Source organism: Lissotriton helveticus, chromosome 4_1 (assembly GCF_964261635.1).
Source record: "Lissotriton helveticus chromosome 4_1, aLisHel1.1, whole genome shotgun sequence".
Taxonomy (NCBI): domain Eukaryota; kingdom Metazoa; phylum Chordata; class Amphibia; order Caudata; family Salamandridae; genus Lissotriton; species Lissotriton helveticus.
In genome coordinates this window covers 1,480,839,448-1,480,983,626 of record NC_136063.1, presented here as the reverse complement: position 1 = coordinate 1,480,983,626, position 144,179 = coordinate 1,480,839,448, and positions in this window count along the sequence as shown.

Sequence of the window (144,179 nt, the reverse complement as noted above, 5' to 3'; positions counted from 1 at the left end):
ATGGAGTTTTGGCAGCGCAAATCACGAACAGCTTGGATCCGTGTGCTGTTTTGTGTTTACACAGGCGCTCCTCGCATTGTGATGCTTTACAATTTCAGCTTGGCAAACCGGTGCAGACTAGAGCGCCTCGCAGTTCGGTGCTTCTGCTGCCGCTGCCCTGCGCGTGCCCATTACCCAGTGCGGATGGGCTCGGGGGCCATACGGGAGCACAGCGGCGCTGCTGCTGCCACTTGCACGTCCCCATAAACTGCAGAGAGCACCGCAGCACATCTACTGCTCCTGGCACGTGCCCATAAACTACACACTAAATCAGGCGGGGAGACGGGGGGTGAGCCAGAGAGCGGCAGAGCAGCTCCCCGGGCCGGCAGGAAGGAGCCGCGCACGGCGTCTATGCCTGTGTGCACGTGAGGAGGACTCGCGCCAGACAAACACACTGCTAGATGGTGAACGCGCGCACACCATCTGGAATGCATTACACGGCCACCCTGACAGCTCCTAATTATAATTAATGTACTTCTTTGCGCGAGCACGAACGAAATATGCCCAAGATGGCGGAACAAAACTACATTTACCCTATCACTCCAAGCCTATTAAAACGACAACACAACGAAGACGAATCACTGGCCAGATGACAGAACACGCAAAGGAATGTGTGGAATTTTTCTCGGCCAAAGCCCTAGGAGATACTTCTTTTTTTTCTTCTTTAACATTAGTTCTCGAAGCTCCTCCCACTTTCAGTGGGGAGGAGTCCGAGCCCTAAAAAGGGTGGGATAAACGAGGCGCTCCAAGAACATCTTCATCCGCCGCTAGCTGTCTATTTTTATCAAGTGTTACATTCATATTATTTATGCTTCAATGGCCTCTTCATGGTTTGTTAGAGATATTATATTAGTTTCAAGTAAGCTTTATTCGGCTTTTGAATTTAAAACCATAAAAGCAACAGTGAAAAGATACAAACATACAAAGAACTAGTCCAGCAAATCAAAACATAATTAAAAGAAAAACAGACTGTTTAGGACAAGCTAAAACAGTTTGACGAATCAACTATTCAAGATCCTAATCCAAAATACACAGAATCCTCCTTTATCATCAGGTATGATAGTAATTTGGTACACCGGGGCCAGGATAAAAGTCATGCAGATCCCAGATACGGATGGAGCCATCTCCAACTTTGTGTTGGGTAGAACGTAAAAAGGGGGCAGTGTTTCTGTCTTTAAACTTAATTAAAATCAGATCTCCTGGAACATTTTTGGGCAGAGAACCAAGCCACCCCACCCTCCTGACGCTCAATATCCCGCCGTCTAAAACAGATGGTAAATGTCTATGGTTTTTAAGCCAGAAAATGGCTTTATTCATTAGGTCCTGCTGTAGTTCACGTTTACCCGGGGTGAGTTCAGGGACCCCAGAAAGCACGGTAACGTATGGCGCGGCTTCCGGGGGTAGGTCCATTTGATGCCTTCTTTCCAGGAGTCTGTGAGAGGTATGTTTTGGATTAAGAGGAGCGTTGCGACCACTTAGAGTGGGTGGTATAGGAGGGGGGTCACAAGTGGGAAGTATGCTGGAAGCATTGTTCATAGGCCTTTCATGGATGTTAGTAAGGGTAGAGCATGTGGATATCATGGTGTTGGCATTTGGTGGGAGGGACCTTATTACAGTGTTTTCAATCCTGGTCAGCCTCTCCCCCAGATCATTAATTTTTAGGACCAGTGGTGATAGAGCACTGTTTAACATTCGTTCAATTTGGGCCAGCAGGGTCAAATGAAGGGGGGATACGGGGTCATTTGATCGAGTCTCCGCTTTATCCGAAGTTAGTGAGACAGAGTTTGGGGCGGATAAATGGGGGCTGCAGAAAGTTGGTTCGGGGGATGCGGGAGGTGTGAGATTTACTTGTTCATTGTCTCTGACCACTATAGAGGGAGTTAATAAATCCTGGGCATAGTTTGTACCGCACATGGCATTCAATTCTTCCCAGATTGACATCGTGGTTGGGAGACAGGATACCGAGGGCAACAATGTACAGATCAAAGCAATATAGGGGGAGAGGTTAGCATCTGACTGTACCTCCTCCTGTAGTAAAACCAAGTGTAGGGGCCCGTCCCGTCCTCCTCTGGCCTCTGAGGGCCACAGAGGGCCCGCCCTTTGCCCGGGCTTCGCTCGGCGTCCTGCTCGCGTCCCGCGAAGCGAAGCAGAGCGCTGTTTGTAGGCGCCTCCTGGCGCTTGCGGTGCGTGGCCAATCAGCGCCGCCGCTAAGGCAGCCGGGATTTGCAGTCCCGGGGCGGCGGCGCTGTCTCAAGACTGTGGTGACTCCTGGCGGTGGCGGCAGCGGAAAGGGACTCCCCTCGTCCCCCCAGCACAGGTAAGGGATGCCCCCCTGCTCCGCCAAGCAGAGCGCTGTTTGTAGGCGCCTCCTGGCGCTTGCGGTGCGTGGCCAATCAGCGCCGCCGCTAAGGCAGCCGGGATTTGCAGTCCCGGGGCGGCGGCGCTGTCTCAAGACTGTGGTGACTCCTGGCGGTGGCGGCAGCGGAAAGGGACTCCCCTCGTCCCCCCAGCACAGGTAAGTGATGCCCCCCTGCTCCGCCAAGCAGAGCGCTGTTTGTAGGCGCCTCCTGGCGCTTGCGGTGCGTGGCCAATCAGCGCCGCCGCTAAGGCAGCCGGGATTTGCAGTCCCGGGGCGGCGGCGCTGTCTCAAGACTGTGGTGACTCCTGGCGGTGGCGGCAGCGGAAAGGGACTCCCCTCGTCCCCCCAGCACAGGTAAGTGATGCCCCCCTGCTTCGCCAAGCAGAGCGCTGTTTGTAGGCGCCTCCTGGCGCTTGCGGTGCGTGGCCAATCAGCGCCGCCGCTAAGGCAGGCGGGATTTGCAGTCCCGGGGCGGCGGCGCTGTCTCAAGACTGTGGTGACTCCTGGCGGTGGCGGCAGCGGAAAGGGACTCCCCTCGTCCCCCCAGCACAGGTAAGGATATTATATTCCTATCATGAAGCATAGTTTATTCTACACACTGCTCTAGTCTCTCTGCTTCAACCATCTACAAGAAAGGCCTGTAGTGAGAATGTCTGATTGCTGACATCATTTCACTCTCTCATAAGAGGGATAACGGCATTCACTGTGCAAATGCTTCATGTGAGCATAACAATAAGACCAGTGGGGTGTCCAGAAGTGATTTTACTGAAAAAACAAAGGTTAAAGTAACATTATAGTTATGTGAAATATTCAGAAACAACACGTTTTAACTCTAAAACCACTGAAATTCACCACCAGTTATAGTTATCTCAAGTAACTATAACTTGTGCCCTAAGGTAACTATAATGCATGCCCCACCATGCACATTGATATTATTTATGATGAAAAGGAGACGTCATGAGTGGTGTATTATGTAGTTTATTTAGCAGTACATGATGAGGGAGCGAGTTATAGTTACCTTAGGGCATGAGTGACCATGTCATGAGTGATGTAAAATGTGAGGTCATAAGCAGTGCATTGCAGGGGCATAAGTTATAGTTAGCTCAGGTAACTATAACTGCTGAATTTCTATGGTTTTGTATGATTGTAAGATGAGCCTAACGATAACGTCCTTGTAGCCTTTTGTTCCTACATGAGGAAGGTAGTAAGATTTTAACTTGAGATAAAAAAAACTACTGAAAACGCATTAGCATTTAAAAATAAACAAACTGAAATTCATCAGGTATATATAATTAAAATAGGTATCACTTGCACAGTCATAGATTTCAGATATTATCAATGATGTAATAAGTGAGGACATAAGCAGTGTTTTACAGCGGTGCAAGCTATACTTATGCCATCATGCCTTCCTATCGAGACACCAATGAATTAGTCACCACCTCCAATAAGACAGTGACAGGTAATGTATTTGTATAGTGCCCTATATCGAGAATGTTGATGTGGTGTATCCCAACTGACACTGTGATTGTACATTTAGGCAGTTAAAGATATGTGAGCTCTTTAAATGTTCTCTCTTTGTAAGTAAAGGAGAAATCATTAATTCATTTATAAACAGATTTAGTTGATGGTTTTCTGCATAATAAAATCACCAGCCCAAAACTATTGTAACATCAATATTTCAAAATTAAACCAAGCTAAAGAACTGCAGTTGGGGCGTGGCTGGTTGGCCAAGATGGTGGACATCCCTCCATGAGCTCTCAGCTCCCCGAATGTGACTCCATCCCAATCCTGCTCCTGGCAATGCATAGCTGTCTTTCCATGGAGCTAGCCTGTCTCACATTGAGCCCCGGGACCTAATTGTGCCTTTTTGACTCCCTGGTAACTGCATCAAAAGGCGGGTGGCATGAGGCCTAGTCCACAGCGACCACCAGGCCGAGCCTTGTGGTGCTGGTACTGCAGCTCACACCATCTCTTGGACTCCTGGGTGGCAGCGGAGCCTTGGGGTCGCCTCATTGTGGTCCGCATCAAGGGATTCCCAGTGGCAGGGTAACCCTACATGGTGTGTGGCATCTGAACTACAGGATGGGTTTGGTCAATCTAACCCTACTTGTTACGGCTCTAGCCACGGATGGCTGTAGAGCCCCACTCTGCAGGGGCAACTGGATTGAGGTGCCGGGTCATGGGCCCTTCACTGTGTGTTTTTCCCCGGGTTGTGGTGGCAATGTGAGGCTCGCAGCGTCTGGACTGCGGGCTGGGAATGCACTGCCGCACCCCATGCATTGTGGATCTGGCCCTGACGGACATGGAGCATTGCTCTGGAAATTGTGTCTGCTGCATCCCCTCACTTTGCTGTGGGGAATAGATGAGGTCAGCGGAGATTGGCTCGAGTTCCCCCACTGGTGGGTCCCCTTCTTTCCACACCTCATCTTTGCTCTACTCCCTGGGGCTCTACGGCAGCTGCCATGGGGCCCTCCAGGTGAGCTGATTTTTGCCTTCTACACCTTTGGGGAGAGGGGACCATGAGCCACCCTCCAACAACCACCCAGGATTGCACCTGGGGGGGTCCATTCCCATGATGATCTCAGGGCTCGTTTGGTGGTCGGCAAGGGGGGTCAAACTGCTTGTGGTGCACAGGGAATAGCTCCCTTATCACAGCAGGATGGGCCCCATGCCCCCTTCCACTTACTCGCCCCCCACTGTCTCCAGAGAACTGACTTGGCGCTTTATCTCTTCCACTGCACAGACATTGTCTCTTCAGAGACCAGATTGGTGGACTTTTGCTCTGCTCATTGAGCATTTGATCTGTGTCTCAACCTCATCATGTGGCGGGGAAACCACCCTGCACAGGTGCCGTCAAAAATGGATACCTTTAAAGCCCCCTGAATTTAAGCTGAACAGTGCCAGTGGTGGACCAGTCCAACGCATCACACATCATTCTCACCATTCAGACTTGGAGACCAGGTTTGGGGAGGTTGGTGTGGATGTTGCGCTTTTATGCCAAGATCTCTGCAATGTCACAAACCATGTTGCTGGTATAGAGGGGCGTGTCTTGGAATTGGAGGACTCCATGTTGACACTGAAGGCCGAGCTGAGCCGTCTGACCGTGGTGTCCCATAACCTGGAGATGCAAGCCGAAGTTATGGAGAACTGGGGATGGTGGAACAATCTTAGGTTTGTGGGCTTCCCCGAGGGGGCCAAGGGATCATCTCCTGAGAGTTTCATAGGGAAATGAATCCTATTGTGGGTTCCTGCAGGGCACTTGTCCTCATGCATCATGGTGGAACAAGCCCACAGATTGTTGATGGCGGCCCCTCTGTCGGGGCTTTCCCTCGTTCAATGATAGAAAAGATTTTGAATTACAAGACAGAGATGTGGTTCTCCGTTTGCCCGCGAACTGGCCTCCACAAACTTTGAGTCTGTTCAGATCCTGGTTTTCCCTGACTGCACTCAGAATTGGTAAGGCTGGCCTGTCGACACCCAGAACAAACCTCTTCGCAGAAACATTATGAGGAGCATGGAAATAGCCCTATACAAGACGCTCATCATAGAATACAGAATAACCATCAAGAAAGAAAAAGCATGCTACAGTACAAATAACATAACGTCTATTAACTCCTCAAGAGAACTTTTTTAAGTTATTCACTAGATTGCAGCTCCTCCAGCTCCATCTTAAACAGAGGTCTCACAAAAGTTTGGCAGTAAGTTAGCTAAATTCTTTCTTCCTCAAGGGGTCACCATCAAGGGAGGGGATCTCATTATGATGATGTCCTCCTTAGCTGACAGTTTAAGGACCTGGGTTGGCTTCCCACCAGCGGCTTCCCACCTTGCAGACCTGGCATCTTGCCTTGGCCTTTGTGATGTCTGGTGTACCGGAAACACTCTCACGCATGCATACACTCATATCTCTTCAGCACATAAGACCAGTTCATGTATCAAATATATCTTCATGTCCACAACAGATTTGCTCCTCACGAAGGGATTAGGGCTCGGAATGAGGCCTATCTTCAATTCCTCCTTGACCTCTCGTCAGCTTTTGCTATGGTCAAACATGACAACCCACTTGACTTACAAGAACAAAGGATGGGACTATCATGTTCAGTATTAAACTAGTTTGCCTCCTTTCTTCACAATAGCCTGCAAAGAATTAGAGTTAATCAATCCCTCTCCACCTTTAGTCCTACCACACTTGGGGTCCACAGGGGTACACGCCCTCTCCCACACTCTTCAACCTGTACATGGAGCCTCTATCAGAAATGCTCAAATCATCTAACATTAACTATCACATGTATGTGGATGACACCCAGCTGTATCTGAAAATCTCCTCCCCTGAAGATATCAGGTCACTCCACACAACCCTACTCAAAACCCAACACTGGCTGACTTCCAACCCTCTCAAGCTAAACTCCATCCAAAAGGAATTCCTCTTTACTTCTCCACTAAAACAGGCTCTCATTATTGTTGAATATATGAAACACCTAATGGCTCTCAACTATATACTACACATCATTGACTCCACAAGATCTCTGGGAATAACAATTGAAAACACCTTGAACATGCAGGAGCACATCAGTTCAGCCACCACAGCAATAAACTTCCAAATGAGCATCCTAAGAAAGATAAAACCCTTTCTCCTGCCGGATGACTTTAAGTCTTCTGTTCAGGCGCTACTCATTCCAAGTTTGAAGTACAGTAATGCAACTCTCTGGGGTCTACAAGCTACAAGTTGACACCTCTTAGGGCCACTCTGAATTCAGCTGCAAGGGTCATCACAGGATCCAAAAGAAATAACCACATCACACACACCGGATCTAAACTCCCTAAACTGGCATCCATTTGAGGCTAGGATACATCTTAAAATTGCTTCCATGACCCACATGGCCTTCATCTTAGCACTCCTTTGTACGAACATAGCCCGAACACTGGAACTCTCGGGTGGTTGCAGATCTTCTAGGAGTTTCAGCACCTTGCTGCTGAAACCACAAAAATTCCAACGAAAGACAATCTATAACCGAGCCTTCTGTGGTATTGCCCCAAGAATCTGGAACTCCTTGCCTCCAGAAACCAGACTGAATTCCTCAACTGTGTCTTTCCAAAAAAAAGGGAAAGCACAACTGATGAATATTTTTATGAAATTGAAATGTACATACTCCGCCCTTAGGACCATGTTATGATGATTTTTCCTCACACTTGTATTTCCTCCTTTACTGACTTCCTCTCCCAGATAGGCACTGCTACACCTGGTTTCATTGATGAACTTATTGTTGTATTCAACACCCTTATATGTTATTGCTTTTACATGTTCTTGTATATATTCTTTGCGGTGTTGCAATATATCGGTCCTCCTGTGTATCTTGCATACTCTTGATGTTGTTCTGACCTATTCGTCTCCCTCTCTGTTGTCCCTGAACATTTGTAAAGTGCACTTATACCCCCTTGGGTCATGTTCATGCTGCATAAAACTCTATAAATAAAAACATAAATAAATCCTACCCAGGGAATTCCAGACCATGCCCCAGTTACCACCTACCTGTGCCATGAGGCCCAGAGGGAATGTCCGGTTTGGTTCCTTAATGTGTGTCGCCTTGTAGACAGCGCTGCAGTGGACGACCTGTCACAGGAGCTAGATTACTTCTAGGAGCTAAACCTGATTCGATGGATTCCCCATGGATACTTTCAGCCTACCGTAATGCATTCATGAGGGGAGACCACCCATACATACTTCCATAATCACGAATTGTCACAGATCGAGGGCATGGAAGCCCGCATAGCGCATGTGGAAACTCAGTCTGCTGCAGATGCTCTTGAACCACGTCAGCTTATGTTGGATAGACTCTTGTTGCAGCAGTTATGCCTTGAAGAGGCCAGGTGGTGCTGGATGGCCTTCCAGAGCAGGATTTAAGGCTGTGGTGATCGGTCTGGCAAGCTCCTATACTCGCTGCCATCACATGACCCAGCTGACAGGGGCGTTCCTAGTATCTGGGTTCCTGAGCAGGTCACTACAGGATATTACAGGTCACTGAGACCTGTAATATCACTGCAGAGAGCATTCGCTGACTATTACTACGCATTAGGAGATCACCCCCTGGGATCACCACATGAGTACTATTCACCTTTGATTGCAGATTTGCCACTCACTCGCTTTTGTTGGCTGACGCAGCTGACGTGGATAAACCATACACCCTCGAGGAAGTTGATGCAGTGCTTTCAGGCATGAACTCCAGAGGGTCGTGGTCAATTGCTTTGTTTTGCCTGTCCAGTGCTCCTTAGGTGTGGCCTCTGCTTTGAAAATCCAATAAACATATTGTATCCCCCCCAAAAAAGAATCAGAGGTAAAATTAACCTCCAGATACAAGCAACAGACTTTCTGTGCATAATAGCAGCACGAACACATTTTAATATGGCAAAACATTAAATTGGGGATCATAGTATTTAAGGTGCCATGAGGGCAGGTTCACAACATTATGCCAATATAGACTGCACACAAACATAAAATACCTACTATTTTAAACAGAAACATTATAGCAGTTTCCAAAGAAATATTATGTCACTTTCCCCCCCAAAAAAATTTTTTTTTGCTATCCACTCTAAGGAGAATTTGAAAGAGCAAAGCATTATTGCTATAAAGAAACACCACAAACCAGTCTAAGTAGGGTGAACGAAAATCAACGGTTACAATGGAGACATAAGAACACACTGAAGATTTCTTAATTGCAATATTTTCTTAACCTGGTGTTCTATGGCTGACACAGCCTCAAGAAACCCAAAAAATGTCCTTATGACCTAATCATTTTCGAGGTATAAAGGGTAATTTGCACACCTATATTACTACATCGACGACTTAGGTTTGCTAGAAACTGGAAAAGACACTTGTGCAGGGGTACAATAAGGCTGAGCTTGATTGTTTATTCAAGGAATTTTGTCTTGTGTTTCAGGTTGGATTGCATATGTCAGGGAAATAGAGTGTTTTTTCACATTATTAATACAAAGGGGAAATATTTTGCAGAACGTGTTTTAAAGTCATCAATTGAAACATTTACCTCCCTTGGTGTTAGGGGAACATTTACATCTACATAGTGGTAGTTCCCCATTCCAGAGGACAATAAAAATGTCAAATTCAAATGTTATTAAGCGTTCAGCCACAGGGCCCTTTCTATAAAAATGAAGATATTTTGATGTTTTAAAGGCGAACCAAGTGTGAAGGGTGGTGAGATATATATTAAACAATTCCATCTCTGTGAACCTGCACAATACTCCCAGGCCACAGCATCTCACTTAGATCTGATAATCAACACACTCCACTGTGACCATGAACCAAAAATTGCCTGTGAAGTCTTTGTGCCATGCATAAATCATCAATAATCTTTGTTCCATGCATAAGATGCTGATGGAGACCACTGGGTTTAGCAGAAGATGATAGTCTAAATTCCAAACTACACTGAGCAAATAAGATATTTGATTGATATATCGCTAGCAATCATGGGCATATAAAACAAATGTAATATTCCTCAATACAGCAGTCCTCTTCCTCCAAAAAAGAAGTCTATCCTCCTTGACCAAACAAACCTCTCTGCACTCTTGGTATAGAAAGATCCTCCAAGATGTGACACTTCTGCCAAAATCTGAAACAGGCTATCCGGTATAGCTCATCCTTCTGCCAAATGCCTCCTCACAGCTAGCTCCGGCTGCCTTCATCACTTCATCATAGTCCACAATGTCCACTCCTGTCAACTCAGATGAAGCACCATTCCTTCCACCAGACACCATACCAAAATCTAACCTGTTAGCAAATCCAGCACTCCCTGTTCAGTATTCAAGCTTTGCGGCCACAAAACAAGCACAACACATTACGTCAGAGATGCATTCCCAGTCAAGCAAGTCACTTATCGTGATGTGTCTGCATCCTTCACAAAAAGCAACCAGCCAGCCCCAATGTATGTCATGGGCGCACCACTTTTTGGTTCACTACCTGACTTAAGAAATTGTATGGAAAATACACTGAGCAGTAATCTTCTGTATCTTTTGTGTGTGAGGGCATAATGCGTGTACAACTTTGACACAGATGATTGCTCAAACGTATGTCATGTAATACGCATGCTTTTCATGAAAATTGCATGTATTTCTCATGGAAATCTTACAATATCTCCCACAATCCAGTGACAGGGGTGAATTGATCAAGGATTTCTTTACTTTGATCAGGAAGGGAAATTTGATTATAGTGTACATCTATCTACGAAGATTGAATTCTTACCTGTAATTTAATTCTTCTTCACATAAATAAAAAGTCCTGCCTCTCATTGCAATAGTATGTGCCCATTGGATGACCTAATAATTAGTAAGGGTTTTAGGGTGCTCAGAAAAAGTTACACTCGTGCATTAAACTGTGGCTAAATTATTTGCCATAGGAGAGACTACCTACTTGGCCTTAGTAATGGCCCTTACTCCTTTCTGCTGGGCACTGCCCGGAGGCAGAACATTTGACCGTGACTTAAATGCCTTTGATCTCACTAATCACCACATGCTAATATTAAACTCGTGTTGAATGCAGGGTTATAGCTTCGCCTGTTAAAGTTAGTGGAATGCCAGCACCACACCATCAGTTCTGAGGAATTTAAACCCTTCAAAACCTGTTTGGCCTATATAGTCCAACATGCACATTCAGATCACATTGGCTTCTAAAACAATTGTGGATGCCCTGCTAGGTTGTTGTATTAATAAGCCTGTAAATTAAAGTCACCTACTACAAGAATGGCCACATTGTGATGTACTTGTTCCCCTAAATTTGGAGGAAATGCGTTCAAAAAAATTTGAGGAAATGCGTTCAAAAAAGCACTGTTATGGTTTGTCAAGCATCTCGATAGGTTTGCACTCTGAGGTATGAAAAAAATGCACCTTTATCCACCATTTGCTTTTCTATAGTCTTATAAACAGACAAGTAACATGTGAGTATCATTTTATCAAAAATCTTAAAGCATGCTGACCTAAATATTGTTTCTGTAAAAGGCACTGAACTTAGGCCCTGATGTACAAATATTTTTACAGTGCCAAAAAGTGCGATCCATAAATTCACAGACTTTGTCACAGAAACAAATCCAATTCACAATCTTCAATGGGTAAATTGTGATTTGGAGATGTGTCTCGGGCTAAAAAAGAACACGTTTCGATCACCACGTGTTTAAAAGTAAATGTAATATATAAGGGACACTCACTCTTCTTTCTGATTTAATAAACTATGTACCAATGGTTTGTAAGCCCAATTGCAGTTGCAAACCATTACCATCTTGCGAAAGGGAGGGGTAAATCATTAGCAAACTAGAAGGTGAACTTGAAGGACAGCTTTCATCTTTTGAATGGTGATTGCTGGATCCACAGCGCAAAATGAAGGTGCAGTTGGAAAACAGTAAGTGTGCAAGAAAGATTGACTGGGCTTCAATCTGACCTAAGTATTTCAAGCATCTGTGCATGAAGGGTGAAAATGTTGGGTGCTAATTCTGCACCGTCCTTTTATGACATATATGTCATATTGGAATGCAACCTATGTACTATTGGGTCAGATCACAAAAAGGTCAAATCACAGATGAATGATCATCTAATAAATATAAATTAGGCAGATCACCAATTCTGAACCCCTCCAATGTCCTAGGATCACAGGGATGGTAGCCTATAAGGGACAGCAGACATCCACCTCTCCATTCGCATTGCAAAATTGAAAACTTACTTTTCATAAAGCATAAATCTTAAATGGTGAGGTCCTTAAAAAAAGTTTTCTTTATGGATGGACATCGCTCATGCATTGTTCCACTGCCTACTTCCTGACACAAATCACAAAGGGTAAGCAGTCTCACCTGGTCACATTCTCCTTTGCAAATCAGATACCACCCCAACTCTGGTGTTGCTATCTGATCCATGGTTTGTAATCACAAATAATGTTACAAGTGATTTTACACAAATATTTGTGAATTGCAATTAGGAAGGGCCTTCGTTTTACTCTCTTTTCTAAATTGTTACTCAGAATGAGTCACAGAATCCTTTGTGCCGGGTGAAAAGACATTAGTAACTCACAAAATGGGGGTTGTACCCTGAACATTGATTTTGCAAATCACAGTATTTATGACCACCTAAGTTCTCTAGTTCTTTGTTTCACTATATACCCTGAATACAAATGTAGTTTTAGTTTGTTCCTAACCTAGGGGCCGATTATGATGGCGGACGGACCTGAGTCCATCCGCCACCATAGAGTAGGAGGGACCGTCCGCAGGGGCAGCGGCGGTCCCTGGTGGTCACATCCTGTATTTTTAACATTGCGGTGGGTGCAGCTTCAAGCTGCACCCACCGCAATGTTAAAAATGCATGCACCGCATTTGCGTGCACAAAGCGGCAGGCACTGCGCGGTGCCTGCTGCTTTGTTCACGCAAATGCTGGGGTGTACCATAGGTACCCCCCATGTGCACACCCCACCCCACTTCACCCAGGGGGCCCGCAACGGGACCCCGAAGTGAAGGTCCGTATGCTTTTCCACGGCGGAAAAGCCGCTGTGGAAAAGCATACATTCTACTACATCATAATATGGCTGGCGGTGTCTATCAGACACCGCCAGCCATATTATGATGTAGTAGAATGTATGCTTTTCCACAGCGGCTTTTCCGCCGTGGAAAAGCATACATTCTACTACATCATAATATGGCTGGCGGTGTCTGATAGACACCGCCAGCCATGTTATAGCTTTTCCGCCGTGGTCGGAAGACGACCGTGGCGGAAAAGCTGCGGACTGAAAAACGATCCCCCAGCCATCCTAATCTGGCGGGGGGTCTTTTTCAGTCCGCAGCGGTTTTCCCGCATCCTCCGGGCCGGCGGTGGCTTACGCCGGCCCGGAGGATGCGGGAAAACCGCCATCATAATCGGCCCCTTAGTATTAACATATTGTACAATAAGAGTCACATGCCTGGAGGGGCTAATCATTTCTTGCCAGATAGTGCTAATTAGCAGGAATGAAGGTTGAGGTAGCCCTTGTGGCTAATCCTTGGAAGTGTAACAGTAGCTCAGGACCTGATATGTTACATGAGAACAGCTTTTTAGTATTAGCCTCAGATGACTGCTTGTTATGATATGGTGTATGCATCCTGCAGAGAAATATTGTATTATTGTAGTTTTACAAACAAAGTTTCAATGTTAGTGGCATTCGGTGGGTTTGCTGTGACTAGGAACACATGTGTACTTATATTTTACCTGAATTAATTGGGAGGTCATCTTACAGTGTGTGGTACAGTTGGGCTGATAGGTGTAGGGGACCATCCTGGTAATGATGATGGTTCAATGGGAAAAATACCAGATAATTGGGTGCAGGACTAGTCCCTGAACCATTCTGTAGTAGAGGAAGGGTGTGTTCCACTGAAAACAGGAACACTCCATTGCTGAAGGCCAAAACGGGCTTGAGCAGAACTGGCCATATGTCCAACGGTGCAAAGACACCGATCACAATCTAACGTACTCAATTAGCAAAACTGGCACAATTAAAAGAAAACTGCAATAAAAATCTAAATCAAATCGGAGCATTAGCAATCAGGCAACATATTAATGGTGATAGTCACTTCTTTCACATCTCCACGTTTGTGATACAACATTACTTATGGCTTGTCATTTAAGCCACATATGAGAATGAATGGGACTCCATGAAGTAAATGAAATGCCTGCACTTTCTCTTTGCTGCTTGGTCTGTCATCAAAGTGCAAGATATAAGAATTGCAGGTCAGATTTATTGGCCACCAAAATATGGTCACAATTTTTCCAGCAGTTTTTATCTGACCTGTAAAGAATTTTACTAACTGACTTATGCCCTCACAGGTCGATTCATAAAATGTTGATTCTGTCTCATTAGAGGCCATCACAAGGAGGGTCAGCTGACCACCATGCGTGGGATTGCCTTTAACTTAACAAATCAAAAATCCTGAAAGGAAACTGGAATATTTGAGATTTTACAGTTGTTCCTGGACCACTGATTACTCTCCTTCAATTTTATTTTTACATTCATAAAAGGGAATCGGTCCCAGGAGAATGCTTGCCTTTTGTGAATGGGTAGCTGCTCTAACTCGGTAGGCAATAATGTTTCAATGTTTTACAACATGATTTTGGTTGCAAAACATTCATGCAACATAACATAATGACTTGTTATTTGGAATGGACACCCAAAACAAATACGAATTAGGCCTCCATTCTCAATCCCATTTTAGGAGTCAGTGAAAGTTTACTACGGGATACTCTGTGGCTACTCTGCTTTAGTCAGCTTGCCTTGTAAGAAGGTATGCCACCTCACAAGCACACCAGTTTAGGAGCAGGTACCCAGTAATAACTTCAGTTTTTTTTGTCATTTGGGCAGCTAGGTATATTTCCTCCATGCTTAAGTTGGTGCCCTTCTTCTTGTAGCCTTTGTTTGTGGTTGACATCCCTGGTTCACTGTTTATCAACTCCATTCACCATGCCTGTTATTGTATACCCTGTTTGTCCACTTCAGTCTGCCAGTTCCCTAAGTGACATTGTGCAATGAACATTGGTTTGTGTACAATACTATCATGACGTGAATAAATAGTTTTTAGGAATTCACAGTGGCCAGGTGATTCTGACTGACACACCGATCATGTTTACATGTCTCCCTGTGCTGCTTGTGGATATGGGCGTCTATCTGGGCCTTTAATTGTGGCGAATCTCGGTGGTTCTGGAGTATTTTCTTATCACTAACTTGAATGGATGAATTGTATCCTTCCATTACAACATAAGTTTATTTTTGCATGTTTCTATAACATTGGGATTTTACCACATAAAGGAAGTGCATGATCCTGTCTCCCTCCCCAACTGGCCTTGCTCCTCTCACCATCCTTCCCAAACACTGTTTTATGTTATTTGCCCAGAGCCCACTCATCTCTCATATTCAACAGAACGGTTAGAAAGCTGTTCCTTTAGAACAAGCATTACAGATGCACAGTTATTTTGTACATAAAAGTGTCTGATACTAAGCATCAATATTAGGGTGATATCTTAAAACCACACAGGAGATGTGCTCAAAGTTTCAATAATGACTTTTGCCATCACAAATAGAGAATGGGATATTTATATCATGGAAAACAAGCAAAAATCCTTAAACTTGATAAAGTGAGTATGTCGGCATTATATGTTGCCTTGACACCCTGCTGCCTGCTCAAAATATAAGCAGCATTACGTTTTTCTGCCATTTTTCCTTTTAACAAAACGAGATTGTCAAGGGCATCTGATGTATTCATATTTTATGTTATCCTGAGATTGGCAGTGGTTGCAATTTATTGGAGATTTGTTTCTCTGCTCCTGACAGAAAAACATCTCTAGTAAGAGTTTAGTTCAAGAAAATTTTATTGATGATAATAAAAGAGAAAACCAGGTGTCAAAACAGAGTACAATATGATGTTAAGATAAAAACTCTGAGCAAAATAAAACGACCAGACAAAAACAAGCAGTATAATAAAAGTAATCGAAGTACAAAATGGAAGAGGGAAAAAGGCATTGAAATAACACATGAACATGAAATATGACAAGCATGAAAACAAGATAAAGAATCGAACAAAATGATACAATGGAGAATAAGTGGAATGCATCGGGGCGAAGGTGGTTTAGAAACTTCCTGCTGTGAGGGCAGAGGGTGAAACAAGCGTGCACTACATGAGTCCAAATAAAGCGTAACGGGAGTCCATAAGAGCATACGTTTAGTCGCCATACAAGTCGGGTAAACATAAGCAGTGTCGAGTCTGTGGTTGTGGCAGACATTAAACCACCACGCCTTGAAGGAAATCTTGGAGAAGTCTTTCCAATTAACTGTTATTTGTTGGAAGGCAGCGGCAAGTAATAGATCAACAATCTGAGGCTGTAGATCAACATCATCCCAACAAGGGGAAAGGCTTCCCATAAAAACATGTGTGTGGGAGAAAGGGATAGTAGTGTGGAAAATTAAGTTAATTTGAGCCCAAACTTGTAGCCAAAAAGTACGAACATGGGTGCATGAAAATAACATGTGAAATAAGTCAGCTTGTGGTGACAAACAAGACCAGCATGTGTGGGGAGTGCTAGAAAAACGTTTGTGAAGGTCATAGGGTGTGAAGAGGAGTCTATTGTAAATAAAAAATAGAGTCTGAATGAGTGTTGCTGCTCTGGAGGATTTGCGAAGTTTGGTCCAGAGTTTGTCCCAGAAGGAAACCGACCAAGAGACGGATAAATCATGCTCCCAGGACTCCTCCACTTTAGATTTAGGTCTCGGAATCTCACCAGCGTGAAGGTATCTGTAAATAGCAGCAGCTCTTGGTGAAGTACGTAAGAAGGAATGGAGAGTGGAAGTGGGAGTGGAAGAAGGAGGAGGAGGGCAAGGCCGGGAGAGGGCAGTGTATTTCATGAGGACAGCATCTTTAAGCAACTGGTAATTGCGTGCAAAGGAAGTGGGTAGGTCATAGAGGGAGCGAAGGGTGTCGAAAGACAAGAAAGAGGAGTGAGAAAAAAGTTGGGAGATCCACCGAAGACCTCGAGAGTGCCAAGATTTCCAAAAAAAGGGTCTGGCACGTATGAGTAAAGACGTGTTATGCCATATGGGGGAGGAGAGGAAAGCAGCAAAGGTAGGAGGAGGTAAGTGCGTGGAAGAGAGGAGTAGTTTAGTGGTAAATCTATTAATCGGAGTGGAGATAGAAGTGGGTTTACGGGAGAAGGAAAGGTATTCAGCAAAGGAGAAGGGAGAAAGAAGGAGGCGTTCAAATTTGGTCCATAGAGGGCACGAGGTCGCAGGATCTTGTAGCCACAGAGAAGCTTGCCTCAATTGGAACGCCTTGTGGTAGGCTGGGAAGTCAGGAAAATTAACCCCACCTTCAGTTTTAGGACGAATCAGGCGTACTAGAGACATTCTTGGTTTCTTTTTACTCCAGACAAAGGACACTAGGATAGAATTGATCTTTTTGAAAAATTTGGAGGGGATAGGGACCGGAATGTTGGATAGGGTGTAGAGAACAATGGGAGACAACATCATTTTTATAGTGTCAAGGCGACCCCACCAGGATAGGTAAAGGGGATGCCACTTAGAAGTGAGATCTGTTAATTTCTGAATGCAGTTAGACATGCACAGAGAGACAGTGTCTGAGATGACGGGGGTGATATGCATTCCCAAGTACTTAATATTGGAAGGTTTCCACGCGAAATTAGAGGCAGCAAAATCGGGTTTAAAAGTGAATTTAGTTAAGGGAAGGATCTCGCATTTGTCATGATTAAGTTTATAGCCAGATATTTGTGAATAAGCACGGACTTCACTGAGAAAAGCAGGAATGGAAACGGAAGGGTTGGAAACAAAGAGCAAAATATCATCTGCATAAGCAGCTAACTTGACGTGGGAATCTGACAGTTGGAAACCGTGGATGGAGGGATGTTGACGGAGCTTGGAGAGGAAGGGTTCTAAGGCCAGGTTAAAGAGAAAGGGAGATAGGGGGCAACCTTGGCGGACGCCTCTGTTTAAATCAAAAAAGGAGGATATTTGGCCATTAGCACAAACCGCTGCTCGTGGATGAGAATAAAGTAGTGAAATTAAGGAGATAAAAATAGGACCAAAACCAAACCAGCGTAGGGTGTGAAAGAGATAGGTCCATTCTACCCTGTCAAACGCCTTTTCGGCATCCAGGGCAATGGCCGCTAGGGAATGGGGCAGAAGGCGGGATTGAGAAAGAATGTTGAAGAGGAGTCTGGTGATGTCAGTGATGTAACGACCCTTGACAAAGCCCGACTGTTCCTCGCCCAAGAGGTCTGGAAGAAGAAGGTCGAGACGTGCTGCAAGAGATTTTGCAAAAATTTTATAATCAATATTGACCAGAGAAATGGGCCTGTAATTCTTGCAGTGTTGAGGATTTTTCCCCTCCTTGGGTATGAGGCAGATGTGGGCATCTGAGAAAGAACCTGAGGAGGAACCCAGGGAGAGGAAAGTGCCAATAAGGGAATGAAGTCTAGGAATAAGGAGTTTGGAAAAATGAAGAAAAAATTCTACTGTGAAGCCGTCCGGCCCAGGGGCCTTGTCTTTCTGGAGGGTGTGAAGTGCTTTAAGAAGTTCCTGTTGGGAAATATCAAGTTCTAAGTGAGAAAGGTCAAGTGGAAAGTGAGAAGGTTTTTGAATGGAGGAAAAAAATGTGTCTAGAGAGTGGGAAGAGGGCTGAGTTTCAGAAGAATACAGTGTCTGGTAGAAGGTAGAGAATTCAGTAAGGATGTCGGCATCAGTGTGTTTAAGATTCAAATTGGCATCGTAGATAGATTCAATATTCAATTTATTGTGTTTCACCTTGAGATAGTTAGCTAAGATCTTGCCTGCTTTATTTTTGCCGCCATAGAACTTGGCACTAGATTTTAGTAAGTACAAGGATGCATCTTCCGTAGATTGTTTGTTAAATTTCATCTTAGCATTAACCAGGGCGGTTAAAGTTTGTTGTGAGCGAGAAGTAAAATAAGAATGCTCCAATTTCTTAATATCCAAAAGGATAGCCTTGGTAAAATCGCGAGCAGCCCTACGCTTTTTAGAAACAAAGCGGATAATGAAATCTCTTGCTGCTGCTTTATAGGCATCCCAAATGGTGTGTTTGGGGACAGGGGAGGTATCATTAATGGAGAAAAACTCGTTGGAAAAGGAGGTGAAGGAGGTAGTGAACTTAGGGTCCAAGAGGAGGGAGTTGTTGAAACGCCAGCGTTTGGGACCTGTTGATTTGGGTAAAATGTCCAATTGAACTAATGTGGGGGCATGGTCAGAGAGTAAAATCGGACCAATTTCCGCTTGAGTGAGAGTTTGGGCAATGTTGTGGGTAACAAAAACATAATCAATTCGGGATTGTGAATGGTGGCATGGAGAATAGAAAGTAAATTCCTGAAGGTCAGGATTGCAAAGGCGCCAAGCATCCGTGAGTTTGTGTTGGGAAATAACTTGAGAAAAGGATTTATGAGATTTGTTAGGGATGAAATGCGTTTTGGAGTTCCTATCTAGAAATGGATCTATGGGCTGATTACAATCTCCCGCTAGTATAAAATTATCATCAATGAATCTGGTGATGTGCTGGGAAAACGATTGCCAGAAAGTGGGATCACCTGTGGTAGGGGCATAAACATTAAGGAGAGAAATTGGAACATTCTTGACAGAGAGTTTAGCATAGATCCATCGGCCCTCAGCATCTGACTCTTGAGCAAGCAAGGAGTGAGAAAGAGCCTTGTGACATAAAATAGCAACACCATTACGTTTGCCATCTCCAGGAGAGTAATAAACATCGCCCACCCAACTTCTTTTCAATTTAACAGATTCTTCAGCAGATAAGTGAGTTTCTTGCAAAAAAGCGATATCCACATTCAGACGAGCAAGGTGAGACAAAATTCTCTGCCGTTTGATGGGGGAATTAACGCCCCTTACATTCCATGTAATAACTTTCAGAGACATAGCAAATAAGGAAGGAAAGAAAGGTCATGAGAAGGAAAGAAGATGCAATAAGAACCCAGAAAAAGAAGAAAACCAGAGAAAATGAGAAAGTCAATGAAAGGCAATACAGTAGGATGATAGAGAAAAGGGTGATGGAGAATACAAGAGAGCAAAAGAAAGAGAGAAAAAAGCAATTGAAAAGAGAAACATGGGAAGGTAGACCATAAAGTAGCGAGAATGACAATGAGGAGATAGTAGAAGAAGAGTTGTTGAGAAAGAGGAGAGAGAGACACCCGTGGAAGAAAGGAAATTATTGAACTGGAAGGAGAAAAAGTCAAAAGAAGGAAAGTGAACATTCGGGAGAAAGGGGAAAACATACTTACGTAGGGTAGAGGCGGGGAGGAATGATCACCAGGGAAAGGAGACGAGAAGAAGGAGTGGGAGGGGAGGGGAGCGCCAGGCAAAGGAAGCAAGCGTCCAATGCAAGCGAGCCAACAAGTCGAGGGGAAGACGCCACATATATGATAAACCTGCGAGAAAGAGGAAGGAAAAACATAAATGAGGGAGACTACTGAAGAAAGAAGAAAACAGCACAGCGTTAGAGATAAAGAGGAGTAAAGGAATAACGGGAAGAAGAGATAAAAGAGATAAAACAGCGATGCAAAATAAGACATCATAGAAAAACAGTAGGGAAGGTTACCGTTCTATCCAATAAGGATGCATGAGAGGGAAAAAAGAGTTAGAGGGGAACATAGAGATGGAAGGCAACAAAGTGCCTAGAAAAGGCAAACTATGAAACAGCAAACATCAACCATAAAACATGTGGAGTAAGTAAGACAATGAAGTCATAGTAACAGGGTTCACGGAGGAAAAGCAGATGAGGTGCCAGAGAGATCCATGTCAAACGACTGTGCAGCATTCAAAAAACTTCTGAGACGAACAGGATCCTCATAGGTCGTGGTCTTGTTGTTGTGGGTAACTCTGAACAGGCAAGGATGAAAAAGGCCGTATCTGGCACCAATCGCACGCAACTCTGGACGCATATCTAAAAAGGCTTTGCGACGACTGGCTGTGGCTTTGGCATAATCCTGTGCAAAGAAGAGGTTGGATCCTGACCATTGGAGTCGAGGTAGAGCACGGGCCGCTGAGATGACTTTGAGAAGATCAGTGTATTCGAGGAAGTACAAGATGACGCCCCTCGGTCGTGAAGAAGGAGAAGGGTTGGAGGGGAGACGGCCTAGGCGATGTGCTCGCTGGATGTTGAGCATGGTACCCTCAGGCAGGTGAAGAAGTTTGGGCAAAAATGACTTGAAGAAAGCGATGGGATCGGTCCCTTCGCAATTTTCTGCCAGGCCGTAGAGACGGAGATTGTTGCGTCTGTTTCGGTTCTCCAACTCTTCAACTTGCTTCTGAAGAGAAGAAATTTGAGACTGCATATGAGAGACTTTGGAAGAAGATTCCTGGAGAGATGTCAGAGAATGTTCTACCGTGGTCACCCTGGCATCCATCTGAGACCAACTATCGGTAAGAACCTGCAATTTTGAGTTAGTGTCTTCCATAAAAGGTTTAAGGGCACGGATTTCCTCCAACAGGAGTTCCATGGAGACAGAAGAGGCTCATCCAGGTGGTGACGGAGGAGTGTTTTTAAGGTGCTTCACCGCAGCTTTCCCTGAAGGTTGAGCGGGTCGCTCCATGCTAGACTGCGACATCTCGTCGAACACTTGAGAATTGTCGAGGCGCGCCAGGGCTGAGAAAACTTTGGAGTTTTTGATGAAGACGTGTCTTGGAGTTTTGGGAGTGCGAGAACTTGCCTTTCTTTCCATGAAAAGGAGGTATTGGGAAAGAGAAAGTAAGGGCAAGAACAATCACTGTGCACCCATATACAGGCGGAGATGCACGTTGGAGCTGCTGACCAAAAGATGGAAGGCAGGTTCAGAAGGGAAAGAAGCTGTTCGTGCGTAAGCCAGGAATGTCCAGGAATGAAGCAGCTGAATGGGACAAGAAGCAAGTCACTGGAAAAAATTAGCACAACAATAAAGGAAGAAGAAAATCACCTCAGCTTGTAAATAAGGAAGTGCGGCACATTGTAGAGCTAAAAAAGTCCTTCAGGAGAGGAGCCTCATAGATGACGAAGAGCACGGTGGAAAAAGGTGCAAAGAAAGTGAGACTAAAAGCTCAGAGTTGCATCCATCCATAAAAAGGAAAACGCTCTTGACAGAGAGGAGGCTGCGCAGATATGTGCGTGCAGGTCGAATGAAGGAAAGAAGCACCAGTCCTCTAAGATGGCCGCCTGGATTGAAGAGATGTGAGGGAAGCTTGGTAGGAGCTGATGCCAAAAAGAAACAATGAAAAGAGAAAAAAAAATTCGGCATCCTAGTGCTGAAATACAAAAGTCATCTCACCAGGTGGGGCGCTGTGGCTGAGGAGCTCCACGGTGCATTCGCCAGGCCATGAACTCAGGCGCCGCAGTGCGCGGTAGCCGGAGACAAAATGGCGGACGCGACTTCCAGTCAGCCGCGTCCGCTACAAAGTAGCGAAATGAAGCATTGCGGCGGTCGGGAAAGCCGTCTTCAAAAACCCGCTGATGCCTGAAGTCTCCGATGCAGGTTGAGCCGCGTAGCAGGTGACAAGAAGGCGGAAAGCAAGGCGAAAACCCCTGCGGACCCGGAGCGCTCACATAAGAGCCGCCGTCCTCGCCGGGCGCTAAGCCACGCCCCTCTAGTAAGAGTTTAAATCACTTCAGATAACAAGCAATTGTGTCTGGTTCAAAAGACCTTTAGTAATAGCTTAAGGTCCTGCAGCCAGCTACAGCAAGCATTTGTGTCTGAACTAAGGGATCTCTACACATGGCTTCTAGATTAATTAGGAATGTACCCGATTGTAGCTTTTTAACGATATTTGGATGCCTGCGTCATGGGGGGATTGTTTTTGTGCAGGAAGGGGCACCTTCCTGCAAAAAACAATCACTACAGGCATTTTCCTCTTTCAATGTGAGCTGTGGAATGCAGCACGCATTGAAAGAGGAAAAACGAGTAGAAATAAAAACATTTCTCCTCGTGTCTCGCTATGCCACCTCTAGGATGATGTATCATTCAGACGCATCTCCAGATTTACGATTTCTCGCAAATCTGGAGATGTGTCTTGTTCGATGGGTGTTGCGTGGGAACACCTACAGCAACAAACATGGAACGCCCCTGCAACGCTAAGTGCTGCGTGTGAAGGGGCCGTATTTACAAGAAGAGAAAAAGTCACGCAGGGTGGTTTTTCCTGTCCTTGTAAATATGGAGGAGCCCCTGCTCCACCAGTATGTCACAAAAAGTGGCGTACTGGTGGCGCAGAGGGCTTGTAAATCTGCCCCTTTGTGACTTCACTGACAATAATCCCTTATTCATGGCTCAGATATAGTATTAGCTTGGAAGATTAAGCTAGTTACCTCCACATGTCCCTTCAGGATGAAGCAGTTCCTAACAAATGCCAAACTCCTCTTTCATACATTATTCCAACAAATATAGCCTATTTATATCATGATATGTTTTTGCCTAATCCTGAAAAAGAAATCCTGTTTCAAGGAGCCATAATTTAATGTGTATTGTTATGCAACTTGCAGGACCAAATCTACTTCCTTACAACGATCAGATACCTGAAATGGAAACTAGGAGCACATCAAAAGCTTGACTCGAGGCATGTTGGAATCCTCAATGGCATTGATTCACTCCTTGCCCAGGCCTTTCTGTGTTCTTTCCATTATTAAACAGATTTATATTTCAAAGCTCTTTGGCACCTCTGAAAAGCCTTTCAGTGGCATGTTGGCTGCATGATCGATCTCACAATAGATAGACCTAATCTCAGTGGCACACTCCCATGAGAGACGTCACACATGTATTTGTGACATCATAGGTAAATGCCAGTAGGCTGTGTTCAGCGTTCTTATAGGTCATCGTTCGTTTTGGGTGTAGAAATAATACGATTCGTTCAGGTTTTACATAAATACAGAAGGGTTTTATGGTGGTTATAGGTCTAAGTCAGGGCTGTCTAAATGTACATCCTAGATACATGTTCAATGCTCAGCGTATCCAGATAAAATGAAATAAAACTAGCAATCAAGTAATCTAAATGGAACTCATTTACATGGTCCCTCGTTGTACCAAAAATAGGGCATGGATCCATCTATCCTTGTAATGCTGGGCACTGCTGACGTAGGGCCTCAGATGAAGTTCTATTCTGGCATTTGAAAAGTAAAAGCATTATGGTACATTTAAAAGGACTTGGGTTGCTTGAAGCTTCACATTTGAAATATTTGTAAAGAAGGTGTCCTTTCGCATCATTCACTAACAATGTACAGAACAGAAATACCTCATAATTATCCTTCAATGCCAAGGAATCACTTATATTTTATCTGTACATGTCGGTCAGATAAAATATTTATTGTAAATTTTTGTCGCAGATTTGATAGTACTATGTTCACCTTGACCTCGTTACCTAGTGTATGCTCGCAAAACAAGCAGTGAATGAAAGTCAACAACACAACGCCCAGAAATCTGTGATATTGAAGAAACATACAAAGTTGAGTGACTTTGAACAGTAGATACAATTGCAGGAAAATACTGCACTCCAAGAAGTGATCCTCTTGACCATTGCAAGATTATCTTAAAAATGCAAAAAGATAGGCATTCAGTGCTGAAAATGGTCCTTGCTAACTCTGCTGTACGTTTTCCTGGCTCTGCATTTGACCTTGATGACTGTCACCTTCAATTGCCTAGATGTCTTTTGTTTTTATCAAAAACAATTTCGTCCCATATCAGTTACTATACTTTTTCTGAGTACTTTTGTATTATGCCTGCGCAAAACACACATCATTCCCTTTGTGGAAATTAGACAAAATGTGCAAAACGTATTTGAAAGGATGTTAAATGTTGGTCCTGCATTCTGCACTGAAATCTGTCCCCGTGTCCATTGAGGACCCGAGGATACATTTAACACTAAAAGAATAATGCAAATTCATCATTACCTGAACAACAGCCATTCGTGATCACTGCTTCTTTGATAAGATATTTACCAGAACAAAATCTCAAGTATGTGGCGTCGCGTAATACCATAATCTCAGGTATCAATTACCAAGCATATTGCGAAGTACTAAAAATTACACAACTTTACGTCAGCCTAAATTATATATGTAACAAGAATACAATACTGTAATGAAATCTAGGGACTGTCTTGATTTGTGATCTCATACACATCAAACCAGTTTTGCCCTTTGATTTGCCACCACCAACAACACAACTCCCATGAGTTATTGATGTTCAGCCATGTACAGAATGGGAGAATTAAGGTAAAGACTTTTAATCATGTATTGATACAGTCAGAACATTGAAGATCTTTGTTGTGTTTTTTCCATAAAAAATAATTGCATTGTATAGTATTGCAGCATTTATATAGCGTAAGATGCCCCCTTCTAAAGTTTATAGCAAGGATTGGGAGAGTGGGAGGGGTGGGGCTTAGCGCAAGGTGAGAAGCGTATGACATCATTTCAGAGGTACTTTTTCTGTAGCTCATATTCTCGTTTAATTGTGAGGCTTTTAAAAGAGCAAATACATCAAATAAAAACAGAAGTTGCCCCCAAAATACTGCTCCCATAATTGGTGTGTTGTGAGTCCCTCAGACCTCTGTGCCCCAATGCATCTGGCCCTTCTGCACTAATGGTAGCTGCATCCCTGAGTAGTAGGCTATACCCTATGCCTCTTTCATGCCTCCCATCTCCCCTGACCCCCACTCCAATCTTTAAACAGCTCACAGTCCAGTTAAAAAAATGAGGTCCCACATGTTGTCTCTGTTTTTGCATCAAGGGTGTACTGTACCCTAATCATAACAAGGAAAATAAGCCCTGATGCCCAATTTTCAAAGTAAAGACGCCATACTTGTGATACTGTGACCCCTCCGACTCCTGCTCCTGGGTGGCACTGCCCCTGCTTCACAAGTGATAGGGACTAGGAGGAGGCGATAATGGGCTGCCATCAACAACCTTTCACAGTTACACCTACTCAAGGGTGATTGCCAACCCTCCTGTTAACTTTCAGTTTTGTGACAATCTGTCAAAGAAGAGAGCTAGGGGCAGGACATGCAAGGTAGTGTGGGTGAGGGCCTGAAGGGCTTCTTTTCTGTTTCATCTGAGTATCTACGATTCTTTGATCTGCGACCATATTTATGTTATTTGCTTGAAAGTGGGAACTAAGGGGTATAGTTACAAAAAATCGCGCTCTGCTATTTTCATGCAGCCAAGCGAACATTTTTTAAGGCTGCTGTACGACAATTCCTAATGCCATGCTAGCTCCGTATTTACAATACAACGCAACATGACGTTAGGAAAAGATAGCGGACCAAAAAAAGGATGCTAACATGAGCGTTAAATCATCAAAAAAATGCACGCTGCAGTGAAAAAAGTGGTACAAAAGGGGGTGGTGATGGACGGAGCATCTGAACCAATCAAACACTCACACCCAGTCAAAAGATCTGTGTTTGATCCATCACGTTCTTTAGCCCACTCTGCCACCCCAGTTCAGACATGGCTATATGCAAATCAATCTGACCCTGTGCCTCATGGGAACAGTCCAGCCCGAACTGCCAAGCCATGCCTTCCCTGGACCGGAAACAAGCTTCCGAGGACTGGTTTCTGGCATTACAGCCGTCTTCAGCCCGGCTTGCTTGAATCCAGAGGCAAAGTGAGCAATGGACTCACGTCTGAGCATACCCTGCCACACTTATAGCGGCCAAAAGCGGTGCAAAAGGGGGTGGTGATGGACGGAGCATCTGAACCAATCAAACACTCACACCCAGTCAAAAGATCTGGGTTTGATCCATCACCGTTCTTTAGCCCACTCTGCCACCCCAGTTCAGAAATGGCTATATGCAAATCAGTCTGACCCTGTGCCTCATGGGAACAGTCCAGCCCGAACTGCCAAGCCATGCCTTCCCTGGACCAGAAACAAGCTTCCGAGGACCGGTTTCTGGCATTACAGCCGTCTTCAGCCCGGCTTGCTTGAATCCAGTGGCAAAGTGAGCAAGGGACTCACGTCTGAGCATACCCTGCCACACTTATAGCGGCCAAAAGCGGAACAAAAAGGGGGTGGTGATGGACGGAGCATCTGAACCAATCAAACATTCACACCCAGTCAAAAGATCTGTGTTTGATCCATCACCGTTCTTTAGCCCACTCTGCCACCCCAGTTCAGACATGGCTATATGCAAATCAGTCTGTCCCTGTGCCTCATGGGAACAGTCCAGCCCGAACTGCCAAGCCATGCCTTCCCTGGACCGGAAACAAGCTTCCGAGGACCGGTTTCTGGCATTACAGCCGTCTTCAGCCCGGCTTGCTTGAATCTAGTGGCAAAGTGAGCAAGGTACTCACGTCTGAGCATACCCTGCCACACTTATAGCGGTCAAAAGTGGTACAAAAGGGGGTGGTGATGGACGGAGCATCTGAACCAATCAAACACTCACACCCAGTCAAAAGATCTGTGTTTGATCCATCACCGTTCTTTAGCCCACTCTGCCACCCCAGTTCAGACATGGCTATATGCAAATCAGTCTGACCCTGTGCCTCATGGGAACAGTCCAGCCCGAACTGCCAAGCCATGCCTTCCCTGGACCGGAAACAAGCTTCCGAGGACTGGTTTCTGGCATTACAGCCGTCTTCAGCCCGGCTTGCTTGAATCCAGAGGCAAAGTGAGCAATGGACTCACGTCTGAGCATACCCTGCCACACTTATAGCAGCCAAAAGCGGTGCAAAAGGGGGTGGTGATGGACGGAGCATCTGAACCAATCAAACACTCACACCCAGTCAAAAGATCTGGGTTTGATCCATCACCGTTCTTTAGCCCACTCTGCCACCCCAGTTCAGAAATGGCTATATGCAAATCAGTCTGACCCTGTGCCTCATGGGAACAGTCCAGCCCGAACTGCCAAGCCATGCCTTCCCTGGACCAGAAACAAGCTTCCGAGGACCGGTTTCTGGCATTACAGCCGTCTTCAGCCCGGCTTGCTTGAATCCAGTGGCAAAGTGAGCAAGGGACTCACGTCTGAGCATACCCTGCCACACTTATAGCGGCCAAAAGCGGAACAAAAAGGGGGTGGTGATGGACGGAGCATCTGAACCAATCAAACACTCACACCCAGTCAAAAGATCTGTGTTTGATCCATCACCGTTCTTTAGCCCACTCTGCCACCCCAGTTCAGACATGGCTATATGCAAATCAGTCTGTCCCTGTGCCTCATGGGAACAGTCCAGCCCGAACTGCCAAGCCATGCCTTCCCTGGACCGGAAACAAGCTTCCGAGGACCGGTTTCTGGCATTACAGCCGTCTTCAGCCCGGCTTGCTTGAATCCAGTGGCAAAGTGAGCAAGGTACTCACGTCTGAGCATACCCTGCCACACTTATAGCGGTCAAAAGCGGTACAAAAGGGGGTGGTGATGGACGGAGCATCTGAACCAATCAAACACTCACACCCAGTCAAAAGATCTGTGTTTGATCCATCACCGTTCTTTAGCCCACTCTGCCACCCCAGTTCAGACATGGCTATATGCAAATCAGTCTGACCCTGTGCCTCATGGGAACAGTCCAGCCCGAACTGCCAAGCCATGCCTTCCCTGAACCAGAAACAAGCTTCCGAGGACCGTTTTCTGGCATTACAGCCGTCTTCAGCCCGGCTTGCTTGAATCCAGTGGCAAAGTGAGCAATGGACTCACATCTGAGCATACCCTGCCACACTTATAGCGGCCAAAAGTGGTACAAAAGGGGGTGGTGATGGACGGAGCATCTGAACCAATCAAACACTCACACCCAGTCAAAAGATCTGGGTTTGGACTGTTCCCATGAGGCACAGGGTCAGACTGATTTGCATATAGCCATGTCTGAACTGGGGTGGCAGAATGGGCTAAAGAACGGTGATGGATCAAACCCAGATCTTTCGACTGGGTGTGAGTGTTTGATTGGTTCAGATGCTCCGTCCATCACCACCCCCTTTTGTACCGCTTTTGGCCGCTATAAGTGGGGCAGGGTATGCTCAGATGTGAGTCCCTTGCTCACTTTACCTCTATTCGGGGCATCACCCCGGTTCCCCAGATATGCGGACATAGGTGAGGGTTAAGATCTATGTGTGAACCCTGTCATATGCAATGTTGTGCAACACACAACAGGCTACAATAATCTTGCTCTGCTCGCAATGTCAGACAGACATGGAGCAGACAAGCAACCCCTGTAAACTCATGGTATCTGAATTGTAACTTGAGGACCCCAAAAGTGCATTCAATATTGGGCTGCATATTGTACGCATGTGTGCCTTTTTCTACCTCCACTGAAATTCTACAGTTGGATGAAGGAAGCGCGTGAGGAGATGGGGAGACAGAGCATAATCAACATCACCTGAAGGGGAAAAAATAAATAAAGGGCACACTATTCTGGTAGACATCAGTGCTTAGTTTGTGAAAAAGAGTGCTGGTGCCTGAAACTCTGCTCAGATGACTGCAGGTTGTACACATAAACTTCCGCACAAGGAATGCCAAGGCTCCTAGTTTTAGAACCACCTAATACTGCTTTAATCCTCCATCAGACACTCTCTCCCCCTTTATCTCACTCCTACAGGATCCTGCTGTCTCCTTTTGTGACGGTGTTGCTGTGATTCTCCTCCTCTGTCTTTCTGATCTGTGTAATTTCCCCCTTTTGCGCTTGGTAAATAAATGATGCGATAAACTACGTGCTTCCCCCCAAAAATAAGTGCTGGTGCCCCCCACACGCTACCACCGGCTCAAATTAAGCACTGGTAGAAGTACATCATGCAAGCCTAACTGCATGCAGTGTGTGTCAGATGCAGGTGACTTTGTTGCATTTGATTTAATCAGGATTACTGTTTAAAAGCCATCCAATATTACTATTTTGCCAGCCCTGTCTGAGGATGTTACCGACCAAGAAGCCAAGGTTCACCACAATCATCAGCAACCATGCAACGTGCAAGTGGTGACTCACAGAAAACACAGCTGTCATGTGAGCTTCCAGGAAAGGCTGCATACACATCTGCGAGGCAGCCCTTGCCATCTCAAACAGCCTGCATGTTGATAAAGTGCCAGGGGTGTGTGTTGTGGGGTTAGGTGGCTGAAGTGCCACTTGGGTGCAGCGAATGGCACCTATCACACAACGGAATTATGAAATGAAATAAAATTGCCAAGCCAACCTTTGCCTTTCTGCCAGTGACTGTGGCATGGCGATAAACTGGCGCACTATTCTGTCGATGAATCTCAGGACCAGATGCAAGCATTAGGACTGGCTTGACTTTCCTCTGGAAACATCTAGTGGCAAAAAAATGTAGTGTAGCCACTACTTTTACATAGGCTGAGATAGCTGGGAAGTGACCTGTAGGTGAATCCAGCTCCTGTTCTCACAACCATGTCTAAAATTACATCAAGTGTGAAGTAGTACCTGGAAATAACAGCTTCCCTGGACATACCAGAGATGTGTATCCTTTGCCTGTAAACCCTCTCTGTTTTTCTCCTCAAATTATTCTCCCTCAAAAGAAGAGACACCCCCTCAAATATGTTTCATTCTATAAATTTATTTCGGTCCCATGGAACATAAAAGTACATAAACAGACCAAAAAATGTTTTCCTCCCAAAGGAGTATACACAAGTGAAGCCATAGATAATACATAAACATAAAACTAGATCTTATAAAAAAGTACATGCTAAAAAGTGTCCCAGTGAATAACTGTACAGTATGACAAATTTAACAATAATAAAGTGCATTTTAGAATTTTCCAGGGAAGAAGCCTAGACAAGTCAAAACTCAACCCTTTCAAATCAAACTGCCTGGGAATCACTTAAAACAAAAACTTGTGTAATGCAATACAATCAAATGATAAAAACTTATTTCATCATAGGGTGTTATCATACATTTTTTAAAAGGAATGAATAAGTACAAAGAGTGATTTAAAAACTACAAACAATAGCAGTTTCTAAGGCAGTGGTAACTTGTTTAAGAAAGTCCAACGAACATGCCACATAAGAGATAAAAACGTGATTCAGCAAAAACAATAGGGGTATGAGTATCGTACATTAGGACAATAAATACCTCTGCACAATGTACGAAACCTAGATTCCAGCAGAGTTGAATGAGCCAGCGCTGCCTGGGTAGTTTATAACCAGGACAGAAAAAAAGACGTGTAACTCTGTCTCTTCCTCGTAGTTACAGTCAGGGCGCCCTCCATGTTAAGTTTTGGACTATTTATTCAAGAAGGCACGGAGCAGTAGAGTCCCAAATCTAAACTGTGCATATAATTTCCTTGCCAGGGTTGGTTGAATGTCATCCAGGAAGGGTTCCATAATGTACTCGTCTTTGATTTTTAAAAAATCGACTGTCAAAGGACTGGAGGATGAGCTTTCCTGGTTGTCGGCAAGTTTATGTCTCCTATAAGATTTTACCAATTCTGGCCGGGAAAGTAAAGGGTATGATTCTTCAGGGTTGCTCCATAAGCCTGCTTTGTTCAACCTTTGGCAGACATTCCTTATGTATACAAACCAAGGTATTTTACTAATACCCGGCAAACTCAATAGCTCTTAAAGCTCAGACTGATAAACAGCCAATTCCGGGATCACCCAAAATCTTTGCCAGAAAGTTATGGGTCTAAGGCCAATCTCTTCCCCTATGGGCCTAATGCAAAGATCCAGGCATAGAGGGGTGAGGGGAGTACGACGGGGGAGGCCTAACAACTGCCTCATGAAGTTATTCCCTACTAGCAGTACAATGCCCCCATAATTCTGCCCCGTATAATGTAGCACCGCTGGCTTGTACTTTATAAATCCCAGCTATTGGGCTGGCTGGTTTGTGGGTGGAGGTTCTATACATTTTTGCAATTCCTCCTACAATTTGCACAAGCTTATGGCTTGCTTTGGCCATTGCGGCCCCCACTCCAGGTTTTCGGTCAGCGTTACACCTAAATAGTCAAAAAACACACTCTTTGAAGCATGGTGCCATTCAAACAGGGGTTAGAGCGGGACTTGTTGGAAGGATTGAAGACCATACATTTGGCCTTCTCTGTATTTATCTCCAACCCCCTGGTTCTACAGTTTATCCTTTGCCTGTAAACCCTCTCTGTTCCTCTCCTCAATGTATTCTCCCTCAAAAGAAGAGGCACCCCCTCAAACATGCTCCACAAAATAGTGAAGGCAGGAAAGAGTATGGTTGTGTGGGATCCTTTTTTATTTCTTCAGCCTGTCAGTGAAGAGTTGTTTGTGTACTGTGAATTTGGTGTATATGGGTGGTGTAGTTGGGAGCAAACACTAATTACATTACCAGGTATGAGTTGCAAGTGTTGAAAAACTGTCCCCGACATATGGCTTCAAGATTTTTTAATATACTTTTCAAGAAGATACACATAAAAAAATGTAACATGCAATTTATAAAATAGATTAGCACTATGCGTTTAAAATGTTGTTCAGTGAGTTTAAAATGGAATTTAAGAACTGTCTATTGGCTTTAAAATTACATTCGAAGCTCAACTAAATAAAATGATTTTATGTTTTTAAATCAATTCAAAATTGATATAAGAATGATTTAAATCAGTTTTTATAATATTTGTATTTTTTGTTTGAAAAGATGATTCATTGTTTCCTATGGAAGGTTGTTGCAGTACCAGGGATTGACCATTTGAGGTGCTTGAGTTATTACTGTTGTGTATCTTCCTGTAGTAGCTATAGAAGTGCAGTATCTGAACCTCAACAGCCTTAATCTTGGGAGAGAGTGACAATTCTCTATAAAGCCCTCTCTGTGACTCTGTAAACTTCTCCTTACTTCTCCCTATTCCTGTCACCTTTAGTATAAGTATATAAGTATGCCCCTTTTTCATTCCAATTCTTTGTCCCTCCCACATGTACTACTAAAAACTATATTTACTTGTGCGGAGCCTCCACAGTCGGCCCGAGCATTCTACACACATAAAAAATAGGACAGACAGAGGAGTGCCCGTCGCACGAAGTTTGTGAATAGCAATTTGTAGTACGTTTTGTAGTATTGTAAAACGTATTGCAAAGTGACATTTGAAAATCAGGCAGTCAGAGTCTAACTTTTTACCAAAGACATTTGTTTAACACATTATATAATATATAGAAAACAGGCTTAAAATGCACCGCTGGAAAATCACTCGCCAAATAAAACTACTATATTGTCACCTACTAAATTGTGGAACACCCACTACATCTCTCACTACTTTTGTCAACCTAATTCAACATTTCCAATCAGTGATTTATTTTAATCTACAATTTCACACTTTTATAATGCACTGCTTAACCAGGAAAGTTATCAGCACACTACCTGACAATAACATTGGGAGCCAAACCATCAGGTTATCATTGTGAGTAAATGGCATAAAACATTATTACTGGTTTTCAACATTCTCGGCAGAGGGGACAAAGGGACGGAATTCAGAGAATAATGTGATAAAGGCGGCCTCTAAACCACTGAGCGAAGAGTTGAAAACATGGAAAGGTAGTGGGAGAAAGACTAGAAGGTTGCTGATTGGTAAGTCAAAGCAACTACAGATTGAGGTTTGTGAATAGAAAGAGGTGGGAAAGGGGGCGTGGTTTGGACGCCGAGGAGAGATGGCGGCTCCGTAATGCTCTCTGCCCGTGCGTAGCTCTTAAAACGATCTTGGAGCAAGTATTATCACCCCAATACCGCCGCAAACCGAAGAATCGGCAACCGGAGTGAAAGAGGAACAGAAAGAGAGCATGCCCAAGGAATTCTGAGAAAGGGAAGTGGAGTTTTGGCTGTTTGAAGATTCCGCCCCGGTAGCTGAGGCGAGTCGGGGCAGACGGAGGACCGCGTGGTCAAACAGGACGTCGGCGGACGCTATGTGAGGACCCAGCACGGTACCAGGACGGATCACTGAGGGCTCCGGTGGAGGACCGGGTCTGGAAAGGCTCCGCGAAGGGAAGCGTGAGTACTGCACCCGCTTCGGGAATAGAACTTGTGAAGTAAGGTAAACGCTGCTAGCGCTTACACAAGATGGCGGCCTCATTTATTTGTGTGACGGCTCATCGTGCTTTACCGTAAGGAGAACGGCTCAGGCGCTATTGTCACCGGCGCGCATTAGGGAAGGAAGGATAGGCAGACAACCGACCCATCGGATCGGCAGTGACTAAGGCATGTGGGTTTTTAGCGAATTTTGGCGGATTCTGAAAATTTTAAATCCTGATTGGACTGGAGGTGTGACAGGAATATGTCCTCAAAACCAGAAATGACACTGCTGGAATAATTGTGTCTGCTGGGGCTTGTACAATACAGGACCCATGTGCTGGATGACTGACTTGGAGAAGAGGTTGTGAGGTTTTTGGTCTGCGAAGGAGCCCTGTACTATCTCATGTGTCTGCAAAGGGAAATTCTGTGTGTGCCTGAATCTAAGTTCTGGGGCAAACACCTGTCACGCAGTTAACCCTCCTAGGCCTCCATTGAAGGTATAAACAGCATCTGATCTTCCAATTATCTCTACCAGTACAAAGGTTACATACACGTGGTGGCTTCTGAAATGGCGACGCAGCTCTCCGGACTCATCTGAAATGCGCACATCACCTCACGGTGTCTGAACAAGGGCAGGAAGCAAACGGATAGCACGCCTGTCTTATCGGAACCTAGGTGGCCCCGGCTGGCTGCTGTGCGGCTACTGGTGTCAGGCTAGGAAAAGGAACTGAAACACTAGCAACTAAGCGAACTCCATAAGGACTTCCACAACGCTTAAGAAGTCTGCGCCATAACCAACCATGGCAGAGAATAAAGAGCTAATGAAAAGCTTGAAGAGGCTCAAATATGACCAATCGAATCCGAATTCGCCCAACAAAGGGGGGAAGAGCAACCCTGATCCGATCGATCTGATACTTAGTAGACTGGATGAAGTAAGGGATCTGGCGAAGGCGACCAAAGAAGAAGTGGCCGCGATCAGACAGGATAACCGCGATACCAACGCAAAACTGCTGGAGGCAGAGTCAAGAATCAGCAAACTCGAGGATATGGAGGTCAAGTCATGTGATGCCATCAAGCGTCTGTGCATAGCTGCGGATCAAACGACTCGTAAACTCGCGGAATTGGAGGACAGGATCAGAAGGGGGAACCTACGTATTTTTGGGGTTCCGGAAGGTTCGGAAGATCAACATGGGAACTGCATGGCCTTCTTAGAGTCCTGGTTCACCCAAGCTACTAACTTGACCTTCCACCATCCGTTGGAATTTGACAGGGCGCACAGAGTGCCGGGCAGGATCAATAAGAATCAAAAAGGCCCTAGAGCTATTGTGTGCAAGCCGTTACACTACCAACATGTTGAACAAATCCTAGACTTCATGCGAAAAAATAACCATATCCTGTGGAAGTCTGCTAAAATTTACATCTCGCAGGATTTTAGTAAAGAGACGTTAGATGTAAGAAAAGCGTTCTTGGCACTTCGTCCACTGTTGAAGAAAAGGGGCTTTCAGTATGGTTTTATGGGCCCTGCAAAGTACCGTGTGATTATCCAAGGCTCTCCACACATCTTTTCGGATCCTTTGAAATTGAAACGAATGTTAGATGGCCCTGAAGACCTGGAGATGGAAACGAGCAAACCTGAAGGTTCAGGAGAACAGGCTTCGGCCTCAGGCTATAAGTGGCCGATCTATGCTGACGCTTTCCCAGCAGCTTTCACATGTGTCCCCTTCCCTTGGTTGGAGGGGTTTTTGATAACATTGAACTCTGCTTCAAGCCCTCATGCATCTGAGTGGTTTTGCTTAGATGTCTGCAATCGTTAATATGTTATAGATAATGTTTATGTCTTTATTATCGCCTACTAGCGTCACGAATGTTAGGTAGGGTACACCTGACTACAAGTTGGTGTGCTTACCTGTTCTACTTGGAAGGGCTAAGACAGTTGATGTTGTTGTTGGTGTCTTCGTAAATCCGCCATGTGCTCAGCAGATACCCTGATATTCTCACTTCTTGTTCACTTCTTGCTCAGGGGGCTTATAAATGTTGGTTCCGCTAACGTGCTTTACCAAGGTTGCTTTAGTTATCAGTAGACAACTGATTTATTGTAAGAATTTACTTGTTCCAAACTTACCTGAAATGTACACGCACGGAGAGGTTACGCAGTAATCTCTCTTCAGTCACCATGCCTACTACATACAGGTGGGGTGGGGTGGGCGGGGGGTTGTCGGGGTTAGGGGTTGGGATGTGTGTTCTGTATTTTTTGCTTTTGCTTCTTTGTGCTTGCATGTTCATCATTGTTTTGATGCTTGGTGGTGAGGAAGGTTGGAGGCTCTACTGTCACATCTTCGTACACACGGGTCTTTTAGCTCTTTTGGAAATATCGATACCATGTGAGATGTGTATTAATACCATGAGGATGGGACCTTTCGATGTCACTTAGTACAATTAATACTCCGTTGGGGGTATGCAATGTAGACAAAATGAAGATATTATCCTTTAATGTTAAAGGGCTGAATCAACCTATTAAGAGACAAAAGGTTTTAGATTATGTACGGAGGTTGAAAGGTGACATTGTTTTACTTCAGGAGACGAAATTGGAATCTAAACAATTCCACCACCTGAGAAATAAGTTCTATAACGAAGTTGTGGGGGCAGAGGCTGTGAACAAAAAAAGTGGAGTCTTGATACTTGTGGCTAGGAAAGCTAAGGTAGAGATTTTGTCCTTCGAAGCAAGTGAAGATGGGAGATGGGTCACGGCCAAACTGAGTAGGGATACTACAGAATTTTATGTCACGAACGTATATGCACCTAATACTAGCGACATTACATTTTGGGAGAACCTGAATAAACATATTGAAAATATCCCGGATAATGCTGTTCACGTAATGGCCGGGGACTTCAACCTTCCAATGGATGTAATATTGGATAGAGATTCCCACTGTCCCTTCAAAATAAACAAATCACACAAAGCATTCCTTAATTTATGTCAACGCTTTCACTTAGTAGATACGTGGAGGCTTCAAAATCCCACAGGGAGAGATTACACTTTTCACTCTGCACCACATGATTCATACTCTAGAATAGATTACATCCTCATTACGCAAAACGGAGTTCCCAGAATAGAATCCACTACCATAGAACCGCGAGTGATGTCTGACCATTCGTGCATCTCCTTATCCATAGCTAATGCTAAACCCTCCTCTTGTCAAACGTCTTGGCGCTTAAACGATGAAATTTTAAACAATGGCCAACATAGGGCCACAATACAAGCTGCGATCTCCTCCTATCTGCAGGATAACAGGATGGGGGACACATCTGACCTCACTAGATGGGAGGCACTGAAAAGTACTATAAGGGGGGTGTGTATTAAGATCAGGTCAGCGATGAACAAAAATTATAATGCGGATCTGGAGTCCTTAGAGAGTGAAATTGCAAACCTAGAGATTATACATCTGAAAGATAGGGATGATATGTCTTTACATACCTTGGCAAATAAAAAATATGAATACAATAAGCTAGTCAGTGAGAGGGCGGGAGTTTGGCTGGATAAAACAAAGAGATTTAAGATTTGTGACTCTAATAAAGCTGGCAAGAGTCTAGCCTCGTACTTGAAGTTTAAAGTCCAAAAGAATTCGATCAATGTCATTAAAGACGCCTTAGGATCCTTACACTCGGACCCTGACAAAATAACGGAGGTGTTCAAAGATTTCTATGAAGATCTTTATGCAAAGAACAAAATGGTTGAGGAAGACAAGATTAAGAGTTACTTAGATAACTGTGAACTTCCACGACTCTCTGCTGAAGACCAAATAAGTCTTAATGGCCCGGTTAGTGCTCTAGAAATAGGGAATGCAATTAAAAATCTGAAAGTGGGGAAGGCACCAGGCCCTGATGGCTTCACGGCTAAATTTTATAAAACCTTCCCCTCCCTACTGGTAGAGCCCCTTCTACATCTATTCCATGAAATAAGTAGCTCAGATGAGGTCAGAGGCACACTGGCAGAAGCGATAATTGCTGTACTCCCCAAAGATGGGAAGGACCCGTCCCTCCCAAAAAATTATAGGCCAATTTCACTGATTAATATAGACTGCAAGCTCCTGGCTATGATACTGTCCGCCCGCCTCCAGAAGGTCCTCCCCCAGCTGATCCATCCCTCTCAAGCAGGCTTCCTTAAAAATAGGTTGTCCAGTGATAACACGAGGATTCTGGCGCACGTACTAGAAAAGGCAAAACTACTAGGCACACCCACAGCGGCAATAACACTTGATGCTGAGAAAGCCTTTGACAAGGTTGATTGGTCCTTCCTTAAAGCAGTCCTTCACAAGTTTAACTTAGGGGAAACTTTCACAAAACTAGTAATGTCCCTATATTGTTGTCCCTCAGCGAGAGTTAGAGCTGGTGGCTCTTTCTCTTCTGCCTTCTGTCTAAAGCAGGGAACAAGACAAGGATGTCCCCTGTCTCCCTCACTCTTCTTACTGGCAATCGAACCATTTTTGTATCATATAAGGGAGGATCCAAAAATTGTGGGCATTCCATTTGGGGACTGCACGGTTAAATTAACTGCGTATGCAGATGATGTACTAGTTATGTCTGAGAGAGCTGAAGAGGCTATACCGGCACTCATGACTGACATTGAGGAGTTTTCCAGAGTATCTGGGTACAAACTTAACAAGGACAAAACAGAGGTCAAACTCCTGAACAATATTGGTGGTAAAGGAATTATTGGGGACTCAGGCCTTACATGGCAGCCTAAGTGTTTTAAATATCTGGGCTTAGACTTTGCTAAAGATTTGGTAACCACCCTGAAAATAAATGAAGACCTGATTCTTAAAAAGATTTCCACGCTACTCGAAGGTTGGTCACCAAAATTCCTCTCCTGGTGGGGCAGAGCGGAGACACTCAAAATGATGTCTACCCCGTTGGTTAACTATCTGGCCAGTATGCTCCCAATGACATTCTCGAACAACTTTGTTACTAAGGTAGATCAACTGTTTGGTACTTTCCTATGGCGAGGTAAAAAAGCTAGAATTTCATTAAAAAAGCTGCAATTAGCCAAAGATAGAGGAGGCCTGGGTCTGCCTTCATTCCGGAACTACCAGACAGCCTTTCTTTGCAAACAAGGAGCTCAATGGTTGATGAAATCACCACTCTACACACCAATTTGGATTAATATAGAGGAATCTCTACTGAACCATGCCCCTCTTGAAACCCTACTCACTATGGACCTATCGCACTTACCACATTCCAAATATATACTATTGAATACTAGGAGGGCTCTGCTTAGGCTCGATCAGTCACATAAAACTAAGTTGGTCTTCGCTAAGTCATCTTTTATGTCCCTTTGGAGAAATCCATATCTCAAACACAAGGGCAATACACTCTCCTGGGACTCATGGTCCAAGAAGGGTATTAACTTGGTGGGAGATCTATATGAGGGGAGGGCACCACTCCCGTTCTCGACCTTGCAGCAGAAGCATGATCTTACTCCGATGGACTTCTATGATTTCCTGAAAATCAAAGCGATACTAAGTGCACGTAATTTCTCTCCCTATACACCATGGTTAATTACTCATATCCCGCGTCTCATATCCGCGGGCCATTTCGTGTCTAGGGTGTATAAACTATTATTGCCCCTACCAAAGAAAACTCACAGAATGGTGGAACTGAAGTGGGAAGCTGAACCGAACCTTACAGGCATAGATTTTGATTGGGAATTGATTCATAAGACGGCTCTTACCCACAAAGTCTCACCCATTCTATTCCAAACAAAGTACATGCTAATAAATAGGGCATTTTGGACCCCGGATAGGCTCTTCAAGTGCAAGTTAAGGGATTCGCCTACATGCTAGAACTGCCACTCAGGGTCGGGGGACCTTGCACACATGCTATTTAACTGTCCTTCTCTAAGTATATACTGGGGGAAAATATTTGAATGCATTCACCACGTATTCAAGATAAGACCTGTACAGGACTTTGCCTATGTTATTCTGGGGGCACTGGATCCGCAACTGCCAAATGACCAAGACCGCCTGCTTTTGGACTTAATGTTAACATTGGCGTGCAAAGTAGTGCTATGCAAGTGGAAAAGTGCAAAGGAGGTAAACTTCAAAATTTGGCAGGAGTGGCTGTCATTCCTGAGAGGAGCCAATAACCCGGCGCTACAGGCAGCTACATGGAAACCGTCTAATAGGAAGCTTTGGAGAGCGCTAGATGCATCCTCATTCCACTATGAGCCACCTTGAAGAGACATATGTAATTCTGTTAATTGTCCTGTGGTACTGAAGAGCATATCTTCTGTAATCTATTAGAGCCCATACAGCCACCTTTGCCTACTGAGTGTTAGGTATGTATCTGTACCGCGAAGATGCAAGCTGAGTTGATTTATTCTAAGTTGCTGTCATTTTATTTTTCTTTCTGTGATCGTCCATCTACAACTGACTTGATAATGTCTGTAACGGAAGAATTATTGTAATGTCTTTTTTCTTTGTTTATTACTTCAATAAAAATGACTTGAAATAAAAAAAGAAAAAAAAAGAAAGAGGTGGGAAAGCCTTACAGAGAGAGACAGCTTGAGATGCATAGGGGATGGAAGGAGCCCCATGAAGAAAATGACTGCAGTCCAAAGGGTTGAAGTGACAAGAGAAAAATGTAAACGCTCGTAGCAGGAGAAAGTACAAACATGTTAGTGGAAGATACCTGAAATAGAAAAGGGACAAAAAGAAAGTTTCGATAGAATGAGAAGACTAAGGAAGAGGCAGAGACTGAAATCAGAAAAAGTTGTAAGGATGGGAGAGTCAGGAAAGAAAGAGGAGTGGGTCAGATTGGAGTTTAGAGGTTATCAGAGAAAAGATATTGGTGCCAAGCAGAGGTTTCTGAGAAAGGAGGGAGTTGGTGGGGTAAAAGGAGGTTGGTAGGAGAAGATAAAAGTAAATGAGTAAAGAGGAATTATTATTCACAAAATAGGTATTAAAAGATACAAATTACAAAGGTTAACCCTGATGAAAACGTGGCAGATTATTTATTACATTTTACGCATTAGTGCTTAGTCACTAACAGGCACTCAGTGGATTTATGAGTTGGTCAGTGTTGTAATGCAGGACCCAAGGTGTGCAATTGGTTTTTAAATGCGTTGAAACGAAGGCGTGAGATGTCGAAATATATTTTGTGCTGATTACACAAGGAACTATTTTAAGGAGTGTAGCATATTTTAGAAAAAGTGTACTCCGTGACCTCTCAGAATAGTCCAGCAACCTCTCTTTTCACACCCCAATTTGGGAACGCCCTAATGTCACCGCTGACGAAACTCTGATGCAGTCAAGACAGGACACTTTTCACAAAAAACTCGTTCTTCAGCCACAGATGTTCAAGACAGCTTATTAAGACTGAAAGCTTTCTAGACCACACCCCTTTTTCACAAACCAAAAGCTAGAACAGGCGATACTTCACCGAACCAGTCATGAGGCAATCGGCTTCATGGCACCATGTACCCGCGAAACTGGTTCTACACACCCAGGTGAAACATGACAGCTTTGTATTGAAAGCTGCCTCGCCACAAAGACAAGAAGAAGCGTCCTGCACGCCCAAACGTGTCTCTTTCAAAATACCCGTGCTGCCAGTATGGCACGGAAATCAGCAGACATGATCCGACCTTCATAAAGCTTTCTGCGAAGTAGTCCGTAATGTTTACAGTTAAACATGTCACAGGTGGTAGCTCAGCGTTCTAGTGTTTAAATGTTAATAACCTGCCTGCTGCACAACTGTCTGTTTTGTTTGCTCATTCTAAGAAAAGCAGTCAGGCAAAGGGCGGTAGGTAGGTTTTTTCAAGAATGGGGTTGCCAAATGTGGCATGTGGCCTGCGCAATTTGCCTTGATGAAAAGAAGACAGCTGCTTCGTTTCTGGAATATGAGGAATCAATATTTTTTTATTTCTGCTTTCTGTTGCATTTTAGGGCACTGCAGGGAATAAGGCACCCATTTCGAACCCAATACAAATTTGGGGCCATATTATAGATAGGGCGCACTTTTCCTGTTTGCGCCACGGCGCACCTTGATACAGGTGATTCTGGCGCAAACAGATAAAGTGCACTCTATTACATTGAATGCATTGCCCGCAGGGCAGTCACAAACTCACCCTGTCCTAGGGACAGCGTATTCAAATGAAATACGGAGCAGCTTTAAAGCAGCCTCTCCGTGGGGCATATTTACAAGGTCATTGCATCACAGGAGCGTCACTTTTTTTGACACTCCGGTGGCGCTGTGCCCTGCTCCATATTCACAAGGCTTGGTAGTTTGGTCTGCCCTGTTCCCATGATGCACTGGGCCAGGGACAGACTAATTTGCATATAGCCAGGTTCTGAGCTGGGATGGGGCAGTGAGATAAATAACGGTGATGGATCAAGCCCTGATCTTTGGACTGGGTAAGAGTGGTCTGCTTAATTCAGACACTCTGTTCATCACCACCCCCTTTTCTGTACCATATTCACAAGGCAGCACTAAGCCATTTTATGTGCCTTAACGCCGCCTTGTAAATATGGTCCTCTTCAACGCAGTTTTATGTGGCAAAGAGGCGTTCCTACGCAAAACCCATTGCTTTTTGACACGGCTCCAGATTTACAAGGATCTGTAAAGCTGAGACAGCAACAAAAACGTACGCCTTTTCAGGGGAGGCATAAGAGTGGCGCAACAAGAAGAATTACTTTTATTTCTCATTGTTTTTTGCTCTTTCTATGTGGGAAGCAAAATGTCATTGCTGATTGTTTTTGTGCAGGAAGGTGTATCTTCCTTCACAACAACAATCCTCCCTGCAATGCAGGCACCAGTGCACCATGGGGCAACGTTGCCTGCACCAGTGTTATGCTGCTTTTTTGTGCAGGCTCAGTGTCGAGTACAGGAATGCACCGTATTGATGTAAATATGCCGCATTTCAGCACTTAAAAAAGATGCAGCTCAGCAAAATTGCTTGGGTCTCCGCGCTGCACCATTTTCTTGTAAATGTGCCACTGTGTTTCTCTTTGCTGGTGGCAACCCACCTGCAAATCTAAAAGTGGAGAGAGATCTCCATGCAGGTGGGTGCAGTTTGTGAGCAAGGGGATGTCTGGGGGTCTAAAGGATGCCCTTTCCCCTCTCCAGACTGATGCCATCAGGGGGCACACTTTCAGTGAGCCTCCTGACAGCTTCTTTGCCTCTGTGTCCCTGACCATAATATGGCATAGGTGCAGAGGCAAAAGGATTCCCTCATTTTCATGGGGCCACACCTCCATGCAGATGAGAGAATGCCCTCTAGTGATAGCGCTGGTGCTATATATGCTCCAGCGCTATCTGTATTACAGAAGGGGCCACACCAGCGTCTGCCGCCACTTGTGCAAAACCAAAGTTCCCCGGGGGCATACAAAGCAGGGGCTAACTCCCGTTGTGCCTCCTTGGGCACTTCCATAATACCACCCTGGGTGTGGTAATAACACACGCCCAACTTGGGGTGTAGAATGTCGGGTGCGCAGTTATTGCACCAGTTGGAGATACTGGCCTTGGAATGGGGGATAATTCGGAAAAGCATGCCTTTTAAGGTTCCTAAAATCCAAATGTGTGGGCTTTGGCCAAACAGTGTGTGCCTGGAAATCATGTGATCAAAAATTCATGCAGTGCGCAACTAACGATCTAGTTTCAATCTCAATTCAGAAACATAGGACTCACATTGAACACTACAGCGGAAATGTTCTATTCCATGCGTGTATGTATGTGTGTCTGTATGTAAGTATGTATGTATTTTTGCATTTTGTTACTCACCAACATTTAGCTGTGACAGCACCTGCCTATTTAAAGCAATGTGTAAGGGCAGATAAATTATGAGGTTTTCAGTGTCCCTCCGAAATCCTCATATTTCGTGGAAGAATGTGCATTTCCTTCTTAATTATCACTTGTGAGTGATCAAACGCTAGGGCCAATTTAAAGCACAGTTCACAAAGTTTCTTCCTGTCTTGCAGGCATAACTGAGTGGTGATTCACAAAGCCAGACATGCATTGCCCACACTTCTCTCCACCTTTAAACCAGTATCTCAGTGCTGTAGGTTTTAGTGCTGTATAACATGCGGGAAGTGTCTCAATTATGGAGCTCATAAGTAACGGAGAGTACACCTGGTAGTGTCGTAAATCAGTAAGCGGTCATATAGCCCCACTGTAAATTTTTCTATGTGATATATTCTGGAAATAAGGATTTTCTTTCTGAATTGTGACCTTAAATTCAGACACAAACATGTCAACGTGTCTATTGTGCCTCTTATGATAAAAGTCAGTTATGTAAAAAAGGTATACAAAAGCTCACATATTGGTGAAAAACTGGTCTTGTAACCAAACACAAGCAAAGATGAAGGCACAAATGAAGCATTACATCACATTACAAATTGCAACATGGCGAGGTGTTTGAGTTCACAAGCAGAAGTATGAAATGCTTCACTTTGACTCATTCACAGTTTCAATGCACATAAACAGCTTGGGTGAATAATTGCACCTGTAGAAAACACACCAGCCACTTCTTCGCAAGAGGAATGCTTTTGAAGAGGTGTTGCACCAGCAGCTGTGCTGATTGCACACTTCGCCCGGTCAAGTATAACAGGTTTTGCAGGAGTTCGCCAACGCTTGTCCCTCTGGACTTTCCTCCCTACTTATGACATTTATGATTCTGGTTGAAGATCCATCTTGTCACTTTAGCCAATGGCCCTTTCACAAACTAAGGGCAGCATCTGATCACAGTGCCCTTACAGCCAATGGCGTTCCACTACTCTTGTCCCATCTATTATCGTTCACAATCCAGCCCTGTAAGATGTAACAACTGTGCGTTCCATATCCCTTTCACGTATCACTATTGATACTTCTGAAAGGGCTAGATTGTGAACGATATTATGAATAAACTATATTTGTTGGATGGAGATGTGGATTGATTGCTGGATATTTTTATTCCCGATGAAGTCCCCTTGTAAAGGATGAAATACGTTGCCTGGGCAGAGAATCTTGGTTTGAGGAAAACAAATGTAGAACTCAACACCACTGGCTCCTGTGTATTAATGGACTGAAAGAAGAATCATCACTTTTATGGACTGCTTCATATATTTGGGCATGAGTGATTAAAAATTATGAGCTGTTGCTGTAATATTGGAAAGATTCCCCTATGTATGCATAGAGTATGGGTTGGCGGAACTCAGAGGTTCACTCTGCGTAATTCCACAAAATTGATTTAAAACTCTGCCAGATTCTGCGGAGTGCCGCTAGTGGGCAGAAATAGGCATATCACGCTGCTTGCATTATGATCAAGCAATGGAGCTTATTCTGTGCTGAATAATCAGTGCAAAAGGCACCAGTTTCCGTGTGTGTTCGCGTTCTGATTTGCTTTTAATATCAACAGGGATCCATGATGTATACAATTCCACATGTAAAGCTTCCCAGTGCATGGCAGATTCTGTATATGCATACATTGACGTGCTTTGGTGGAAATATTGATAACAACGACCTTCTTCAAGACAACAGAAGCAAGTCAGTCTCCCACACGTTTCATTTAAAAACTTTCAAAAACATATATACAGCAAACATTGTTGACTATTGATCCCACTGAATAAATTGTGCTGTCCTGAAGAAGGTGGATGTTATCAATATTTCCACTAAAACGTGTCAACGTATACATAGGCAGAATCTGCCAAACACTAGGAAGCTTTACATGTTTAAGTTGGTTTTGTATTTTTATACTAAGGGTAGTTTTCAGAATTTCACTGTCTAACGGTTCCCTGTCCCCTTGGTGTGTGGGGCGCCTCTTTAAAGGACTGGAGGTCGGTGATGAGCTTTCATTGACTTCAGCTCTTTAAACCATCAGCCAATTTTCTGCATACTTTGCTTAGATTTTCATACACATTGCTATAAGACCCTTTGTCAGTGTCAGCATTGCAGCACGCACAATGTAATTAGTTTTATTGATTTATTTTTGTACTACCCTCCCACCTTGCCCCTCCCCCGCCCTGCCTCACCGCCCCGTAACACTCCCACTATGGTCCGCTACTGGTCGGCCCCTCATTCTCACTTCCTGCTTCTGGCTGGCATGCAAGGCCCATGCTGAAGGCTAGTGATGTTGTTGTGACTGGATGAACGACATTTGTATTTGTATTTTAGACTTGTAGAGCGCCTTATCACCCCGGGGTCTCTAAGCGCTTGACAGGCGAGTGAATACTGGCAGGAGGAGAACAGACTAGATATTACCCCATGCCTCTTGGAAAAGCACGGTTTTTAGCTTTTTCCTAAAAGGCAGGAGTCTGGTTTCTTTGCGCAGATTTTCAGGCAGTTGGTTCCAGGCTTTAGGCATTGTGTGGGAAAATGTCCGACCACCGATAGTGGATCGTTTGATCCTAGGACAGATCAATAGAGTGGCGTTGGCTGAGCGTAAGTTCCTGTTGGGGGCATATGGGACAAGGCGTTTTTTGATGTACTTCGGGGCTTGCCCATATAAGGCTTTCTGCGTAATGCATAGGCCTTTGAACTTGGCTCGTTGGTTTACTGGCAACCAGTGTAGCTCCCGAAGAAAAGGGGTGGTTGGTGTCCTTCTTGGTTCATTGTAAATAAGTCTGGCCGCGTCATTCATGACGATCTGAAGTCTCTTGGTAAGTTTTTTCGGGTTGCCGAAATACATGGCATTGCCATAATCCAATCGGGCCAGAACTAAGGCTGACACTGCTCTTCTGAGGGTGTCTCCCTTTAAGATGGGAGCTAGCTTGCACAGTTGTCTCAGGAGGCCTACACAGGTGCCCACCACCGCCGAGACCTGGGCTGACATAGTGAGATTTGTGTCGATGATTATGCCCAGGCTTTTTACTGCTGTTGCCGGTATTGGGGGTTTACCTAATTCTGAGGGCCAAAGGAGGTCGCACCAGGGGCTAGATGAAGTTGTGATAGGAAGAACCTCCGTCTTATCCGGGTTGATTTTTAAAAAGTTTGCCGTTATCCAATTGACGGTAAATTTTAGAATATTCTTCAGTTTTTGATCAGCCATAGGGGAATTGCCTATCTGAATGATGATCTGGGTGTCGTCAGCATAATTATATATATTACAGTCCATCAGATTCAGCGATGAAATGAGGGGCTGCAGATACGTGTTGAACATCAAGGGGGACAAGGCAGAGCCCTGCGGGACGCCGCATGTAATTTTAGCAGCCTCTGACACCAGGTCATTCAGTTGTACTTTCTGGACCCGTCCACCAAGGAACGAGGTCAGCCAAGCGTGGGCCGAGCCCTTGATGCCAAACTCCCCCAACCGCGACAGAAGGAGGTCATGATTGACCGTATCAAATGCCGCGGAGAGGTCGAGTAGCACCAGGGCACAGGGATCTTTATTATCTGTTTTAAGGCGTAGGTCATCTAGCACTGATAGCATGACTAGTTCCGTGCTGTTGTGGGCTCTAAACCCAGCTTGGTTGGGTTCGAGTAGTGCATTACTCTCGAGGTGGTGCGAGAGGGTAGACAGCACGTGATGTTCCAGTATTTTAGCTAAAAAAGGCAGTTGAGATATGGGCCTGTAATTCTTTAGAATCTTGGTGTCGGCCCTGGCCTTTTTTAGTAGGGGGATCAGTCTCGCCTCTTTAAGAATAGAGGGGACTAGTCCCGAGGTGAGGGAACTATTAAGGAGTGATAAAATATCCTCCTCCAGCCCTGGCCATACTTGTTTAAATATCTGCGGGGGGCAAGGGTCCGCCGTAGAACCTGATTTAACTTGGTTCATCACTTTTGTTAGAGAGTCCTTGGTGAATAGGGGTAGGGAGGTTAAAGGCTCAGTGATTGTGGGTGGGACAGGTATCGGAGTTACCAGGCAGTCAAATCTGGGGGTGCTTTCGATTTCTATCAGAAGGTCGGATATCTTTGAGGTAAAGAAGGATTGAAATTTCTGGCAATCTTCTTGCGTAAAAGAGGGCGGTTGTTCCTTCTTTTTCCTCAGTTCAGTGAGAACTTGGAAAATTTCCTTCTGGGGGTTAGGTGCTGTGGCAATTCTGCTCTCGTAGAACTCGGTTTTTCTAGTTCTGATGGCTTGTTTATACAAGGCGAGCTTTTCCTTATATAGAGTTTGGCAGTTGAGATCATACCCCTTTCGCCAGGCTCTCTCGCACTGTCGCAGGGCACGTTTTAGGAGTCTCAAATCGTCATTGAACCAGGGGGCGCCTTCGCCTTTTTCCCTGATTTTTATCTTACGTGCTGGGGCAACCACCTCTATTGCAGATTCCAATTTTTGCGATAGCTTTTGACTAGCCTTCTCTAGGTCATCTTCAGGTAGTCTGTCTAAGTGGGAAGGTTGCTGTAAAGTTGATAGCAAAATATCCGGATTAATACAGTTCCATCTTCTCACTACCCGCCATTTGTCGGATGAGATGTTTTCTTGTTTCGGAAAAGCTAGAATACCCTGTAAAAGGTAGTGATCTGACCAAATGCAAGGTAAAGAAGTGACTGGGGACAGGGCAGGAACAGAAGTCCATATCAGGTCCAAAGTATGGCCCTTCAAGTGTGTTGGGCCTGTCACAATCTGGGTTAATTCTAGTGCGGTCATTGCATCTTCGAGCTGTTTGGACGTGATGTCTCAAATGGGCTCCTCCCAGTGGAGATTAAAATCGCCCATCACCACGAGACCCTCATATCTCGTACGGAGGTCGTGGACCAAACCCAAGAAAGGTTCTAGAAATGTTGGGGGGGTTTTAGGCGGGCGGTCATAGGTCCTACATGTATCTGAGCTAACTGTTGCTGCCTTATGGCGCCCCGTTGACGTGTGTCACTCCCTTTCTACCCTTGCCACTGTCTCTAAATGCCTCAGTCACTCCTTGTGATGCAGGCATGGGTGAGGAAGGGGTTACAATGGTATCACTGAGCTTCCTTACCCTTTTGAGGAGCAATTGCAGGATCTGTTTTTTAAAATGAAATAAATTATCTGCTTCTGTTGATGTATATTGCCATGAACATTATGTTGTTCTTTTCTGTCTTTTCATCTTAACTTTTCGCCTGTATCTTCTCAGTCTTTGCCTTTCTGCTCTTTTGAAATTGTCTACTATATTATTGTTATACTAATTCATTATTAATTTTAAAGCGCTACGCAAAAGCACTATAAAAGTGTCAGACTGACACGTTTGACCAAAGATATTGCTTACACATCCTACCAGTAACGCACAGTTCACAGTGAGCATCAATTATTCATCACTTGATTAAATACTTGGTAAGAAGAAATCAATTCTAAACGTGATATCTGCATTACCTTAAGAAATGATGAACAGAGGTAAATAATGTATATTTTGTCCCCTCACATCAACTGTATTGCAAAAAAATGCTTTAACAGTTTTTCTGACTTAGTTGGACCTGAAACAAAAACAAAAACACATCCAAGTGCTACAAGAATGAACATACACCTTGTTGGTATATTAGCTATTTGAGGAGATTTATTTTGCCATTAATCAATCCAGCTGTTACATGGATAGAATATATAATACTGCTTGAAGTAGTTAAAAATACATTATTTATCCGTGAATTACTAATAGCACCATTAACTCTACATCACAAAAGCAGCGAGAAGTGAACACATGAAAGACTTAAGAAATGTATTTTTTATATATATGTGTAGAGGTGGTACATTCTTTATGAATCTTGCTGCCATTCTTTTTTTACGATTATTAAAGAAGAAGAATTTAAAGATTTCTTGGCCCTGCAGTTTAGGGAACTCAAAGCCCTGACTGAGGCATTGAAACACCCCCCTGCTGGAGTCAAAGGGCCTCATTTATGAGAAATGGCGCATCACTGCGTGAAAGCAACGGTGTGTCACTTCTCAGTGCGCAGTCCTTGCGACATACCTGATGCGTCATATTTAATGTATGACGCATCATGTCGCAGATACTAATAATAATAATAATAATAACAAGTTTATAAAGCGCCTGGTTACACAAGAAACAGTGTGTCCCCGCGCTGTGTAGACAGAAGGACCTAGCCAGCTCCTAAGCATTAGATAACGCCCGGGGCACCAGTGAGCTGCACCCTATTTTGGGAATAGGTATGTTTTCAGTTTATGTCTGAATCTCATCTCCGATGGTTCCATACGGAGCTCAATTGGTTGCGAATTCCACTGTTTACTGGCCAGGTACCTAAATGACCGGCCACCCATCCGAGCTAGGTGGATACGAGGAACCTGTCGCTTTGGCCGGTACATTGTCAGTAATTTTTGAAGGTATGCAGGCCCCTTACCCTGCGCGATGCGGTGGGCCAGGCACATTGTTTTAAACGTAATGCGCTCACGGATGGGGAGCCAGTGAAGCGTGGCAGAGGGCACGGCTCCCTGAGGACTTCCTGGAAAGATTTAATGCCAGCCTGGTGGCCGCATTCTGTACGCACTGCAACCGGTGCAGTCCTTTTTTACTCAGGCCCGTATACAATGAGTTGCCGTAGTCAAGGTGAGGCGTAACGAGAGTGTGAATCAGAGTTTTCCTGCTGGTTGCCGGGAGTAGGTCCAAGATTTTGCGCAGGCTTTTTAAGATGCCATAGCACTTGCCAGCAACCCCTCTGGTGTGGTGTTCAAAAGACAGGTTGACATCTAGTCTGACCCCAGGTTTTTCACTTGCTCCGAGAGGTTAGGGATAGGCCCTAATTCAGGTGGCCACCACGCGGAGGACCAAATCAATCAATCAATCAATCATAGGCATTTATAGAGCGCTCTACTTACCCGGAGGGTCTCAAGGCGCAAATGGAGGGTGCTTTCCCCATCACGAGAAGCTCGGTTTTACTCGCATTAAGGCGCAAGTAGTTGTTGTTCATCCAACCAGCCAGCATTCACAGACAGACCGAAAAATTAGCTGTAGCCTCTTCTGGGGGCTGGGACAGTGTCACCACCAATTGGGTGTCATCAGCGTAGGACACTATCTCCACCCCATAGGCTTCCACCAACTTGGCAATGGGTTCCATATACAAGTTGAATAAAGTAGGGCTCAAAATAGAGCCCTGTGGAACACCTTGCCTTAGTGATCGTACTTCCGATTTATATGGGGGGCAGCAGACTTGAAATCTTCTATCTGCAAGGAACGATATTTCTGACGTATCTGTAAGCGCAAAAGTGACGCATTGCTGGAGTGTGTCACAAAAGTGATGCAACTCCAGCACTGCATCCTTTCACATGGGGCAAGCCCCATGTGAAAGGGCCTGCGTTAGTCTTGCCTGCTGTAAGGCGCACAAGATGTTGACGCAACAGCTTCCTGCGTCACTTCTACAAGCTCTCTGCGGGGGAACGCCCCCCTGCATACATTATACCTGATGCAGGTATAATGTACCGCAGGGGTATACAAAGTGGCGCATCTGCTTAGATGCGTCACTTTGTAAATAATGCACAACAGGAGGCATGTTTTACGCCACCGATGCATCCCTAAAAGAGACGCATCGGAAGCGCAAAACTGACGCAAGGCCTCAGAAATGAGGCCCATAGTGTATGCAGTCTAGTGGACAAGGTGGGTGTCAGCATTTCACCCTTGTCGGTCTCTCACTAGCGTTCAACACAATTGGCCATGGGTCCTTATTGAGATGTTAGGAACATGCAAAGGTTCCAGTGTCAATTCCTTTGACTATTTTGCATTGTGAAACTGTCATCTATTGATCAGGTTTATTGTCTCATGGTTCCTGATGCCAGATGAGTTGGCTCAAGGATCAGTACCGTCCCTCTACAAGGAAGCCTCTGGGGGTTCTAATGAAGGATATGAGTATTTTAAATATCTTGAATGTAAATAGCACCTATGTCTACAGACAGGTGTGAAAGGTCTCAGGCATTCAACTCCTCAGTCACCGTGTAGAGATGATTTATCTTACATGACCCAGAAGGACTAAAGGCTTGATTCAGAGTTCACAGAAATTCTTTTGATTTGTAGAGGAGTTTTTAGTTCTGGAGCAGAATTCACAAGTGGAATTTCCTTCACCGTAAGAATAGTTGTTCAGGAAATTCTGGCGTTCCTGCTGCAATTCTGTAAGAAGAATACAACAGCTAGAATCAATCCACTCAAACTGCTTTCACAGGCTGTGAGGAATGCAAACCCAACTTCCCTGGAAAAACCACCTGCAGCCCCTCAAAACCATTCTTTGAACCCGGTGGTGACCTGGAAATAAAAAAGAGACAAGTGAATCGGCAACCAAAGGAAGGAGGGTGGAGACAAAACTATAGAGAAGAAGAGAAACTGAAACAGGGCTATTTTTGCCAGGAAAGGGGAGATGCTTGAAACAGAAAAGGAGACAATGAACCAGGAAGAGGGATGGCGAGAACAGCGAGAGCAGTGAGAGCAGTGGAGGGAGGAGATCGATGAGAAAGGCAACTAAGTGGAAAGGGGGAACCAAAGAAGTTGTATGGACATGATGGATGACAGCATGGTGTCAGCAGGAGATAGCCTTGAGGTAAGGATGCCAAGAAAGGAGATATCAGGTCTGAGCAGTGGTGGATGCCACCGGCTGATGTCAAACATGCCACCTCAGTCCAGGAGGGCTGTGGCAAAGCCGGGTGAGTGACTCTGTGCTGCCACCAAACAGACCAGGGGCTACTCCTAACCACAATATAATTTTTTCCTTTTCTCTTTATCTTTTTGGGGCACAGGAGTTTCCACTTTCATTTCTTTCACTAAGACCTAGAGGTTTTTCTCTGGTGATTCCTAATGAGGATGAGGGCGAGGGGAAAAGTATACTGAAAGACAAGAAATTAGGAAATAATTATTTTTTGCTAGTCATACTTGTCTGGGCAATTCTTTTGTTTGTCTGGGGAATTTCGGTGTCAAGGACCAAGAAGACCCCAGAGAAGAGAAGAAACAAAAGGGATAAAACTGACAACAGCTAAAGGAGTGACAAAACTCTTTGACAAAATTATAGTTTTTTTCTTTGTGTCGGAAGATAATACATTCAAGATTTGCTAATCCACCACAACAAAGGCTCCAAAGCCTTAATTCCGCCAATCCCTCCACACGGCTCAAATTGCTGCAGAATCTGACTTACATCTCAATCATTTATTCAAATTCTCCAACTTCCATATCTAGTTACTAAAATGTATCAAAGCTATCATCCCATTTTCAATCTTCAGATTGTTGGTTCAGGGTAATTTTCCAGCTCTGCGATGTTTCCCAGCCCTATCCCAGAAGCCAACAAACACCAAGCAAATAGAGAGGCAGCAAAATGGTAATTATACAGTGCTTCAATGCACCAAAACGAAGCAAATGTCCTTCAATGATATGAAAAAAGTTATTTTTAATATATCCTCTTGGTACAAGATGTTAACACAGGCAGCCAATATTCTTGATACAGGATGATCAGAAAGACAGCCAATGTGTTTCGCCCGTTTTGGGCTTCGTCAGGGCTGTAAACATACCATAAATTTAATTAAAAAAACACATTTTCAATGTACTTGATACATGTACTTCAAGCATTGTGCCTATTGGATTGTAGCGCCACTTTATTACATGTGGTGGCATGTTGTGCTCTGAAGGACATCACACTAAAACATTCAACAGATGTTTATCCCAAAGAAAAAGTTTTTTAAAATATTTTTATTTTATTTTAAATAAACATATTTATGAGCTAAATAGGAAAATACAAAGGAAGAGAAGAAGGAAAGACAAGAAGAGGGAAAAAAGAAAAAAACATCTGAAATAAAACAAGTGTTTTGAGATCACCAAAGACACAGGATAAGAAACATATAGAGTTTTACCTGTGAAATTGTTTTTACACTGAAACGAGAAAAGTGAAGAGGCATGAAGGAATTTAGAAAACAAGATAGGAAAGGGGAATGAGGAAAAAAGTGAATGGGAGCAAAAAGAAGATTAAAGAGGAAGAAATCCCAGAAGCCTTCCAAATCACACACTGCAGCCTGGTGGCAGAATATTTGATTCCTGTGGTTCAGGAAAGTCAATAGGACACGAGGGCATGAAACCACAAAATCTGCAAGCATGAAGGGTGGCACCTTGCTTGCCACTCACATGCATCCGTATTTCCTTTTCTTGAACAAGCCAAAATAACTTAAAATCTCATGCATTGAGAACATTTTTCAAATAACGATATTGCCACTTCATAGTGTTGAGCTTAATAAGTGATTACCCCTTGTCAAAAATCTATTTCTAGATGTATGGCTTGCTCAGGGCCAAGATGGTCGCTTGGTCTAAGTGCCCTGGTCAATCAATGTGTGTCTGCACTGGCTGCACCAGTGTCCTCTGAGCACCAGAGAGCAATATTCATTTGTTGGAATAGGGAGGGCAGAAGTTTGACTTCCTTACATTGGCCCTACTTCTTATCCACTGGATGCTCAAGTCAAATGGTACCCAAAGTGCCTGAAAAGGCAACACAGCGGTGGCAAATCCAGCTACCTACTGGGTCCTGGAGACACATTTTCTGAAGTGGTGAGCGTTGAAGGATTTCTAAATAGCAGTGTGGGACCTGTGGTTTTCAGCTAAACATGGGTGATACATGTGACCTTGAGGCAACTGCCAAGGCATGTATGGGTGGGTGAGACATGGCATTAGAGACAAAAGCACCAGAGCCATAAAGTTCAGCGATTGGAACAACTTTGGGACCGGTCATCCTCATCGTCTGGCTGATCTTGACCCATTTGGTTGACCCATGCGGGGGCAGTGTAGGGTAGTGCTAAAGCTGCCCTTCTCCGCTTGCACAACTCTGAAGAAATTGGTCTGTTACTAATGCATGATAATTGGAATATGCAGTGGGATGTAAGCAAGTACAAATGTCGAAAGAAAGAAAAACAGGATTACTTTTTCATGCCACACATTTGCTCTCAGAGGAAGGGGCACAAGGATACGGAGGATAAGCCTTTAGATGATCTGAATTTCACAAAAAAGAAAAAGGTGCTTTTAGGCTCAGTAGTTGTGCTGCGTGACAAAATCGACCGGAAATATAGTAAAATAGAAAAAACTGAAAGGGCAGACAAGTTTGCAAAGAGTATAAAAAGTAGAGCGAGCAGTGGATGGAGCGACTGTCACAAAAAAGCAGCTGGAGGGGCAGACAAAGAAGACCGAATCTGCCAGAAACAATCTCAAGTATATCAAGTACTGTGCTGTAACCAGTACTGCACAAATAGATGTCCTATATGAGGGGAATATGTGACGTTATCCCGCAATCAATTACCTCGCATACCATCACCCCGCAATTATTATAACGCAATTACAATGACCCCGCAAATTATCATAACACAAACTTTTACAACGACTATGCCTTTACCACGCATGCCATTACAACTCAAAGGCATGCGTGGTAAAGGTATACTCATTGTAAAAGATTTAAGGCTAAGTGAGAGTACCCTACCCTACCCTACACCCTAATGTAGTACCCCTGCACGACCCTCCCTCGATACCCAGTGCTTTTCCTATATTTACACTACCCAGCACAACCCCCCAACACACCCATAAACCACTATTCTGCACTGCACAAACATTACAACACTACCCTAAAACACTACTCCCAGCATGACCCAACACTACACAAACACCACAACACTACCCTACACTACACAAACACTACCCTAAACTCTAAAACATTACCCTACACTACACAAACACCACAACACTACCCTAAACCCTAAAACACTACCCCAGCACGGCCCTACACTACACAAACACCACAATACTACCCTAAACTCTAAAACACTACCCCCAGCACGACCCTACACTACACAAGCATCACAATACTACCCTAAACCCTAAAACACTACCCCAGCATGACCCTACACTACACAAACACCACAACACTACCCTACACCCTAAAAAACACTACCCCCAGCACAACCCTACACTACAAAAACACCACAACACTATCCTAAACCCTAAAACACTACCCACAGTATGACCCAACCCTACACAAACACCACAACACTACCCCAAACTCTAAAAAACTACCCTACACTACACAAACACAACAACACTACCCTAACCACTACCCCAGCACGACCCTACACTACACAAACACTACAACACTTCCCCAAACCCTAAAACACTACCCTGCACGACCCCCGACACTACCTTAAACCCTAAAACCCTACCCTACACTACACAATCACCACAACACTACCCTAAACCCTATAACACTACCCCCAGCACAACCCTACACTACACAAACACCACAACACTACCCTACACTACACAAACACTACCCTAAACCCTAAAACACTACCCTACACTACACAAACACCACAACACTACTCTAAACCCTAAAACACCACCCTACACTACACAAACACCACAACACTACCCTAAACCCTACAACACTACCCCAGCACGACCCCCACGCCTAAAACATTTACCTAACCCCCCTTACCTCTCTCTTCTCATGGTTCCTCTCTCCTCCTGGCTCTTTCTTCACGAAGTCTGTCATCTGTCTCTGAGGAGCGGAGCACGTATTAGTGAGGAAACAGAAGAGCCTCTGTTTCCTAACAAAGACGTGGATTGGCCTAATTTTTTTTCTCACAATGCATGTGCATTTACCACATATGTCTTTACAATGTAATTTGTTGTAAAGGCATGCGTGGTAAATGCACACACCTTACAAAAAATGCGAAGTGATGGTATGCAGGGTCAAAGTCCTCGAAAAGTTTTGTTGTAAACGTGGATTACCATATGAGGCACTAGGTAACATGTGACGGGGTACTAATGGTCCTGGGCGTCTCCTCACCAATCACCCTTTTATGTTTGACCAGGCCACATACATATATATTTTTACACATGGACTCATGAACTTGTGAGATGTAACATTATTAACATATTACAGTGCACCTGAACAGATACAGAAGGTGCAATTACTGTGTAAGCTCAACATTTATATTATTGTTTTTCATGCAGTAACATCGAATTGCAGTTCTGATATAAAATTGCATTTGTGTGGTTTGAATAATATTGTTAATTCTTATGTACTTGCATAGTAATTTGAAAAATACTCTGCATTTATTTTATAACTGAAAATGCTGCCATTTGAATAGCACACTACATATATATTATAACCGTATATGGCTCATGTATTGAGATGTATTGAGATGCTTGCCACGTTGACTTGACGTAAGCATTTGGATTTCCTAATGTTTAACCTTCAACGTAAATCTTTGCTTTGCATACAATGGTTTTCTTTCCTCTACAGGTTCAGTTATGAGATCTTCCGAATAGAAAAATGCACATTGTGTAAGAGAGATAGTGAGGTTCGGGAGGATATTTTTGGCAAGGACAAGAAGCCTTAACGAACAAAGGGAGGACTACTGTTTGCTCAGAATTAAGAGATGGGAGGAATCCAAGGACTTTCTGATGTGCGGACCAAACAAAAGGAGTTTCAAGAGTAGTTTCCAAGCTTTACTGTGTGAAGGTGGAACATAATGAGACGGCTGAAATTGGATTCTCAAATGTTCTTTTGTGGGGTTTAATTGGGGCTCACACTTCAGCTATATTCAGAATTATGGTAGACTTTGAGAGGTACAGATCTCTTTGTGGCATCACTGTTGTGTGGCTTCATGCTATACAGTATTTCTTTCCTTTAGAGAACTTCTACAGAGGTTCTACTTTGCTGACACCTTTCTCCTCAAAAAGAATCAAATTAGGATTTTCTCAATCAGTAATATTTAGAGTATGTTTAGATTAGGAAATTAAGAGAATTAGAGTTTTCTCATGCATGACAGGCTAGAGGACCTCAAATTAAATACAGATCAGCAAATTCTCCTTATTATTTCCTGCATTATCATCACCATATTCCTTGTAAGCATCATGTTAATAAGACTTCATTTTGTCAAACAATTCAGTCTGCCACTTGTTATTCTGTACTTTTACAATATATCTGCCTGGCTTTGAATTTGCAACAAACCTATACTTAATCCAATCTTCTTACTTTTTTTACTGTGTGGCCACATGGGTCACTATGTAATTGTTAAATTGTAGTTGTGACGTGTTACTGAACTGTTACAAACCTGTAGCTGTCTTTTGCAGCCAATTGAACTGTTCAGCTGAATGTCTATTGTTTAAAGCGTTGTATATGTGTTGTAATGTAGTAAGTGATTAATGCATCCTCTCTGTTGTTGCCCTTTGCCTTGCTGCTCAGTCTATGTGATGTCATCAGAATGTTGAGAGTGTTTGAGTGGAAGAAGGAATCAGTTGGTGTGGAAGGGCTGAGCGGCAAGGAGGCTGCTCCTGGTGTGGCACTGCATGAGGCATAGCATTAGACATAACTTGGATCCTATCTGAAGAATAAAGCTGTGATCCTAATGTACAACTCTGGACTACATATCATTCATTTAATTGTAACACTGGCGATGATTTGAAAACACCTGCGTGTACTTCAATGGAGATTGGACTTTTGAAACTGAAGAAACTACAACCTGTGAATTTAACAAACCTGGCACCCCTAATGCCCCACCAGTGACCATTTCATCGGTCGCCCCAACCAGTAAGAGCCAGTTTGTCTTATACTTTCCTTCATTGTCTTTGTCTGCCTGTCTTTGCTGAACTGTTCCTGTCCTGTAACATGTTGACAGCGAACATCATCTGTGACCTTGACATTATTTGCGTGTACTAGTGAGTACTGTACATTTGGATTTGGGTTGGTTCCTGCTGCCCATTGGATTTTGGGAACATTTTATCAGTGATCTAAGGTGCCAGTTCCTACCTGCCTGCCAGCTGTCCACTGCCTGCTTGGAGGAAGTGTGCCCTCCTGCTCCTTGGGTCAGTCTCAGAGTAGCGACCTGCTCCTACCTACTTGTTTGCTGCCTGCCTCTTCTCCTGTTTTTGGAGGGCTGTTCTTTGTCTACATATCCTGCTACCTGTCTGCACTTCTGCCTGTTGGACTTTACCTCTTATAGCTCTGTTGTTTAGCAAGAGTTTGTTACCCCGTGGCTGCAGAGGAGTTTCCCTGGTATGAACTCTGTACCGCTCTGCTGCAACTGTCCAGATTTTTTTGCTTACTAACTACCACTCTCTTGTCTGGGGAGAGTTTTGCGACATTTTACACTTTTCTGTGCTGCAGATGAAAAGGAAATTCCCTGACTTTGCGTCAAGAATTGCTTTGAGTGACCAGTGCCTGCCTTTTAGAGCAGTGTTTGCATTTAGCTACCCTTGTAGGTGTCATGTCAAAGGTGCCACAGAGCCTTCCCTCTTGCTTCGTGCTGGGCGCCCGTTTTAATTTTTTTTGTTTGAGCACACTGCGTGGTGTTTCAGGCAACATTACTATTTGACGATGTTTCGTTTCGCTTTCGCTGTGCCACACACTTTCAAAATTCCAACTAGAAACCGTCACCTACCTTCAACGGTCTTCCTGTTGCCAGCGGGAGCTCCGGTTTCTCCTCACGCAGCACTCTGCCGTTTGCATTCCCGTCTACGAGCAAGGACGTGCCATGAGGCACCCGACTCAGTGTGTCCTATGTGGCATCATTTTGTGGGTGACATCCATCTTTTCCTTTGGCTATTGCCTGATGCACACTCCTGTTTTGCCAAACAAGCACTTCGAGGAACTTTGTATTCCGGTTGTATTCTGGTTCACATCTTGATGCGCTTCTGATGTCCGCCGACCGCCTCCTTTCCTTGTAGACATTTGGTGATCCAATTAATTCAAAAGAAGAAATTGAAGACGTTCTGACAGTCAAGATTTTCTGCTGAACTGTGATTGCTTGATCCTCCTACATGGTACTGTCTTTCCTGGTTGTGGTTCACATGTTTCAGACTTTAGCTGTTTACTGACAACGGTGACTACCTTCTTTATTTTAGCTTGTTGTTTTCTTGGGACACTGCATTTTTTCATAATGTTGTTGTTTGTGCTCAAATGCTTTTATTGTGTCATTCTTTAAGGTTCAGTTTTTTGTGTGTTTTTTATGTGATGATTGTATAATTTACGGGTACCTTATCCTGTATTGTATGTGAGGGGGTGAGAGAGAGTAGTGTCCTTGTTTTGTATCTGTATGAATAGAGAGAGAGAGTGTAGTGCGTTAAAGGTTTCATCTCTTCCTATCTATTATTCATAGGGATATAGTCAAAGTGTATAAATTGGAAGCTGACTACACCTCAGTTTAACAAAAGCTGTCTAAGAGGGGGAGGAGAACTGAGCTCCACCATCCTGAGTGTACTTTCTACGATTATATAAGTAAGAAAGCAAGGGGTTCCCAAATGGCGCTCCAATGTACATTGTAACACACAATCATGCAACTTTAAGAGAATATTTTCAACATGCAATTGCAGCAGCAATGGGTTTCACCATAGTGTTCTGGTTACATTCATAGTCCAAAAAGAAAGATATGACTATTGCCTTAAAATTTCAGTATCCCATCCTCTAATTTAATTAACAATTACCTATCAATTAAAAACTTTGTAGGCATGTCATGGGATGCAACACAAACGCCTTATGGTAAAGCTAACGATGAGGTAAACTAAAAAACTCATTCAGTGCATCTTTCAATAGAATTAAAGAGAATTGCAACTTCTTTCCATTGTCCCACAAACATGCTAAATAATTTTATAAAGGCAATGCAATTCCCTTTAAATATTGTGGGGCAGATTTACAAGACCCTTGTAACACTTTTGTGTCACTGTTGCATCACTTTTGTGACGCAGCACCAGCGTAAACAATGAGGCCAATTTACGAAGTGACATATCTAGAGAGATGTAAAGCCCTGTGTCATATTATACCTGTGTCAGGTATAATGTATGCAGGGTGGGCCTTCCCATGCAGGAAAGCCTCATAAAAGTGATACAGTGAAATCTACAAGATTTCACTGCGCCACTTCTAGAACGCCACTGCGTCAAAACCATATGCCTGTTAGAAGCAGGCATAAGGAGTGATGCAGGACAATAATTATAGGCCTCACATGCATTGCTGAGTTGCATCACACTTGTGACACGACTCCAGAAATGCGTGACTTTTGGGCCAACAGATGCATGAGAATTTCTGATGCATCTGTCATTCCTTGCGCCAGGTGTGCCACATTGTAAATAGGGCACATCCATGGTGGCACAAGGGTATCGCAGGCTGGTGCAGGGAAACTGACGCCTTTCTACAGATGTGTCAGTTTCTTGAAAATCTGCCCCTGTATTCCTAATCATACTTTATTATGAATCAAAGTTCACAGTCAAATTAAAAGCTGTTCCACGACCAAAACATATGTTTCTTAAACACCGAAAATATATTGAAACAAAATATTAGGAGAAAATACAGAATTAGCCTACTAAGTCTAATCCATGCCAGTGAAGGCATCTGCATATTCATCCCACTAGTTACTAACTTCACACTTGTAGTCCCTACAACCACAAATTGAGAATTATAAATAATAAGTAACAGCTGGTTCTCTTTTATATTTTTTGGATTGTCAGAACTATGCTTCCACCTTACTGTACCTCTGAAATTGGTACGTTCTTACTTTTTCCTAAACAATAACTTTTAAACACCAGCAGAAGCTTAATTAGAAGTCATGCTCTAGTTATTAGCAGCTGTCTACCACTAAAAGCAGTCCTTTAAATCTTGTGGTGCTTAAGAGGCATTTATAGGATTCCCTCAATGTTCTTTCCTGAATATAAGTCTTAAAGTGGACACGCAGAACAAATAGCTTAGTGCCTTATCACTACCATTTTAAAATTGATCATGTGGGCAATGGGTAGCTAATGCAAACTCTGAAGAGTAGGGGTACAGTGTTGCCTTCTCAAAATCAAAATGCAGCTTAGCTTAGAATTTCTACAGCGTATGGAAAGGTTTGCCAGACAAGCCGAATAGCAAGTCTGTATACTAGTCCAGTCAATTTCCTGTAATCACTAAGGCCAATATAACCCTTTGACTGACTTTGTTGTATCCGGGGTTGTCACCTAACTAACAGTTTGATGGCATTGTTAATGTGTGTCTCTATTATTAGTTTAGAGTTAAAAGCCACTCCCATGGTTTTGCTTTCTTAAAAGTCATTTTTAAAATGCCTAGAGACTATGGATAAATGTTCATATGCAAATGTGTATACTGAATGATGCAGTGTGCTCAGTCTTATTTCTGGTACGGGCTAGACATTCGCCTTTTATCCAGATTTTTGTCACATTGTGATGGTAATTCAGTGTGAGTGTCTCTGGTATAATTCAATCAATTCAATGTATTTGAGGGAAAAAAACTAAAGCACATGGATGACCCAGACACAGTGGAGAATATTTTGCACCATAACAGGATTGGGAAAGCAAGCTGGGAAACACCCCAAAAAGTAGAAAAACAAGTGACAAAAGAATAAAGGAATCTTACATAGCTATTCATACATTGGCTTTTAATTTACACATGCAGAAGACCAAAATACTTGTGGAGGATTTTTATTGTGAGTTTGAAATTAACAGAAGATCCGTCACACAATGCAGAGCATTAGCAGTATTGTTAGGTTATTGTTATATGTTAGACTTTTTTCTCTCTTATTCCAACTTCAGTTGAAAACATTTGTCTGCTGTATCTCTGGCTATGTACCCACCATCTAGAGCTTTACTCTGGACTGAATTAAAAAAAAACTTCTAAAATGACTCGAACCTTGCAGCAGGCAACACATACAAACAAGCATTGGCATAGCCAATAGGTCTCGCTTTTGGGACCTTATAAGTATTTACCCAAGCAACAGTTGATGTTCTTACGCCAAGGCTATTGTGCTGCATAACTAAATACTTATAAGGTCCCAAAAGCGAGACCTATTGGCTAGGTCAATGCTGGGGTGAGATATTCCATCTGATTTCGTTATCAAGCTGAAGTTGACGCAATTAAAACAGTCTGACACTTCAACTAAACAGACTGGGGTCTGCATGTACAAACCAGCAGAACTGCTCTGCAGACTGATCAGTGTGCAGACTTGTACAAACACGTACTCTACATACAGATTGTGACACACATACAACGCAGATGGGCTGACAGGTAAGGAGACTGACTGGGGAGAAACTGGCCCACATATGACATATCGCAGGCCGAGGAATGCCTCTCCCACTGACAGCTTGAGGCCCGGCGCTTAAGGCAGCAGTTCACATACTGTGCAGGCCCCTCATATCCCAAGGGAGCAGCTTTTACAGACATCGGGTGGACCACTGGTTCAAACTGCAGTTCAGGTATTGTACAAAACTCTAATAATGCCACGGCTCAACCTCTCACAGGCAGCAGCAGTCATGCTGGTGTTCACACACCACACAGACCCTCATGTGCCACAAGCCTGCGTTGTCATTTTGAAGTTCACATATTCCAAAAGTACAGTGAAACTCTCTCTTATATGTAATCAGTGGGTAGTCACCTGGGGTTTAGCTGCTTTTGCTTTCAGTTGCCAGGTGGCAGTAGTCAGTGGCCTCCTGTACAAAAAGGTGCATATAATCAAAAAAATCTAAAAAACAGCTATAAGCAACATCAGCTTAAGGAGAAGGTACACGGGCTGGCTGACAGCCAGACACCAAAGACTATGGTCCTTACTTCATAGATCCACAGCTTTGTGAACGATCCTTCAATAGATGAATGGGGAATTAGAGTAATAATACAGAAAAGTCTGTCAGTTTATGAAATGATTTACAAAATGTATTTACCCGTCTGCAAATAAGTTCATTGAAAAATGATTCTGCCCCTCAAGATGGACACAAGACTTTTTGGGAGTCAATAAGTCACTCCTATCAATGAGCATCCATCCTAGGGGGTGGCTGCAGGGAAATATCTGTAGTGAGGCATAGGTGATCTCAGGAGGTAGCTTGCATTTGTATAATGGTACACACAGGTTTGTAGCAGTTTGATCAACAACATATGTCTGAACCATGGCGGTAGTTACACACAGAGCATGAGCCTTAACGCTGAGAGTGGCTGCGCACGCGAGATGGCGAAGTTACAACTGCACAAAAGACTCAATGCCCTCCAGTGTGGCGGGGAACCTGCATGGGCCTGTACGCTGAGGTCTCTGGAGGCATCTATATTTACCAGAGTCGCAGCCTGCGCCCTGGAGAGGGCTGCACACTGCCTTTTGGGTCCTGGTTATGGAATCGCCTGCGGCTGTGTGTACGCGCTCTTGACGAGGATGGCTCTCCACACAAAGCCTTGTGTTTTGCTGGGCTGTTATTACCAAAAGTAGTTACTCTCTCGCGAAGATGCACAGCTGCACCAAATTACTGAGAGACTCCTGTGGAGGGAATGTTACTGCCTCAGCTGGATTCTTGCCTGCTTAAAGGAAGCACTAACTGCTGGTGCCCATGTGGACCTGTTTTGTGCGTCGCCCCTTAGCTGCTGATGCCTGTGATGAGCATGCACTGAGCGTGAAATAACTTTACACTGGTGTTCCCATGACTGTTTTGTATTGTTCCTGTAATGTGCATAATCTCTGCGCAACTGAAGTGCGGACGTTTCCTGTGCTTCTAATGCAGCACCCAAAAGCACCACTTTACGGCGCTCTAACACCTTCGGGTAATGTCCGCGCTTTATAAAATGCACTAAATAAATAATAATTTTTTTTAAACTTTGAAACGGAAATTCTGATTTTTTTTCAGGGAATCCCCTTGGTGGCTCGCTTCTTGCACTTAAAGGATGCAATACGAGGCAATTCTGCTGGCCTGCAGCAGACTCTGCTTTACGTTCTCATGCCATCTGTGCAGCTCACGTAATATCCCTTGCGCATCTCTCATGAGCCTAGGGGACCCGCAGCTCCAGTCTGCAGTCCGAAGTATCACTCCACAGGCGCCCAGGCCCAGAAGGGAAGCTCTCCCATACAGCAGGATGTCCGCTGTATCAGGCTGGAGTTCACATAGTCCTGGGGTGATGTAATCCCTGAAAAGAGCGCTTGTTGTGATGAAGTCATGCTTAGATGGGAGGAGGAGTAAAAGGCAGACCGGAGGGGAGGGGAGGGAAGAGGGCAAGGGAGGGGCCGAAAACACGGAGTGAAATTCTCTCTATGAGAGAATTGTAGAATATATAGCTAATGTTGTGTGTCAACTGCAGCAACTGTGAAGAGTGTTGCGGCAAACACCTAGCTGCGCATATGAGTGGATTGGTGCAGTCCTGCAATCATGTACAATCTTAAAACCATACATGTCAACATTTTGACATGATATTGGAGAACGGGAGATTCCGAAAAATAAATGGGGGACTCTCTTATTCCAAATGACTAATGTTGAAGCAGGTGCAATTTCAGCTGAGAGACACCAGAAAGCATACATTGGCCACGAAAGCGAATGTAATGAGGAAAGTGTCCATTCAATCCGCGCGGGTCCGCGAAAGTGAAAGTGATCGCGATCAAGCACTACGAGCCATGTGCTTAATGATCATGGCGAGGAAAGCCATATGGCGCTTCTGCTCGTAAGCGCGCGCCCGCGCACATGCACGCAAGCTGTAGGCCGGCCATGGTAGCATTTTTTGAAGCCCATACTAAAAGTCTCGCCAGAGTAGCGCATGAGCTGGGTCAGGCGAGACCTAAAAATAAAACTGATAGGCCAACTTGCTCTGTGTTCTCTTGTTTCCAATGTGTGCATTGTATGCAAAAGCTATCACCCATTTGTGATATTACTCTGAGCTCTAGACGAGAGACGGCTGACCTCCGTAGATGGACTTTTGTCAGACACAATCAAAGTCTGTGGTTTCTTTTTTTTTTTTTATCCTCATTTTCCTCTAAAAACACCATTCCATCTGCACCTGTGAATGAAGGTACCATGCCCCTCTGTGCATATGTACTGGAAGCAGGGGGGGCGAGAGGAGACATCTCCTTCAAGACCTTGCCGCCCTAGTTTGCATGAAGCAACGTCCTCCAACTTTCACCTCCTCGCTATCACTCCACTGCATTCCCCCATGAGCCGAAGCACTGATTGGGAAGCACAAAGGGAGAAAACCAGGATAGCTAGATGAGGCATAGCAGGCATAATCATTGGATATCAAGATTTGTTTGTTGCTCACACCACTCCACAACGGGAGACCAAAAATTCTGATTCTTAAAAGCCTTCATATCCATACTGGCCACATGTTTAATGGAGGACAACCAACCAAAAATCTTAGGAGGAGATGTGGATATCCACTGCTTGCAGATTACTCTACGTGCCAGCAGCATGTAATCAAAAAACAACTTTGCTTTATTCTCTGTAATTCCTTCAGGGGAGTTTACACAACTAAAAAAGACCGACAAGACGCTTACCTTGATAGTGATATTCAAAATCGTGGACAGTGCCCTACTCACGTCATTCCGGAATGACTAGATCACAGGACAATCCAAAAACATGTGCACGTCATCTTCTTTCAGACTAGCACACTTTGGGCATGCCATGTCACCTCTTCTTCTGAACTTAGACAGCCTCTGGGGTGTCCAATAGGCTCTGTGGATGGAGAAAAGGTGATTTCTTCTTAGGTGCACAGATGTAACTGTTTTAAAAAGCATAGACATTGATACTTGCCACTTATTTTCCAGCGAGACTCCGGCAAGTATCTTCCCCATAACTCTGTTGGCAAAGTAAAGGCTCCATCCTCCGACTCAACCATCAGCCAATAAATCATCGCAAGCTCTTTTTTGATAGTTGCCTCTTTCATAAGTCTGTCTTCCAGTTCATTTGGACTTCCTATCACCGCACTTGGGTCCTGGAACCAGCTTTGCATTTGAATATACTTGAATCTGGATACTTGTTGATTTGACAGCTGATTACATATTTCCCAGCTTAATAATTGGGCTTCAAGTGAAATATGGTTTCATCTAATGACATCTGCCTCTCTTAATGGTCTAGCTAGGACATCTTTTGTCTAACCCGAACCTGGTGAGTCCCAGATCGGAGCCTTGGGGCTATGATATGGTATCTTTAGAGCTTTTTTGACCCTGTACCAAGTCTCTGCCAGGCCTCTCAGAATCTTCCGCCTAACTTTACTGAAGTATTTAGGGTCTGCGTATTTGAACATAAAACTCTGACTGAGTCTGTGGTTTCGTAGAGGAGTTTCTTTGCAATTCCCCCTTAGATAAGCACCCATGATTTTCTATATCTGTTGTACCAACAGAAAATTCCTTCTTCTTCGCCAAGTTTATGGCAGTCATGCCACTTGATCATCCATTGTGAACTATAGTAACTGACAATACTGTACCTTGGCCTTCAATCTAATCTCTTGAGAAGGCGTTATCTAGGGTTCTGAGAACCAGGGAGTATATCTTTTAAGCAATCAAGGCTCATGCTTGACTTTCATTTGTCAAGAAAGTTGCATTTTAAAGTTCATGCATCATTATGAGAGCCGTTGAGGACCAATATGGACATTTAACAAGAACAATGACTACCATATGTCTTCTAGGCCCCTTGCCAGCCGAGAGGAATCCCTCAATATTCCATGCGTCCACAGAACAAGAAATAGTAGCCCATTTGTGGTGATTCACAATAACCTATAGAAGTCTTTGCTATATTCATGGGTGCTGTGGAAGACCTGGTCCCCCAATTGTGTTCATCTCCAGTTATTTTTAATGAGCAAATGAAAGACTAGCTCTTTGAGGTCAACTTGTGGCTTGTGGGTGCTTAATGAACTCTGCAAACTGATCTCAACTTCAGATTATAGACCCAGTTTCTCCAATTAAATAGCTTAAAGCAGAGGTCTTCAAATTGGAGGTTGGGGGTCCCCCTAGAGCAACTCTAATGGATCCCCGGGAGGGGGGGGGGGCACCAGGCACTATCCAAGAGAATCATCATGCTGATAACAGTGCTTGGTTTTTGTTGAAAGAAAAGAGAAGGGTAGAAGGCCACTTTGTAATGGGCCATTACTAACATATTTTGTCATTGATAAGACAGCTGGGAGTAGGTGTCAAGGGGGGCACTGAATGCTATTTTCACACTTTAGTAAGAACTGGCTGACCAGAATAGTATGTTGGCAATCATGTATTTGATTGCATTTTTAAAACGGATAACTGCAATGTTTAGATATGTTTAAATACATTTAAAGATTGTCAATGTTATAGAATGATTTGCAAAAATATAGTTCCATTTGGGGGGGGGGGTGATTTTTTTATACACCGGAGGGTGTGCAGCATTAAAATGTTTGAAGACCACTGGATTAAAGAGACATTTGTGATCCAAATACTTCTCCATTAAAGTAGACGTTGTATGGGCGTTTGTAGATGTTACTGTCGTCCAGCTAAAACTGGGAAATGTATAAACATAACCTGAGGATTTTGAAAGAGAGAGCAGACCATAAGATAGTTACAGTAGGGCAAAGGTAATCATTATTCTTTAAAAATATACTTCATGCAGAATTTGCACAAAAAAAGACATCGGGGAAAACAGAAATAAGCAGAGCACGGCTGTAGGCTACGGGAAACAAATAGTTCTTCGCGGAAGAATAGAGCATGCAAATTAAAGCAATCTTGTTTTGCCCTTAACTTCACATGATTGTTCATTTACACTTCAATGACATTTAGTAACACATACATATATTTTAATTGCATTTTGGCACAAATAGAATTAAATGGCTCCCTGAAACGTGCAAATGTTTGATTTTGCTCATGTTGTTTTTAACATTTAGTGGTTTGCAAGACTAATTAAACAATATTAACTTTACTTTGACTGCTATGCTACTTGAAATGGCTTTATATTACTTTCGAGCTACTCAAGCTAACATAAAGTCCCTGAAACAATTAACATTTATTTCAAATTAAAATGCCACTTAGGTGTAAACGTCTGCTTTTAGCATAATGCTTGCCTATATATTATGTTTTATGCTAGTGCAACGTAAGTGACTACATTAGGCCTGATGAATTCTGAGCTGCAGAATGCTGGTACAAATTGCGCACAATCCTATTAAAATTAACATCAATGTGTTTGCATTTTGCCCCCGATTTGCAACTTATCACCTTGGAATGGGGAATTACGTGGTAATTGCACAGTAATACACCTATTCCTGGGTCTATAATGGGCATTTTGTGCAGTTTGCACCCACGATTTATAGCAGGTTTATACTGTGAGCCAGTTGTGAATGCCAATGGACGTTTTTGCCCAAACCAGGAGTTGCAGCCCCGTTATGATCTTCCTGGTTGGCTCTTCATCAGGGACTGACATTATGATTGCAGTGTCCACAGTGGGTCCAGGAGTACCACGTGCATGACAGATTATCATGATGTCCAGAAAAGATGAATGTACAAAAAAAAAATGTAAATGGAACTGATGTGCACTGTGTGGTGTGCTCTATATCTGACATAGGTCGGGCCCCATAAAAAAAATCGACACCCCTCGCCTTATGGCGTAAACATGGAAATCAATTTCAATATCTAAACACATGAAATTGTTTGTGCCAAATGATTATAGCATTAAAGTCTGCCTCAGCACATGGTGGCTTCACTGTTTGCACTATCAGATCTTAGGCTCAACTGGGTGGAAATGCCTTGTGGTAGCCGGTATAGCCTGCTGTAGTGGTCAAGATGTCTATAAGAACATACTATATTTCTGTTATGTTTTATGCACTTCCCAAAAGCTTAGGCAAGCCATTTCATGTGACTCCCAGCAGATTTTGCGTCTTTCTGTCAAAATGTAGTTTAGCAAAATCACAGCAGGATCCAGGTACATTTCATCCTGCAGCTGTCATGTAGCCTAAAAGTAGTCATTTCTTCTTAGAGGGAGGAGGAAGACACCTCTCTAATGTTTTTTTACATCATGCCCTGCTTGTCTCCATGGTGCAACTCCGCAGCTAATCCTTTTAATACCCAAACTGGCTACTGGAAAAGCAAAGGAAGAGACTGAGGTATTAAAATGTTGAAGCATGAGCATACATGTGTGATTGTAACTTCTACCTCCCTGTTGTCATCAATGTAGGCCAGACTCTTCTAATGTTCTAAGAAATGGGCTAGGGTATCTTCAACTATCGGCAATCAGGATATGGCAATCCACGGAGAGTTCCATGATCACATGGTGGCCTGATGTTGCATGGCAATTGTCTTTATAAAGATATGGAATTCTGAGGTGACTTTCCATATTTCCATTACATACACATGGGGGTATTTTACTCATTATTATATTTATCTCATTAAATACTCTACAAATAGAGTTTTCTGAAATATTAAATATGACATTTTCCATGCAAAATGACTCAAAAATCTGGAAAATGTCATATTTAATATTTCAGATAACACTAGTTGTAGAGTATTTAGTGATCTATATCTATATCTATATCTATATCTATATATATATATAGCCTCTTACAAGAAGGTAAGTTTCAGCGCTTTATTAGTTGCAGATACAGCGCTCAATACGAACAGGAAGACCCAGAAATTCATCAAAGTCAAAATGCCCTACGTGTTTCGTGCGACTCCCGCACTTCCTCATGGGCTGGCTTGGGCGTGAACAGCAAACAGTGATCCCAGCTGCACAAATACTCGTGACATTCTCCCAAGTGGGCAGAGACAGCGTGCTGCCTTCTGGTCTCAGTAGTGCTGGGTAGTAAATCCACTTTGATATTTTGCATGTGGCCGCTAAAATGCTTTATAACCCCAGTGGGTTGGTGAAAATGCATATATATATATATATATATATATATATATATATATATATATATAGATAGATAGATAGATAGATAGATAGATAGATAGATAGATAGATAGATAGATAGATAGATAGATAGATAGATAGATAGATAGATATACAGGCTAAAATGCAGCTCGCAATGATCGAGATGTGTTTGATAAGCAATATTCCCTATTCACTGGTGAAGTTTTTCAACAGAAATGTGGGACTATGATGGGCACCTTCTTCTCCCCCAGTTATGCAAATTTGCATATGGACTGGTGGGAGGAGCAAGTGGTCCGTGTATAATATCAGGTGTAATGGGAATATCATGTCAATCACTGAAGTCATTTTATAGACAACCTGGTCTTTGTCTGGAAGGGTACAGAGGAGAGACCAAGGTCTTTCTTAGAGAAAAATTAGGTGAATAATTTAAATCTATACCTCATTAGCAATGTAAGCAAAACTGAGGTTAATTGTCTTTATTTGACTGTTTATGTAGGGGGACCAATAGAAACTAAACTATTTAGAAAACTGAAGGCCGGTAATACCTTCTTACATGCCTCAAGTTTCCATCCCCGTAACTTGAAAGAAAGTATCCTGTATGGGGAATGTCTCAGAGTAAGTAATAAGCTAGAGGAAGAGAAGACACTTTACGACCTAAGCATGAGGTTTAAAGCTAGGGGGTGCACAGAAGGTTGTCTGCAGAAGGCTATTTCCAAAGCAAAATTGGTACCTGGGGAAGAGATACTCTTTTTGATGGAGAGCCAGTGCAGGTCTCTCAGGTGGGGTGTGATGTGGCTGCGGCGAGGGATGTCATGGACCAGGCGTGCAGAGGCGTTCTGGATGCGTTGAAGCCGTTTCAGGAGTTTGGCCGAGGCTCCTGCGTATAGGGCGTTTCCGTAGTCCAACCTGCTGATGACAAGGGCCTGGGTGACCGTTCTTCTTGTTTCGGTGGGGATCCACTTGTAGATCTTGCGGAGCATGCGGAGGGTTTTGAAACAGGAGAAGGAGACAGCGTTGACCTGCTTAGTCATGGAGAGGGTGGAGTCAAGGATGACCCCTAGGTTGTGTGCATGGTCGGTGGGTGTTGGAGCTGTTCCCAGTGCGGTTGGCAACCAGGAGTCGTTCCAGGTCGAGGGGGTGGAACTGAGGATGAGGACCTCCGTCTTGTCCGGGTTCAGCTTCAGTCGGCTGTTCCTCATCCATTTGGCGATGGCCTTCATTCCTTCATGGAGGTTGGTTTTGGCAGTGTGGGGGTCCTTATTGAGGGAGAGGATCAGCTGGGTGTCATCGGCATAGGAGATGATGTTGAGGTCGTGCAGTCGGGCAACATGGGCGAGCGGTGCCATGTAGATGTTGAACAGCGTTGGGCTGAGGGATGAGCCCTGGGGTACACCGCAGATGATCTCAGTGGCTTTGGAGCTGAAGGGGGAAGGCGGACGCCCTGTGTTCTGCCGGAGAGGAAGGAGGTGGTCCAGTCCAGGGCCTTCTCTTGGATCCCGGCGTTGTGGGGGGGGTGTTCTTAGTGTGCGATGGCAGACCGTATCGATGGCGGCTGATAGGTCCAAGAGGATGAGGGCCACGGTTTCTCTGTTGTTTAGCAGGGTCCTGATGTCATCGGTGGTGGTGATGAGGGCAGTCTCAGTGCTGTGGTTGCTGCAGAAACCGGACTGGGATTGGTCTAGGATGCTGTTCTCCTTGAGGTACCGGGTCAGTTGTTTGTTGACAATCATTTCGATGGCCTTCACCGGAAACGGGAGCAGGGAGATGGGGCTGAAGTTCTTGAGGTCCGTGGGGTCCGCCTTGGTTTTCTTGAGTAGAGCTTCCAACTCTCCGCAAAGGTTGCTGTCTCGAAGGAGATGTTGATGGTTTTCCGGAGGTGGGGTGCGATGACAGTGCTGGCTTTGTTGAAGATGTGGTGCGAGCATGGGTCTGATGTAGATACGGAGTGGATGGTGTTCATGCTTTTGATGGTATCGTCGCCGTTGATGTTGGTCCAGGAGAGTAGGTGGTTGGTGCAGATTGTGGTCATGGGGGTGGTGGTCTCTGTGGTTGTAGGGGCGGTTGTGGCATTGAAGATGTTGTGGATGTCTGTGATCTTGCGATGGAAGACAATGGCAAGCGAGTCGCACAGGTCTTGCGAGGGCGGGATGTCGTTGGTGTTGGAGTTGGGGTTGGAAAGTTACTTCATGATGATGAAGAGCTCTTTGCTGTTGTGTGCGTTGTTTTCTAGGCGGTCTTTGAAGGAGGCCCTTTTGGCTGATCTGATGAGGGGATGGTGTCTGCGGGTGGCGTTCGTGTGGGCAGCGTAGCTGTCCTTTGTCTGTTCTCGGAGCCACTTCTCCGGTTTTCGGCAGGTTTGCTTGGAGGCCTGGAGGTCTTCAGTGACCCAGCTGGCTTTCCTGCTGGTGTGGCTGTTGGACAATTTCTTGAGCGGGGCGAGGGTGTTGGCGCAGTCATCGATCCACTGTCTGAGGTTGCGGGCGGCGATGTCAGCGTTGGTGGGATCAGCGGGTGGACTTTGGGCAAGGGTGGGGGTTAGCTGGTCTTCAGTGACTTTGCTCCAGCAGCGGTGAGGCATCTGTTGGGTGCAGTGGTGTGTGGTGGGTTTCCGGAAGGTGAAGTGGATGCAGTGATGGTCGGTCCAGTGGAGTTCGGTAGTGTGATTGAAGGAGACATTGGCGCTTGCGGAGAAGATGGGGTCGAGGTTCAGTAGCAAAGTAACGTTTTAACTCTAAAAACCACATTAATTCACCAGTCATAGTTATAGTTATTTCAAATAACTATAACTTGTGTCTTAAGGTGACTATAACTCATGCCCTCGCCACATATTACATTAACTCATGACATCTTCTGTGACATTAGTAATAATATCACTTCAACTTTTGCAATACAATTATTGAAGAGAAAACTGCAAGGCTAAAGCATAAGTTGTCACCTTAGGACACCTGGGGAGAACCCCATGCATGCAGCCAACCCCACGTCACTTACGGCCAGGCCCTATGGTCAACCCCCACATGCAGCCAACCCCACACCATGCCCCTGCATGCTGGCAACTCCAAGCTGTGTACAGGCTTCAGCCATGTGCAGCGGAGGGTTGGCTGTAGTGCCTGACCTGAGGCCAGGTCCTGGGTCCTACCCTCGAAAGGTAGCCAATCCAGGAGGGGGCACACATCCCCCTTCCCTGGGCTGATTTCAGCCCCAGGAACCCATCCACATTTTTTTCTTTAGGAGAGGGGTACATGGCCCTCTACACAGGTTGTTTTCTGACCTGGAGATCCCATCCCCCAGAGTCTACCACTTCAATTATGAGGGAGGGAGTCATTCAGCCCCCTCCTTGGGCCAATTTTAGCCCTGGGGACCCATCTCCCAGGGCCTGGCCATATTGTAAATGGGGAAGCGGGGCATGTACCTGCCATCCGTGGGCCGATTTCTGGCACAGGGGACCCAATTATCCAGTGCCTGGCCAAATTATAAAGGGGGAGAGGGGAATGCAGCCCCGCCCCAGGCCCATTGTGCCCCGTGGGCCAGATCCTCTTCTGCCCCCAATTCTCTACACTGGCTCCCAGTATGAAAATGAATCCTATTTAAGATTCTCTGTCTTACATACAAAAATATGTATGGAAAAGGCCCGGGGTATTGGTCCAAAAATAGCGATGGTACCAGCCTTGTAGGGCCTTTAGATCGAGCAACAAATCACTTCTGACACCTCTTAGATTCCGCACCGCTAGAAATGGAGGTAGGTCTTTTTCCTTTCTTACCCTGCATCTCGGAACATGTTGCCCTTAAAACTACGTACTACCACAGAGCACAACTGCTTTCGCAAGAAGCTGAAGTCATGGCTGTTTGACAACTAAAAGAGTAATCTCCCAGAGGCGTCTGCAAGCGCCATCAGACTTTCAGGTGATATGTGCACTGTACAAATGATTTGATTTGAAACCCTCAGGAACTAGATAATTATTAATAGGAGAGGGGAGCCACATGGCCCTCCTTCCTTGGCCAATTTTTGCCCCATGGACCCCCATCCGAAGGGGCCCAGCTAATTAAACAAGGTGGAGTCAGCTGGGCTGCCCCCCCTTCCCAGCCTGATTTCAGCCCAGGGGACTCTTGGGGCTGGCCAATTAATCATGGGTGCCCTGAAGCCCACCAAGGGCACCCACTTCATACATGCTGGGGTCCAGGGTAGGAGCCCCAAAGCCCCCGCAGTCCCAGATGGCTCCCCGCCTCCAGGAGGAGCCGGCATTGATCTAGCCTGTAGAGAACTGTTAAAAATGCAGCTTGCTGTGGGTGGCCTCAATTTTTTAATCTGGTTCCCTGCCTGATTCACAGCAGGCAGGGAATCTTATGAAAAGACCACTCTTAGTGGGCGGGAGCATTTTAAGGATACCGTCCACTGGGAGCAAGTTTAGTGTTAGCTTGTGCTCAGCAGGAGCTTTAAATTGCTCCCTCCAAACGAGATCAAACACAGGTTTACCTGACCGCATCTCTATGTCCTTGGGGTGGGCACCCCAGGACATAGCTGGGGCCAGCCCTGGGGATGGGTTCCCCAGAGCCATCATTGGCTCAGGGAATTAGGTTGCATCGCCCCCTCCCTTTTCTGTGCACAGCAAAGACCCAGGGGTTGTGTTCTTCAAGGCCAAAATTGGCTGAGGAGGGGGGCAGCATGCCCCATTCCTTTGGTCTGGCCCTGGGGTGGCAGTCCCCAGGACCAAAATTGGCCCGAAATCGGATGCCTTGTGCCCCCTCTGCTTCAGTTTGAATGGCCAGGCCCCAGGGGGTGATGATCGTCAGGGCTAAAATCAGCCTGGGAGGGGGCCACATGTTCTCTACCTCTTTCCATTTAGACGAAGCCCTAGGGGATGGGATCCCTAGGGCTCAAATCACCCTGGGGTGGGGGGGCCACAGGCAACCTCCTCCCCCAATTATGAAGCTAATTACCCATAAAAAAGCAAGCGCGGGAGCCCGTGCTTTTGAATAAAAAAAATTATTTGACCTCGTAATTGTGGCTCCTCCATGTATTTGTGGTAACATTTTTAAGAAAACATTTTTGGACTCCCACCTCAAGGACTAGGGGTCAGGGTAGGAATACCCTGTCCCATCTCTAATTTTTTATGTTTTTTCTTGTGTCTCAGCAGAGTCCGAGGCCCAAGATAGCTACCTGCACTTCCTGGATGAAGTGTTGGCAGCCAATCAGATCTTATTTTGAGATCTGTCAGATCTACAGGGGATTCACATTCCTAGAGATATTCAAATCTTTTTTCTTTGATAACTCGGGAACAGATATACACCTAATAACAAAAAGATTTTTCTGGACCAAGATTAGCTTTCTGTAATTCTGTTCAGCAGTTCGGCCTGTATTCGTGTTTATAATTACTCAGGGTAATTGCATGGGGAAAACATGTTTTGGGCCCCGCTTTTTTTCTTGGTCCAGACAGCAGATGAAGTGATAGCATACTACTTTTGAAAATTTTGTGAAGATTCATCAAACGGTGCCAATGTTATGAGCAAAACAAAAACACTTAATCTATGGAAACTAGGTCCAAATTATAAGTACCTCCTAATGACCACCAGGAGGTCAGATATATATATTGCCTACACACCAGTAGGTCGTTATAGTTAAGATGAAGTTTCCATAGGAAGAGCGTTTTATGGTTTTGCCAATAACTTTGGCGTAGTTGGATGAATCCTCCTGAACTTTTCAAAACTAGTTTGACGCTCAATTCAGCTGCAATATTTATATTTTCAGTGTTATCCATCAAACAGAGGCCAAAAAAAGGGTGTCCCAAAACACGTTTTCCCTATGTTCATTCCCATAGGAATTTTAGACACAGCTACAGCCCGAACTGCTGAACAAAATTACACCAAATTTGTCATGATGGTAGATGTTGGTTCAAGAAAGTGCCTTTTTGTAATTTGATGTAAATCAGTACAGTAGTTGCAGAGTTCATTAAAGAAATTTCCAATTATATATCTAGGGACGTGGAGGTACCGCAAGCCGTCCCTATCTCGTGCTGAGATCTGATTCGCTGCCAACACTTCAGACCAGTAAGTGTTGATAGCCACCTTATGACTCACTCACCTTATAACTGGTTTAATATAGACTGTTTAAATAAGATAACTGGTTTAATATAGACTGTTTAAATAAGAAAAGAGAACTAAGGAGAGAACAGCGCAGTCTGCGTAAAAAAATTGATAAGTCTAGAGCAGAAAACCTTGTCAAACTAAAGAAAGACTACACCATGCTTCTTTATAGTACAAGAAGAGCCCATAAGGATAACTGCTGGGGGAAATTGCTGGAGGCAATAGAATCCAAGAACATACGATTGTTCTGGAATCTAGTCCGATCAGTATCAGATGCCTCAGCTGCTTCAATGATCTGTGTGGTAGAAGAGGGTGCCTGGGAGGATTATTTGAAAGAATTATACCCACCAGGGAGAGAAATTGAAGAGGAAGCGCAAGGGGACTGGAGAGGTCTAGTAGACGATTTAAAACCAGACTTCTCAGTAGAAAATGTACTTAATACGATAAAGACCCTATACTTAACAAGAGCTGCTTGCCCAGATAACTTGCCAGCCTTGATAATTAAGTCACGGACATCTTGGTGGGCTGAATTTTTCTCCCAAATGTTTTCAGTAATCCTAGAATCAGGGATAATTCTTAGTAATTGGAAGGGTGCGATAATTAGACTAATCCATAAAAAAGGGGACGTCAACGCACCAAGGAACTATAGATTAATTAACCTACTCGATATTGGAGAAAAAATATTTGCCAAAATAATATTAGGTAGGTTAAAGACTTGGGCAGAAGGGAGAGCAATTATTCCAGTGGAACAAGGTGGTTTCACAGAAGGCAATTCCACAATAGATCACTGTTTTGCCCTATTTGCCCTGGCCCGGAAATCGATTGAACAAAATGGGAAGTTGCATTGTGGTTTCGTTGATTTTCGGGCTGCGTTTGACTCTGTGGATCGTAATAAACTCTGGGAAGATATGTTAAAATATGGAATAACGGATGGCTTGTTGATGATTTTAAAAGAGCTTCATAGAGGGAATTGGGCCCAGGTCATTAGAGACACGCACAGGTCTCTAACTCATAAGATATCAGTAGGGAATGGCCTTAGACAGGGGTGCGTCTTGGCACCCCTGAAACAAAGCAAGAGTATTTCTTACACAGAAGGCTGTAAGGGCTCTGAACCGTAAGTACAAGGTCCGACATTCTGTCGATTCAGAGAAGGGTGTGCCTTAGCGTGCGCAGACCTCTCGATTCAACTCACTTGGTCCTGACGAAAACCTTAAAAAAAATGTAAAAAAGGTTGAAACATGTTGACCATATTTTCACAACATCACTGATACTTTCTGATCAAATTACGCCAGTAGAAGTATCTCACCTGATTTTAACCGTGTCACATGACTCTAGAATAAAATTTGTAGGGAGTACATGACAGACACTTTTTTAATTCACTCACTTACAGTACACTATCACAAATCCACAAAAAAACAGCTCCGCTGTAGTTACAGGCGTCGAAGCATACCTGAGTGGCACTCGGTCACTCAGGTGGACCCTGATGATGGAGTATGTCACCAACTAGGTTGGTGAGTGAGGGTTTTTAAAAAAAGAAAGAATTCTTGCTTTTTCTGCATCTCTCTCCACCCTCCTTTGATCACCAGGACACTGCGTCCTGGGATACTCTCTCTTTGTTTCACAATTATATGACCCTAGGGGACTTAGAGGAGAACCCCAAAGAAAAACCTTTACTCTCCCATTGTTTATCAAGCTATTATTTATCTCCTGTGTCCTGGGAGGTTTTAGTCCTATGCCATCTCCTTTCCGGTTTTTGCAGTTCACTTTTTCTTGTCTAAGCTCCTTACTGTACCAGGCAGCTTGTTTTCAATCTGCCTAGTGTTGGAGCCTGTGAGAGGAACAACCTGGTCAAAGGCCTTAATAAGGGAGTCATGATAACTTGAGACTGATTTATTGATGATATCAGTCATTCGTATATCTGGAAGTTGGAGACAGGTCTGTGGATTCTTCAAAAGTATCTTCCTCCACGGTTGTGCGGATCGTGTTACCTCTATCTTAAATGGCCAAAGGTGTGAGTCTATAATAGTTCAAACCCAATTGAGTAGCTATCAGTTCAATCTAGTGGTTTGAGGCTTTCAACTTTCAAATGCATGGAGTTGGTAAAAATAAATCTTGCCCTCTATGCCCGCTTAGGTTTTCTTCATTCAATGTTTGCATAATTTGCTAATTAAAAACAGTATTGCCCATATCATGACGTTATGAATGTAATCATCCTTCACATTTAAGAGTTTGTATAGTGCAGGACCCGCGAGATTGACGCATAGTTAATACAAGTACTGAGCACACTGAGCTTGTTACCCGACACTGAGCTCCTAGTATCGATAAAGTTAGCCTTTGACTGCCTTTTTTATAAAAAAGGCGGGATACTGTTAATCTGCGCATGCGCGAAACCCGCGTTTGAACTGACGCCGTTGAAGTCTAACGGAGCGGAGGAGCTCCGCATAGCTGAAACTGTAACAGCGGGAAGAAAGGTGAGAGGGGATCACTGAGTATAGTTACTTACTAACGGCTAAACGACTGCATACTTCAACGATAGAACGCCCGTATGGGCTGCAGCCAGCGCGTAATGGACAGATATATGTACAGAGAATGAGTCAGCAACATCACACATTAACCGGCAGTTAAAACCCGCAGGGACAATACGTAGCGGGTAACGCACTGAATGTATATCGTGATTATCTAAAACAGTATGCTTAGAAATGCCAACATATTGTATTTAATGTGGACAAACAAACAGCAGTTACTTAGTGAGATAGAATGAACTTTAAGAGTTACAAAGTGTATTATTTGTTTAATTTTCAGGCGTTCCCTGATGAAGGTGCTAAATGCATTGGAATGAGGAAAGACTGATATTTACGCCTAATTTGATCAAATAAGAATGAAAACGTGAATTAACATGTGGATTTGAGAATTAAAGAATTTTGATCAATTAACCCATTGGATGAACTTTATCATTTATTAGAGCTGGTATCCAGCACATGATGCTTGTGCCTAGGGTGACACGCCTGTGAGGTAACAAGCGCGCTACTAGTGGAGCTATCAGATACACCTCAAACACGAAGGAGCGGTGCACAACCCATTGTCCAGAAGCTAATTAAAATAAACACATTTATTGCCAAGTTTTTATTCATTGCATTCATTTGAAAAGTTAGATTTGGATTACTGTGGTTGGCACATAACTTTTGGCGTGACTTAGAGTTTGGCAAAGAGGGTACTCCATCATAACCACGGCAAACTACTCTGTCTGCCAAACTTAACATACATCTACTTCATTTAGAGTCAGGCAGATCTTCAGTATGTCAATAGCAGAGACTACTTCATTTCAACCTCTCCACATTAACCTGATGGATTAAGAGCTGTCAAAGATTTGCCCACTTGACCGCCCACTCAATTTAGAATGAATGGTCAAATGACCAGTTTTACTATCTGTCACCAACAGGTAAAACCTGGCAGTAAGAGCAGTGAAAACCACAAAATGACCCCTGCACCATGGTAGACTACTTCCATTGTTTGGGGGTAATTTAAAAAAATATATATTTAAAGAATATCCTGCTTTGGGATTTTGGGCCTGATTTAAAGTTTGGTAGATGGGATACTCCCTCACAAAAGTGACAGGTATTCCATCCACCGTATTGCAAGTGCCTTTGGAAATAATGCACTTGTAATACAGCCAACAGGATATCTGTCAGGTTTTTGATGTGGTATCCCATATCGCCAAAGTATTAATCAGGCCCATTTGTTTCAGAAAATAAAAAAATAGGTTAAAGGTTAGACGAACTGTAGCATCATGTTGACTGAGCCGTCTACCAAACATTTCATACATTGACAGTGGTTCCGCTGGGATGTCTCGATCAGAGTGACAGCACATTTTTCTCTATTGCCCTAATGATGTATAGACCGTCCTTTGCAGTCTAAATCATTCCCTGTGTATTTTAAACTGACAGGTTCCTGATAAATATAATAATAAAGGTGCAAACAACAAAGTTCATCTGGAAGACAACAATTCAAAGCAGCATAACCTGTAATTTAGTAACTGGAATAGAGACTATATTTATTTTATTATAGCGTTGTAACTTAGGAGCTACTTTAACTATACTCCTTCAGGGCTACCCAGTAAAATGCTCTGTTGCCCTTATGGAGTACATGTCCTCTGAATCTAGAGATGTCTGCTACATCTACTTCAATAGCACCAACCATCATCATGGCGATTCCAGTCAATATAATAAAAGATTAATGGACAGCTCCGTCACCAAGATGATACTGTCTGCCAAACTTTAACCATTCTTTTTGTTCATAATCATAATCCCATAGCAGGGGTTTGTTTTTTAAACTAATGGTATGAGTCTCATTTTGCATTTTACACAGACCCTAACTGCCAGGTTTTACCTGGAGGTGACGGACAGTGAAACTTGGCCATTTCAACACCTACTCTAAATTGGGCAGCCGGTCAAATGGCCAAACCTCTAACAACTGTTATTCCATTTGCCTATCCGAAGTGTATGTCAGTAGCGAAAATGAAGTAATCTCCACCACTGACATACGTAAGGTCCACCCGACTTTAAAAGTGTTGGAGTATTCTCTTCACAAACTCTAAATCAGGCCATCAGTTGTCCTGTTTACCACAGTCATTACTCAATCAGACTATGGGTAACTTTGACTTCACCTTAACAGTAATAGGCCTTGTTTTCCAGATTTATTAAATAATTTCCAAATTACCACAAAGGTGATCAGTGGCTAAATAAATTCACATGATTTCACTCTGACTTTCATGCTCCTTATAATTTTTGGACAGTTGTACTTCTGAATATCGAGGTACAATGCCTTTGCTCCTTCTTACAATGGTGGCAGACACGGATTAGGAGTGGTGGGGTAGCAGGAAGCACACAGGCTCCCCTAAGCTAATCGCGATGCTGCTGTCAGCAGCATCATGATTGGTCTGAGAGCTGTGGTTTGGCACTCAGATGGGGACTATAAGCCTGTGCATGTTCTCCACTAGGCTGTAATAAAGCCTAGTGGAGAACATGCTAAGTGCGCATGACTGTTTGGCCGGCACAAGACGGTCGGCCACACCGTCATCCACACTTACAGAGTGCCCACCACTCCTCCCCCTGATCTGTGAGCAGAGCAGCCCAGCCTCGCAAAACTGCCTCAGCAGAGCAAAATAAAATGATAATAACATTGTGTTAGTATCATTTTCTTTTTTCTTTTTATACTACTGAAAAGTGGTGAGGCGACACTCCTCCGCCTTTGAGGAGGAGCCGCCACTGTCTCCTTGTAGATTGCGTCTGATTTGCTTCCACTTCTGAATGCAGCTTTTCTCATCTTTTCTCTGGGCTGGTGGACTGCTTCCGTGTGGTGAAGATGCTAATTGAAGCTATTCATCTATTCGAAAGACACAAAGACTGCAGTGAAGTGAGTTTCAATTCATATATCCTGAGTAGTAATTCTCTGTATTTCTTTCGATACGGTTTTGACTTCTGCTGTATATCCCTAACGTGGTTTTGTCACTGGCAAGAATATCCTGAACATTCTGTAAACATACTGTCTTCGCTACCCCTTCTCCACCCTTAACCTTTACATCTCTCTTCTCCATTTAGTAGAACTTGTGCTTAATCATGGACTGGTGTCTCTGCGAAAGTTTGTGGGTTGACCTCAGGTGTTTTTATAATGTATTTTTTCAGGTTTTTGATAGTTTGCCAGGCCACTGTTATAGACTTTCACTACAGGTTATAGACCAGCACTCCATAAACTTGATTCAGGAAGAGCTAGAGATGATGCATCAATGAGCTGCTTTCTTATTGAGTCAATTAGGAGAAGTTAGTACTTAAGAACCCTCTACTAGCATTTCCCATGTCAGAAGTAGTGTGGTCCCCAACATTTTACAGTGGTTACTCCTTCGGTTATGAAAGTTACTTTGGCACCTCCAGGTACATTTACAGGGGATCGAAACATGTTTAAGAATTTCTACCCAATGCTGATTACAATTTTTATGGAAACCAGCAGTTTTCCACAGTTCAAGTGAAGTTCACATTTGCATTGCTCTACCTCACCGAGGAGGTGCTTCAGTTGAATACACCCTAATATATGATTATAAACCTTTATTCAGAGAATATGGCAAACTCATGGCTGCATATTCAACAGTATTTGGGAGATGGCATCTGACAAAGCCGGCATATCCTGGGTTTCTGACTTTGCAGCAAGGATCTCTAGATCTAATGATTTATTAAAATCATTTTCAACAATTAAATGCAGAAGCAACATGTATGGATAAAGTGGCTGCTCTCACCTTCCACTATGGTTTAAAGGAAGAATTACAAGATGCATTGGCCGTGACAACAAATAGACCCACTCCCACTGTAACACTTGTAGATTTCACTTTGCAGAGTGATGCTCGGTGTAAGACATGTAGAGCAGAGAATAGAGGGTGTGATGTAAGATTGTCTATCAATTTTACTTCGGCAGTGGCTGCAGTCCATGCCTGAAGGTACTGGTGTGCATGCACACAGGGGGGCAAATGTTGTCCTCCCATGTGTTCCTCCACATGGCACAAGCCATAAGGTGGCCCTGTAGGGCCCCCTTTGTTTCCTCACAGACACACTTTTCATGGCGGGTGCATCATCATGAGAAATGTGGCGATGAGGAAACTCGTAATATGCTAGCCAGGGCAGCAACGGACCCACCAAGCATATTGTGGCCTCAGTACTGCCACACCACGGCCAGGTTTCTCTGATCCCTGGGGCTTGCGGTGATTACAGGGCAGCACGACTACCCTAGTTGTAGTGGGGCCAGTCAGAAGACCACCACCGCAGCGTCCCTGTGAGTCTGTTGGTCCGTGGACGCCAGACTCATAATAAAGCCCTATGCCAGAATTCCCTATACATGAAATTGGAAAAATGCTCTTTTGAAGTATCTTTAGTTTAATTCGTATTCTTGGGTTTTGCATTTTTGCAACTAGCTTGCATAAAGAGAGGGCCAGTTTCTGGAATGTGAAAGAAATTCTGTGATTATTAGTATTTCAAAATTTCTACTGATTGTTCATTCTAGACATCTCTACTGTTGTGGCTCCTCTCACTTCTTTCACCAAGAACAGAGGACCATTCCACTATGATCCAGAACAAGTGAAGGCTTTTGAAACACTGAAAGCTGCCTTTACTTTTGCTACTATTCTATTATGTTCAGATGATATACTACCCATTCAATTCAATTCAAAATCTTGATTCGGATATACGTATATCCATAAAAGCACAAATCGTTTGATAATAAAAGGGGCATACCATAATCCATTAACATAAAACAATAAGACAAAATCATACATAACATTCAATTTAGCATAAAAAAGATGTACAATTAAAAAAAAACACAAATCATTTCTAGTATTGTAAGCCAATTAGCACTATGTAAAAAAGGTACCTACACAAACAGTTAGTTCATCATCTTCTAATTTACGATTTTTTAAGTAAGCTTCCTCTAAGTGTATAGGTAGAATACTCTTAAAAATGGAATAAGAAACTGATTAGTGTATACCATATAAAATATACAGAAAAATAAAAAGTGGAGTGTTGTCTGCCCACTCCTGTCATCACATGGGCAAGGTAATTGATCCAGATTACCAGTATACCCCAAAGGGAAACACAATACAAATTTAACTGTTCCAGCCCTTAAACAAAACAAAAATCCTCTCTCTCAATGTCCAATTGATATTAAAAGATAACTTAATGGGGTATTTATTCCATCCTCGATGGGCAAATAACTTACTTTGGACTTTTTCTGGACCTCCCTTTCATATCTTATAGTTCTGTAGTGATCATATAGAGCCCCCGGAATAGCTTTTTGTTCGTACCAACAATTTCATTTGGATATGTAAATCCAATACTAGTTGATAATGCTGAAACTATCCCGCACTGCAGCAAGCCATGGTATTTCTCTTCCCTTATTACACTTAAGACAATCTCCAATAATCTCTCTAGTAAGTGACGCTGCATGATTCTTCCAGATCACAAGCCAAAAAAGGGCGGTTGGGCCGTCATATAGTCTTCAACATTGCGTAATTTTAATTCTACATGGCAAATATACTGTGAGCTGGAGATCGGGGCTCCCAAGATTTTTTTAACAAAGTCTGTTTTCTTCAAGCTGAATACTATTACACTTTGTATGTCCCCATATCTCCGCGCCATATGTCGCTGACGAAATGCACTGTGTTTTATACATTTTTAAAAGTGCTAATATTATCCCTGTCCTTTTAGGCTGTGGTAGATCAAGGATTGAATAATAACTTTGGAAATCTTGTTCCTGCTTTATGTCACATGGTCTACCCAATAACCATTAGCAGAAAAAACAAGCCCCATATAGGGAAAAGTGCTAGTGCAATATAGTTTTTGATCATCTACAATAATCAAATTTAAAAGGCCCCTTTTTTGGCCCACAAGACATAATAAATGATTTTTTAAAATTAGTACACAGATCCAAATTTCCCATAGAATCCACGAAACCCCTCGTAAAGCATTAGGTGTTCATCTCATTAAAACCGCATCGTCGGCATACAGTATGGAGAGGACTAACTTACCACTAAATTTGGGGACATCACTAGTAAGAATGATCAGGGATTTATGCAGATTATTAATATATAAGATAAAAAGCAGGGGGGCCAAAACACACCCCTGCATTACACCTCTGTCAGCTCATTATTGTGGAGACTGATGCTTTTGATTGGGTTAGTGGAGCAATCATGTCTCAAAGACATCCCCAAATAGGGAACTTACATCATGTGGCTTTCTACTCTATATCCTTGAAACTAGCTGAACAAAATTACACTATTTATCATCTATAACTATTAGAGATTAACACCTTGGGTGCTTGAGAAGGTCATCTGCTGTGCTGGGCATAATGGAAATGGGTGTGGTCATGACGAGCTCAGCTCGTCATGAGCACATGAGAGGAATACCTCATGACGAGCTGAGCTCGTCATGAGCATCAAAGGGGTTAAAGAGCCTTTTAACCACTGGAGACTTCATCTGGAAGCGGCCAGACATAGAATATATGTAAGGACAGATTGCAGAAATCTAGAATATTTAGAGTCCAAGAAGTACATTTGAATTCTCGTCATGCCAAATGGAATCTTTTTTTCAAACTTTTTTTTATGATATTACATTCTGACCTGGTTACAGACATGGTAAAGTAGATGTCCTTTTCCTTTAAGTAGATCCAGAATAGGAGGTATAAGAACCAGCCCTACTTCAGCAACACAGTCAGTGGGGGGAATGAAGCTGGAGTCTTTTTTCAAGAAGTCTGAGAACTAGGAGGTCAGTTGGATTCAGCACAACGGATTAAGAATAATGTTGAAAACAGAAAGAGAAAGAATAATTTATCGTATTATAAAGATCATCAGAGTTACAGCAGCAAGGCAAGTAGTATTAAAATTTGAACATCAGACACCAGGTGGAAGTCATCGTGGAATTCTTAAAACTTCTAAACTACTTTCTCAAACTTTTTGGTGGCCTCGGTTTCAGAACACTGTAAATGAGTTTGTGGAGATAATGTTCAGCGTGTGCTCAAACAATTGCAGACCATAGACCTTCTGCAGGATTGTTAAAACCCCTACCTTTGCCAAGACAACCCTAGTGGGATAGCAGCATGGACTTCAAATTACTGCACTACTGGTTTCAACGGGTTGCACTACATTATTGGCCATAGGGGACCCATTGATTAATTTTACCCACTTTATGCCTCTCATACAATTATCCTCAGTTGTGGAGCTATCACATATATTTGAAGGCAATAGTGAGACTTCCACAGACTACCAGATGTTATTATTACAGATCAGGGGATTTATTTCACAATTTTCGAATAGTTTCTTTTATGATACAATAATTACAAGCCCACAAGTTATCATCCACAGACAGATGGACAGATAGAAAAAGTCAACCAAGCTATGTACCAATACTTACAAACATTTGGATGAACTGCCAAAGTATTTTTGTAGAAAAGACAATATTAGCAGTGTTTGCCTATAATAATCTTTTGCATACATCAACAGTAGTGTACATGCCAAGGCTAGGCAATGGAGTTTCAGAGTTCCAAGGCTTTTTCTGTCAGTAAACTACTAGAGAAGTTATGGGAAATTTAGACGCAAGCTACAAAATATTTGGTACCGGTTAAGCTTGATTACAAAAGTTCCAGCACCAGACATAAAGGGGTCCATTAGGATGGCCACCCTAACGGAGATCGGGACCGCCCGCCTAAAGGGCGGGGGTCCCGACATTGGAAATAGGATGCGCCCGCCACAGTGGCGGGCGCATTCCTCAAGTTCACATTGTGGCGGACGGTGCTCATTGCACCGCCCGCCACAATGTTAAAAACAAATGCACGCATTTGCATAATCAACGGTGCCTGCCGCTGCGATTATGCAAATGCAGGGGGGTACCACAGGTACCCCCCGTGTGCCACCCCCTTTGGCCGTCACTCTGGGGGCCCACAGGGGCCCCCCAGCGTGAACACCGCATGCCTTTCCCTGGCGGCATTGCCGCCACGGAAAAGCATTGCACAACACCCATTGTAATATGGCTGGCGGTGTCTCATAGACACCGCCACCATATTCAACATTTTCCGCCCCGGCCGCAAGGCGACCGGGGCGGAAAAGTGGCGGCCGGTGTTTTCTTCTGCCGTGGTCCCCCCGCCATACTAATATGGCGGGGGGAATTCAGGGAAGGATGTCGGGCGGATTGCCCCCGCCAAGCTGGCGGTGGCTACCACCAGCCTGGCGGGGGCAATCCGCCCGACATGCTAATGGACCCCAAAGTGTTCTCATCAGAATATAAAAATGGAGACGTACGGGTTGATATAGAGTTTGGTGGATATGTACTCCATCACAAATGTGACAGCTATTGCAACTGACTTATTACAAATGCATTAGGATATAATGCACCTGTAATAGGCTGGACAGGATTTCTGTCTCATGTGTACCCGTCCACAAAACTATTAATCAGGCCCGTTGAAGGGTTTTGACCTGCATATCTTTCTACATATGGTCTCCAAATTGCTTCAAATTGTTTGGTCTCTTTTTCTGTCAGATAATTAATAGAGAAAGGAGTAAATGAATCCAAATTTCCTAAAAGCTGCACAATTCATCTTCTACTATATGTCCGTAGAGTAAAACCAGTTAATATTAAGAAAGGGAGTCCTCTAACTGTAGTATTAGTAGATGGTTTCTTGGAATCGAAGGTAGATTACATTTTGGATACAGGAGGTGAGAAAGTGCCATTACCATCACTTCATTGGGTAAAAGGGATATGTTGTTACGAATAGATCCTGGGACCTGCCTCCTTTGTATATACCCTTAAACTTTGTATATTATTGATTAAAAGATTTCCCAAAATTCATAATCCATGAGAAACTTTTAAGACTAGATTAACATCTTGAAGAATAGAATGCTTTGTTTTAGCTGATTAGTAAATCTGACACCCCTTAACTGTCTGCACACCGAAGGTTGTTTCCCAATATATTCCCAATCCACATTTGATTATTCTTCCTAAATGGCCTATTTGTATCTATTATTTACATGCTATAATTTAGCTTTAGATGGCAAAGAACCTAGGGTATTAAACACTGGAGTGACATATACTGAATTTAGACTTTCAGACATCAACCACACTAAGATCTCAAAGCTAATTGTTTTGAGTTGTGGTAATTATGGAAGTTCAAACGTTCAAAATGACAAATTAATCTAATGTTGAAAGTCTTGGGATACTCCAGTGTGGCTGAAATGTACCAAGTGATCAAGAAGAGAATACCAGCCTGAATACATTCATATCCCCATACTGTTTCCCTCTGTTTGGTCTGTAGTAACAGGAGATGACAGGAAGAAGAAATTGGATAGTCATGTTATTTCAAAAAGAGCAGGAAACCAGCCTTGAGTTTTCCATATCAACTTTGTTCAAACTAGTGATACCTAATGTCTTTTAACTTGCCCAAGACACCTGATATACTGGCAAAAGGAGAAAAAGCATATAGGCAACCTTGAGACTATTTTGGAAAAATGGTTCTATAATCAGCACAGATGTGACCAGTCTCCAATAGGAAATAAAGATAATTGGGTATTGAGTAGAGGTGGATGAGCCTCCAAAGCTCAAGACAGGCTCTAGCCAGATGCCTGGCTCTGGTTTAGCTTGAGATGATCTGGGAACCTCAAGCCCACAATGAGTCGAATTTCCATGAAAGGCAATATGGCCTAGCGGGTACATCTGCCAACCATGTATATTAGAAAACTGGATTTAAATCGTCGGAAATCTCCCTGTGTTGAAAAATTGTATGTTGTCTGTCTATTGTGAAGCGCTTTATGTCCTCAGGTGAGGTTCACACTGTGTAAAACTGCGCAAAATATAATGTTAATTCGGGCTGTTAAAGACACTCTAAAGTCATCCTCCAAGATTTTAGGACAATCCATCAAACTTTGATGCCACAGTAAAGATACCCCCCAGGAGCTGAATTGCACGATGTGAAACTAGAAAATCTGGGATCAATTCTAGCTTGACCAAATTGTGTAATATTAAGATGGGGATTTGTTTGGATAGGAGTAGCACGGGTGATTGAGGGCATCACATAGCTCAGGGAAGAGTTATCAAATTCATCTAGGTTGTCGTTGTTGGCTTGGATCATGACTGTACCATTAGTGTAATTGGTCCCAGAGGTGTTGCCCCTACGCGTGTGGTGTTTAGGGTTTGAGATTGTCAGTTTGAAGCTGAAGGGTGTGTTAGTTATTTTGGATATGTGGAGATGTGTTCTGAGAATAGTGTTCCAGTTCGCAGGGCTTTCTGTATGGAAAATGAGATCCATTTTCTGCTGGCCTTTGGAGGTGCAGTGGTAATTGTCAGCGAATAGTGTATCTGGGTGTTGTCTGATCAGTTTGTGGTAGAAGTTTCTTTTCGCTTTTAGTGAGAGGTTGGGGGAAGATGATGGAGAAGGAGTTGGGGCTGTGTGGTTTCAGGCAATTTGGCTTGGAGGGGCCGATGAAGGATGCGGTGGCTGATGCCATTTGTTCTGAGTAGGTCTCTGGGGCTTTGCTCAGTCTGTTGGTCTGAGGAGGCTAGGGTTGGGGGGTGTGGAGAGTTGCGTTCGAGGGATGAGCATGAGTATATACCTGGAGAGTAGGAGTTAGGGCAGGTCAGAGGTCCATTTTGGTGCCGGGGTACCGAGACCTGCTTTTCATGCTATTGGGGCAGCATGTCTGTAAAGGTTTTCACATGTATTAGGGAGCTTATTGTAATGTTCCAGGGATCTGTGGAGATGTGGACAGGCAAGGGCGTGGATCGAGTGCATGTAGTAGCCCGGTGAGTGGAGGAAATTGAGCTGGTCAGGCCGTCATTGATGGGACAGGTGTTGAGGTGTAGTGGGCCGCAACACACGTATCAGGGGTGGCACAACTAGGAGCACTGCTGTCAGTCTGTTTCAGTTTCCAAGGGTCTGTTGCAATGCTCATTGGATCCGAGCTTCTAATAATTAGATCTTTTCTGTACTTAGCACAGGAATTCACCCGGTGCAAGGATGTTAGTGTCACCTTTTTAGGGACAGGTATCAGGAACCGTGACCTTCGACACCAGTTGCTGGGGCAGCTCGTCAGTATAGTTCTTTCAGTTTCCTGGGTCTGTTCCCCTGGTTTTATGATCTGGTATTACAGTGATTAGATCATTTTAGTTCTTATTCACGGGGACTCACCCAGAGGGAGGAAGTTAGTGCAGCCATTTGGGAGTCAGGCATCTGGTATCTGTTCCCCTGGTTTTACTATCTGGTGTTACAGTGCTTAGATCATTTTAGTTCTAATTGTTGGATGTTGGTGCGGCCATTTTGGACTCAGGCGTCAGGTATCGAGACTTTCTTCTCCAGTTGTCAGGGCAGCACGGGTGTAAAACTGTTTAAGTTTCAGGGAGCTATTGCACTGTCCTTAAAATCCGATGTTCCAGTGGTTAGATCAATTCAGTTGATTACACGGAGATTCAACCGATAGGAGGATGATAGTGCTGCCATTTTGGAGTCAGGCACCAGGTGCCATGACCCGTGATTACTGATGTTAGGGCAGTGCGGCTGAGAAGTTTTTTACGTTACCAGGAGGCTGTAATAGAGAGCTTAGTCTGTTGTTTGGGTGGGTGAGTTGATTGCAGTTGATTATTGTGGTTATTCACCCATTGAGAGGCTGGATTGCGAGAGACTGTCCACCATTTTTGAGTCAGGTGTCAAGGGTCTTGACCAATCCCCCCCGTTACTGCGGTGCTGCGACTTGTAAATCTAATTTTAGGCTTTACGGGGCTTATTACCAGGGTTCCGGTGCACTGGTGAGTAAAGCCTTTCTTTACGTTTTGCGGGTATTCACCTCGGTTGCTTTGGTGCCCTGTCAGGGAGTGGTGGGCTGGAGCATCTACTGGGAGGGAGATTCTTGATCCTCGAGGCTTCGCTCGGTGTCGTTCGCTCCTGCAAGCTGCAAATAATTTGCGAGCTAACCTTTTCCAAACTGAGAGAATATCAGGCTCACTGGGGAAACCATTACCATTTGCCTCCTTAGCCAAGTATAAAATCTTGGTAAGAAGTCCAATAGTATCTGAAGGTTTGTCCCAACAAGATGACCAGTCCATTTTTGGAGTCACTCCCATATTGGGTGAAAAACATACTAATTTTAAGATCCAAAACAGAAGTCACAACAAGCTACATTTGAATCATAGATCTTGGAAGTTCTCTACTTATTTCAAATAATTTTGTACATTGCCAGACACATCCTGCTTCTAGCATACTTGTGTGATCAAGAGGACTCAATCAGAGAAATTGGGGGGATGCACCATATTTGGTTCAAATACTTTACCATGTTTGGGCCAAGTACTTTACCAATAAAATCTATCTGATTTATCAGTCTTTTGACTTGACGTTACATGATCCGGTGGAAGAACCTCAACCCAGAGACCAGCCGCAGGAAGTGGTTCTGTCTTGTGGTTTGGATACCTTCACTAATGTAACAAGAGAGCAAGTAGTTTCCCGACTAAGCTGCATAAAATCAGGCTCGCCTTATATCCGGCAACCCCGGCGGTTATGGCAACTCTCAGTACGGTCCTAGCGGATGCTCTTGACAAGATATATAACACCTCATTGGAGACGGCTATTTTCCCGAATAAATGGAAAGGTGCATGGGTAAAGCCACTCCTAAAGAAGGTGGCAGCAGACCTGAATGCCTTACAGAACTATAGGCCAATCTCGCTTCTCCCCTGTTGCTCGAAGGTCCTGAAACTTTGGTGAACCAGCAGCTATCCAACTACCTGGAACAACACAGCCTTCTGGATCCCTCGCAGTCTGGATTCCGTGCATCACATAGCACGGAGGCCGCACTGCTTGAGGTTACGGACACCATAAGGATGACTCTGGATAGAGGGACCCCAGTAATCCTGGTCCTCCTTAATCTGTCAGCTGCGTTTGATACCATCTCGCATAGGATGCTGCTAGACAGACTGAGGGGGATTGGGGTGAAGGGGAGAGCCCATAAGTGGATTCAAAGTTTTCTTACCGGTCGTACCCAGAGCATCCGGATAGATACGTTTGTTTCACAGATCACAGGGGTAGACAGGAATGTGACGGAGGGATCTGTGCTCAGTCCTACCCTGTTCAATGTGTACGTGACCCCATTGGCCGATATCATCAAGGGCCATGGCTTTCAGACCATCTCATATGCGGACGACACGCAGCTAATTGTCCCCTTTGGGGAGGAAATCACATCCACCCAATTGATGTTCAGAAGCTGCATGTCTAGCATTGCCACCTGTATGAGGAGGAATTTTCTACAGCTTAACTCCTCAAAAACCGAAATCCTGCTGTTTGGGAAGGCTAAAGCCATCTGGTCTCCGAGTGGTGGCCCACTGAGTTGGGCGAGGCTCCTTTACCTAGGAGGTGCGCGAAGAACTTGGGCATTAAGATAGACAACAAACTATCCATGGAGGAACAGGTTAAAACGGTATCAGGCGCGTGTTTTGGCACCATGAGGATGCTTAGGAAGGTCTTTCCCTGGATCCCTCTGTCGGTGAGGAAGACCATTATCCAGTCACTCCTGGGGAGTCGGCTGGACTATCGAAACTGGCTACTGGTGGGAGCAAGGGAAGGCCTCTTATTACGACTCCAGGTAGTTCAGAACACGGCTGCCCGCCTTACCCTTAACAAGCCGGCAAGGACACCATCAGCCCCTTAGTTGTATCAGTTACACTGGCTCCCGGTGAGGAAAAGAGCTATCTTTAAGATGCTTTGTGTGGTCTTCAGATCACTACAGGGAAAAGGCCCGGCCTACCTTAGAGACAAACTTAGGTGGTATCAACCGGCCCGACAATTGAGATCCAGCAATACCAACCTTCTGTGCACCCAGAAAATACAGAGGGCACGTAATGGCGGTAGAGCCTTTTCCTACCTGGCGGTGAACCATTGGAATATGCTGCCACAGAACATCAGGTTAACCAACTTTAAGAGACTTTTAAAGACATAGTTCTTTTAGACGTGCTTCTCCATCTATCTCCCTCGTTATAGCGCCGAAAGATCCCCTCGGGGATGATTCGCCTGCGCTCTATAAATCCACAAAGTAAAGTAAAGTAAATATAGGCTTCAATATCATACTTTTCTTTGTCAAAACAAGAACTATATCTAATCTTTTTCTTTTAGGGTACCTCAATCAATGCAGGCTAGATGCATTACTTGTGTCAGTTTTGTAAGCCCTTCCTCAGTGTCAGTGAGTGCCGACTAAATAACACTAGGGGCAAGATGTACAAACATTAGGAGTACCGATCTCCTACTTGTGATTATCTCCAAATTGAAATTAGGAAAGCGGTATTCCTAATATATGAAACTCATTGAGTTTCACTTTGGGATTCCTGGTAGGTCACAAATCGACCAACCTCATGAATATTAATGGGGTAGGTCCCAGTTTGCGACCCATTAGGAATCACAACCTTGAAGTTTAATTTTTTTAAGAGTAGGCAGTTGTTAGAAAAGGGATTCCTGGTTGGCTGAGGTATGCACCCAGGCCAGTCAAGAACCACCACTCTAGTTAGAGTAAGATAGGTATACAGTAAGATAACATGTGTTAAATATTTGTGCAACACTCACACACACAGTAACACAGTGAGTAAACCATAAAAAGACTTCACACAGGTTTACAAAAATAGAGAATATTTATTTGAGCAAAATTAGACAAAACCTACAAAAATCCAATAGGTAGTAGTGGAGATATGAGTTTTTAAAGATTAATCCAAAAATAGTGCTCAGAAGTCACTAGCGGTCAAAATGTTACTTGAGGTCGCAAGGGACCGGTGCAATTCCAAAGTTCAGGCCGACCGCGATTGATGGCAGGCCAGCTACAGGACCCAGACAAGTCCCGCTGAAGAAATACTTTGGGTGGAGCTTTTTTCAATGTTGAGAGTCTACTGCATCACAGGCGAGTCGCACAAATGGGGTTCTGTGTTGTCAAACTCAGTTGAAGTGAATGCAATGCATCGTCCCTGAGCCATGCTGAGCATCGTTGTTGAGCCACGCAGTCTGGGGATTCTTCATTGTCGAGCAGCCTCTGCGTCAGCGCCAAAGGCGATTTGGTGGAATGTTTCATGCAGTCGATGCAATGCATCATCTTGTGATGAAATCAGCTGCAGAACCCACTACCGAGGCCCAGAACTTCAAAGAGGAACCTCAGGGAAAGATAGGACTCACAGAAGATAGAGTCCAGCAGCACCAGGAGAATAGTAGAAAGTCTTTTGTGTCCCTGAGACTTCCGTAAAACAGGAGGCCAGCCCTTTGTAATCACTTGGAGGGAAGCAGTGTCCTTCCTCCAGAATAAGGGAGCAGCAGGCAGAAGGACAACAAGCAGCAAAGCAGTCCTTCCGGTTAAGCAATTCAATAGAGTCCTTTAAGCAGCACAGCAGTCCTTCTGACTGACGTTCAGTTCAAGATCCAGAAGTGTCTGATTTTCGGGGGTCAGGGTCAGAGACCTCGCACTTATACTCAAAAGTGCTTTTGATGTAGGGGTGACTTCAAAAGAACTCTCTGAAGTGCACAAGGATCCCTTTTAACTCAGCCCTGTCTGCCAGTCCAACCCTGGGTGTAAATCAGTACTTTGTGTGAGGACAAGACACTGACTATTAAGAATGTAAGTGTGAGGCACCTCTCTCCCTTCTTGCCCAGGAAGATTACCAGAATGCAGATGAGTCCTCTGTCACACTCAGCCCTTCCTGTGTTTGTGGCTGTCTAGAGGAATGCACAAAATGTAGCTGTCACCCAGCCCAAACGTGGATTGGAGATAAGTTGTCAGGCACAAACAGCAATAAGTACAGAGAAATGTCTACTTTCTAAAAGTGGCATTTCTAAAGCAGTATTGTTAAATACAACTTCATCAGTAAGGAGGATTTATTATTATCATTCCAAACATATCGCACATGAAAAAGCTACTCCTCTCTGACCAGGAATTACAGCTGGCCTATGAGAGGGGTAGGCCTCACTGTAGTGAAAAAGGAAATAAAAACATGTAAAGACACACCTGGGCTGGGTGGGTATCAACTAATGTAGGCAGAACAGTTCCAAAGCAAATACAATAACGATCACACTATTTTTTATGATATTGTTTTATATCACAAAATATATGGATCTCATTTGTTAGGGATACATGTGGATATATGTGTAAATAAATACATAAATATTTTACAATCAAATCATCATAACAATACTTCAGTGTATGTAAACAAGTCTTAATACACAATTAGAACAGTTTAGATAATGATCTAACAATATCAATATATTTTAATTATTTCATTTTAAGACTTTTTCGGCAGGGCCAGTTGACATTTAAGACCACAAATACATGATGTGCAGAAACTGGCGGATTGTTGGCACACTACGCGTGTTTCGGCATGGCCTACATCAGGATTCATTCCTAATAATCACTGAACAAAATGTAGAACATGGTTAAGCAATGGAAGTATGTCTGCCCACTATTTTCTTTTGATAAAGCGATTATTTTGGGGAAATGCAGGTAACTCAAGGATAATTAAAATGGCAAGATCATGTCTCTTGTTGAAAGTTTTAGTGTTAAGAGAAAGACCTCAATACCAAAAGTATCTGTGCATACAACACTTATGTGAACACACCGTAAAACGCGTGATGGATATGTGCTCTGCATGCAGAAAAGTGAAGTGAGACATAGTGAACCGCATCCAGATGCACATTTGCTCTAATGTCTCCTTTTATCTATTCATACATAAGTTAATCAATAGCAAGTAGTGTTCTCCTGTAAAACTCCTATTTAATGGATCATAGAATCCCAAGCTGAATACTTAAAAAAGGGGTGGGCTAGTAACAAATTGGAGCTCACGAGTCTATAACAAATGTGTATATTTTTTTAAAGAGTCCAATGGTGGAATATTAAAAAAGTTTCTAAAGAGCTATACTCAATGGTATGGGAAAATTAGGGGACGGGGGCAACATAGAAAGCCCTGCGGGGTAGGATTTGAGGGGGGGGGAGGGCATAGGCATCACATAACGAAACACATGCACCACAATTGAGTGCTGCAATAAAAGGAAAAAAAGTAGTTATTTGGATGCAAGCAGTGAAATGATACATGTCATCCAATTAAATGAATGATAAGAAAGATACACCCCAGAGAAAAACCAAGCACGTAAAGAGGAAGTAACAATAAGAAGCCAATTAGATTAACAAGAAACCCAACCTTGGTAAGGCAAGGACTGACACACAGTTCATTGTGAATATTGAATATTGATATTGGCCAAAATAGGCTGCAGGCTGTCTGTAGGGGGAGGCCTAAAAACTGGCTTGTATCCCTGCCTTGAGCCAAGAGGAAGGACGAGACATCCAAAGCTGCTTTCTACATGGTGAGATTTAAGGGTAAAACCTAACTAACGCTCAGCCAGCTTGTGAACGACAATGAAAACCACACAAGAAACCAGTAGCCGCCAAATATTTACACAAATTACAATATCACATCAAGCAAAGTAAAAGAAAAAAAAGCAGAAAGGACTTAGGTGTGTCTGGAAGTTGCAAGACACAATTAAGTTACAGCTGCTACAGACCCCTTAGGTACACAGTGGGAAGTTTTGACTGGTTCTACTTCCCTTTATATCAGTGATAGTTAGCTACAAACACCTCCTTGAAAATGTAGGCTGATATCACAATTAAAGCAAGTTATTATAATTAGTCCGTCGTCGTGCCACAACATTTGCCACTCATTTTTTTAAAAACCCTCGTTTTTATTTTTAGCATTTTTGATGAATCATCAGTCTGTCTTAGAAGTGAGCTTCTCCTCACCTATCCCAAACGTTGCTATTCCAATGTGTGTTTTCTTAGGCAAGGCTTTCCAATTAGCACTAGGTCTACTGCCCTTTCACTTCAGTCGAAACTAGTCAACTTTCAGAGTCCCCTTCACTTCTGTTCTTGAACAAAAGAAATGCGAGTTAGCCTGTGTTGTCACTGGGGCAGCCTTGAGTCATTTTGTCTGGCTGAAGCATACATATGCAGTACGATGCCAAAGTGAAGTAGCTATGCAAACTACGGTGGCCGACTTGCAAAGAATGCCAGCTCCCCTTCGTCTCTTCTTCCTCTTGTCCAACAATCCAAACAATGGCACTGACAGGCAGCACAGTACTAACAGGTACATGCATCATTGTAGGATTTTGCGATTCCTAAATTGCAAAAATTAAGGAATCGCAATTTAGGAATTGCAAAATCCTATGCATCAAGAAATAGCAAAGATTTTTGCGATTTCTTAATATTCTTTATTTGCGATTCCTTAATTGCGAATTGCAATTAAGGAATTGCATTACATTGATTCCTATGGGCCTAGAGGCCCATAGGAATCAATGGGAAGGCATTCTCATTTTGCGAATTCGCAATTAAGGAATCGCAAAATGAGAATGCAATTTCAAGGGTGCGGGGGGGGTCCTGAAATGTCATGTAAGTACATTTTACTCACACACATGTCCCAAGGGCAGGTGTGTGTGTAAAATATCAGTTTCAAAAATGCATTTATTTACACTTTTGAAACTTTTCGCAGATTACCATGAAGGTTTACTTCATGGTAATTTTTTCCTTATAAATTGCGAATTCGCTAATTTAAAAAAATCATGCATAGCATTTAAGAATACGCAAATTTTTCGACTTCTTAAATGCTATCGCAATTTGAGAAATCGCAAAAATTGCGACTTCTTAAATTGCGAAAAAATAAAAAATAATGATGCCTCCCAAAAAAGCTTTTTGCATTCGCAAACGGCCGATTTTTGCGATTCGCACCGTTTGCGAATGCAAAACAGCTTGATGCATGTGGCTGTAAGTACCTCATGCACTTTGAAAAAGTGAACTGCATTCAGGCCTTGGATCCCTCCGCCTTTCTTCCTGAAACAGCAGGGCAGACAATGGAAGAAACGGCACATGCCCAGATCAAGGGTATGTTTTTTTCATTCTTTGTTAAATCCTGCCGTTCCCGATGGAAGGGCTTGAAAAGGCAACCCTTTCATTTAAAAGATACGAGACTTCCCTTGTTTTTTGTCTACAATTGTGCAGATTAAGTAACAGAACCAAGAGGGTATATGTCTTGTAAGAAGAGTAATGTGAAAACAATGGTTGGATCTAAATTAGCGGAGGGCAGGTTCCCCTTCTATCAGGCCCGGACTGGCCATTGCGTGCACCGGGCAATCCCCCGGTGCGCCGCAAGGGTGGGGGCCGGTTTTGGGCCCTGGGGGCCGTTTTTGTTACAGGGCTGGTTTCGGCCCTGTAACAAAATCGGCCGAAAACCGGCCCTGCCAAAGATCTCGGTCGCACCCCAGGGGGCCGGCCGAGCACTTTGCCAGGGCCGGTTTTGGTTCTCAGTCCGGCCCTGCCTTCTATCCCTCTGCTATCCTTCTCACTCCAAATAACTGACTAATATCCACTACACACATTACTTTCATATTTCCCCATACTAATTAACCACTAATCCTTTATGGGTTTCTGGAGTGACATGCTTCAACACCCCATCAAGGGTAAGAAGCGCTATATATATATATATACAAACCTTTTTTCTTCCTCTATCCTTCTGCTATCCTTCCGAATACAAATAACTGACTAACCTATCCACCACTTAAAAGTTACTTGCATGTTTCACTATACTAATTCAACACTAATCCTCTATAGGTCCCGGAGTAGTATGCTACTCGCCGAAAAAGCTCTTCGACGTCTCGTCAGGGGTAATAAGCGCTATACAAATGCAAATACAATACAATACAATACAATGCAGGTGCCAACAAATTGTTAATTTTGGTTTGTTTCAATAATTTGTTTACAAACCATGTAAAAGGTCAACAAAGAATTTTAGACGCCAATTGTCAGTTCAGTCAAAGCAAAAGAGAAATTTTGGGGATGGTCTGGTTCAGTTTCATCTGACATTGATATGCCACATAATTATTCTGATAATATAAAAGGGACAATATTTTTTCAGGCTAATAATAGATTTACTATTCTTAATTCCACATCTAAGTACCTTGAAGATATATATTGTCAAAGTATATATATATATATGTAGAATTACCTGATCATCATTAATCTTTATACGTCCATCTAGTGACCACAAAATATACACTATACAGTTAAAATGCACATGAAAAATATTAAACTTTAGTGCCATATAAAATCATCTTAAAATGTAACAGTAAAATTTCTTTGAAACATTGTGCAAGAATGTGAATTCATAGGACAGTTTTAGAACACAAATATATTGATCGCTGTATATAGGTTGCAATCGCAAAACAATTCACTAGAGTCAGTGGGGTTAGTAAAAAGTCCATGGCACCCCTGCACTGTCTGTAGTTTACCCTATTGAAGAAAGGTGAAATAAACACTCTCCTTAGCAAGGAATATCATTTGCAAAAAAGAGGATAAAGTGCATTGCGCTTAGTGCAGACTGTCCATCACACGGGCAAACCGACAGATTAGCAGCAAACTTACCTTGACTCGGATACGCTACAAGGAAGTGAATGGTACTAAGATGCAGTCTGATGAGAAGGAACCTATCATATAAGTTGCTACCCCAAGTCAGATAGGGGATCTACTTTCTAACCTTCATATAGTATACACTCTGGTCACAATATTCTGACAAGTGGATCTTAACTTCTCACTATTCTTGTAGAAATCCTTCCTAGCACAAGGAAGTGCTTGACAAAGTATAGTTAACACATCCTCTTCCCTCTATAAAATATGTATTTTTAAAATTATTTATTTTGGTGTAGAGCTGATGTGTCACATTAAAGTCAGTTTTAGGCAACGGCAAGTTGTTTTGTAGCAGTTTTCCCTATAGGATCTCCCATTTGACTAGGTTTCAGATAATCATAGTGTCAGATCTCATGCAATGCTACAATCAAAAGAGAGAGTAAGGGAGTTTGTTCACTCAAAAGTGGACTTGAGATCACTCCTATTCCCCTGGGAGGAATTATATCAGAACAAAGAGAGGAGTATCCCCTATGAAGATAAAGGACAGACGTATCTGGAGGGCAGGTTTTTTGGCAAAAAGGAGAATATTCATCCTTTTGTTTAAAACCCCTCACTCACCAGCCTAGTGGTGACATGCTTCATCATCGGGGTCCACCCTGGCGTCCTAGCGACACCAGGGTGTGCTACGACACCTGTACTACAGTGGAGCGGGTTGTGACTGTGGGTGTGAAAAAATCAAATGTTAAAAATTGTCCTGGTTGTACTCAAAAATATAGTTTTAATTATAGAGCAACTGAACAATGTTTAAAAAAATATGAGGGCGAGATCCTGGTAGGGAAGTTACGACCAAGCGATCTCTATATGTGTTGAGTGGTCAACATGTTTCTACCTTAAGGGCGATTGCCCGGTATTCGTCAGGACCAGAAAAGAGGTGGACAGGGGGTGTGTGCTCCCTAAAAAGCACACCCGTTCCTTGATCCCCTGTTTACCTACTGGCAAAACGGCCAGTGGTATATACTGCTCAGTAAAATAAGTGAGCAGGTGAAAGCGTGAAAAAGAGACCTGTGGGGAGAAAAAAGGGGTAAACATAATCAGGTTTGATGTTAACTTACTCTCCTGTAACGTCGTGCAGTGTCTCAGTGATTTGAAATAGGGTGCCAAAGGGTTTTAACCTCCAATTAAATTGATACCGTGGTGATGGGGTGAGATACTAGTCAACATCTATGCCGATAAATAGTGCGTGCGAGTAGCATGCGATGTGATCATAGCACTTGTGAGTCAGATCGTTCATTGTTTCAAGTGCCGATATTGGAAAATGCATATCGACTCCAGCTAAGGATGGCACTGACTAAATTGTAAATATCACGTGGTGCCTGTGCTCCTGGCAGGGTAGTGAATATCTGGGCGGTTGCTTTTCCATGGTGGGTGAATTCATGGTGGGGTGATCTAAGGCATAGCGGTATCTCGGTAGTGCTATATTCATTTGACAGCATTAGACTCATTTGTGTGAGTGAATAACGATTAATAAACATACATAACGAACACACATGTAACACTGAGGAACAAACTGAGGCTCTTATGGCAAGAGTGAGGGCTTACTCGATTATGAGTTCTCTAGGGCTTCAACGGGCAGGGCGTAGGTTCAATGCCATAGGCGTAACATATTCTGTAAGATTGAAAAAACGCGGGCGTTTAAACCTCGGTGCTTCTCAATTTGCCCTGAAAATGGAGGACGGCTCCCTCGCTTGCCGTGCAGAGGCCGTTAGGAGTAGGTCAGATCTGATCCTTCCCGCCGGTAACTGTAAGTAGACCTTCTCCGTTAGCGCCCAGGTACACAACCAAGTACCGGGTTAGCGAGGGAGCCGTCCTCCATTTTCAGGGCAAATTGAGAAGCACCGAGGTTTAAACGCCCGCGTTTTTTCAATCTTACAGAATATGTTACGCCTATGGCATTGAACCTACGCCCTGCCCGTTGAAGCCCTAGAGAACTCATAATCGAGTAAGCCCTCACTCTTGCCATAAGAGCCTCAGTTTGTTCCTCAGTGTTACATGTGTGTTCGTTATGTATGTTTATTAATCGTTATTCACTCACACAAATGAGTCTAATGCTGTCAAATGAATATAGCACTACCGAGATACCGCTATGCTTTAGATCACCCCACCATGAATTCACCCACCATGGAAAAGCAACCGCCCAGATATTCACTACCCTGCCAGGAGCACAGGCACCACGTGATATTTACAATTTAGTCAGTGCCATCCTTAGCTGGAGTCGATATGCATTTTCCAATATCGGCACTTGAAACAATGAACGATCTGACTCACAAGTGCTATGATCACATCGCATGCTACTCGCACGCACTATTTATCGGCATTGATGTTGACTAGTATCTCACCCCATCACCACGGTATCAATTTAATTGGAGGTTAAAACCCTTTGGCACCCTATTTCAAATCACTGAGACACTGCACGACGTTACAGGAGAGTAAGTTAACATCAAACCTGATTATGTTTACCCCTTTTTTCTCCCCACAGGTCTCTTTTTCACGCTTTCACCTGCTCACTTATTTTACTGAGCAGTATATACCACTGGCCGTTTTGCCAGTAGGTACACAGGGGATCAAGGAACGGGTGTGCTTTTTAGGGAGCACACACCCCCTGTCCACCTGTTTTTCTGGTCCTGACGAATACCGGGCAATCGCCCTTAAGGTAGAAACGTGTTGACCACTCAACACATATAGAGATCGCTTGGTCGTAACTTCCCTACCAGGATCTCGCCCTCATATTTTTTTAAACATTGTTCAGTTGCTCTATAATTAAAACTATATTTTTGAGTACAACCAGGACAATTTTTAACATTTGATTTTTTCACACCCACAGTCACAACCCGCTCCACTGTAGTACAGGTGTCGTAGCACACCCTGGTGTCGCTAGGACGCCAGGGTGGACCCCGATGATGAAGCATGTCACCACTAGGCTGGTGAGTGAGGGGTTTTAAACAAAAGGATGAATATTCTCCTTTTTGCCAAAAAACCTGCCCTCCAGATACGTCTGTCCTTTATCTTCATAGGGGATACTCCTCTCATTGTTCTGATATAATTCCTCCCAGGGGAATAGGAGTGATCTCAAGTCCACTTTTGAGTGAACAAACTCCCTTACTCTCTCTTTTGATTGTAGCATTCCTGGCAGCGCACAGCTGTGAGAGTTTTTTACTACAGTTTTTTTACTGTTTTTCACTGTAATTTCTGAGAAACACTCCTGCAGCCAACATGGCCGAATACACAGGACTCACATACTCCACAGATGAGATAGACTCCATCATGAGTGATCTCAATGTCTTTGCGGACGCCAACATCAGTAACACCATATCCCAAACCTGCGAATGGGAAAAACTAACGGAAATTAAACGGAACCGTATCAGGACAATCCTGCATGGGACAATATTAAAGGAATATGTTACCAACAAGATAGCTCCCAAGGGCCTCTTGGTTACAAACGCTCCACGTATCTTCCTAGACGACCCCGAATTTAGAAAAGATTGGGCACTCATTGCCTGGCATTGTACCCATGATTGGATAATACTAATTCTCAAAACGGCCATACGTCTGTCAGAAAAGATCCAAGTGGAGATTCAAGTCACAGAGTCACAAATCAAAGCTAGTATCACCGGGTACAAAAAAAAGCTAGATGATTTAAACAAGGAAATAACTGAATACAGAGAAAATCTCACACAACAAAAGGTTCAAAAGTTTCAGAAAGATCTGAAAAAATTTTCTTTTGTGAAAGTTTACCCGTACTCGGACCCTGATTTCAAAACCACCGGAGTCCCGGACCAGGACTCAGATGTATCGAGCAACACCTCTAACAGTTCAAATAACAGCGGTGGCTCCAACAGCGGGACCCCTAGACAAAGACAACAAGGGGCCTATAGAGGGAATTTCCAATGGCCACAATTCAACCACCCCCCTCAACACCCATTCCAACAACCATTGATGCATCCTTACCAACCCCCTCCGCAGTACCCAATGTATGGATGGCAACCACCCTTCCAACAGTTCCCCTTCCAACAAAACCAGTTCCGTCCTCCTTTTCAGAACAGAGGCAGGCGCGGAAGGGGACGCAACAGACGAGGGAACAACGTCCATTGGGGGGAGGAAGACACAACGGGCAGCGTAACCAGGAGCAAATCGGGAGCAAACAAAGCAGGCCCCAGCACAGCGAGGAGCTAGTAACCAACTTATCATCGCATACACTGACAACCACAGAATCCAATGTACTTAACAAGGGCCTAGGCTTTGTACCCACTGCGGCCTTAGACAAGTTCAAATTACATTGTGAACTAGCCTCCTTCTTTCGGAAACTCAAGCTGAAAGCATATTTTGAAAAAATCACCACTACTGACTCTGATGAAACCCCGAATGAAACGGGTCTCAGATTGCGGTCTACTTTCACGCCCCCGCCACACTCGATCCCAGTGGAAATCAACACCTTCGAGCAAGCTGTGTTCAATGATATTGAAGCCCTAGCAGTTACTAAACAGTACCATAACAACAGCCAAGCGGAGAACAAAGCCATAGCTGACCTGAAAAACGATGACTCCATCATAATAAAACCAGCCGACAAAGGAGGGGGGCTGGTAATAATGAATAAGACCGACTACGACACCGAGTGCCAACGCCTGCTGGGGGATAACACAAACTACAGAAGGCTAACAGCCGACCCCACTGAAGATCTAAGGATGGAAATAACCAACATGGTGGAAGCAGCAGAGGCCTCAGGCCACATCTCCAAACAAGAAGCGGACTACCTCTGCAAAACAGAGGGCAAGATCCCCTATTTCTATGTGGTCCCTAAAATGCACAAAGGCAAGATTCCTCCCCCTGGCAGACCAATCGTGTCAGGCATAGGCTCGCTCTTGGAACCTCTGTCACGTTTTTGTGACCACTTTCTTAAAACTATTGTACAAAACACTGCAACTTACCTAAGAGACACCAAAAGCCTATTGACAATGTTGGAAGACATCAGGATTGAACCGGACTACATCCTTGTGAGTCTAGACATAGAGAGCCTCTATACTAACATACCCCAAGACGCCACCATTGAAGTACTAAAGCAAACACTGGATAATTCAACATGGGACTATAGAACACCTAAAGAGTTCATCATAGAGTGTGCAACTCTCGCTCTCAAAAGAAACTTTTTTGAACATGACGGCAAACTATATCTCCAAACAGGTGGGACATCTATGGGCAGTGTTTTTGCCCCCAGTGTGGCGGGCCTCTATGTGTATGATTTTGAGAAAAGATTCATCATAACCACCAACAACCCCTACAGCAATCACATCAAATTTTGGAGACGGTACATAGACGACGTCTTCACAATCTGGCAAGGACCACAAGAAACTCTGATGGAATTCATCACGTGGCTAAACACCTGTGATCCGAACTTACGGTTTACACATTGTGTAGACAAAGACAAAATGGTCTTTCTCGACATTGAAATCGAAAGAGACAATGACAGGCTCAAGACCAAAACCCACTTGAAGCCCACGGCCAAAAACAACCTGCTGAGATTTGACAGTTTCCATTCCCGCCCCCTAAGGGAGAACTTACCCTATGGCTAGTATCTCAGACTTAGGAGAAACTGCAGCGAACTAAAGGATTACAAAACCCAGGCAGAAGACCTAACGAATAAACTAACAAACCGGGGCTACCCTGTAAAAATCACTAAGAGATGCCAGAAACGGGCTAGAAATCAACCGCGACAAGCTCTGCTAGAGGACACACCAAGACCAGAGGAGGAGATTCCACTCACATGTGTCACCACATACAATGCGGTGTCCAATCAGGTGAGCAAAAGCATCAGGAAACACTGGTCTATACTACACACGGGAAATCACAAGTGGGACAAGCCACTTTTTTCCTACAAGAAGGCACGTAGCCTAAAAGACACTTTGGTCAACACAAGACCAAAAACGACAACGGCAACAACCAATCAAACCATCACCAACGCATGGGGTCTACCCCCAGTTACAGGACACTCCAGATGTGGTGACTGCAGCGTTTGCCACCTTACTAGCAACACAAAAACTTTGAACCTTGAACAAGGAAAAGTCTGGCAACAAAGGTCACACACAAACTGCAACAGCACGTTTGTCATCTATCTGATCCTATGTAGTTGTGACAAACCCTACATAGGGATGACTACAAGAAAAGTCAAACAACGAATAGCAGAACATCGGAGCACAATCCGATGCAAGAAAACCAACACCAGGCTCACTGATCATTTCCTCACAGCACATCATACTCCCAACGATATGACATGGACAGTGATTGAGCAAATCCAGCCAGGTCCAAATGCGCAAGCCCGTCTGTTTGAAAAGGAGCAGCGATGGATCTATCGACTTTCTTCTCATAAGATTGGGCTTAATGACAATATTCCATGGAACTCAGTATTAAAATGAGATGCCATCACCCCCTGTCGACCTGACCAGCGAAAATGAGTGCTCTACCCTGAACGCAAATTTGCAATAAGATGCCATTATTGTTTGTCTACCTCTGTCCTTTTGGACCAATGACACTATGTGCCCCACCCTGGACTATGACTAGCACACCGCCATATGCGCAGTCTAAATGCTCACCTCTATGCATAACATGCATGTGCCAACCGGCTCGCACGCCACAGCACATCTGTGTGTTATGCCCCCAAACGACCCAATACCAGTCATACAAAACCTGTGTCTGCCTTACTGGTATGCAAGTTTACACATTCTAATGTGTTCCCCCAATGCAAGAGCACTTTACTTTAACGTGGCGCCCTGTGAGCGACATCCCTGCAAACTAGCCACGCTGCGCCCTCACTGTTTACCAATGGTTGCGCACCCAACTTGTTCTGTGCTCACATCCTGTGTGTTATGCCCCCTAACGACCCAACACCGGTCATATAATACCTATGTCCTCCTCACTGGTATGCAAATATACACATCTTAATGGGTTCCCCAATGCAAGAGCCCGTTCCTCTAACACAGCGTCCTGTGAGCGATATTCCTGAAAACAAGCAACGCTGTTCCCTCACCGTTTACTAAAGGTTGCGCACCTTAGTTGTCTTGTGCGCACATCCAGCCCACAGAGCGTTTCCTTACACCACACAGCAGCCCAGCAACTGCTGTGATTGAGCCAGCGCTCATCCCCATGCTAAATAGTACAGGTGCCACCCAGGACGAGCATACAACATCGCTGTCCTCAACCCCTTATCATCATATCCTATACCACATATACTGCACCACTGTCAGCGTCACGTGGAGCAGTTTTATGGCATTTTAACCAACCTGTGCAATTTCACCCATTCCGTGGCACTTTTACCGTATGCATTGAATATCACCATGTGAGTAATTATTTGAGCCACACTGTTCACCAACAGCAGCGTGGCTCTACAATACCTGTCCTGTGTTTTCACGCGCCTCCGCCTATCGGCGGTGCTCAATCTAACTTGTCATTTGTTTACACACAGTAGCCTAGCTACCGTCAGCACGCCATTGCGCGTTGCCAGCCCCGCCCTCTAAACGAGCCCAGGCCGCGCCCCAACCCGGAAACGGCCAACTCCTCATTACAACGACCGATGCCGGCGGAACCCACTAGCCGTGCAGAGGCCGTTAGGAGTAGGTCAGATCTGATCCTTCCCGCCGGTAACTGTAAGTAGACCTTCTCCGTTAGCGCCCAGGTACACAACCAAGTACCGGGTTAGCGAGGGAGCCGTCCTCCATTTTCAGGGCAAATTGAGAAGCACCGAGGTTTAAACGCCCGCGTTTTTTCAATCTTACAGAATATGTTACGCCTATGGCATTGAACCTACGCCCTGCCCGTTGAAGCCCTAGAGAACTCATAATCGAGTAAGCCCTCACTCTTGCCATAAGAGCCTCAGTTTGTTCCTCAGTGTTACATGTGTGTTCGTTATGTATGTTTATTAATCGTTATTCACTCACACAAATGAGTCTAATGCTGTCAAATGAATATAGCACTACCGAGATACCGCTATGCCTTAGATCACCCCACCATGAATTCACCCACCATGGAAAAGCAACCGCCCAGATATTCACTACCCTGCCAGGAGCACAGGCACCACGTGATATTTACAATTTAGTCAGTGCCATCCTTAGCTGGAGTCGATATGCATTTTCCAATATCGGCACTTGAAACAATGAACGATCTGACTCACAAGTGCTATGATCACATCGCATGCTACTCGCACGCACTATTTATCGGCATAGATGTTGACTAGTATCTCACCCCATCACCACGGTATCAATTTAATTGGAGGTTAAAACCCTTTGGCACCCTATTTCAAATCACTGAGACACTGCACGACGTTACAGGAGAGTAAGTTAACATCAAACCTGATTATGTTTACCCCTTTTTTCTCCCCACAGGTCTCTTTTTCACGCTTTCACCTGCTCACTTATTTTACTGAGCAGTATATACCACTGGCCGTTTTGCCAGTAGGTACACAGGGGATCAAGGAACGGGTGTGCTTTTTAGGGAGCACACACCCCCTGTCCACCTGTTTTTCTGGTCCTGACGAATACCGGGCAATCGCCCTTAAGGTAGAAACATGTTGACCACTCAACACATATAGAGATCGCTTGGTCGTAACTTCCCTACCAGGATCTCGCCCTCATATTTTTTTAAACATTGTTCAGTTGCTCTATAATTAAAACTATATTTTTGAGTACAACCAGGACAATTTTTAACATTTGATATTTTCACACCCACAGTCACAACCCGCTCCACTGTAGTACAGGTGTCGTAGCACACCCTGGTGTCGCTAGGACGCCAGGGTGGACCCCGATGATGAAGCATGTCACCACTAGATCTCATGCAATGACATAAGTTGAATTCTGAGCTTGGCAGTCTGATACCTTATTCAAGGAGCATAGTGTTAATGTTTTCCACTTGTGTGGTGAATAGGATAATTTTCAAGGCTTGTTTATAGATATTTTTCTAGACCAGTAGACTGGGTTCATTACTTAGGTCTGGGGTCAGAGTGTGGCAAGAATGGTAATCCAGGTAGATTGACTGTTCTGCTGTCATGCTTGTTCTTGTTGAACCTGGTCTGCATCATCATTGCTTGTCCTAAGGTTGCAGTGGAAGTAATGGTAAGGTGGGGTCTCAATCAATGCATTGGGGCTCAGGACCTCCAAAGATGCTTAACCATTACACAGAGTTCACTGTATCAACATCAAACTCAGCACATCCTCATTAATGATTATACTGAATCCACCCCATCAATGTATGACAACAAAAACAAGGTTAGCCTTAGGAGACTAAGAATGGGATGGGTAAAGTCCTGCAGTTTTTTCTTACAGAACATGTATTCTCACAAATGCAAGATGTATTACGTATGGTATTGGTGGATGTCCGGCCACATGAAAATCATAAGCATCATCAGCATCTGTGAGTGGGAAGAAATGAGCTTGTGTACCATGCTCTTGTGACTGTCCACTCCCCAGTTTCTGCAAACTGCTTAGTACACTTGCTAGCCCAGCACAAGTACAGCACAACTGGTTTCAGTGATCAATACATTTATGCTTGAACCAACCCTTCTATGAGAAAAACTATGGAGTAGTCGGTGTAGGCAGAGGGAAAACTAGAAATGTGGTGAGCTACTAGTAACACAGTAATATAAGTGTAGCTGTTCTACAGTAATTGTATATCTCTCATGGATCTCTGTATGCTATGACTGACCACACTTTAAAAAAATAAAATAAAAAATAAAAAAACACAGTAATATAAGTCTACACATCCATAATTTGGATGTGTTAACATTCTGGTTATAGTCGGGATTAGGGGGCTGGCTCTGATGTTAGAGCTCCAAACAAGTTAAATGTAATGTTAGGTTTAGCGTCAGTGTGGTGGTTAAGTTTACTTAGGGTGACGTAGGCTTTGGTTGATAAAGGCTGAATTTCTTGTTTTAGACAAGGGGATGGATTTGGATCTGACCTGTCACAGCTGGTATATATAGGGGAATGGGTTATGTTCTGTGAATGTGCGTAGTGTGAATGTACTTTCATAAGTAAGGAGGCAACTTAATGCACTTGTGACATGTATCTATTGGGAAAGGCAGGGTAACTGGCAATGGCATATGTTTAACAGCCTTATATCGCGCAAACTAGGCCCGAATGCATAAGAGCACTTTACAAGCGGACCAGACTTTACATATTTTTAAGCACGGTGTGATTCAGTGGTTTGCCCATAATCAAAGGTGGTTAACCTGCGGCTCGAATTTTAACCTGATGTAATGACTGTAAGCGGTCTAGCTTACACACGCACACGCATCTCCACATCCGCAGGCCAGGCGTGGCCTGCGGCGTCAATAAAAGAAGGACGTTGCGCTCGAGCACGTCACTTCCAAGTGCAGAGCCAGTGTCCGTGTGCATGACTTGCTGCTGCGCACCCAGCCCCCGCGCAAGGCCTTAGGTCAACCCTGACCACAGGCGACCACTCTGGTCGCAACACAACATTGGCGACAAGCGGAGGGGGCCCAACCCTCGCTCGCACACCTGTGCCTCGTCGGAGCGTCCTGCTCCGTCCCGCGGTGCCTACCGCGGATATCCCGATCGGCACCCCTGCCACGTTGGGGCCTGCGTGCCTGGACCCCCGCCTTCAATCGGGGGCCTCGACTTCACCCACGAGGCTCGGTGAAGACATCGGCGCCGGAGCGCGCGAAGCCGGCCCACCCTCTGCGACACCCTGCCGTTTCCCACGCATCTCGCGTGAGCCGCGGAACGACGCTGTACCCTGCCATTGCTCACGCATCACGCGTGATATAGGAAATCACACCGCTGAAGGCTCCTGCTTTGAGGGTGAGCAGTGGAACTCGCTGGGGGGGAGTGCCTGCTGCACCCCAGAGCACCCTCTTCCCGCGTCAAGGGGTGGGGAAGCCTCCGGACCAGCGCGCGGCGTGCACACGGTGCCTGAAGACTGACGTCGCCGAGAGAGGAGCGCGGCCGACGGCGTGTACACCACGAGGCGCCCCTGAGGTCTACGACCATCGCGAAGATACCGAGGTGAGCCGCACAGCGACCACGTGGCGTTGCAGAACCTGCGCAGGAGGGGGACAGAGCCAGGAGGGACCTACAGACACCGCCCCTACGCACTGTCACCATGGGGGACGAGGACACGCCCGCACCTATCATCACCATCCCATTTCAGCATGCGGCCACAGGGGTGCTACCGCCGTTCAGTGAAGCGACCGACCCACCTACAGCCTCCCCAAGATGGAAAATATGGCTTGAAAGGTTGGAGAACTACTTTGTGGTGACAAGAGAGACAGACAATGCAGTGAAGCAGTCGCTCTTGCTGCACTACGCAGGCGATGAAATATTTAGACTGTTCAAGCACCTGCCCAACACGGGGCCTCCGACTGACTATGACGCAGCAGTCACCGCTCTGAATGGCCATTTTGACCCCCAACTGAATGTTGACTTCGAGGTCTTCAAGTTGGGGCAAGCACGTCAAAGGGAAGGCGAGACGATGGACCAATTCCATGCCCGTGTCAGGGAGCTGGCCAGCTCTACTGACGAAGACCAACCGAAAGCCATAAGAAGGCAGATAATTCAGGGATGTCGAGACAAGACACTGAGAGGGGCGATTCTACGCAAACCGGGCATCTCATTGGAAGACATCCTAATTCTCGCTAGATCCCACGAACTCTCAAGCGTCAAAGCCACCGCCATGGAACAGGCACTACACAAGCCACAAACCAAGGTAGAAACTATCAAAGTGGAGCGGGCGGATGCAGTGCGGTCCCAACCACGTGGACCACCGCAAAAGGAATACCGAAGGGACCCAACTCGAACACGATGTGGATACTGTGGGCATGAACCCCACGCGGCCAAGGACTGCCCGGCCCAAGGGAAGACATGCGCAAATTGTGGAATACCAAACCATTATTGCATCAGTGTGTCGCAAGAGAAACACGCCAAAAACATTCAGAAAGTCACGGATGCCCACAAAAGCTGTCCGCCAACTGTCACTAAATTACCCACCGCCAGCCAGGGCAGAGAAACTCCTACCCACCGTGTATGACGACTCGGAGTCGGAGGATGAGGAGGCATACATCGTCTCCTTTGCACGAGAGCTTAAACAACGACGACGGCCACAGCCCACATGCATCGTACAAATGGCGGGAAACGAGGTCAAGGCCATAATCGATACTGGCGCCACGGTAAATGTGATGGGCCTGCAACAATTCAACAAACTACGCCCACGGCCTGAGGTAATACCATCCAAGACGAGAATCTTCACCTACGGAGCGGACACACCGCTACCCCTCAAACGAAAAATCACGATACCCATCCAGGCCGATGAGTCACAAGTGATGGCAACGATCCACATCATCAACCGGGAGGCCGACACAATGATAAGCAGCCACACAGCAGAGGACTTGAAACTCATAGCTTTTGCAAACCGCATACGGGCACATCAAGTAGATGAGCTATTGGCACGTTTCCCAGAACTGTTCAAAGGCTTGGGCTGCATCAAATGTGACCCTGTCAAAACTGCATATTGACAGATCGATCACCCCCACTGCATTGCGCCACCACCGGATACCCTTCAACCTACGCCCGTTGGTGGAGAAGGAACTGGAGAAACTAGAATCACTGGGCGTCATCGAGAAAGTCACAGGGCCCACCCCATGGGTGTCACCCATGGTCATCGTGGAGAAACCCAAGCAGCCGGGCGCAATAAGATTATGCATTGACATGCGGCTTCCAAATACCGCGATCCGAAGGGAGAGACATTTGACCCCTACCATGGATGACATCGTCGCTGACGTAAACGGGTCGAAGTGGTTTTCAAAGATAGACCTAAATGCCGGATACCATCAGCTGCCCCTAGCGGAGGAAAGTCGCTTCATCACCACCTTTAGCACCCACATGGGGCTCCGACGCTACAAACGGCTGAAATTCGGCATCTCCTCGGCGGCGGAGGTGTTCCAGAACACCATCCAAGAACTTCTCTCGGGATTGCCGGGAGTCATAAATGTCAGCGACGACATCCTGATACACTCTGCCACTGCCTCGGAACACTACAAGCACCTGAGGGACGTCCTGAAGAGACTGAGCACCCACGGGGCAACCCTCCATATAGAGAAATGTCAGTTCTTTCAGCCCTCGATAGAATTCTTTGGTTATGTCTTCAACCAGGAGGGCATCCAAATTGACCCGAGGAAATCGAAGGCCATCAAGGACGCTTTAGCGCCGAAGTCCCCGACAGAAGTGAGAAGCTTCCTCGGTATGGCCACTTATTGTGGCCGATTCATACCGGGCCAGGCCACCAGGAGTGAGCCGCTACGAGCACTGACTAAGACCGACGCCCCATGGCAGTGGGGCTCGCGAGAAGACGAAGCATTCCAAGGGATCAAGGATGCACTCCTGGAGAAAGCCACACTCTCCTACTTCAAACCCACGAAACGCACAGAGGTGGTCGTCGATGCCAGCCCGGTGGGTCTCGGCGCGGTCCTGATCCAAGAACATGAACCTGGCCAGTGGACGGCACTAGCGTTTGCCAGTAAGGCCTTAACCCCAACTGAGACGAGGTATGCCCAGATTGAGCGGGAAGCCCTCGCTATCAAGTGGGCCTGCAGCCACTTTCACTTATACCTACAAGGTCACCCGTTTGTAATGGTCACTGACCATCAACCACTAGTGCCCCTCTTCAAGGGAACCGCCCCTCATCCGCCACCTCGCATCGAACGGTGGGCGATCCAATTACAATCATACGAGATGGAGGTCACCTACCACCCAGGGGCCAAAAATCCTGCAGACTACTTGTCACGCCATCCCTCACAACAAGATCCTGAACCAGCGGATGACGACTGTGAGGAGTATGCTCAGTGGGTGGCCATCACGTCATGCCCGAACAGCATGACCATCGAAGACATAAAGGAAGCAGCAGCCACCGACAATACGTACCGGAGATCGCTTCAGGCTGTCCAAGATGGATCATGGGCTGACTACCTGCGTCCACCCACTTCCTGGGCCGCGGAAGACAAAGAATCGCTCACGAAATTCTGGCCAATACGAAACGAGCTGAGTGCCACGGATGACGGAGTGTTGCTAAGAGGAACACGGCTGGTCATACCACAAAGCCTAAGACACCGGGCTGTGCAGCTTGCCCATGGAGGGCACCAAGGCACGACCAGGATGAAGGCACGCATGAGGGAGAAGGTATGGTTCCCGGATCTGGAAACCAGGGTAGAAGAATACGTGAGGAATTGCATGAGTTGCCAACTGACGAGCGACCCGGAGAGACCTGTGCCAATAATCACGGAAGACGCCTGTACAGCTCCCTGGACCAAAGTGAGCATAGACTTTGGAAGTTTCCCCGGGGAAGGACACACGCTAGTAGTCATCGACTCATACTCCAAGTACTCGATAGTGGAGAGAGTAGTCTCCACTGCTTTCCCCAATGTAGGACCGGCGTTGGAAAGGATTTTCTCCATGTTCGGCTACCCAGTGGAAATACGGAGCGACAACGGGCCACCGTTCCAGGGGGCTGAATTCGCCACATTCCTCACAACAAGAGGAATTCAACATCGCCGCATCACACCTCAGTGGCCCCAGGTGAACGGGGACGTGGAGAGGTTTATGCGGACCCTCAACAAAGTATTCCGAATCGCATTAGTGGAACATGCCGACCCCGAACAAAGACTGCACGAGTTCCTGCTAGAATATCGGGGCACTCCCATTGCATAACCCAAAGGAGCCTATGGACACTCATGTTCCAAGGACCCCGGAGAGACCTCCTCCCCGCAGCCCCGGGCTGGACACCACCCCTGGCTGACACAGAAGAAGCCCAGGCACGGAGACGGCAAGGGAATCAACCCATCAGCATGCAGAGGAGGGCCACTCCAAGAGACCTAAGCCCAGGGACTCGAGTGATCATCAGGAACAGACGTCCGGGAGGGAAGTTCCAAACCCGCTACGAGCCGGGCACATGGACCGTAACGGCAACAAAAGGCACCATGGTCACAGCCCAAAAGGGAGGAGAAGAGGTATCACGAAACACCTCGTGGTTCAAAGCCCTCCAGCCGGAGTGTAGACAAGGATCGGAGATAGCAGAAGAAGAAAACCAGTCAAGTGGGGCGGCGACTTCTGGAGGAGAAGATACAAACCCCCCAGAATGCCAAGTGGAAGATCAGGAATCCACGACACCATCCCAAACATCGGCGGCTGCAATCAGAGACACTCATCAGCATGATGAGGGCGGCAGGGGAAGCGCCCGAAGATACAACCTGAGACCCAACCCACCACCGAGCCAGAAATTAAAAGACTACGCCTGCCTGCTGAGACCCTGAATCGGCCAACAAGGGACATGCAAGTACCCAGGCATTTTGATGTGAAGTGTTATAAGACTGACTTTAATTTCGTTGATTTAAAAGAAAACAAATTGCATAGTTGGATAGGGATGTAATGACTGTAAGCGGTCTAGCTTACACACGCACACGCATCCCCACATCCGCAGGCCAGGCGAGGCCTGCGGCGTCAATAAAAGAAGGACGTTGCGCTCGAGCACGTCACTTCCGAGTGCAGAGCCAGTGTCCGTGTGCATGACTTGCTGCTGCGCACCCAGCCCCCGCGCAAGGCCTTAGGTCAACCCTGACCACAGGCGACCACTCTGGTCGCAACACAACACCTAGCTCCCCCGCGGTGGAGTCCCCTGCTTTAACCGCTTGATCAGTCCTTATCCTCATCCTCATATGCGGCTACATCTCCTCCTCACAATGTGAGGTCCCATTTATTCTTCCACTTTCATAAAAGCAGCACCCTTTCATTATGTTACAGAATCGTCAAAAGCACCGTTCTTGTCCTAGGCATTTTCTTCAGCTCTAGCATAGGCCCGTCGGGTAGCCATGTGCTATATGAAAACAACTTAATGTTCTTTCCTACGATTATAAACGGGCTTTGGGTCCCCACAGATTTATGTTTCTTCTAGAGAGTGGAATTGGTTAAAGCAAGACGCCTCCCTTGCCTATTGGGTGCACGGTATTTATTTCTTTGCACATTAAGCTGTTCACTCTTCCACCATTTTACAGTTGTATCATAGTTGCATCGCATGAATGAAATTGTGCTGATGAAGCAAACGCCAAAACGTGAAAAATGAATAACCAGACCTTTATAGATGAGGACTCGACTCAGAAGTTTTTCTAGGTTGTGCAGGGCAGCAAGGCCCATTTCTGTAAGTTTTAGATATTTATTGGTCACTCTGCCTCTGTCGTTGTTCAAAAAACATTATTGTGCACCTTCAAAGGGTGAATGAAACACGTGTCGGCTCAAGAAGGTATTTTTTCGCACTTTCGCACGATAAAAATATGCACAAGAAGATAATTGGAGTAAGATTTGTTTTACAAAAACAAAAAAATGAGCTGGCAGGCAAAATATTTCTGCTACACATATGAAGTAATTTGTCAATTTTCCGGCTATCAGTTTCTCAATTAATATATCTGCTGCTGTTGAAGCCACATCTGCTATTGCACGGCCTGCTACATTCCTGTAACTCGAATGTAGTTGCAGCGATATTATTGTTAATTTTGCCCTTTTTAGGTCTCGCCTGTCAATGCGCATGCGCATTGAGCAGAGCGAGACTATAGGGGCTTAAACAAGAGTTTAACTAGACTGGCGATTTGATGAGGTGCATGTGCGCTTTTAGCTCAATGCGCAAGCGCAATGAGGTAAAATGCGCGTGCACAGCATCAAATCGTCAGCTTGGTGGCGCCAGCAGCTCTTCCCGCTCCGCCCCCTGCTGCATCAAAGGCTTTGCGCTCTGCCTCAGCCCAGCCATTCTCCTCCCCTAATTGCCCCCTGCTGAATCAAAGGTTTTTTCACGGCCGGTCGGCCGTGCTTTCAGTTTCACGGCCGGCAGGCCGTGTCTCCTTCTATTTTAATCAATGTTTATTATTTTGTTATAAATGGCTGTGCCCACTTACTCTCCCCACCTTTAACCTACTTCTCGTCCCTCTGCTTGTAACGATGCACTCTGTACCCTCGAGCACACCCAGTATCCATTGCCCCCCGGTCTGCAGCTCCGGTTGTTCTCTGACGCCCTTACACCACTGGCGTTAGGCCGTGTCTCCTTCTATTTTAATCAATGTTTATTATTTTGTTATAAATGGCTGTGCCCACTTACTCTCCCCACCTTTAACCTACTTCTCGTCCCTCTGCTTGTAACGACGCACTCTGTACCCTCGAGCACACCCAGTATCCATTGCCCCCCGGTCTGCAGCTCCGGTTGTTCTCTGACGCCCTTACACCACTGGCGTTAGGCCGTGTCTCCTTCTATTTTAATCAATGTTTATTATTTTGTTATAAATGGCTGTGCCCACTTACTCTCCCCACCTTTAACCTACTTCTCGTCCCTCTGCTTGTAACGACGCACTCTGTACCCTCGAGCACACCCAGTATCCATTGCCCCCTGGTCTGCAGCTCCGGTTGTTCTCTGACGCCCTTACACCACTGGCGTTAGGCCGTGTCTCCTTCTATTTTAATCAATGTTTATTATTTTGTTATAAATGGCTGTGCCCACTTACTCTCCCCACCTTTAACCTACTTCTCGTCCCTCTGCTTGTAACGACGCACTCTGTACCCTCGAGCACACCCAGTATCCATTGCCCCCCGGTCTGCAGCTCCGGTTGTTCTCTGACGCCCTTACACCACTGGCGTTAGGCCGTGTCTCCTTCTATTTTAATCAATGTTTATTATTTTGTTATAAATGGCTGTGCCCACTTACTCTCCCCACCTTTAACCTACTTCTCGTCCCTCTGCTTGTAACGACGCACTCTGTACCCTCGAGCACACCCAGTATCCATTGCCCCCTGGTCTGCAGCTCCGGCTGTTCTCTGACGCCTTTTTACACCACTGGCGTTCAGTACTTACTTCCGCACTCTTCTAAGTTCACGCCACAATGAATCCTTTTCTCTCTTCTATTTATACAGATTTATCTTTTTACGCATTTTACTTTCCACAGATTATTTTGGTAAATCACGTTTTGAGTGCGCACTACATTCAAGGCCTGTGCCGCCCGAGGCTTTACACCGACACACCTCGCTCGCACCCACAGCCGTGGGGCCGTGAAGGCACTGAGAATAACCGAGGCACTCAGTTATGGGGTCTCCCCCCCACCCCCCACCCCTATCCGTTCCATCTTTTCTCTCTCGCTCTGTCCTTTCTCCCCCTTTCTTTCCCGCTCTCTCCAGTGTCCACCTCCTGGGCCTGTCCACTCGCCCCCCCCCTATGAACCCGCGTCCACCCCTCTGTCTCCTCTCGTGTTCACCCCTCCTCTCTCCCATCTCCGCTCCGTCTGTCTGTCTGCTTCTCGCTCGTCGACTCTCTTCCCTTCACGCTCTCTCATCCTCCTCTTCCTCTCGGTCTCTCCACTTCCCTCCCCATCTCTCCTCACCGCCCTCCCCCCACCCATCCCCGCCAGCTCTTTCTTCCTCCACGAATAGAAAAATATTCCCAGCTAAAAATATCGGAATAGAAAAAACGAGGGAAATACTCAAAATAACTCTATAGATAGGGAAGAAAATTAAAATGACATTACGAGATTCTTTAGAAATAGTGCGAAGGCTGCAGCTTCCACCAGGGCGCATTCACTCTCTCTCTCTCTCTCTCTCCTTTCTCTCTCTCTCTCTCCTTTCTCTCTCTCCATCTCTCTCTCCCCCTCTCTCTCTCTCCTCTCTCTCTCTCTTTTCTCTCTCTCTCTCTCTCCACTCTCTCTCTCTCTCTCTCTCTCTCTCCATCTCTCTCTCCCCCCTCTCTCTCTCTCTCCTCTCTCTCTCTCTATCTCTTGATTGATTGATTGATTGATTGATCTCTCTCTCTCTCTCTCTCTCTCTCCATCTCTTTCTCTTTCCCCCTCTCTCTCTCTCCCTCTCTCTCGCTCTATCTCTTTCTCTCCCCCTCTCTCTCCCTCTCTCTCCTCTCTCTCTCTCCTCTCTCTCTCTCCTTTCTCGCTCTCTCTCTCTCTCTCCGTTCTCCCTCTCCTTTCTCTCCCCCTCTCTCTCTCCTCTCTCTCCTTTCTCTCCTTTCTCTCTCTCTCTCTCTCTCTCTCCATCTCTTTCTCTTTCCCCCTCTCTCTCTCTCCCTCTCTCTCGCTCTAACTCTTCCTCTTTCCCCCCCTCTCTCTCCTCCCCCTTTCTCTCTTTCTATGTGGTAGAGTTGACTTGTTTATGCAGCAAAGAAAGGAAAATTATGCTATAATTATGTGGCACCTCTTTCAGTTTAAAACCAGTGTAAAACAGCAGATCTCATTTGATGTGCCTCACTCGGCGGTGGTTTAAACTTCAGCGAGTGGGGCCCCGCCCAAGACGACGTGCAACAAGGCCTTGCACAGCTGCCAACAGGTTTGCAATCCGGAATCCCCAAGCAGCAACACCAGCAGATTGAGTCTGAACCCTACTGAAAGGGCTGGGCGGGACGGAGGCCTGCGATGGAAAGCATACCCCGTCCCTGCAGTCACAGTCGCAAAATGCTCTTTTATTTTATGGATTTCAGCCTCTGCCCCTGGGAGTGAAGTGAAGCGCATTTGGGGGTCCCCTGCATGCTTCCCCCTGTCCCCACACCCTCACATTTAAAAATGCAAGTGGCGCTCGCAGGCAGGGACCACTTTGTGAATGGGCACCCCCAGTTTTGGTGGGGGGACCCAACACCCATTAAAGATTTTCGAATCAGTAGGGACGCCCAGTTTATGCCACCGTTCCCTATAAATCCATATTATGTGTCAAAGAACGCATTGTGAGTCACAAAGACATTTATTTACGTCTTGTAATGAACCTTAAGTACATTGCGATTTAGGGCTGTGTCTCTATAAAGCCTGTAAGTTTCCAAATTACAGATTTTACGACTGCAAAACTCTTATGTGCATCAGGCCGTACATTTTTTGTTTCCTGCTCAGGACAAAGATCTTTCCACTGGGGGATGTTTATTCATCTTGGGCAACATTGTCGCTTCTTTATATGCCGGACTACAGCAATAAACGACTGAAGATGACTGGTTAACATTCCTAAAGTGTCTGTGTGAAGCACTTTTAATAACTGTCAATTAAATAACAGAATTATGGATTGTGTGATGACTGACGGAAATAAACTTTTCATAGAAAATGCTGAAAGTCACATTTTCCCACTGGGCTGGGTATAGCTCATCGCTTTATTGGCTTGCTGTCTGCAAGATAGCACAGCGAGTTGAATACTCCCTGCTGGCAAATATAGTGATCTGAAAGTCGCCATTTGAAATCCTGGCAATGCCGACCGAGCCTGTCATCCTTCTGAGGTTGGTAAAGTGAGTGGTAAAAGCAACATCTGTTATTTTACAATGCTTATTTTATTGATAAATTATTAGGGTGCTTTCAAACACCAGGTCTCGTATGAAACGCTCTCTCTATATGTGCAAGCATTATAGAGATACATGTTTATTACTGCAGGTTCCTAAGTAATGCGGCGCAGTTTTACATATGGGTGTGTGGGTCTCTATAGGTGGCACAGGCTGATGGGTGCTATGGCGACATCTCTCTTTTCCCTCGCATCGTCACTGTCACTGCCGTCTCTCTCTTACCTTCTCCCATGCCTCTCTCTCTCCCACCCCTCAGACCTCCTCCCTACCCCCTCTCTCTCTCTGTACCCTTTCTTTTTATGGCCCCTCTCAACGCTCTGCTATGTTGTCTCCATCCCTCAACTCTCTCACAGCATCACTCAGCTCAACCACAGCATCACTCAGCGCAACCACAGCATCACTCAGCTTCACCTGCAGCATCACTCAGCACCACCGCAGCATCACTCAGCATCACCACAGCATCACTGGTTCAAATATGTTCTCTCAATGTTTCAAGCTTTATTACAAATGTCAAAAAAGATGTTAATATTTCACTTCTGTTCTTGGATTTTCGTCACAATAAAATACACTGAACTTAATCTTCACTAAAGTTATTTATAAAAGTTTAAGCTATTGCCATTATAAATTGCAATAACTTTTATTTAAGTATTAATTATTTAAAAAAGTTAAAAGCCATTGTTATTTGTAATATCAATACATCTAAGTCACGTAAATACAAAACATGTTGCATTACAAATGCTATAGGTGTCACATTTGCGAAAGTTATAACTATTGGCATTGTAAATGACAAAGCTATTAATTTAGCTATTTTAAAAAACAACACATAAATAAAAAAAAATTCATTTATAAGACCAATAGCTCAAACTTTCCTAATGCGAGACCTATTGCATTTCCAATGCTTGTTTTGCTTACTTTGCAGTGGCACTGCTTCCACGTTATGTGAGGACTGTTTATTAAGTCGGCTGCTCATTGTGAGTGTACACTACCTGAAAAACAAACTTAAATGGTACTTACCTGGTAGAACTTTAAGGTCATGCTCCAAATCGTATCTTGTTCAACCCTGCATTCGAACCTCACGTAACGGAGGTTGTGCTTTTTCATATCTGGCCCCCTTATTATGGGATAAATTACCCGAACACATTTCTTCCACAACCGATCACAAATGTTTCGTAAGAAACTCAAAACATGGCGTTTCCCTTAGTAGCCTACTACTCTCGGATTGCTGTCTGACCTACCGTTTTTGTTGTTTGCTGCTAGCGCTATGAGACCTCACGGTGAGTTGTGCGCTATATAAGAACGTTTGACATTTGACATTTGCCACAGCTATGGACCACATGCTGATATATGTTTCTCACATTCTAAACGCTTTACACGTCCCCGCCTTATTAACATAGAGATATGTGGACTGCCTTCTTATCTGTGACAGAAATGTGTGTTTTTCAGGTTCTCTGAAAAATCTCTACCTCACCCTAACCGGGCCAGTAAACACTCGACTGAGAAGAGCCATCCTGAACGTGAACTCGTGTCAGAACTTCACACCACTCTGTGGCATACAATCTACCCCCAGGGATGCCAACTCGAGTGCTGCTTTCAGTCTTTGCTCTGCAGAGTTTCACCCCAGCAGTTGTATCTTCCATCACCTAAAGTTTGTTGGAAAGATGCTGTATGAGATTCAGAGCACTTAATTACTGAGGTTAAGCTTATACAAGGATATCTCTTTAATCAAAATCTTCTGGCGTTTTATAAGAGGAATATTTGTAGAATTTTTTCACAAGATTACTGGTGGTTGACGTTTGCATTCTTGTCACAGAGGATCTAAGACTGCCAGCCATTCCTTGGTCAGTCAAAGGAATGTGTGTAATGTGAATAGCAAGCAGTGCTTAATTTGAGCCGGTGGTTTCCTTGCTCAGCACCCGCACTTGGCAGCACCAGCACTTATAACAGTCTGCCACAAGTTGGCGCTGTTTGTCTAATTTTGAGATGAGTACAACAGTAATTCAATATACATTTAAAAAAGGCTGAGCATGGATATCAAGTGAATACATTTAGACTGCAACATTGTATCCTGATGTCTACCCACAGAGATCTTTGTTACCTTGGTTGTCAAGCTGGGTTTCCTTGTGAACTGTGTCAAACCAGGTGAAGAAAAATTTCCAATTATCTCAGATTCATTAGTGTCAGTGGTGCAAACTCAGCAAGCCTAATGCACACTGTCAAACTGTAAAAAAATAACTGCTGGGGCCTAAGGTTTTTATAGAAGCCAGCTGCTGGTGCTGCAAGGCACCCGTATGTTCAATACCAAGACTGTCTAATTTGGAATTCTCCTCATGCCTCTTTTTTTCACCACGATACACTTCTCGCTTTATCTCACACTTCTAGGTTCTTTTTCAACCCTGCTTTCTCCCTGCATGTTTTTGCTGAAGATAGGGGTCCAATACAAGTGGGTGCACCTCTTCCACCTCATTTTTGTATGGCATAAGGAGACTCACGTTGGCCCCACATTGGACGAGGCATGCCTTGCTCCTCCTCTGAACTGCTTCAGCCACCACAGTATGTGAAAAAGAACTTTGCCAGCCCACACAATTAGAAAGCCTCAAGGAAGGTACAGCTCTGCTGTGCCAACTGCAACAGCAAGACAGCACGCAGCTTCAGAAACCTGACTCCTGCTCACCAAGTGCCAACCCTAGGTGTGAATGTTCGATTTTCTCAGACAAAGCAACCGTGGATGACCCGCAGCAGTTAAGTTGCCATCTGCATTCTATGTGGCGGAGCTCCCATATCCATCCTAACTGAGCATGGTGATGCATGTGGGCTGTGGACATGGCCCCCTATCACTTGCTTTACTATGCTTCCGGTGAGGGAACCTTTCAGTTTTGTTGATCTGTACTGTTTTCCCACACCCTTGACCTGACAGCTCACGCTCAGCTCTTTCCACTGCAGGTGATTTGACCCCAAAGGGCAGGCAGGATGGCCCATACAGGCTGTGGACCCCAGTTCATGTAGGTGGCTTAACAGGCCTCACTTGATGAGGTACACAACACCATGATAAAAATATTTAGCTTGAATGTTCGATGCCTGAATGGGCCTATGAAACATCAGGCTCAAAGAGTCCAAATGCAACATATGCCTGAACCAAGAGTACCACCTCATCAAGGCGGACTAGCAAAACCTCCGGTCTTGATAGTTTGACCACCAGTACCTCTCATCTGGTCCGCAAAAGCGTACTAGGGTGGCGATCCTGCTAGCCACGCATTTTCCAGGTCAAGTAATCTAAACGCTGGTGGCGATCTCATGTAGACTGCTATCAATTCGAATTGCCATAAATGCACACACCTTCACAGTGGCTACCATCTATGCCCCAATGATCACCAAGAGGCCTTTCTGTTGGAGGCCATGGGCGGTATAATGAGCATTCCTGATATCAATACTGTACTGTGGGGGTGGGACTTTAGCTTGATATCACATGTCCACATGGACAGGTCAGAAAAGTGGACGGTGCAAAGGGGGGCATTCACAACAGCCGGCCATCAATGGCTGAGGGACATTATGGGACTAGCAGACGTAGGGTGCTTGTGCCACCCAACAGTAAATGATTACAGATTCTATTTGGCATCTTACCAAATCAATGCCAGATTAGATCTTTTCCTTACCTCCCTGAGGTTGATGGCTGGGGTCACAGTGGTGGATGTAGGGGCTACTGCCCTGCTGCCCTCTCTGATCACTCACCCCTACCCATAACATTACACCCCCCCACATACTCTCCCAGCCTGGCACCTAGTACCTTAATTACAACCTGCTGACACACGACTCCATCACGGCTGAAATTGCAGACACAATATGCACATTCCACAACACTAACGATAACTCAGACAGCCCAATTACCTTACTATGGGATACACTGAAGGCAGTAGTGAGGGGCTCCTTTATAGCCATATCCGCCAGATTCAAAAGCGATGGAAAAGACTAGAGGCTCAAGCTAGAGGGGAGAGTGAAGGAGCTGGAGGAGGCTCATAAACAATCTGGCTCTCATAAGGTGCAGCATCAATTTGCACTGGCGGGCAAAGAACTTAAAGCTTAAGTGGAGAATATTCTCCATCACCTAAAACAGAAATTTTACATGGGATGCAAAAAGGCATGGTGCATTTTAGCACATTAACTACATTCCCATTCTCTTTAATGGAGGACAACCGAGATTGAGGGTCCGCAGGGAGTCAGGTTAAAGCAGGACTCACAAATAGCATGGGAATTTGAACATTTCGGTTCCACTTTACGCACTGCAGAGACACTGACCTTGGAGGATGCCACCACATACCTAGTTCAGGTCCAAACAGACTGCATCTCCCTGATACTGCCACAAAAATGGATACGGATATTCATCCTAATGAAGTCCTTGCAGCCATAGCCCACTTGCAACCTGGTAAAGCACCTGGTCAAGGCGGTTGTATATCTGACTTTTATAAAAACATTTTGGCAACACCCTGACCCTGTACTCTTCCGCTTATAAGACTCCTTTAGCTCCTCTGCTACTCTTACAGACACTATGAGCGACGCCACTATTGCTGTACTCCTCACACCAGGAAAGGACCCAGCATACTGTGCTTTCAACCACCCCTTATCCCTGTTGAATATCGTAGCCAAAATATTTGGGAGTATATTGACAGCCAATCTTGCTCCCTATATGCAAGGCCTGGTCAACCCCAATCAGGCTGGGTTCACTCCTGAACGTGGCTGCAGCAACACTAACAAATGCCTTTGCCACCTCATAGATAAAATTCACTGTTCCTGCACACCTGTGATCCTGCTCCTAGTTGACACTGAGAAGGCATTTGACCGAGTGCATTGGACATATCTCCAGCTGGTTCTGACAAGCGCCAGCCTCGGCGCTCAGTTTTTAATCTGGGTGTGGCGTAGTTACACCAACCCCAAGACACAAGTCAAGGTGAATGGATTGATGTCCCAATCCTTCAACATAGCGAGTGGCACCAGACAGGGCTGTCCTGTGTTCCCACTCCTTTTAGCCCTTAACATGGAGCCATTAGACAAATGCATGAGCGGTAAACCTCAGATCATTTGCATCGCCATTGGGGGCAGGGCACATAAACTAGGTAGATGGTTTTATGATAGAAATCTTGCAACCATTCACCACCCTCCTCCATTGATGCTAGAGCTGGTGGCCTTTGGGAAGGCTTTGGAGTTTAAGGTAACCATCAAAAATTGCAGGTACCTAATCTCACTGTCCCTCAGGCAGACCAACTCCAACTGGAACGCCTTTTCCCCTTTGCATGAGCAACTAAGGGAGTCTGTATTTAGGTTTACAAATGCACCTTATGCTGGAACGCACAACAGAGCATAATTATGCCTTGCTTATCTCCATGGCCAGGTCTGATGCACACTCATGGAAGGGGGTTCCCTCTCCTGGCTGGGAAGACTGGTGGCAGTAAAACTGACCCTACTACCTAAAATATTATATGTGATGCAGATACTGCAGCTCTAGCCTCCCCCACTTTCCCTTGAGAAGCTACAACATTTGAATGAAGACTACATCTGTGACGGTAAAAGGGTGCATATGGCAAAGAAGCATGCATACTGGTCTATGGCTGAGGGCGGGCTGGGAGTCCTTCACTTGATACAATATTGCCAAGCAGGACAACTGAGGTGCATGGTTGAGTGGTGTAGGCCCACACCGAAAAGTGCTGGTGCTTCATTGATCAAGCGATAGCTGGGATTCATATCTGGAATATACCCTGACTCCCCAAACCGCACCGACTAGCAGGGGCCTATATCTCCCCCCCACTCAGGGTGGATGTGGGCACCTGGGACAAGGTACAGCTCACAAATATTCTCTCCTCCTGCATATCGCCACAGACATCGATTCCTGGGGATCCCAACTTCCAGCCAGCCCTTCTGGGAACGGCGTTCTCACATTGGCAGTCCACTAATTGTAAAAGGGGGGGACATTTTTGACCAGGACGTCCTGTTAGATTTTGCACAAGTCCTGCTGGATTATAGCATCCCCTCTAGTGCACACTGGCAATATATAGCCATTAGACACTGGGTTACACAACCACACATAAACCCACACACTAGCCGACCTCTCACATCCTTTGAGAAATGGCTCCTCACCCGTAATACGGATAAGCATCTCCTTTCCAACATATACGCTGAGGATAGCTGTTGCAGGCAGTGCTGCCACCTTGGTACACGCACTCATAATCTTTGCCACTGACACAAATTACAACAATATTTTTCATATATACTGGCGGACATCAGTGAGATTTATGATACAGATATGCCCAAATTCCTGTGCTACATACTACTAGGCTTCCCCGGCGCACTCACATACTATTTGCGATTTGCATGGGGATGAGCTATTACCCTGGCCCTTTGTGCGGTGAAACAGGTTATTTTGGCTAAGCGGGAGACCAACACCATTCCAACAGGACTAGACAGGCAGCATAAACTCTGGGGTCTCCTGGGCATGGAGAGACTAACAGCAGTGGTGGAACGCAAACTGCTACAATTCGACAAGTCATGGGGGCCATGTATCCGCTTTTTCTCTCAGGAATTCAGAGAACTTACCTGCCCTGCCTACTTACAGGTACTCCACCTTTCACAGATGGTACATGGCGCTGATGGTGGACAACAGTGTCATCCTAGTCCAGGCACTAGACCCATTGAAATGGGCACATTGCCCTTCTACATGTTATGAGTTGTTAATTATATCCCGATTACTTTTTTCCTAATGTTTTATTTTACATTCACCTCTACACTCTGGCTAAACTTCTCCAGCTGTCTTCTCCTCCTGTTTTCCCACTGCTTCTCTTATGCCTCACTGGCATCCAGATGTAGGTGAAGGCGGATTTGTATGGTTGGTCTTTTTTTATTTCTTCTTTAAAAATCAATAAAACAGATTTAAACCTCAGAAGACATCTTGGATTCTGACTTATTCTAGTAGTACTCCTGGCTTACTCTTGGAATTCTAGAGTAAGCCAGGAGTACAGCAAGAGTAAGTCACAGCTCCTTCTAAGAAGTTTTTTGTGACCCTGGGGCAAAGTTTATGCTATGTTATGCCCCGCTCATGTCTGTGTGCAACCTCTCTGACTAACACCACCTCTCAGCACAAATTCCACAGTTATAAATAGAGTGTGAATTTGGATAGATAGCCACCCTTACCACCAAGCAGTAGGTTCTGAGCTAGGGTGGCACTTTTGTGTAAAGATGTGTTGGGCACTGCCCTGAATTAATTACTTAGGAACACTGGAAACATGGACAATAGGTAAGTCAATGTTGCTGCAAGTGGTTAACAAGGTAGACCGTAAAAGCGTGCGCCAGAATGTTGGACAATAAGCTTTCGAACGCAAAATATTTGATTGGTTGGAAGATATGGAGACCAATCAAACATCTCTGACATATTTTTGCCTTTCTGGACACTGTCTGTATCTTCATGTTCTTCAAATGCAATTTCCTCCAATACACTGTGGAAACAGGAGAGGAAGAAAACATTAAATTATTCTTCTTTACATCCTCTCCAATCTGCCTTAAGAAAAATGTGAGCCAGAAATTGAACTGAGAATTCGTAAATCTGACCTACTGATCCTGTAACAGGGTGCATTCAGGCTCACAGCTTTCCATTCACCTTTTGCTTTAGCGTATCAGATTGTCCTATTTAATATAATTTGTATCCCTTTGTGACCCTTACAGTTGCCTTAGTCCTTAACATAATTTTTCTCTTCTTGCTAAAGCTCTTGGACCCATGACGGCATTTATTTCCTATTCAATACTCCTTAAAAATGTCTACTTCGCTTGACAACTTATTTTTCCTCTCTACAGTCCCCACTTCAATCATATTGTCTCTACCATTAAATGTTACTGCCTCGCGTGGAGGGATGGCTTCCGTTTGTCGGACTATGTGTGCTTGGTACAGAATGGGGTCTCTCACCATCACTCTAACGTTTTTTGTCAGTATATTCTGTTGCATGGGACTCCTGATGACTTTCTTCTTTCCAGTACAGATGTGCCCCTATGCCAGTGCTGTTATTCTTAATTTCAGAGTAGCTCATGCAGGGGTGCCCACAGCTCCTTCTCCCCATGGTCACTATGGAGAGATGCTGGGTCCTGCTAGGAAACTTTGTGCAATTTTGGCTTGAGCCCCTGCCAACATGGTCAAAGTTGATATTGTGCTCAAATTAATTTAACTACTAGTGGATAATTTGTATTCACAAGTGTCCTCAACACATGCATTCACTTTTGTTGAATGTTGCAAAGGGTGCAGGCTGTCAGTGGCGGCTCCTCCGCTAAGGCGGAGAAGTGCCGCCCCACATTAAAAATAAAATGATAATAACATAACGTTATTATTATCATTTTATTTTTACGGTACTGGTTTGGCACAGTTTTGCTGGAGGGGTGGGGTTGGGCTGACAGCCAGTCGGGGGAGGAGTGGTATGTGCACTTAAGTGAGCATACTGATTTGGCTGGACGTCTTGGGCCGGCAAAACCATCATCCAGCTACAGAAGCCAATTCACACTTGTTAGCAGTTTTTGACTCAATATCAGTATCTCAGATAGAGGTCAATTATCTCACCATAATGCCCAGATACATTAAAAAAACATATTAGGTTTAAACAGTCCTAAATGTGCCAAAGTGTTAATTTTTTTCTTCATTCTATTGCAAAAAACCCCGCCAATTCCACCTCCTCAGCCCCAAAGCCAAAGGAAGGAGCATGAAATATTTTCCAACAATGCACTGAAAATTTTCAATTACCAGATTAAAATCTCAGAACCTATGCAGCATATAATCACACAATTACGCATTTCGATGGACTGAAAAGGTATGCAAGTTAAATGAAGATCAAAACACATATTTTTTCAAATAAAATTATATGTTTTTACCTTCTGCTAAATTCATTCTCTTAAGTACTTTTCCATAGTATCTGTATAGACTCAACGATCCTCCCCAACGAAGTTTCTGTCTTAATGGAAACTTTCCCACAGCTGTTTCCATCGGCTTACAGTGTATTGTTGTGTCTGTAAAATTTAATTAGGCACCACTTGCCCAAAGGAAAAAGGAAGGTTTTGATTAAGAGTTAAGAAAAAGAATGTTAGTTTTCCTTGAGGTTCATCTCTGTTCACATTTGAGAAATAGATATGACTATAATTTTTTCAGGCTTGACAAGCACATTTGGATGAATTGTTTTATAGGCAAAGCAACCCGGCAAAAGAAAAATATAATTCTTTTGCAGCTTTTAAGAGTATTCAAACTTAGACTATAAGCCAAAAATGCAAAAAATATCGTTGCATATGTTTTTGTTTTATACATCGAAAGTCACCCAAACAATGGGGCATATTTACAAGAAAATGACGGAGTGCAGAACTGCGGCAAATTTCGCAGTGCCGCACTCCGTCATTTCCAAAAAGCTGGGATGCGCTGTATATACAACAATGTAGTGCACCCCTATGTTTTCCCTAATGCTGGTGCTAAAAATAGGTCCCTAGTACCAACGCAGACACCCTTGTGCCATAGTGCAAGGGTGCCTGCATTGCAGGGAATGAGTGTTTATGTGCAGGAAGGTGACTTTTCCTGCATATAAAAGATCAATAATGGCGATTTGTTCGTTCTACGTGTGCTGCATTCTGCAACACACATAGAAGTAGAAAATCACCATTATTTAATGATTGTTTATGTGCAAGAAGGAACACCTTCCTGCACATAAACATAAATCATTAATGGTATTTTGCTCTTTCTATATGTGCTGCAGAATGCAGCACACAAAGAAAAAGCAAAAACGAAGAGAAATTAAAGTATTTTCCTTGTATTACTATTCTAATGACTGCTCTTGCATGGTGTTCGTTTTTGACGTTAACAGATCCTTGTAAATTTGGGGAAGCATAAAAAAGCAAGGGGTGTTGCAGTGGAACACCCACAGCAACCATACCATAACATATTGAGCCGCACGCAGTAAAACAAAAAAAATCTTTGTAGGAAAATGATATCAGCTAATGATCAGGCGTAACTAGGCAGCACATATTATACAAGGCAAACTCCTATGGTGGTTTATACAAAATCATTTAAAAGTTTTTTCTATGCCTGTCATTGGTGAGGGACACTACACCAAACTTGTGAAAGTTTTTACTTTTCCAAAAACAAACTCCCAAAGCAGGAGTTTGGTCTTGAAAAAGTAAAAATGAATGGCCTCAACACCATGGGAGTTTTCTCCAATGGCGTTGTGGTCATTTTTTTTGGTACTGTCCCTCATCACCAGGAAATTCCTGGCGGTGATAGACAGTGGAAAAAAGGCATCCAACCACCCACTTTAAATACGGCGATGGTTGGATTGCTTACCTCCAACAGACCGTACTCTATCTGGCCATTTGAGGAAAGTTTATGCCGATAGATTAAATATTATTCCATCAGTGTAAAGCTGGCACTCTGCCCAAATCAAAACTAGGTGAACAGGCCCAGAGTTTGGCGGATAGGGTAGTCTGTGACCAATGGGATGGAGTACTTTTCCCGCCAAACTCAAAATCAGGCCCAAATTATGGAAATAATTGTGAATATTTAAAGCATATCAGAAAGACATATAAGAGCAAAGGATATTATGCACTGCAGGGTGTTACATGCCACAACAAGCATATGGAATACTTATCACAGCATATAGACATTGGATATGGCATATTAAAGCAAAGGCTTGGCACACTTCAGCAACTGGCACCCTACAGCAAATGAAGCAGCATTACTGTAGAATATGGCATGTAGGTACAAAGGGTTTAGGAGTTAATTTCAGGGAAAGTGTGTGGTAGACTGAGAGTTGGTTGCAGACCTTACGACCACCAAGGAGAATTGAGAATATAATGGGTTGATATTTTATCTGTAAAGGATTTCTGATTGTGACTCCAGTTGCAGAGGTAGGCATGACTGTCCACATCTGAAATTGTCAAATGTGCAGAAATTCCTAGGCAATCACAATAAAAATACGGGAACTAGTACAAGGAGGGGCGGACAATGAGGTAAATGCACATACATTCATGTATTATTTATTAAACAACAAAAGTATAATACACATAATTATCAGGTAAAAATTATTTATCACAATTTCAAATACACAATTAAAATAAACTTAAAATGATGACGAAATCGCCAACAATAATAGAAAAAACAATTAATATTAAAAGAGAAAAGGTGGCAAGAATATGTATTCGACGCGCGTTTCGGCGTGTAAGACAACGCCTTCCTCAGGAGCCACACAAATTTCTGCAACATAACAGAAAAACATATAAATAGAACAAAACCTTATCTGTTATCTAAAATATCAAAAAACAAGTAGTGCATTCACATCATTTAATGAAATATGTCCTCCACAGTATAGCTACTAGACCCTAATGATACATTTGAATAATTCTTACATTAGAATATACTGCAAAAACCACAATTATTAACAATAACAACTGATATAGTGCTAGAAAACATGATGGTTCCAACACTTTAAGACATCAAAGAATTTGGCAGATTATAAACACCATAAATAAACAATTGGCAAATCATTATATCCATCTACATTTGTTCACATTTGGAGACCGAAAATTAATATAAACTTCAGAAACCAATTATTTACATTATATATTATACAATATAGATACAAACTCACTTACTAAAAACAGGGACAGGGTGCATTTGTCTTTGATCTTTTACTCGATATGAAAGGAGCCTATAGTGCATACGGCAGGATTTTCATAAAGACAATTGCAGTCCTTACATCAGTGTTGTAAACGCCTATTTATTGGAAATGAGGAATATCAGTAAATAATATGAAAAAAACGAAAATGGGACACTCAAAAAAATAGAGCGAGCTAAATAAAAGAGGCCATGGTCTCTCACCTTTATAAGAAAATGGCCGCGATCATACGTTAAGACATCCAAATGATGAGACACGGCTCAAATTGAAAAACCGTGTGGACGGACAAACAGTGCCAATGATGTAAAATAACAGTTTTATCTGCACGGAAAAGGAACATGATAAAACTAGTTAACATTCACTGAACGAAAATTATATTTAGAGCAAGTGTCATTCTATCGGTAGAAGCCTATATACAAATATCCAACTCACCAAAAAATATAAAGGGCAGAGTCTCTACATTTTTCAGTGAACCGAGACTACCGAGGCGGTATTATAAAATGGATTTTCTTCGTCGATGCGAAGCGGAAATATTTTCTACCGCATTTGCTCGTTTTTCCTGACAGGGTGATGCCGAATGTACGAGTCTACAGCAAAAAAAGATAATAAAACCAGACGAACCCAGGATTAGATTAGAAGGTATGTCTGGTAATATCTATGTTCATCTAGGCATTGGATATACTACAGCATGGGGCTCGCCCAGGAAAAAGATAAAGTTAGCCCGTAAAGAAACTTACAAAGTTAAAAGAAAATGGTGAAGGACGGGGGAAAATCCTGCTGGCGTCTAGCATCCGTTACGGTGATAACCAACAGCACACACCTGACGGAAGTAAAAATAGCTTCCGGAGCGGGTCACGTGTAAAGTGGGACAAATTTTAAAGCAGCAGTGTGAAGTTGTAATGTATAGAGTGAAGAATACACAACTCAACGTATAACATCCTGTAGGCATACCAACGCCTCAACACACGAATTTATATCGTTTACCGCAAAGAACAATAGAGCCAAGTCAATGAGGCTAGTTAAAGGATGAAAACTAAAGGGTACTGCGGTATCGTTTTACTGCTGAGTGCAGTAAAAATGGAATCTGTGAAAAAAGAAAAAGGAAATAGATAGACCAGAATGTGTTTACGTTATCTATGGAATGTTAGGTGTATTTTAAATTGATACCATACTAATTCAGACTGATAACATCAGTAGTACCAAACATGTGGACCATAATTAGGGACAGAGTGGGATATTTAAAGGGCTTTAAATAAATCGAAACTAGATTTATTCAAAAAATAAGGCTACCTTTTTCTGTAAAATTGCGGAGTAGACAACAAGGAAGGTATGTCCATACTCTATATCAGGGAACATTATACTATATAGTTTTCATTTAGACAACAGATTAACGTTTACAGCGTTCGAAGAGATAAACCTGAAAAAACAGTGACAATTTTATCTAAAAAATCGCGTTCTCCCAGGGGATTTCAGAATTCAATCCCTTAGAAAAGGTATTAAAAACAAAAATCCAGTAAACTTCGCGTTTCTTACGAATGGCACATCCGCCCTTGCCATCTGGAACTCTGATTTTCTCCAAAATGCGCCACTGGAATTCGTCAGGTTTGTGTTTATGTTCAAGATAATGTTTGACTAACGGCGCCAAGATTTTGCCGGTTTTGATGGCAGATCTATGTTCCGTTAAACGGACTTGAACTGATCTCGAAGTTTCGCCGACATAGCCTAAACCACAAGGGCATAAGATGAAGTATATAACGTTTGTGGTTTTGCAATTCCACATATCACACGCTTTTGTTGAAAAGCCATTATGTACATAATTTTCACCTCTTAAGATGTTGGTACATGATTTACAGGAGGAACAGGGTACTGTTCCACGTACAGGTAGATTATTCAACAACGAACGTTGTGAGGGGCCACCGGTAATTGCGCTGTTATTAACTCTCGAGTGGACAATCAAATCTTTGATGTTCTTGTTTCTTTTATGCGCAAATAGTGGTTTGGCCAGGGTATTTTTAGATGTTGGGTTGCAATTTAGAATGTGCCAATTACTGTTGATGATTTGTTTAACACGGTCATTTAAGGTGGAGTGTTTAATAACGCAGACAAGTTGGTCAATGTTTTTCACTTCCCTATTCTATAACAGGGCATCGCGGTCATAAAACCTAGCTCGTTTATAAGAACTTCTCACTAATCTGTGAGGGTACCCTCTCTCAATAAATTTCTTCCTCATTTCAGATGCTTGGATATCAAAGTCACTAAGGTTCGTGCAATTCCTGCGAACACGCAGGAATTGGGAAAACGGAATACTGTCACGTTGACTTTTAGGGTGGAAGCTAGTAAAATCAAGTAATGTGTTGCGGGCGGTGGGTTTAACAAACAAGTCAACTATTAATTTATTATTCTCATTTTTTATCAGGAGGTCAAGGAACTCTACCTGATCACTGTCATATTTGGCGGTGAATTTAAGATTGGTGTCTGCCATATTAATCCATTCAAGGAATTCTAATAGTGAATCTTTCCCATTGGTCCAGATAAAAAAGATGTCATCAATGTATCTGGACCAATGGGAAATAGATTCAAAGAATGGGGCAATTTCATTGTCAATAAATCTGTTTTCAAATGCTGACATGTAAATATTGGCAATGGATGGTGCAACTGATGCACCCATACTGACTCCTCTAGTTTGGCGATAAAGGGAGTCTCCAAATTCGAATATGTTCTCAGTGAGCACAATAAACAGGCAGTCGATGAGAAATTTCTTTGGACAGCTTATATTATGTTTATCAATAAACCAATCTGTTGCCATTATGGCCTCTTTCAGAGGGATGTTACTATACAAGGACTCAATGTCCATGGTAACTAGAACATCTCTGTCATGTATGAAGTCTAAGTTTTCAACTCTTGTAATCATATGACCAGTGTCTTTAATATATGATTTGATTTTGGGTATGTGAGGTCTTAAGAAGTGATCTACAAACTTAGATAGTGACTCTGTAGGTGTTCCTATGGTAGACACAATGGGTCTATAAGGGGGGTCACGGACATCCTTATGTATCTTGGGTAACCCATAGATACATGCTGTTTTCCCTTTATTGTAGTTAAGGAAATCATGTTCTTTAGAACTGATGTCTCCATTTGAAAGAGCCTCACCTGTAAGTAGTCGAATTTTTTTGTTAATGGTGTTAGAAGGGTTGGAAGTTATTTCCTGATAGGTAGTATTATCACTCAACATAGACTTCATTTTCAGTTTGTACTTATCAGAGTCAATGACAACAATGCCGCCACCTTTATCACAGGCTTTGATAACAAGGTTATTATTACTAGATAGTGACTTTAGGGCAAGAGATTCTTCTTTATTGAGATTATAAATGGGTTTGGGTACATATTTCATAGTTCTATCTAGTTTTTGGAGTACCACCAGCTCGAATGCAGCAACTTCGGGACCTACTTGGTCCAAGGAAGGACTGAAGGTCGAGGGCAATGATAATGTTTTATTGGTGTCAAAATCGTTGTCATTACATGTATTCATTTGGAAAAACTTCTTAAGTCTAATCTTCCTAAAGAAGGAAATAATATCTTGATATAATTCAAAGATATTTACATGTGCATGTGGCACAAAGGAAAGGCCTTTTGAGAGTAAAGATTCACTACTAGTATCTAGAGTGGTCGAAGATAGATTGAAAATAGGAATTATGTTCCTTGCCCCCAGTATTGACGACTGCGGGTCTCCCTGATAACGTGGGGTTCCTGTTGCTGTTGCTGATGTTGTTGGTAATTCTGAAAATTGCCCCTGTTCTGGCCTTGGAATCTCACTCTCGGACGCCCCCTGCGAGGCCCCCTGTTGGATAAAAAAGGTCTCTGGGGTCGTGAGCCCGAGTAAGAATTAGGGGCTCCATCTGATTCATAGTAATGATTGGGGTTCTCCCCTTCGGAATCCGACGTAACAGAAAAATTATTAACTCTTTGGGGGGTATTTCTACTTTCATCTATATATTGATTTTGCTTATAGAATTCCTTCCCCAGATATGGGTAAGCTATTTCATCCGAGTAAAATCTTTTATCTTTAGAAAGTTTATCTGTTTTTCGTTTATTGAGGTAATTATAAAACGATTCTAATTCTCTATTACACTCTTCTATTTTGTTCATGGCTTCTTCTATCCCCTTAATTTCTTTGAGTTTACTTTCTAATTTGTCGATTTCTGTTTTGTTGGTAGCTGCCAAATCTTTAGCAGTTTCTACAATCAGGATCATGAGGTCACGGGAGCATCTGCTCGCAATCATACTCCAGTTTTTCAAGGAAAGGTCTATGATGTACAAATAGACCAGGTATGTTGCGGACTCGTAGACCCAATGGAATAACCCCTGATCTTAAATAAGCTAACATGAACTCTCCATGTGCTTCCATACGAATTAGTTTTTTCTTAAGGTCCATTAATTTTCTACTCTCATCGTTACCTTTGTTATTGGAGTTGGTATTACTAAATGAAGCTGAGGTTCCCACTAAAAGGGCAAATTCTGCGTCGGTGAAGCCAAAGGTTTTTAGGTTGGACATGATTCGGGGACCCTCAACTATTCAAAATAGATAGATATGGTAAACTGTAAATAAACAAGAGCATGAAAAGGATGGATTTCCAAACACAAAGAAACAGCCCTACACAGACAAGCTGTGGGTAATCATATGTGAAAAACAAGGACCCCCTGAGTAAAGGTTACAATTCCTAGGACAGGGAAATAAACAAATGTGCAGAAATTCCTAGGCAATCACAATAAAAATACGGGAACTAGTACAAGGAGGGGCGGACAATGAGGTAAATGCACATACATTCATGTATTATTTATTAAACAACAAAAGTATAATACACATAATTATCAGGTAAAAATTATTTATCACAATTTCAAATACATAATTAAAATAAACTTAAAATGATGACGAAATCGCCAACAATAATAGAAAAAACAATTAATATTAAAAGAGAAGAGGTGGCAAGAATATGTATTCGACGCGCGTTTCGGCGTGTAAGACAACGCCTTCCTCAGGAGCCACACAAATTTCTGCAACATAACAGAAAAACATATAAATATAACGAAAGCTTATCTGTTATCTACAATATCAAAAAACAAGTAGTGCATTCACATCATTTAATGAAATATGTCCTCCACAGTATAGCTACTAGACCCTAATGATACATTTTAATAATTCTTACATTAGAATATACTGCAAAAACCACAATTATTAGCAACTGATATAGTGCTAGAAAACATGATGGTTCCAACACTTTAAGACATCAAAGAATTTGGCAGATTATAAACACCATAAATAAACAATTGGCAAATCATTATATCCATCTACATTTGTTCACATTTGGAGACCGAAAATTAATATAAACTTCAGAAACCAATTATTTACATTATATATTATACAATATAGATACAAACTCACTTACTAAAAACAGGGACAGGGTGCATCTGTCTTTGATCTTTTACTCGATATGAAAGGAGCCTATAGTGCATACGGCAGGATTTTCATAAAGACAATTGCAGTCCTTACATCAGTGTTGTAAACGCCTATTTATTGGAAATGAGGAATATCAGTAAATAATATGAAAAAAACGAAAATGGGACACTCAAAAAAATAGAGCGAGCTAAATAAAAGAGGCCATGATCTCTCACCTTTATAAGAAAATGGCCGCGATCATACGTTAAGACATCCAAATGATGAGACACGGCTCAAATTGAAAAACCGTGTGGACGGACAAACAGTGCCAATGATGTAAAATAACAGTTTTATCTGCACGGAAAAGGAACATGATAAAACTAGTTAACATTCACTGAACGAAAATTATATTTAGAGCAAGTGTCATTCTATCGGTAGAAGCCTATATACAAATATCCAACTCACCAAAAAATATAAAGGGCAGAGTCTCTAAATTTTTCAGTGAACCGAGACTACCGAGGCGGTATTATAAAATGGATTTTCTTCGTCGATGCGAAGCGGAAATATTTTCTACCGCATTTGCTCGTTTTTCCTGACAGGGTGATGCCGAATGTACGAGTCTACAGCAAAAAAAGATAATAAAACCAGACCAACCCAGGATTAGATTAGAAGGTATGTCTGGTAACATCTATGTTCATCTAGGCATTGGACATACTACAGCATGGGGCTCGCCCAGGAAAAAGATAAATTTAGCCCGTAAAGAAACTTACCAAGTTAAAAGAAAATGGTGAAGGACGGGGGAAAATCCTGCTGGCGTCTAGCGTCCGTTACGGTGATAACCAACAGCACACACCCGACGGAAGTAAAAATAGCTTCCGGAGCGGGTCACGTGTAAAGTGGGACAAATTTTAAAGCGGCAGTGTGAAGTTGTAATGTATAGAGTGAAGAATACATAACTCAACGTATAACATCCTGTAGGCATACCAACGCCTCAACACACGAATTTATATCGTTTACCGCAAAGAACAATAGAGCCAAGTCAATGAGGCTAGTTAAAGGATGAAAACTAAAGGGTATTGCGGTATTGTTTTACTGCTGAGTGCAGTAAAAATGGAATCTGTGAAAAAAGAAAAAGGAAATAGATAGACCAGAATGTGTTTACGCTATCTATGGAATGTTAGGTGTATTTTAAATTGATACCATACTAATTCAGACTGATAACATCAGTAGTACCAAACATGTGGACCATAATTAGGGACAGAGTGGGATATTTAAAGGGCTTTAAATAAATCGAAACTAGATTTATTAAAAAAATATGTCTACCTTTTTCTGTAAAATTGCGGAGTAGACAACAAGGAAGGTATGTCCATACTCTATATCAGGGAACATTATACTATATAGTTTTCACTTAGACAACAGATTAACGTTTACAGCGTTCGAAGAGATAAACCTGAAAAAACAGTGACAATTTTATCTAAAAAATCGCGTTCTCCCAGGGGATTTCAGAATTCAATCCCTTAGAAAAGGTATTAAAAACAAAAATCCAGTAAACTTCGCGTTTCTTACGAATGGCACATCCACCCTTGCCATCTGGAACTCTGATTTTCTCCAAAATGCGCCACTGGAATTCGTCAGGTTTGTGTTTATGTTCAAGATAGTGTTTGACTAACGGCGCCAAGATTTTGCCGGTTTTGATGGCAGATCTATGTTCCGTTAAACGTACTTGAACTGATCTCGAAGTTTCGCCGACATAGCCTAAACCACAAGGGCATAAGATGAAGTATATAACGTTTGTGGTTTTGCAATTCCACATATCACACGCTTTTGTTGAAAAGCCATTATGTACGTAATTTTCACCTCTTAAGATGTTGGTACATGATTTACAGGAGGAACAGGGTACTGTTCCACGTACAGGTAGATTATTCAACAACGAACGTTGTGAGGGGCCACCGGTAATTGCGCTGTTATTAACTCTCGAGTGGACAATCAAATCTTTGATGTTCTTGTTTCTTTTATGCGCAAATAGTGGTTTGGCCAGGGTATTTTTAGATGTTGGGTTGCAATTTAGAATGTGCCAATTACTGTTGATGATTTGTTTAACACAGTCATTTAAGGTGGAGTGTTTAATAACGCAGACAAGTTGGTCAATGTTTTTCACTTCCCTATTCTCTAACAGGGCATCGCGGTCATAAAACCTAGCTCGTTTATAAGAACTTCTCACTAATCTGTGAGGGTACCCTCTCTCAATAAATTTCTTCCTCATTTCAGATGCTTGGATATCAAAGTCACTAAGGTTCGTGCAATTCCTGCGAACACGCAGGAATTGGGAAAACGGAATACTGTCACGTTGACTTTTAGGGTGGAAGCTAGTAAAATCAAGTAATGTGTTGCGGGCGGTGGGTTTAACAAACAAGTCAACTATTAATTTATTATTCTCATTTTTTATCAGGAGGTCAAGGAACTCTACCTGATCATTGTCATATTTGGCGGTGAATTTAAGATTGTTGTCTGCCATATTAATCCATTCAAGGAATTCTAATAGTGAATCTTTCCCATTGGTCCAGATAAAAAAGATGTCATCAATGTATCTGGACAAATGGGAAATAGATTCAAAGAATGGGGCAATTTCTTTGTCAATAAATCTGTCTTCAAATGTTGACATGTAAATATTGGCAATGGATGGTGCAACTGATGCACCCATACTGACTCCTCTAGTTTGGCGATAAAGGAAGTCTCCAAATTCGAATATGTTCTCAGTGAGCACAATAAACAGGCAGTCGATGAGAAATTTCTTTGGACAGCTTATATTATGTTTATCAATAAACCAATCTGTTGCCATTATGGCCTCTTTCAGAGGGATGTTACTATACAAGGACTCAATGTCCATGGTAACTAGAAAATCTCTGTCATGTATGAAGTCTAAGTTTTCAACTCTTGTAATCATATGACCAGTGTCTTTAATATATGATTTGATTTTGGGTATGTGAGGTCTTAAGAAGTGATCTACAAACTTAGATAGTGACTCTGTAGGTGTTCCTATGGTAGACACAATGGGTCTATAAGGGGGGTCACGGACATCCTTATGTATCTTGGGTAACCCATAGATACATGCTGTTTTCCCTTTATTGTAGTTAAGGAAATCATGTTCTTTAGAACTGATGTCTCCATTTGAAAGAGCCTCACCTGTAAGTAGTCTAATTTTTTTGTTAATGGTGTTAGAAGGGTTGGAAGTTATTTCCTGATAGGTAGTATTATCACTCAACATAGACTTCATTTTCAGTTTGTACTTATCAGAGTCAATGACAACAATGCCGCCACCTTTATCACAGGCTTTGATAACAAGGTTATTATTACTAGATAGTGACTTTAGGGCAAGAGATTCTTCTTTATTGAGATTATAAATGGGTTTGGGTACATATTTCATAGTTCTATCTAGTTTTTGGAGTACCACCAGCTCGAATGCAGCAACTTCGGGACCTACATGGTCCAAGGAAGGACTGAAGGTCGAGGGCAATGATAATGTTTTATTGGTGTCAAAATCGTTGTCATTACATGTATTCATTTGGAAAAACTTCTTAAGTCTAATCTTCCTAAAGAAGGAAATAATATCTTGATATAATTCAAAGATATTTACATGTGCATGTGGCACAAAGGAAAGGCCTTTTGAGAGTAAAGATTCACTACTAGTATCTAGAGTGGTCGAAGATAGATTGAAAATAGGAATTATGTTCCTTGCCCCCAGTATTGACGACTGCGGGTCTCCCTGATAACGTGGGGTTCCTGTTGCTGTTGCTGATGTTGTTGGTAATTCTGAAAATTGCCCCTGTTCTGGCCTTGGAATCTCACTCTCGGACGCCCCCTGCGAGGCCCCCTGTTGGATAAAAAAGGTCTCTGGGGTCGTGAGCCCGAGTAAGAATTAGGGGCTCCATCTGATTCATAGTAATGATTGGGGTTCTCCCCTTCGGAATCAGACGTATCAGAAAAATTATTAACTCTTTGAGGGGTATTTCTACTTTCATCTATATATTGATTTTGCTTATAGAATTCCTTCCCCAGATATGGGTAAGCTATTTCATCCGAGTAAAATCTTTTATCTTTAGAAAGTTTATCTGTTTTTCGTTTATTGAGGTAATTATAAAACGATTCTAATTCTCTATTACACTCTTCTATTTTGTTCATGGCTTCTTCTATCCCCTTAATTTCTTTGAGTTTACTTTCTAATTCGTCGATTTCTGTTTTGATGGTAGCTGCCAAATCTTTAGCAGTTTCTACGATCAGGATCATGAGGTCACGGGAGCATCTTCTCGCAATCATACTCCATTTTTCAAGGAAAGGTCTATGATGTACAAATAGACCAGGTATGTTGCGGACTCGTAGCCCCAATGGAATAACCCCTGATCTTAAATAAGCTAACATGACCTCTCCATGTGCTTCCATACGAATTAGTTTTTTCTTAAGGTCCATTAATTTTCTACTCTCATCGTTACCTTTGTTATTGGAGTTGGTATTACTAAATGAAGCTGAGGTTCCCACTAAAAGGGCAAATTCTGCGTCGGTGAAGCCAAAGGTTTTTAGGTTGGACATGATTCGGGGACCCTCAACTATTCAAAATAGATAGATATGGTAAACTGTAAATAAACAAGAGCATGAAAAGGATGGATTTCCAAACACAAAGAAACAGCCCTACACAGACAAGCTGTGGGTAATCATATGTGAAAAACAAGGACCCCCTGAATAAAGGTTACAATTCCTAGGACAGGGAAATAAACAAATGTGCAGAAATTCCTAGGCAATCACAATAAAAATACGGGAACTAGTACAAGGAGGGGCGGACAATGAGGTAAATGCACATACATTCATGTATTATTTATTAAACAACAAAAGTATAATACACATAATTATCAGGTAAAAATTATTTATCACAATTTCAAATACATAATTAAAATAAACTTAAAATGATGACGAAATCGCCAACAATAATAGAAAAAAACAATTAATATTAAAAGAGAAGAGGTGGCAAGAATATGTATTCGACGCGCGTTTCGGCGTGTAAGACAACGCCTTCCTCAGGAGCCACACAAATTTCTGCAACATAACAGAAAAACATATAAATATAACGAAACCTTATCTGTTATCTAAAATATCAAAAAACAAGTATTGCATTCACATCATTTAATGAAATATGTCCTCCACAGTATAGCTACTAGACCCTAATGATACAATTTAATAATTCTTACATTAGAATATACTGCAAAAACCACAATTATTAACAACTGATATAGTGCTAGAAAACATGATGGTTCCAACACTTTAAGACATCAAAGAATTTGGCAGATTAGAAACACCATAAATAAACAATTGGCAAATCATTATATCCATCTACATTTGTTCACATTTGGAGACCGAAAATTAATATAAACTTCAGAAACCAAATATTTACATTATATATTATACAATATAGATACAAACTCACTTACTAAAAACAGGGACAGGGTGCATCTGTCTTTGATCTTTTACTCGATATGAAAGGAGCCTATAGTGCATACGGCAGGATTTTCATAAAGACAATTGCAGTCCTTACATCAGTGTTGTAAACGCCTATTTATTGGAAATGAGGAATATCAGTAAATAATATGAAAAAAACGAAAATGGGACACTCAAAAAAATAGAGCGAGCTAAATAAAAGAGGCCATGGTCTCTCACCTTTATAAGAAAATGGCCGCGATCATATTTATTTATTTATTTATTTATTAGAAAGTTTTGTATAGCGCGAACAAGACCCGTGGGTATCAGAGCGCTTAACATGAAGTAAGAAAAGGAAACAAGGTTAGCATATGTATAAGCAGTTAACAAGCAACCGCATTGAGGTAGATGACATATATATTCGTGACACATGTGACGTTAGCGTAAGTAAATATGCTATGATTAAATAATAACAAAACATGTATATATTACAAAAGTGAGGTAGCACGGTATAGGTTCATGTATGAGGTAGCATGGTATAAGTTAATGAAGATGCTGTTCTCCTGTTCAGTCAAATCTCCATTCCTATTAGCCTTTGGGTTGTTCTAGTATCATAGGATATGTGTTCCATTATAGTATTGCCTGTGCCTCCCAATCTAGTGGCGTACAAGATCTGTACTAAGGCAGTATTATAGCAGATCTATGATCAGTGATCTTCGCTAAGTAATGTATCTGTTCATCAGCAGGCTCTTCACTTCCCGTTTGAATGTGACCAGATTCTGGATCTTCCTGATGTTTGGAGGGAGTGAGTTCCATACTCTGGGGGCCGCTCCCGAGAACGCTCTGTCATAGGTTTTCTTCTTTCGGAAGAAGGCTGGTCGTAGTAGCAGCTCCCCAGCACTCCTAGAAGGTCGGTTGCCACCGGACAACTGAATTTTCTTTGCTAGATATCTTGGGGTGTTGTCGTGTAATGCTTTATGTGTGATACATGCTATCTTCATTTGGATTCTTGCTTCATATGGTAGCCAGTTTAATGCTTTTAGGTGCGGGGAAATATGGTCATATTTCCTAGTTCCGGTGATAAGTCTTGCTGCAGCGTTAAGACAGGCTTTCAATGGTGCTGTGGACATTTTTGGTAATCCCGCCAAGGTGGTGCACCCATATTCGATCCTCGAGATAACTAAGGATTGGATTGCCAATTTGAGGTCTGACTCTGTGATGAATGGTTTCAATTTTCTTAGGTAGTTCAAGTGAAAGCGGGCACTTTTCGCCATTGAGTTAATGTGGGCTTTCATGTCTAGGTTCTCATCTAAGATGATTCCTAGAGATTTGGCTGAGTTGACAAGAGTTGGGGTGCAGTTTAGCGCAGTCACGACTTTCATCCATTCCTTTATTTCTGTATTCCTCTTTGGTGGAGAGATTAGTAGGAACTCTGTTTTATGAGCATTCAGCTTCAGGTGGTTTGCCGTTAACCATTGAAGTGCCATTTTTAGTGTCTCATTCATTAATTCCAATTCTTTTATGGATCCGATCTTTACGTACATTTGCGTGTCGTCAGCATACATGTGATAGGATATTTGAGATTTTTGGAGGATTTCTGTGAGTGGCTCGACGTATAGGTTAAACAGATCTGGGGATAGCGTCGATCCTTGAGGGACTCCAATTGTGTTAGGGCAAGGAAGAGAGATTGATTGGTTGACCATGAAGCGCTGTGTTCTGTTCTGTAAAAAGGACTCGAACCATTTCAGCACTATTCCCGATATTCCCATCCTGTCCCGTAGCCTGGTCAGTAATGCTTCATGATTTACCGTATCAAATGCCGATGACAAGTCTAGGAGAATCAGTAAGCATGCTTTATTTTGGTCAAGGGCCTGTAATGCGTCATCAGTAATGTGGAGAATCGCTGTTTCAGTGCTGTGCCCT